We start from the raw sequence: 144,179 nt of genomic DNA on the forward strand, positions 1-144,179 counted from the left end.
GGAGAAAAAACCGTAACCAGCCCCCCAAGACAACCTCCGAGGCTAGAATCAAACTCACCTGAGTTAGAGGAGTCATGACGACCTCCTTGTTGGAGCTGTAGGAATCCTGTCCACCACCTTTCTGGGACTGACAACCACATTGATTTTGCTGGTTGGACCCTCGGCCGAACGAACGTCCCCGTCCTCCGGCCCTCCCAAAAACCGGGCGGAAGGCCCGCCGAAGGGAAGCTTGAGCTTTGTCTAGCCCACTGAAGGTGGCCACAAACTTAGTTAATTGCTTGAGGAAAGGATGCCCAAACAATAAACCTTGAGCCAGAGAAACAGACTCAGACAAAGCCAAATCAGTGAGCTTTGGGTCCAGTTTGAGAAGAATAGAGCGACAATGTTCACAGGAAATTGCACAATTTGCATTTCCCGACAGACAGATGGCTCTCTGGGATCAACCTACCAACTCGTCAGGGTCAATGACAGCACCAGATTCTGTGGCCCGAAAGCCCAAGTCCAAAATCTTCGTCAGAGGACCCAAAAGATCCAACATATTATCCTGACAGGAACGCCAGGCCCTGTCCAACCCTTTCTTGGGACCTTTTGCATACTTTTTGAGATACGTCACCATGGTCGGATCCACTTCTGGAGTATCAGCCAATGTGTCAGAGAGATCTGGACGCGGAAATTCCAACTGTAGTCGGGCCCGCACATCCTTTTCAAATGGCTGGCAAATATGAGTTTGCACATAATCAGCCACCTCAGAAGACGGAAGCCAAGAAGAGGAATTGGGGTGGATAATGTCGGAAGGGTCAAAAGTAAGCAATTGTGGAGTGGAAGGTGCGTCCACAAAATGCTCCTTACGAGCCTTCTTCGAAGGAGGAGGATTCACAGGACCAGAGGAAGAAGAATCAGAAGTGGAATCCCCACCATCAGTATGAGACAGGTGACGAGCGTACAGACTTTGAAGATCTACTAGAAGTCTGTGCAGAAGACAGAGACTTAGCCAATTTAGCAAAATCCGAGTGGTGCAGATTTTTGGGAGATTTTTTAGAGCGCCCGAAGATGGAGGCAACCAGCCCTGTTGCGTCGCATACTCTGAAATATGACGCTTCAATGGGACAATGGCGTGGACCAACGCCTGACTCATCAAGTCATGTTCCATAGAGCCGGAGGGCTCTTCTTCATCGTAATAGCCTTCTTCCTCATAGTAATCTCCCATCATGAAAACAACAAGTGTTAAATCTGCCCACTTGAGGAAGGAAAAAACAATATCTACAGCCAAAGGCAAAATCAGGGGGAGTGGAACCCCAAAGCAAGCCAAGCAAAATGCAGATAAGAAACCTGACAGCACAAACCAAATTTGAAAGTGGAGGGAGGGCTTGCTGAACACAAAGCCACTCTAGGCAAAGCCTATGCTCAATTATACGGCCCAAATAACCTATTTATAAGGGCGTAGGCGGGGGCAATAAGCTAGTAGGCTGTGGGCTAGAGCTGAGGAGAAACGCTGCTCCGGCGTGTGAAGCTCCGTGAAGAACACGGAAGCAAAATGTAAACAAAACTGTTGGGTATGCGTGGTGACAGTCGCCTGAAGCCAGAAGAGGGACGCGCGAGCTTCGCGCGCAGTCCCTCGCCCCCAAACTCCCACTCCACGAAAGAACAGGTGCGGGCACAACGCGCCCGAAACCGGGGAGGTGGACACACGCTGCCTGCACCAGCGGCTGCAAAAATAAACCGCCAACAGCGCAACGAGCCGAAGCCCTAGACAAAGCCGAATTAAAAACGGCAGACGAGCACAAAGCGCGGCGCGCACAGCAGGTAAATGCAAACAAAGCCAACAATGAAACAATTACAAGGCAATATATATGTAATGAGAAAAGAGCACTCAACTGGCTGCGGAGCAGCAAAGAAAGAGGAAGTGTTGTCCTCTATGATACCTTATATAGCGTGTATTCTCTATGGTTGCCCAGGGTATTCATGGGTAATGTAGTTGTGTTTTTCTTTACTGTGTTCTGATTGGCTGCTGAGCATTTCTAGTAAAGAAATGAGAAAGCATAATCGGAGCCTCCCTCCTGCCATAGAATTTCTTTTTTGACCGTCGTTTCTCTTTTTATTGCCATAGTTCATATAAGAGATATTTGTGACAGGACACGGCACCTGATTGGTCACGTGAGATACCATAGAGTGTATATCTACAAGGCCACTAGAGAAAGAATGCTTTCACTCGATCTCTCTACGCAACACGCCAGTGGCCGTTTTCAGCTCGGCTTTATACAATAGACAGGAACAAAATCAGGTAAATTTGATTGTTAAAATAATTTTAATAGGGCCACTTTTCGTTATTATGTTTAATTTCCAGCGGCATGTTTATTCCGCCCTCCTGCTAGCATGTTTTAACCATACACACTAGAGTGGTATCGCTATGACAGAAGACTGGAGCTAAATCAGGTAAATGTAACAGCTAAAATACATCATTACACTGTGCATTTGGTTGGCTATTCTTCGCTATACAGTTCGTGTGGCATCAAAATTTTTTATTATTTTCTTCTATAATAGCCTTCCCTTTGTAAGCCCGCTATCATTCTATATTCCTGAGTGGTACCACGTGTGTGGATATTGGGTAAATATCAAGGAGTACCCAATTCCAGAGTGTTGTGTTTTGTACTGGCACTTTAATTGTCACGAGCTGCCTCGTGTCTTATCACTGATGACACATGGATGTTTCATGTGTCATCGGTGATCAGTTGGAGCAGCAACAGATTGTAGCAGCAGCTGTGCCGAGTTGCTTAAGCAGTGTTGGCCTTTAAACTTTGTAATTTATTAAATTCTACTCCGAGGATTGCCAGAATGTCGGTCGGATTGTTAGATTATCGTTATACTCTTTCTTTATTCCTCGTGGTAAAAATCAGGTAGCGGACTGCTTGAGCAGAGTACCCTTGCCATTAATGTCTTCAACTGGGAACTGGGATGATTTACAGGTTGCTGCCCTTGATTTTAAAAATGACAATAACTCCCTGAGTCCACAAGAATGGGAAGACAGTGTAGGTAAAGATGAGCTTCTTGTCAAGGTTAAGGATTGTATTGTGAATGGATGGCCAGGGAAAAGTACATTGAGTGAGGAGTTAAAGCAATTCTAGGAGGTACGCAATGAGTTGTCCCTTAAGGATTGCAATATTTTGCGTGGTGGAAAAATTGTTCCACCAAAGTATTTGAGAGTAAGAGTAATTCACCTGTGCCATGAAGGTCACCTTATTTATTTATTTATTTGTGGTTTTGTATAGCGCTAGAATCACTCCATCAGGCGTATCTCTGCGCTTTTTACCTTGGAAAAGGTAAAGAATAAAAAATGCCTAAAAGAACTGTATTGGTGGCCAGGGGTTGATTCAGAGGTTGAGAGAGCAGTTAGAACATGTTCTGCTTGTTTGAATTCTGATAAGTCTCATAAGGTTAGTACACCTCCCTTATGTCCTATTCAGTGTCCGGATATGCCTTGGGAAACTTTAGGTTTTGATATCACAGGACCTAATTCAAAGGATGGTGGAAATTTGTTTATCTTGGTCGCTGTGGATTATTTTTCAACATGGCCTGAGATTAAGGTTGTTGATAGAGCTGATTCAGATAGTGTTTTGGCGTTCATGGATGAATTATTCCAGAGAGAGGGATTACCTAAAAGCATTATCACAGATAATGGTGTTCAATTCAGGTGTCATAGGATGGAAGAGTACTTAAAATCTAATGGTATTCTTCATAGAGTTACTTCTATTTATCATCCTAGTGGGAATGGAGAGGTTGAGAGATTTAACCGTGTTATTAAGGATTCCATTCAGTTAGCTAATTTGAGAGGACAAGATTGGACCATTGGGGTTAAGAAAATGGTTTGGATGTATCGCATCACTCCGACAGTCACAGGTTTCAGTCATTTTACCATAATGAAGGGACGTGTGCCTTTTACTAAAGATAATAAGTGCTGGATGAAACATTCGAAGTTGTTGGAGTGGTCTCCTGCGCAGGCAAAGAAAAACATTTTATTGCATCAAGAAAAGTATACCAAACGGTATGACTCCAAGCTTAATACTAAAATTGTGGTTTTATAGGTTGGAGATGTAGTAAGAGTAAAGTTACTGTTTAAAGTAAGGAAAGGTCAGAATAGATTTTCAATTCCGTTAAAGGTGATGGAAGTTTTTAAGAATTCTGCCAGATTATCTGATGGTAAAGTGTGGCATTTAGGTAGGATTGTTAAAAGCAGGGAAAATTTGGATGAGAAAGTTGATACTCCTAGTCATCAAGTCATTAGAAGTTTCCATTGGCTTGATCAAGAACAAGTACATGATGAGTTTCCTTCCATTTCTGGAAGTACAGATTTGAGCAAGTATAGGTTCTCATGATCAAGGTTCGTCTTCAGATGATATTCCTATGAGCAGTTTTGGGAGAGTTATTAAACCCCCTGTTTATTTAAATGATTATATTACTTTAAAAATATTTTTTTTGTTTGTTTTTTGTTTTAGTTTTCTTTATTTGATTTTGGTAGGGGGTGGTGTGTTGTTTGGAGAAATCTTAAAAGCAATCTTTAGATCATCATAACTATTCTTGTTTGGATGAATGTGTTGTTATAATAATATGTTATTTATCCATATTGCATAGTAGTTATATTTGTATGAACTTTCAATTGTCAAAGGAAGGAGATGTGTTGTGTTTTGTACTGGCACTTTGTCACAAGCTGCCTCGTGTCTTATCACGATGGATGTTCCATCTGTCATCGGTGATCAGTTCGAGCAGCAACAGATTGTAGCAGCAGCTGTGCCGAGTTGCTTAAGCGATGTTGGCCTTTAAACTTTGTACTTTGATAAATCTACTTTGGAAACGTACCGATTCCGGACATATTTACACAACAATGAGTTACAGTTTTTGCATCATTCTGGGTATCGTATGCTTGGAGAATCGCATATATATCAGGTAACATCTAAATGCAAGAGTTACCGTTTCTGCACTTTTATCTTGACCATAACAAGTTGGAATGATTACATTGGAATCTTTTATCTGTTGATAGATTTTTTGAACACACGTTTATTTTACTTTATCTTGGAAGGTGATCAAGGAAAGCAACAGTAACTTCCGGATTTATCATTGTTCTGTACATCATTGTATTAAATATACATAAGAAAGGAACGTACAGTAATTCACTTACGGCAGTTATTTACTATCTGTTGTCCTTAATAAGCATTCATTGGTTTGCTAGATATTTAATAACCATTGCATCAGGCTGTCTCTTTAAACATATTATATGCGTAATATGTAGCATGGTTTTTGTTTTTATATTATTTATTATACACAATCCTAGATAAGGATTAATAGTTGAAGAATCTACAACTTCATTTGCTACTGAAAGTAAGTCTATTTCCTTAATAAGAATAGATAATATGTTAAATATCGTTATTAGGATGCCACAATAACATCTTACCCTATTAGTCGTCAAGAGGGAGAATTTTTATTAAAACAATTTTTAATTAATTAAATTGACTATAATTGAGATGCAGTCCGTCAGCAATATGTATTGCCCTCACTCGAGATGTCATTGGGAACTAACCAAAATACAGTTTTTATAAATATCTATTCTTCTATATCCTTCCCTTATCGTTTTACTCTTTTCTATTGAACCAATTATGGTTCTATTTTATAGATGTAGGTTAGATATGAGCACTTAGAGTCAACAGTATTCTTGAATATGAAATGTATGTTTTGCATATAGGGAGACCATTGGTACATGAATTTTGATTGTTTTGGAATGTAAAGACTATGTTATATGACATGAAAAATTGTGTTTGATGATTGTTTGATTCATCATCAATATTTTAGTTTGGACACTGACTATGTATTTTTTAATTTTCAGATAATTGTGAGGCTATTTCCTGAAGAAGGCGTTGGGAGCGCCGAAATGCGCGTGGAAAAATCTGAAGACATTCTTACTTTTTAATTCTTTTATTTGAGTGTATAAATATATGTTGTCATTATAACTTGAATGAAATTTCTTTGTATGAATTTTTAACAATGCACTATTAAAAAGTATATTTTGGTATCTTTTTTGCTTTTTCCTTTGGTTCTCCCTATATTATTTGTTGCATATACTGCTTGTTAAAATTTATTGCCTAGGGGTTATTTTCGTCATATATGGATGATGGACTGCTGCCTGTTGTCCTCCTGCCTGACAGGATGTCGCAACCTTTGAGGGACGATGAACCGCAGCAAGCTTCCTTCCTGCGGGACAGGATGTAGAAACTGCAAATCAAAACCATGAAAGAAAACCAACTGTCAGTACATCTACTTTCCAACCTCTAGAGCCTATGCAGCTGCACATAGCGTTTATAACAATCTGAAGACCACCTACCTATCTTCTGGACCTCACTTCCAGTAAACCCCCTTGCCACCGCTTCAGTGGTGGCCCCTATCCTAAAGCAGTGGGTCCCAAAACTGCCTGGATCTAAGCTGACTTTCTGCATGGCCAAGCCCATGACCCTCCTAAACTGGAGCAGGCTCCCGTCTGCGTGAATCAGTAATGGCCCTCCCGTGCCACTTGGACGGTGCATCAGGAATGCTTCCAACCCAGCAATGGGGCAGCAAGCACTTCCTTCTGCCCTTTGCAATACTACCCCTTCCCCTCTGCCATCCTGATCAGTTTTGGACCTGGGTATTGATATCAATAAGGAGCCCCCACGTGTCTGTACATGTCCCATCTGAATCCCCCTCTGCCAGTCCATTTTATTTTTTGCTACCAGTTCCCCTATCCCGAAAGCACCGTAAAAGGCTAAACAGAAGGCAGCTTGACACAAAAATGTTTCACCTGTAGAATTACACTAGGTGTAGGGCATCCATCAGTGTGGCCAACACCTGTACCCCTATTGGCCTTCTTACGTCTGGCTGCACACCCTGTAGACGTTGCCACCTTTTTAAAGCTTTCCGCACTATAAAAGTGCTGATAGGATCCACCTTACCCTTTGCTTTTGCAAAACAGGAAATGGCTGCAATATGTTGCCTCGCTGATGTCACTGAGTGCCCCACATCTCTCAATGTTCTCAAATAGGAAACAACTGATCCAGTGCCATGCCACATATCCTCCCAACTCTCCCCCAAGAAATGGCAGTAAGCCCTAAATGTTATGTTATGTTATGTTATGCTATGTTACCTTGCTTTTGTATAGCGCAAATCACCACTGGTCTCTAAGCGCTTTCCAGAGGGAACAGAACACCCTGCCACTAAGAGCTCCTCACAGCCTGACCATTATATTGCGGGGAATGTCTTTCTAAACAGATGAGTTTTCAAATATTTTCTGAAAGACAAGAGCCCTGGGTCTCCTTGCAAGAAGGCGGGAAGCTCATTCCAGAGCTGAGGGAGAAGGACCGACAGAGCTTTACCTCCTCTAGTCTTAAGTTTGAATTTTGCTGACGTTAAATTCACACCTTTAGCAGAGCTTAGAGCTCTGCCTGGGACGTCCCTCACCAGTCGATCCTTGATATATTTGGGGGCCTCCCCATAGATGGCCTTATGAGCTACACAAAGACATTTAAACTGCACCCGATATTCAATAGGCAGCCAGTGTAGTTTGTGCAGCAAAGGAGTGGCACGCACGAGTTCTTCTCGTAAGAGAGAAGATGAGCCTAGCCGCATCATTCTAGACTACCTGCAGTTTCCTGATGAATTTTCTTGAGAGGCCCAGGTAGAGGGAATTACTGTAGTCCAGCCGGGCTATGACAGTGGCAGACACAATGGATTGAAGCGCCGGGACTGAAAGAATAGGTATCAATTTCCGCAATTGGCGGAGTAGGCCAATGCAGGTGCCAACCACTGAGGTGACTTGGGGGGCCATAGACAACTCCGAGTCAATTTTTAGGCCTAGGCTCTTCACTACTTTCCCAGGAGTAGGTGCCTCACCCAGTTCGGGGGGCCAAAAAAGCTCACACCAGGGATTGTTGGGAGTATCGATGATAAGTACCTCCATTTTATCAGGGTTAACCTTCAAAGAGTTATTGGCCATCCAGTTAACCGTGAACTTAAGAAGTTTTTTGACTGAGTCTTGGGTTTGGCTTGTATTATCCCGTTGAACCAAGAGTTGCGTGGCGTCCGCATCATTAAATACGGTATGTTACACCTACAACGCAACTTTTACGTAGCATTCCGTTACAACGCAGATTTTACAACGCGGGATCCATTACATCGGATGTCATTACAATGCATGGCATTACATCGCAGATGCTATTACAACGCATACTATTACATCGTAAGTATTGGTAAGTATTAAATTTTTTTTATTTTATTTAATATTATTTAATTGATTTAATTATTATTAATTATAAAAAAAATATTTATTTTTGTTTTTAAATATTATAAATTAAATATATTAATTTAAGTGATTTTTTAAATAAGTATGAGTATAGGAGTATATGTTTTGGGGTACTGAGGTATATGTTTTGGGGTGTTTGGGTTTTTATAGGTTTTAGGGCAGGGTTTGGGTTTTGGGGTACAGGGGTGTTTTTAGGTTTTAGGGCAGGGTTTGGGTTTTGGGGTACAGGGGTGTTTTTAGGTTTTAGGGCAGGGTTTGGGTTTTGGGGTACAGGGGTGTTTTTAGGTTTTAGGGCAGGGTTTGGGTTTTGGGGTACAGGGGTGTTTTTAGGTTTTAGGGCAGGGTTTGGGTTTTGGGGTACAGGGGTGTTTTTAGGTTTTAGGGTAGGGTTTGGGTTTTGGGGTACAGGGGTGTTTTTAGGTTTTAGGGCAGGGTTTGGGTTTTGGGGTACAGGGGTGTTTTTAGGTTTTAGGGCAGGGTTTGGGTTTTGGGGTACAGGGGTGTTTTTAGGTTTTAGGGTAGGGTTTGGGTTTTGGGGTACAGGGGTGTTTTTAGGTTTTAGGGCAGGGTTTGGGTTTTGGGGTACAGGGGTGTTTTTAGGTTTTAGAGCAGGGTTTGGGTTTTGGGGTACAGGGGTGTTTTTAGGTTTTAGGGCAGGGTTTGGGTTTTGGGGTGCAGGGGTGTTTTTAGGTTTTAGGGCAGGGTTTGGGTTTTGGGGTACAGGGGTGTTTTTAGGTTTTAGGGCAGGGTTTGGGTTTAGGGATAATTAAATTATATTTACCATTTTAAAATTAATTAAAATATATTTAATAAATTAAATTAATTATTTTACATTAATTACATTTTTTAATTAAATTAATTAAATTAAATAAATTAATATTATTAATTTAATTTAATTTCATCTTAAAAATATGTACATTAAACTAATTACTTTTTTTAATTAAATTAAAATAATTACAATTTTTAATAAAATTACATTTATTAAATAGATATTATTTTATTAAATTAAATTAATGACAATTTTTAAATGTCTTTTAATTAAATTATTTAAAAAAAATTAATTACAATAAACTAAATAACATTTTTTTAAAAAGGTATACTTACCTATACTTACGATGTAATGCCATGCGTTGTAATAGCATCTGCGATGTAATGCCATGCATTGTAATGACATCCGTTGTAATGGATCCCGCGTTGTAAAATCTGCGTTGTAACGGAATGCGTTGTAATACAACGCGTTGTACTGACACCAATCCTTAAATACTTGACAGTCTCTCTGCATTAGTTCAGCTACCAGGGCTCCAAGTAAATATTGAAGAGAAGGGGAGACAATGCTGAACCCTGGGGGACCCCGCAAGTCACTGGACTGGCCCTAGATAATTGGTCTCCCATTTGCACTCGTTGGGAGCGGCCAGCTAGAAAGGAGGTTAACCATTTAAGCGCTTTCCCCCTGATCCCAAGATTCGACACCCGGTCTAGCAAGATGGCGTGGCTGACCGTGTCGAATGCTGCAGACAGGTCCAGGAGAATCAGGGCACAGGGTTGTTTATTGTCCGCTCTGATTCTCAGATCATCCACCACTGACGCCATAACTAGCTCAGTGCTGTGGTGTGGTCTAAAGCCTGCCTGTCTAGGATGAAGTAGCTTAAACTCTTCCAGATAGCTCACAAGCACTTTCAAGACCTGTTTCTCCAAAACCTTCGCTAAAAAAGGGAGCTGGGAGATAGGTCTATAGTTTTTCAGAATTTTTATATCAGCCCCTGCTTTCTTCAGGAGAGGAATAACTCTAGCTTCCTTTATATGACTCATTTAAAAGATCTAACATCGGCTCTTCCAAATCAGGCAAGGCCATTTGAAAGAACCTAGATGGGCACGGGTCCATTCTAAAGCCAGATTTAACCTGATTTGCTGTGGCCGTGAGGCTCACCTTATCAAAGCAGGGAAAGCTCATTAAGGTGCCACACCGCTGTGGAGGGCTCAGAGGGTCCTTTATGCTGGTATCATTTGGGATAGTGGAGATCTCTAGAATGATATCTCGTACCTTTTGGAGAAAGAACTCCTGGAACTGGTCACAATTGGGAAGATTGTTTACTTGAGTCTTGCTCCCTCTCAGAGTAAGTTCCTTCAAAATTAAGAAAACCTCTTTTAGTTTGTTTCCTGCTTTGCCTAGTCTATCCTCATAAAAGGATGCCTTCTTTCGGAGAATATAGGATTTATATTCAATCATGAGACAATTATAAGCGTCAAAGTCAGCTGGCTTATTGTTTAGGCTCCACCTCCTCTCTGCTTGACGATGAAGCCGTTTCTTCTCCCTTAGGGTAGTATCAAACCAGGGAGCTCCCTTACCACTGTCTCTGACCCTCTCTAGTCGTTCAGGTGCAAGTGTATCGATGGCCGACTGAAGACAGGAGATTAACGCAAAATGACAGGAAGGGGCATAGAGCGCAGTGTGGAGATTAGTTGGTCCGCTTCCACTTTTTTCCAAATGCCCCATTGTATGCCCTCCTAGTCCCGGGTGCTAGGCTAGCTGCCACAAGGTCTGATAATTGGGACCCAAGCTGCCAAAGTTGTTCTGGGAAAGGTGTTGGGTTCTCTGCCACTTCTGGGTGATGGGATCTGAATACCTGCATCTCAAAGCGAGAGAGCGTATCAGCGGCATGATTCAATACTCCCGACACGTTTGGCCCTAAACAGCAGATTCATCTTCATGCACAGCAGTATAATATGTTTTAACAGTTGCGGGATCATCTTACACTTTGCAGTTTGATTATTGATACATTCCACAACAGCCATGTTGTCCGACCACAATACCACAGATTGGTTTCCCAGTTGTTCTGGCCAGATGGAAGGTGCCACCAAGATGGGAAACAGTTCTAGAAAGCTTATGTTGCTTGTAAGCCCCATGTCCTCCTACCATACTGGCCAACGTTGCTCGACCCATGCTGGACCTAGAATGGCGCTAAAACCCTTGCTACCTGCTGCATCAGTCAACAGCCCTATCTCTGGGATGGACCTGGAAGGACTGAACCACAAAACCCTACAGTTGAAGTCACGCAGGAATGCCATCCAGATCCGCATTTCCTGCCTGACCTCACTGGACAGTCTGGTGTGGTGGTGCTTCTCCCTGAGCCCTGACATAGCCTGTGCCATTGGAATGACCCTTAATGCAAAGTTTAATTGCCCCATCACCTGCTGTAGCTGCTGCAATCTAACCTTCTCCATCCTAAAGCAATGTTGCAAGGCAGCCCTGAAAGCAGTGATTTTTCACCTGTGGCAGCTGTGACATGCCCTGCACTGAATCCAACTCTATGCCCAAGAATTCTATCTCAGTGCTTGGCCCCACCATCTTACCTCGAGCCAAAGGCACTCCAAAATCCTGCATGAGTGCACAGAACTTCTGCAATGTACACTCGCAATCCTGAGTTCCTGGTGCCCCCCAAAAAAGGAAGTCGTCTAGGTAGTGTAATACCAACTGGTGCCCCATTCCAAAAAAGTGTTGAATTTCTCAAAATAGGCACAAGAAACTGAACATCCCATAGACATACACTTGTCCACGTAATACTTTCCCCAGAATTGGAAACCCAACAGATGAAAATCCAGCGGGTGTACCGGCAGCAAGTGGAAGGCTGACTCAATAACCAATTTTGCCAACATTGTGTCCGGCCCCAAGCCCCTGTGCATCTCCACCACTTGATCATAAGATGCGTACTTGACACTGCATAGGTCCCCGTCAATGGCATCGTTCAGTGACTAGCCTCTGGGGGCCGAAAGATTATGATTCAATCGGAATTCCCCTAGCTCTTTTTTGGGAACCACCCTCAACGGGGAGCAGACAAAATCATGCATTGGGAGATCATCGAATGGACCTGCTACTCTGCCCAGCCGAAACTCTTTCCCAATTTATTCTGCCGCAACACCCTCATTGGCCCTGACCGATAACTAATTCTGGCAATGTGACACTCCAATGTAGCCGAGCGTGAGAATCCTGAAACCGTACCTGAAACCTTCTAGCAGAATTCTAGCAGACTTGGGGCCATTGTAACTGATTAACCATGGAATCAGAGAACTTGTCATGATAGGAGACCTGGCCTTACCAGGGGAAACACTCTCAATCCTGTTTCTTGCCCCCTGTCCTTTGTTTTCTTAAAGCATTTGGACCCTGGGTGTGAGGAGTTGCCACAGAATGAACATGCATGCTTGAATTTACATGTGCCAGCTGCTCTGGTACACGTGCGCCTATTGAAATCCCAACACACACACTTTTTTCCTCTGCCCCCAAATTACCTGGGGGGGCCTGAATGAAAGGACTGACCCCAAGAAATGTCTTGGGACTGACCCCGGCAGGTGTACAGGGACCCACCTTAGAAATGTGTTAGGAGTAAGATCATGTCGATCTGGTTCCAGCCGAGGGCAGGATCTTAGCTCTTCTAAAATCCTTGTCATATTCATTCCTTCCATCCATTACCACCATATGCATCATGCGCACAAGTAGTTCTATTCTGATAACAAGCCATATCTGAGCCAAGGCCTGGGAAACACTCACACATAATTGACATGAAAGTAGTAAAACCTTTGATCCAGTTCACCAAAGTCTCATCGACCCTAAACTTCAACAACATATTAGCCCACCCTCTTGGGTGTGTCCATTCTTTGTTCTTTTTGTCCTCCTCCCTCTCTGCCTCATACAGTAGCCGGGAAAACATATTCATGTAACTGCCCTTCCAAATGTTTTCTTTTGTTTCTTGAGACTCTTGCCGTCCTAATTGTTCTCTGGAGGAGCGTATCTCACCTAAACCCAAAGGTGGCAAGGTGTGTGGCGTAGTTGTTGCTGCTCTATCCGCCGGTTTTGTTGTTCCTGCATTCAATGGCGTGGTTACTGCGGGCGGGGCTCTTCCACTCCCCGTTGGTACTATACTCCCAGCCATTGCACCCCCCACCGGTACAGCCTGCCCTTCTCCAGGCTTAGCCCCATCCACATTCGCCACTGTCTCTCTGGCTTTCTCCAGTGCGTTCTCCCCGCTACCCGACACTCCTGCTGCTGGGGCCAGTTAGCCACTTTTTCAAGCCAGCGGAGCACTGCAGCCCGACTGGATACCAAGTCAGTCTGACCCAGCGTGAGTCCTCGTGGGCTCCCCATCATAGGGACAGGTGGGGCCTGTGGTGTGACTCCCACTACTCCAGGCCACCCACCAGTGGGAAGGGTGATACCCAGTGCACCTGGCTGATTTCCCCCAGCTGTATTAGGCTGACTAACCCAGTCATTAGCATGTGGGACCCGTACGGGATTCACCGCCCGAGGCACCATCGACCCAGGGGCTGGTGCTGTTGGCCCATCCGTCCCATCTCCCCCATTAGGTGTAGGTGCCCCATCTTTCTTAGGTCTACTCCTTTTGGGCACTGGGGGAAAAGCTGCCTTAGGGGCCATCCCAGCTCGCCTGGGCCTATCCTCTTCCCCCTCGTGCCCATCCACCTTATCCCTTAACTCAGTCAAAACTTGACCCATGACCTCCACTTTTTTCATCATGGATTCCGTTGCCCCCATTTTTTGCATCATAGTTTCCATAAAAGTATCAAAGCGTGAACGCTGCTAGTTCCGCTTAACCTTAGGGGCCATTTTACTACACACTCCAATGCACTGCTACAAAAACTGTGCGGGTACCCTGAGTACAAACTTAATACCTATTACTAAAGCCTCACAATGCACTGTACAAAAATGTAGTGTCACAAAATAAACAGGCTAATGAGGGCAAAGGACCCACCACACAATTTATTCCAACCGCTGACACACACTATAGCCCACTGTGCTCTGGTCTGGGACACTTCCCAGACCCTTACCTTGACCCCCGGACGGTCCACCAGCACCCACACAACCAGAGCCACGCACACCAGCTAGTCCAGTGGGTCGGGTGAGTAATCTCTAACCAGCGTGGTTCCCGGAAGCGATGCAAAATGCAGGCCGGCCAGTACTGCCCAAACAAAATCCCTGCCTCCTTTTAAATGCAGTGGAAAGTAGACCAGAGCGTGCCTTACACCTCCTACTGCTATCTCCTGAACCAGCTGCTCAAAATCTCCGATGCGGCACCTGCAGTGGGACAAAAACTCAAGAAAAACTGCTCCCGTACTTTTACCCGCTGTTTGCGATGCCTGGATCAACTGATTCCCAATGCAGCACCTACAGGGAAACAAAAAGTACAAAAAGCGCTGTTCCCACACCCTTCCCGACGCTTGTATCCGCTGGTGAAAAAGCCCCGATGGTGAAAAATCCCTGATGCGGCACCTGCAGGGAGACAAAACAAAGAAAAAGAATCTTTGGGGCCTCCGATTGAGGCCCTGTCTCAATGTTGTGCAGCTATCTGGGGAGCGGCGGAAAGAGAGACCGTTCTCGCCGCTTCCCGGCCTTTTAAATCCCCTTGTTGGGAAAGCTGGTTCCGCGTGGCTTACCCGACGTTGGCTGAATGCGCGATCCGGAAGTGCTGCTAAGTGCTTCCGGTTCACGCCTACCCCGGCCAATCACCAGAGAGCGAGGGGAGGTCGGGGCACAGCGTCATAGCTGAGCACATTGCAATAAAATTAAGTTATAAAAAAATATGAAAGATCCCCATAGACATAACATTGGGAAAATGTGTTTTGGGACCCCCCTTTTTGCTCATCCCGCCTGACGGATCACCCCGAAACTTTTAACACAGGAGTTGAAAGAAAAGGAGGAAGTTGTGTGAACATTTCATGAAGATTCGTCAAGCGACGCCAAAGTTATCGTGACAACAAAAAATGCTTTCTCCATTGAAACTTTGGTCCTAACTATAACTACCTACTGCCTACCACATGCTGCATTTGAGAAAGGACATCAAGTCTGAAACGTGTCAGGCATGGTTCTGCCTTTTATGTTCTTTTCATCAAAGCTGTTTTTCTGCTTATAAACTAGCAACCTGTGAGAATGCACTTCACCAGGGGGCAACTGTTTGTTGTTATATATATTCACTGTAAAAAACAAAGGTTACAGGGATGTTATAGTTAAGCACCGATTTCACTCATACAAAACTTGTAAAATTCAGCAGTTATAGTTACCTGAGCCAATTATAACTTATGTCCCCGTAATACACTTTTTATTACCTCACATATAACATCACTCATGGCTGTAGTCATGTCTAAAACCTCTATGGAAATCAACATGGGAAAACCCCTTTTTTTGCCTCCCCCTTTTATTCCAGTACCGCTTGACGGATTGCTCCAAAACCTTCCATGCACAACAAGGATCCCTGTCGCACTTTTTGGGGAAATGTTTGTGAAGTTTAAAATGCCTGTCCTATGGGAACATGGTCATTACTATACCTACCTACTGGCAACGGTGTATGTATCCTTACTAATATAATAAAGAGAGAGCCCAAACCTTTGAGGCGGGTAATCTCAGGAACCACAGCACCAATCACAACACCCAATACAGCGTTGAAAAGGGCAGTTGCAGCAGAAGGACATAGGCTATGCAGACACCCACCATATACATTTAAAAGGTAAAAGAACCGTGCTAGCAAGTAGTCCCTTGTGGGCGTGTCTGCATTGTGCTGTGGGCGTGACAAGCGCTGGGGGTTTGTGGTACGTTCCACCCTTCATGCCATGTCTCATATCGTGTGCTAATCCCACCCTGCTCCCTTTAAATACCCCTGCACCCCATAATTATAACCCACCCGTACTCCTTAAAATACCCCAACACCCTTAAACACTAACCCATCTTAACCCTATAAATATACCCTGTACCCCAAAACCCAACCTTTCCCTAAACCCTAAAAATACCCCTGTACCCCAAAACCCAAACCTAGCCCTGAACCCTATAAACACCCCTGTACCTCAAAACCCAAACCTACCCCTGAACCCTAAAAATACCCCTGTACTCCAAAACTCAAACCTAGCCCTGAACCCTAAAAATACCCCTATACCCCAAAACCCAAACCTACCCCTGAACCCTAAAAATACCCCTGTACCCCAAAACCCAAACCTATCTCTGAACCCTAAAAATAACCCTGTACCCCAAAACCCAAACCAAGCCCTGAACCCTAAAAGTACCCCTGTACCCGAAAACCCCAAACCTATCCCTGAACCCTTAAAATACCCCTGTACCCCAAAACCCAAACCTACCCCTGAACCCTAAAAATACCCCTATACCCCAAAACCCAAACCTAGCCCTGAACCCTAAAAATACCCCTGTACCCCAAAACCCATACCTATCCCTAAACCCTAAAACTACCTCTGTACACCAAAAACCCAAAGCTATATCTGAACCTTTAAAATACCCAAACACCCCAAAACATATACCTCAGTTCCCCAAAACATATACCCCTATACCCATACTTACCTTATCCAAACATTAAAAAAACATGCTTTTACCATTCATGCATTTACAACGAATTTCATTGTAAATGTATGCGTGGTAAAAGCATATAAAATGTAATGCCATGCGTTATAATGGCATTGCGGAGTCATGGTACTTTCGTAATGAAAGTATGCAAAGTGATGGTATGCGGAAATAAAGTTACGGAATAATTGGTGTTTACCCTCCCCCGGTAAGTACATTGGTGGCACGGCGGCCCACATCTCCAGCAACATACTCATATTTTTTCACCACCCATTTGAAAAACGCACAGGTCTCTCTTATTGATGGCCAGCACCGACATACACTTTTAGAAACACCTCCCGCCACAAGTTCTAGAATTGCGAACTTTAGAGCTGGGTAGCTACGTTCGAATCTCGGCATCAGCTCAACATCCTGTGATTCCAGGCAAATCGCTTAGTCTCCCTGCACCTACCACAAATGAATGTGTTCTTCTGTAATGTAAATTGTGCTCATGCCATGTTGTCGAGTTCGCGGTGTATAATCTTGCAAGGAAAAATAAAGTAGGGAAACTCGAGTTCACACACTACTGAACGCGCACTCTCAAGTGCATCAGCAGTGCACTGTGAATCGGAGCGTTTCACAGGCCTGTCCCAGATAAGAAATGCTATCAAAACAAAATCCTACAAAACAATATACTACTGGCCGGCAGCAATTCATACCCAGACAACGTATGCTGGTATATATAAATACATCTATCTATCTATCTATCTATAACATCACTCATGGCTGTAGTCATGTCTAAAACCTCTATGGAAATCAACATGGGAAAACCCCTTTTTTTGCCTCCCCCTTTTATTCCAGTACCGCTTGACGGATTGCTCCAAAACCTTCCATGCACAACAAGGATCCCTATCTATCTATCTATCTATCTATCTATCTATCTATCTATCTATCTATCTATCTATCTATCTCTATATATATATATATATATATATATATATATATACTAGCAGCCCGTCCCGACGTTGTCCGGGTATGAATTGCTGCCGGCCAGTAGTATATTGGCTGTCAACACTCCTAACCAGGAAGTGTTGGCTGCCATCTTGTTTGTCGCGAGAACCGAGTGACAAGAAAACAGTAAAACAAAGTTGAGAAATTAGGAAAGGTGGCAGGGTAGAGACATTCTGACTCTATAGGCTTGCTCAGGGGGTGGTATATGGATCTTTAGGCTCAATTTTTATTTATTTTTAAATAAAAAATCGCGGGGTACTCGTACGCGGTAGAAAAGGTGAAAAAAACCTGGAAGTCAATTTTATTCATTAGGTCCCGGGGGGGGGGGGGGGGGGGGTGAAATTACGGGGGTCTTTTTCATTCCATAATGGGGGGCTTGTAAGGTGCCCCGAGCACTGGGGAACGCCACTTGTCTGGTTTTATTTGAAGTATGCAGGGGGGTTACGGTTCTACTCTCCGCAGTCTCGGGGAGCGGCACCCCACTGGGCTTTAAAAAAAGAAATTTGAGCTCTCCCTTCCTCTTTCCCCGTACGCATTGCGGGGAACGTCACCTTTCTGGGGCAGTAATATGTAAAATGACCTTCCAGCTCCGGGTACCTGCACAGTCTGTTTTTTTTTATTAATGTTGGGAGGGCGTCGCGCGGACCTCTTAGTGGAACCAATTATGGTCCTGGGGAGCACCATTTCTCAGGGCCGGCTCTTGCAGTGTGTCGGGGTGCGTACTCCCGGGACACTGCTGTTGGTATGATAGGGCGGTACCGTCGCCGCTCCCACTTTACCACAGCAAACCATTTTTTTATTTCAAAGAGAGAGCAAGTTAATCTGCTCTCTCTATCAAGTAGGAAAGGAGATTGGTAGGACGTGCTGAGCCGTCTGGGATTGTGGGGGCATTGGGGCTAAAAGAAAAAAAAGAGGGCTATATTATCAAGCAAGGGCGATACATTATCGCCGCTTTTATCGGTAGGAAACTGCCGCTAAAGCGGCGATAATGGGCTTGATAATATGGCCTTGGTAATTCCCATAGAAGCACGTGTTCTGGTGTTAACATGGGCTTCTATGGGAAATAACAAGGCCATATTATCAAGCTCATTATCGCCATTTTATCAAATGTTTCCTGCCGATAAAACTGCGATCATTTTAACACCGGTCCTTGATGATATGCACCTAAGTTTACTGGTTAAAAAAAGAGGTATATTTCTATGATAGTATGTAAAACTTTCCATTTGTTTTTTTGTGCAGCAGTTGTACTCTCTACGCATGCCCAGCCTCGTTTCGAAGCCCATTTTTTTTTCTTTTTCTTCAAGTTCAACAAGCAAACCTTTCTTTATTTCAGTTATTAAATTTGCAGCTTTCTTTTCCCGGGTCATGTGTGTCATCCGCTGCTGTACTTTTGTAATATATTAATAATCATACTATATCTATATTTATTTGAAATTTAGTGCCGAGGTGCCAAACGTTGATTACGTACTCCTCCACCGCCATTTTAGTAGTTTTTCACCGTTATTTTTATTATATCTGTTACATTCATTTTACCATCCTCCTATTTTCTGTGATCGATGATATTTTCTGCCACAGACACCACGGTGTTTGTCCTTGGCCTCTGATGTTATCAGACTTGGTGACACGTATACGTAAAAACTAATTTGAAGGACGTAAGCCACAGCCATTACAACGTGTGTCTGTCAACACAAAGACATTATGAAGATTATGTGTTATGCGTGGTAAAGGCATGCGTGGTAAAGCTATATGCGTGCTAATGGTTTCGTGGTGACGATCACATGTGCTTATGACCGCATTATAATGGCTGTTTCCCCCAGGACACTGCAGCAACCAGGTCTGGGTGTTGTGGACTTCAGGGCAGTAGGCGGAGGGCCACGCAGCTCCTCATACAATATAGAAATCTTTGTGGGGTGATTATTTCCGTGGTTTGAGGGGCGTGATTGAGGTCCACACATTTAATTTTGTAGTGGGGTAAGTTTTGCACGGGAAAATGTGGCATGAAGTTTGTAAATGTGGTACACATTATTTCGTATTATTTTGATTTTTTTTGTTAATTGTAGTCTATCCAGAGGAAATATAACTCAGTAGTTTTCAATCCTAGTCTTGAACATTTTACTATAGTATTTGAACATTATTTTTATTGTGGACCGTCATATCCCCCCACAAAATAAAAGAAGTATGTCGTTTTTTAAATTAACTTTTATTAAAACAATAACTGTAAATGAAACTTAATCATAACTATATTAGAGGCAACGAGAACAATAACTTTAAAAAATAACAATATTATAAACAAATTGTGAAATGGAGTCCAAAAGATGTCCGATTGGTAATCTGCAAAACAAAAAAGAAAACTAGAGTTTAGAATTATGTAGATGTGAGTAGTGTGCCTGGTACAATTCACTTCTGTTATAATGCCGCCTTTAAGTGGTGTCTATATGGAAGTGCCTACTGCGTTACTGACAGAAAAGTCACACAACGGGATTGTAAAGATGCAGACTTATTTCTAATGCATTGCAATGAAGTCTTTGTATCTAGGCCTCTGTGCTTACCGTTGTATAAACACTGCGGCGAAACACTTCGACCAGTTGAATTCACAACTTCTTTTGAACAATTCTTCTACACGTCCAAGCAGACAGCAGTGTCTATAAGTTTAAGAGAGAAAGAGAAATGATGTCACAGAGAGTGAGAGAGAGAAAGAGAGAAAACAACATTAAAACTGTCTCGCAGAGTCTGGAGTTGTTTTTTTTGTTGAAAAAACAGACGTAGATTTACAAGCTCCTTGCGTCACTTTTCCCATGTTAAAAGTGATAGAAAAGTGGCGTAATAAGTTTGTAGATCTGTTTGTCAGACTGTTGTAACCTATCTGTTGTCACTGCTCGGAGGAAATTATTTATTTTAGGCAGAGAAGCTGCTGCACACTACGCATTCTCTGCTTTGAGAAATAAAGGTAACACTACGGTTTTACGTGTGCAGTGTAGCTTGTAAATTTCACTTGTTATAGTGGCATGTTCAAGTGGTGTCTATTTGGAAGTACCAACTGCGTTACTGACGCAAAAGTTAGAGAACGGGATTGTAAAGATACAGACTTATTTCTAATGGTTTGCAATGAAGGCTTTGTAGTTCTAGGCCTCTGTGCTTACACTATATAAACACTGCGGCCAAACGCTTCGGCCAGTTGAATTCACAACTTGAGTTGCGCTGTTCTTCTACATGTGCAAGTAGACAGCAGTGTCTATAAGTTTAAGAGAGAAAGAGAAATTATGTCACAGAGAGTGAGAGAGAGAAAGAGAGGGAAGAGAACATTAAAACTGTCTTTCACAGTCTGGAGTGGAGATTTTTTCTTGAAAAGTGAGAGGAAGATTTACAAGTTTCTTGCATCAGATTACCCATGTTAAAAGTGACTCAAAAGTGGCGTAATAAGCTTGTAGATCTGTTTGTCAGACTGTTGTAACTTATCTGTTGTCACTGCTCGGAGGTAATTATAGGTTTTACAGAGAGAAGCTGCTGCACACTAAGCATTCTCTCCTTTCACACATAAAGGTAACACTACGGTTTTACGAGTGCAGTGTGCCTGGTACATTTCAGTTGTTATAGTGCCACGTTCAAATGGTGTCTATATGGAAGCGCCTACTGCGTTAGTGACGCAAAAGTGGCACAACGGGATTGTAAATATTGCGACTTATTTCTAATGCATTGCTATGAAGGCATTGTATATGTAGGCTGCTATGCTTACCTTGTATAAACAGTGCGGCCATCGGACTTCACAACTTGACTTGAAGTCTTCTTTTATACGTCAAAGTATATTTAATACGTTGCAGAGAATTCCATTGCTGCTGCTTGATAGGATGTGATTGCTTCTGAAGGTTGTTTGGTGAAGGAAACAAAAGGACATTTTGATTAATCATCGTAAACTGAGTTGCGAAACTACTGTCAAGAGTGAATTTTAATGTGGTTTTTAATATTCCGTACTTAGACTGTTGCAGCCCATTGAGTCTCAGAGTTTGGAGTGGAGAGTTTTTCTTGAAAAGTCAGACGTAGATTTAAAAGCTCCTTGTGTCACTTTCCCCATGTTAAAAGTGACAGAAAAGTGGCGTAATAAGCTTGTAGATCTGTTTGTCCGACTGTTGTAACCTATCTGTTGTCACTTGTCGGAGGTAATTATACATTTCTACACTGTGAAGCTGCTGCAGACTACTGAGTCTTTCCTTTCCCAAATAATTTGTTGTTGTTTCAGAAAGAAAGTGCCATATTGTCAAGCAAGGGCGATACATTATCGCCTCTTTTATCGGGAGATAACTGTCGATAAGGCGGCAATAATGGGCTTGGTGATATGCCCTTGTGAATTCCCATAGCAGCCCAGGTTAACACTAGAACCTGGGCTGCTATGGGAATTCACAAGGGCATAATATCAAGCACATTATCGCCGCTTTATCGGCAGTTTCCTGATGATAAAAGCTGCGATAATGTATCACCATTGCTTGATAATATGGCCCTCAATTCTTTGTCACCTAATGCCATTGGGGTGATTGAAAGATGGTGCTGTACGTGTGGAAGAAGTATTCACTGTAATCAAGATAGTTAACTATTTGAATTCAGATAAGGTTGTATAAAGCAGAGTGGAGATAGTATTGTCGAAAACTTTAAAAAAGGAAGAGAAACAATGTGAGAGAGTAAGAAAGAGAAAGAGAAAAAAGGACTTTAAAACATGGGAGACACACACACACAACAGGGGGGGGTGAAATGAAGCCAGAGGCGCAACCACAGTCAACATTTTTTTGGGGGGGCTTAAGTTCAAACAAAAAGAAGAGTGAAGCAGCAGGGGCTGTAAGCGGGAGGATCATCAAAGCCTCATTAACAAGCAAGATGTCTTTAAAAGACCTGTGACGTACTCGGGTGCGACTGTGTGTGAGCGCAGGAAGGTATGTTATCTTAACAAGGGGAGTGTACGTGAAGCCAGAGGCGCAATCACAGTCAACATTTTCGAGGGGGGGGGCTTAAGGTCCAAGTCAGGAGACTTAGTCAGGCTAACTTAAGCCAATTTGGGGATGAGAATGGGATAGCCCCATTCAGGCCTTTGAGTAGGCTTAGTCAGAGGTATAGGAGGGATAGGTATCACTCAGGTGACTGACATCACTCCAATGCTTCCAGGGGTTCTCAGAGGGGAATGGCATCTCCTCAGAGGAGAGAACACCAGGCTAGGATGAGGGAAGTCAATCTCAGAACTGAGAGAGAGCAACTTGCCCTAGCCAAGGAAAAACTTGCTTTTGAAAGAGAAAGGAAGTTAGGTGGGGTAGAACCCACTGGTGGCAGCAGTATCCCTAAGGATAAAGACAGGTCCTATGATCATAGAACCCTGAGTAAGATTGTGCCCCCCTACATAATTGAGGATGACATCCACAAATGGATAACTGCTTTGGAGAAGGCCTGCAAAGTACAGCAGGTACCCCAAAGTCAGTGGGCAGCAATCTTGTGGCTCTCCTTTTCAGAAAAAGGAAGAGATAAGCTCCTCGCAGTTAGTGATGAGGATGCTAACAAGTACTGTCCTGAAGGGTGCTCTAATTGATGGGTTTGGCTTAACCACAGAACAGTACAGGTTAATGTTCAGAGATAACCAGAAGACACAGACTCAGGACTGGGCTGATTTTGTTGATTGTGCCACTAAGGCTCTGGAAGACTGGTTGTTGGGAAGTAAAGTTAAGGACTATACAGGGTTGTATAATTTGATCATGAGAGAGCAAAAACTTAATAATTGTCAGAACCAGCTGTTGCATCAACACCTGATTGACTCAGATGTGACCTCTACCCAAGAATTGGGAAAGAGGGCAGATAAGTGGGTCAGAACCAGGGTTAAGCAGAAAAACCAGGTCCAAGGTGGTGATCAGAAAAAGGCAGACCAGAAGGGTGGGGAGCAGAAACAAAAAGACCAGAAGTCTTCTACAGGGCCCCAAAAGTCCAATGAGGGGCGGTCCCAAACTTCCAAGAAGAAGAAGAAAGATGGCCAAAGGAAACCTTGGTGTAATGTATGTAAATCCACTAGTCACTGGACCAGTGACTGCACCAAGAAAGATTCAGACCCTACCACTGCTGCACCTAAGGCAACTGCAACCCCTAGTTCAGCTGGCAGTGGTAGTTCTCAACCCAATGGAGTAGTAGGGTTAACCCTGGGAACTGAGATCAGCCCTGCACCCTCCACAAGTTCTGCGTGGGGCCCTTTTGCATTTTCCTGCTTGACGCGTCTGCCCGGTCACTTGCCCGTTGGCTAGTGGCCATCTTGGCGATGATCCTTTGAATCTACACTGCTGGTCTGGTTGCTCCAGACTGGCCCTTGCTTCTCTCAAAAGAAGCAGCCCCTCAGACCTTGCTGGTCTGAGTAAGAAGCCTACTTTGTATCCTAAGTGGGTTGCCTTTGCCACGGTTTGTTGACTCCAACCCTGAAGCTAACACCGCCGACAGCGAGAGCCTTTGTGGAACAGTACGTGCCTGACTCCTGGTTGTTGTCGACGCCTCCTGATCCACGTGGCTGCAGAGACAAGCTTCCGATGAGCACCTGATTGCTTCGCGACATCGCCTGGTTCCTTCCTGGTCACTGGCTAGTGACCCAGACTCTGTCCCCTCTGCTTTCAGGTCCTCTACATCTTCGATCCACCCTTGGATCCACCAGGGCTCTTCTCTCCTGGCCGCCTGCAGCATCTTTTCTCCAAGGCTCCATAGAACTCCACGACGAAACCCGACACACTTTGGGAACAATGCACCGCTTCCTGTGGGTTAGGTAACGCGAGTACTGCGGTACTCCTGTAAAGAGTAACTTTCCTAATGTCCTAGTTTCAAGTGGTTAGCTTCTAGTCCAGTCGGAAGTTTCCCAAACCTTTAACTTTCTAATGTTACGCACCCATTGACTTCTATGTGTGCATGCATGTGCCTTTAGACACTGCACGCGCATCCCGTGGGCCTCCTGCTCCCTAACCATTGTTAGCCCAGTGTAGCCCCAGCGATTCCCAAGGCCCTAGGCCTTACCATTGTTCGTGACGTGGTTCTTATACCAATTTATTAGTATATGGTTTAAAGGGCCACCCGGCCCTATCCATATTTGTGCAACTTTTGTATCCAGAAACTTTTGTATGCAGCCAGAAATAACACTACAACATCGCAGGAGACAGAATTGAAAGGTACCTCTTGACTCTAACCCCTGATTTTAAACTTGCGGCGAAACTTCAAAACTATATTATTTTAACTGAAAGCAACTTGCAAACTGCACATACCTGCCTACTTTCACCTGGTGTACCCCTGGTCCGTCACGGCGTGTGCCGATTGTACGGAGGAGCTCAACCACCAGCCAGACTCACTTCCGGTCCCTGACACTGGTTAGCGCTTCATACTCACTGCTGCTGCGGTCCCGCCCACTCTGGGATAAAAGAGAGTGCGCCGAGCGGACGCGCGCAGCCAGAAATACCACTATAACATTGTAGGAGACAGAATTGAAAGGTAGCTCTTGACTCTAACCCCTGATTTTAAACTTGCGGCGAAACTTCAAAACTGTATTATTTTAACTGAAAGCAACTTGCAAACTACACATACCTGCCTACTTTAACCTGGTGTACCCCTTGTCCGTCACGGCGTGTGGCGATTGTACGGAGGGGCTCGTCCACCAGCCAGACTCACTTCCGGTCCATGACACCGGTTAGCGCTCCATACTCACTGCTGCTGCGGTCCCGCCCACTCTGGGATAAAAGAGAGTGCGCCGAGCGGACGTGCGCAGCCAGAAATACCACTACAACATCGTAGGAGACAGAATTGAAAGGTAGCTCTTGACTCTAACCCCTGATTTTAAACTTGTGGCGAAACTTCAAAACTGTATTATTTTAACCGAAAGCAACTTGCAAACTGCACATACCTGCCTACTTTCACCTGGTGTACCCCTGGTCCGTCACGGCGTGTGCCGATTGTTCAGAGGAGCTCAACCACCAGCCAGACTCACTTCCGGTCCCTGACACCGGTTAGCGCTCCATACTCACTGCTGCTGCGGTCCCGCCCATTCTGGGATAAAAGAGAGTGCGCCGAGCGGACGCGCGCAGCCAGAAATACCACTATAACATTGTAGGAGACAGAATTGAAAGGTAGCTCTTGACTCTAACCCCTGATTTTAAACTTGCGGCGAAACTTCAAAACTGTATTATTTTAACTGAAAGCAACTTGCAAACTGCACATACCTGCCTACTTTCACCTGGTGTACCCCTGGTCCGTCACAGCGTGTGCCGATTGTACAGAGGGGCTCAATCATCAGCCAGACTCATTTCCGGACCCTGACACCGGTTAGCTCTCCATACTCACTGCTGCTGCGGTCCCGCCCACTCTGGGATAAAAGAGAGTGCGCTGAACTGACACGCCTGTCCGCGTCCGACCATTGCCAATCGGCACTCCCCCTGCCAGTTTACAACCAGACCTTCCATTATGTCAACTCTTAGATATACCCGATCGGAGCTCTTCTCATTTAACACTTCTCCACATAATAAAACCAGTCAAAACCAGAACCAGACCCCGCTATCCCATCCCAAACAGTTCAATTGCCTGTGTGGCAATGCCCGTTCTCTCCCAAAACACTCCCTCGAAATATGGGCGCTATTAGATCAAGAAAAGCTCGATCTTTTTTTCATCACGGAAACTTGCCTCCAAGAGACATTCACCCCAGACATAGCCATTGCCCTTCCTGCTGACTACAACATCTCCAGACTAGATAGGACGAGGAAGAAGTTGTCACATGATCGACTCACACATAGCAAGTTGGGGCAAACTCCTCATCTTTTCTCTAGACCTAAATAACAAAGAGTCCTGGAAAGGAGCTTTAGTCTACAGACCCCCTGGAAATAAAACTATTTTCGCCGCACAACTATTAGATATCTTAGCTCCTCACGTCCTAGCCTGCAAGAACTTTCTCCTAATAGGGGACTTTAATCACCATGCTGAATTGCGTCAAGATCCACACACCCTCGAGTTGATCACTAGTATCAATTGACTCTATTGGAGACCGGTCCTACACATAATGCTGGACATACCCTGGACCTCATATTTACAAATACTCAGGAAATCCAGATCACCAAGCTCTATCCGGTTATATGGTCAGACCACTCTATAATCAAGTTTAACATTGCTGTAAACTCCACCCAACCATCCCATCGAAAGGAAGTGGAAATGAGCCAGCCTTGGAATTAAATTACCCTGGACTCATTCTCAAGTCATTTTTCCTCCCCCCAAATGACCCAACTTACCGACCCAAATCAGGCGGCCAGTGATCTTGATCTGGCAAAAACTGCAGCCCTAGACTCAATTGCCCCTAAACAGGCAACCAAAAGTCCCAATAAACGATCCCCGTGGTTTACGCCGAATTTAAAAATAGTTAAAAAGGCCACAAGAACAGCCGAGCAACAATGGCAAAAAACTAAAAATCTATCGGACAAACAAATATACAAAACTTTACATAAAGACTATATGGACCAAATAGCATCTGCAAAGAAAGCCTATCTTAGAACCAGAATTAACCAAGCTGGAAACTCACATAAAGAACTCTACTCAATAGTAAAAGAGTTCACTAAACCTTCGTCATGTAACCCCTTAAGCACAGAGTCCCAAGAGTGGGCAAATGTCCTTTCCATCTATTTCAGAGATAAAATAAATGATATACACAAATTATTGCCAACACAAACCACACCCGCCACCGGCTAAAGGTCAATAACCTTATTACACAAAGAACAAAAATGATCGCAAAATGTTCTACAAGAATTTCACACACTCTCAGAGGTAGAAGTAATGGCCACTATGAGTAAAACCAAATCAGGGTCCCCAGCAGATCCAGCGTCGACCCAGATCCTGGCCAAAATAGCTACCGCCATTATTACTGAAATAACTGCAACCCTGAATCTCTTGTTGTAAATCAACAGCGATTAGGTTAAGCATTAGCAGAAGACATGTTGTGTTTGACCATTATCGTAACAAATGTACCGACGCCATTTTGTATTTGCAACAGCCATTTTGTATGCCATACATTGCCATGTGCTCGTCATGTGCTTTGTCCTACCTCCTTGTTAACTGTGCCTGAAGTCTGCCCGGCAACAGGCTATATTTAGCATTCCCCGCTTCTAGCATGTCCAGACATGCGCAGTAGGGTCAATGACCGTTACTAATTAGTTCCAGATGGGAATGTGTTTACTAGTTTCCGAAGACTATTAACTCCACCCATCTATCAATTGTGCCATCCAATATATCCTTGTATGGTCATGAAACTGTTCTTGTCTTCTGTACCGCCTTCTTTGAGCCCCCACATTGTGTATAAAAGGGGCCATATGCTTTAGTTCGGTGTGCTACTCGATACAATACTGAAGGATGTTGTGTGTACTGCAGTACCACCTTTAAAGGTTTAATAAACTTTGCTTTTGTATTTTCCAGTTTCATTGCTAACTTCTTCCTATAGTCTGAGGACTCCGTGCAGAGAAGGGCGAACACCTTGCACTAAGTAGGCCTAGCTGAGGTTTGCTTACAACAAATTGGCGTCCGATACGTGGGGCTCATCGGTGACTCGGATGCCCGAAGGAGTGGTCTTGATGAAGGATTGGAATCTCGCCGCGGACGTGATCACTGCCAGAAGAGACCCGAGTCTTGGCATCCAAGACGTTTTTTCCTTTCTTTCCGATCTGACCATCCAGGTGGTGCCGGTCATCGACTGAGATCTTTTCTGTTGGCTTGCCGTGCAGTGGCCGTTTGGTCGAGTTTAGAACTTGGCAGTTGGAATCTGGATGCCCTGTGATTGGTAAGAACCGTTGTACGGTACTTGCTGTGTGTTTTGGAAGCCTGGGATTGGCAAGGCAGGTTTAGGATACGCTTGCTGTGGCAATTTTGGTTTGGAATGACTAGTCAATGATGTGTATGTGTATGTGTATCTGAAATATATGTGTTGCGACACATATAGGCAGGTAATGAGGAGATTTTTCTCTACAATACGATTTTTGATTTGAACGGCACAACGTATTACAGATACCATAAGTGCTACTTTGATTATAATACTGCATATTTTGCACTATTTTTGGCATGCCTGCTTTTAGCGCACTTCGTAGGTTGTGCTGCTTTTGTGGAAATAACCAGTTAAGTCTTGAGGAATCGCAGCCGGCTCCCCTAGAGGGGACGCCTCACAGAGACATGTATATTAAATATGGTCTTTCTTCTATAATGTACAGCACATTGTGGAGGAAATACACGCGAAAGGATCCTGAGGTATGTTGGCCAAAGTATGGGTCATTTGATATGCGAAAAATTGAGTATGTGGAACAGTGTATGTTTAAGGGAAAATCTAGACAAGATATGTTTGAGAGTGTGCGAATGTGGGTGAAAGAAGTACATGAGCGTGAGAAACGTGAGCAAGCGCTGATTGATAAAGAACAATGGAAGAATGTGTTTGAAAAAGCGCAGGAACTAAGAAAGAAGGAGGCGAAAGTATTGGAGGAGAGACAGGAGAAGGAGTGTAGATTACAGATATCTGGCCAATATGCTGTTCGACAACCTCTTTATCCTGTCCTTGATAAACCGCAAGATGATTTTTCTTTGTTAGATCGCCCTCCGCCTCTATATGTCGTTCCGTCCGCTCCATCTGACGAAGATGAGGATTCCGGGGCAGATAAAACGAAACGTGATACCTGCTCCATGATGTCGGTCGATTGTGCGGCTGAACTTAGAAAGATTGCTCGACAGTCACTTCAGGATACTGTTACGGTTTCTAATATTTTAGAGACTTTAAAGGGATGGCAGGATAGAGAGCATATATATTTTACTGAGCATTTTGCAGAAGAAGTTGTTGACATGTTTCGAAAAGTTTCTGATATTCTCGAACCTGATGATGTGGCAATCGATTGTGAGCGATTGCGTAAAGGTCTTTTTACTCTTCCCCAGGTGACTGATACGATCAGGCAGCTGGTTAAACTTCGAACTGAGGCGCTTCGTCTACGGGAGGAGAAACGGAAAGCTAAAGCAGATGGACGAACGGGATTGGTCGATGGGAAACAATCATCTATTTTTTAAATAGATAAGACCGCAACAGCGCATGCAAAGCCTGTGCGAGAGGCCGCGCCTTTATACGTTCCTCCTACAGGAACTGGTACAAGTGACGATAAATATTCTGTAGATGCTAAAGGGTATTTTATTTATAATTGGGTATATACTCCCTGGAATAGAGCAGATGTTATGGCACTTAAAGCTGCATTGCCTGATCCGTGCAAAATCCTACCGCTTTCTATGAGGAAGTTGAGTCAGCTTTAAATTCTTGTACCATGACATTAGCGGATATTGATTTATTTTTCGGGCTAATATTGCCACCTGATATGTGGAGATCCGTGCGTAAAGTCGATGATTGCGCAGCGTTTGGGGCATAATGGAAAGAAATAGAGAGGGAAGATGAGGACAGGGAACCAGCAAAAAAAAACATGTCAGTTGATTTTAGATCTCCCCGGTGCAATATTAACTATGTTAAAAACAATTATTCCCCCTAAAAAGATTGATTGGACTATTCTAGCATCTTGTAAGCAAAAAACAGATGAATCAGTTTCCGATTTCGTCACACGTTTCGAGGAAGCTTTTCATGATTTTAGTGGCCAGTCGCTAACGGAAGATACGGACCGACACTTGTTTGTAGATAAGTATGTTACGAATCTATTACCAGGAGTGGCTAGCCGTTTGAAAGCTAGCGAAAGCTCTTGGACCACCTCTTCTCCGGCATCCCTCCTCACGATGGCTCAATATTACGAGCGTCAGGAATTAGAAGCGAAGGGTAGCGAGGATAAAAAGTCTAAAGAATTAAAAACAAAGGTCATGTTATCTCAGGTTTATGGTCCACCTCTTCAAGGTAACGATAGAGGCGGACGAGGATTTTATAATCCCTCTTATACTCGTCCCTCTTTGGGCGTTGATCAATGCGCGTATTGTAGGAAATTTGGTCATTGGGCAGATGAGTGTCCATTGTTGCGCTCACAGCGCTATGTCCGTGGCCGAGGATCCATGAGGAACCGCTCGGGGAACTCAGGACCCAGAAGTGCTATGAACGATTGTGCTAGGTTTGATTCTAATTTGTGGGTGCAAAATGGGTTCAATACTTTTGATAGGCGCAACCAATACCAGATGTCTGATTATGTGCAGTCTGAGTCGCATGATTCTGCTTATGCATAGGATTGCGTAGGATGGAGTAAGGAATCAGTTGAAGTTCCAGTAGATCAGAGGGGTCCTTATGTTACAGCACATGTTTTGGGTTCTACTGATCAGTTTCTGGTTGATACAGGAGCTACTCATAGCGCTTTGTCTAAACAATTGGTTCCAAGGGCTCCCCTGTCTGGCTTAACGATTACATCGATAGGGTTCAAGGAAACACCTTCCCTTAGTCCATTGTCACAACCCCTTGCATTTCATGTTGATAAGTTTGCTGCTCCATGTCCGTTTTTGCTTTCCCCAAATACACCAGACAATATTGTGGGTCTTGATATGCTCAAGTATTTCATAGCCACAATAAGATGTTACCCTGAAGGAGTGTGTGAGATTTTGAATGACAATTATCCAGTAACAGACAGAGTTTGTATTGTTCAAGAGGATACTGCATTAGCCTCCCTACCTAAAACTCTGTGGCCTACTTCAGATACCGATGTGGGTCAGATGGTTATTCCACCAGTGCATATTAGTTTAAAGAAGGGAGCTGTGTTGCCACGGTTGCCTCAATATCGAATTTCACAGGAGGGTGAGGAAGCACTCATACGAATTGTACAAGATTTTATTAAAGTTGGGGTTGTTGAGGAAGTTCCATTTAACATTTGTAATAGCCTGATCTTCCCAATTTTGAAGAAAGACACTGATACTAGGATCTACAGATTTAATATTGATTTGTGGGAGGTGAATAAGATAGTGGTACCGCAATTTCCAGTGGTTTCTGATATCACAACATTTCTTCTTTAGTTCCATCCAATGCAACAACGTTCGCTGTTATAGACTTGAGGAACTCTTTCTTTTCGATCCCTATTCATCCTGATAGCCGATATCTGTTCGGTTTCACTTTGAATAATCAATCGTATAGATTTTGTAGAGCTCCTCAAGGCTATACTGAGAATCCTAGTACTTACAGCCACGCATTGAAAAGACAACTTGATTCTTTTGTTCCACCCAAGGGTGTGGCACTCATACAGTATGTTGATGATATTTTGTTGGCAGCCGATACCCCTGAACAATGTGAGAAGTGTACTCTGTCTTTGCTTTCTTTTCTTGCCTTACATCACCATAAGGTATCGAGAAAGAAACTGCAGTATTGTAGACCAAATGTGACCTACTTAGGTCTCCTTTTGTCTAAGGAGGGGCGTGCACTCACATCAGATCGCATTCAGGCAATTTTAGACACACCAGTACCTTCCACACAGAAAGAGGTTTGAGCATTTTTAGGTCTTACTTCTTTTTGTAGGCAATGGGTATTAGGATTTTCACATATTGCTAAACCCTTGTTAGCGCTTTGACAAAAGATACTCCAACACCCCTTCCTTGGACAGATGAATGTGAGAATGCTTTTCGGCAGTTAAGACAAGCTCTTTGTTCAGCACCAGTGTTAGGTACTCCAGATTACATGAAGCTCTTTACATTGTACGTACACGAGAGGGATGGATGTGCATTGTCAGTTTTAGCGCAGACACATGGTCATAAGCAACGCCCTTGTGCATATTTTTCAGCAGTACTTGATCCGGTTGCTCGAGCGTTGCCTGGATGTTTTCGCTCGGTTGCAGTAACAGCTGTGTCAATACTCCAGAGTGAAGGGATAGTCTTATCACATAAACTGTTGGTGTTGGTACCTCATGCTGTTGATGCCCTTTTGAATCAAACAAAGATGCAGCATTTAACTAGTGCTCGTCTGACAGGATATGAGCTGACGTTGTTTGCTCCTCACATTACATTGAAGAGATGTGCAACATTAAACCCAGCCACGTTGTTGCCATTTCCGACGACTCAGCCTGAGGCGCAGGAAACACACAATTGTATTTTCTTGACTGAGGAACAGACAAAGGGTCGTATTGATTTGCAAGATACGCCCCTTCCAGATGCGGATGGAGAACTGTTGGTTGATGGGTCTTGTCTGAAGTAACCGGATGGTACAACTTCAGCTGCATATGCAATTACTACTCTTCACACGATAGTAGAGACAGCTCGCATACCACAGAAGTCAGCTCAAGCAGCAGAACTAATAGCTTTGACACGAGTGTGTGAGCTTAGTACAGGTTTGTGTGTGAATATTTATACAGATAGCCGCTATGCTTTTGGAGTGGCGCATGACTTAGGCCTGCTCTGGAAGGAAAGAGGCTTTCTGACATCACATGGGATGCATATAATGCAGGGAGAACTAGTGCATAATCTTTTGACTGCATTAACATATCCAAAGAAGATAGCTATAATGAAATGTAGTGCGCATAAAAAGGTGATTGATAAGGTGGGACAAGGAAATGCTTTTGTAGATTGAGTGGCACGTGAGACTGCGATGCAACCTGACACTACTTTTATGTATGTAGTAAAGTCACAAGCTGAGCGGTGGCACGATGCTAGGAAGGAAGTACTAGAGATACAGAGGACTGCTTCTGACAAAGAACGAGAGCAATGGTCCAGGGATGGAGAGTTGGATGATGAAGATTGTTGGCGAAACAAACAGATGGATAGATGGAAGTTGCCTATAGCTTTTGTACAACCTATGGTTCAGATGGCACATGGGCTAGCACATGTTGGAGCTTCAGCAATAGTGAAATTGCTTACACAAGTTTGGGAGCATCCAGAGATTGCTAGCACAGCTAAGAGAGTAGTACACTCTTGTATGATCTGCTTGCGATTTAATCCTGGAAAAGGGACACGAACTCCAGCAGGAGGATTTGTTACACTGACTGCACCTTTTGAAGTTTTGCAGATGGATTATATACAGCTTGAACGCTGTAATATTTTGAAGTATGTCTTGGTGGTGGTATGTGCCTTCAGTAAATGGATTGAGGCGTACCCCACAAAGGACAACACTGCAGTTACTACGGCAAAGGTGCTTTTGAAGGAATTTTTCCCTCGCTATGGTGTTTGTAGATTTTTATGGAGCAATAACAGACCTCATTTTGTAGGGGATGTTATAAAGTATGTCCTGAAAGGATTAGGGATCAAACAGAAGTTTCATGCAGTGTTCCACCCACAACCAGCAGGATTGGTGGAAAGATACAATGCTACTCTGAAACTGAAATTAGCTAAGATACAGGCTTCTACTTCTCTGAGTTGGCCAGATGAGTTGCCACTGGCATTGTTGTCAATTAGATCAGTGCCTCATTCTCGAACAGGTCTCACACCTTATGAGATCCTGTTTGGTAGGCCCATGAATATCTGGGGAATTCCTAAACCGAGTTCTGTTTATAATGTACCTTGTGTCTTAATGAATGACTATTTGGCACAATTATCTGATAACTTGGTTTCTATTCATCAACAGGTTCGAGAAGCACTTCCTGACAGATCCACAGGTGAGGACCATAACCTCCGGCCTGGTGACTTCGTCCTCCTGAAGTCCTTTGAGAGATCGAGCAGTTTGGAACCGAGGTGGCGCGGGCCAGAGCAAGTGTTACTTGCCACGAGAACAGCAGTTCGAGTCACAAACCGGAAAAATTGGGTCCATGGTACCCATTGTCGACGAGTACGTTCGACCTTGGTGGAGCCTGCTGTGTTGACCGACCATCGAGAGGTTCTGACTGCGGAGAAAGGCTGTGCTGTGACACCTGACGGATCTGAGGAGTTCTTCCCGGACCATACAGTCCCTGGATCAACAAGATATAATTTGAGGCCGAGAGAGAAATCTACAGCATTTGTGAAAGTTGTCAGAGCATTCCCTGGGTCAGTGAAATGGAGAGCCGATTTGGCAAGGGGGGGATCAGCCCTGCATTAGAGTAGTGACACCCGTCTTGGCCCGTGGTGAAGAAATCAACGGCTACCCAGGCGTGAGAGCTCTGACAACTACTTAAGTTTCAGGAAGATTTGTTTTGTGTTGTGACTAAAATGGAAAAGAAGAAGAAGATTTTTTGTGCTGTAGGGTTTGTTGTTGCCTTGATGATTGCGGCAACAATAACATGGTCTGTTGAGGAGACAACTCCTGCTCGTGAGTTGTTTGTTGTTACTACACCTACACCAGAGAGCATTATTTCTTTACGCTCCCATATCAAGAATTGAAACATCGACAATCTTATCTCAATAATACCTTCATTCAAATGTTACATCATACCCACATTGCTACGAATGCTACAAACTGTTGGATTTGTGGGATTATGCCTGCACACCAAAAGAAAGGAGGTACACCGTTCATACCTCTTCCTTTTTCGCATAATGGCTCTTGTTGAGCCTGGTATACTTTGCTCTTTGCGACTAGGAAGCCTACAGTGAGCAGACTGCTTTTCCGGTTAAATAAAGAGTGCCATCAAGACAAAGATGGGTATCCCTAAGCGAATGGAACTAAATGGGAGTGGGAGGAATATCGACCGGACAATATGTCAACGCCATATATCTTCACCAACACAAGAGACTCATCCAATGCCGAACATTTTGTTATTCTGTTACCCAAACACAAGCAGAACTATGTGTACAGAGCATTGGACATATCCCTGTTGGTATTAGTGACTGTATTACTGTGTTGAATATAGACGGCTTAAATAATAGTACCTTTTTGGCTTCACATAATACGTATTTCGTGTGTGGAAATCGTGGAAATTATCGATTGCCAGCCGGCTGGACCGGCATCTGTTTTGTGTCATTTTTGTTGCCCCCTGTGTTTCTGGCACCTCCATTGTATCATCGAAATCTTAAATTGTTCAATAATATTACTGTAAATAGATATAAGAGAACATTGACTACTGATAATGTTGACCAAACCGACACTAGTTTACAACAATATATTGACTTTAATTTAGGATTGTTCTTCTTTGTGGGTGCCGCATTAAACAGCAAAAAAGTGCGACGATTGACTAGAGTAGTAGAAGCTGTCACAGATCAAACAGCTGTAGCTTTAGGAAACATCACTGAAGAAATGCAAATTGCTAGAATTGTAGCTTTGCAGAATAGAATGGTTCTGGATGTTATGATAGCAGATAGAGGTGGTGCATGTTGTGTTATAGGTAGTAGCTGCTGCATGTTCATACCAGACCACACCCCATCAGAGTACAAGGCGATCAATAAACTTCATAAAATCGCTGCAGACCTCCACACATAAAATGGTACATGGACTTTTACAGGGTGGCTTTGGACTTTTTTTTTTATAAAATTTTTATTTATTTTCTTTTGAGCAGAAATATAGAAAGGAAAAAACAGGAAGAAGAAGAAGGAGCAAAAGGAAAAGTACAGGCGACAATCCGCCAAATATCCCCACACAGGGGGTGCTGGAGAACGCTTCTTTTTAGAAAAATAAGGGGAGCCAGCATATACGATTGTTAAGTGCAGGTGGAAGAGGCATTGTTCGTCAGAATGCAGCAGAGGAAATAAGCTCAAACCCCTCAGCAGATGATCCAAAAGCACGTCTTGAATGACGATGTCTCCAACCAGGGAACACAGCTGTATAAAAAGTCAATCTAGTCCGTCTCCATAAGCGAAGTAGTGTCGCAACAAAGATAGATTAACAACCCAACCCAACACCCCACACACTCCCCTTCCTCCACCCCCCTCCCCCTTCCCCGGTGGTGGCGACCATGCACTCATTCACAGCAACTTTCATACAGAACAGGTGGTTAGATTTGGAAGAGCACGGAGTGCGGAGGGACAAATCGCAGATGGTAGACCTCGAGATAAAAATCTGACCAAAGGGCCCCAGCGGAACAAGAAATTTTTAAAGTTACCCAAAAATATGTCTGACATTCTTTCCATACTCAGCAGTCGCCATAACCTCGCGTGCCATAAAGAGATAGCCGGGGCAGTCGGTTTTTTCCAAGCGGCTGCTAGAGTTAACTTGGCCGCCCCCAAGCACAGCCATACAATACGTTTGTCGGCCCTAGTCTGATGTTCCAACAGTGGGTCTCGAAGCCCCAACAGGACATAATCCATCGATTCTGGAATCGGATAGCCCACCACCTCCTTGATGTGAGATAAAATCTCAGACCAGAACGGTCGGATGGTAGGGCAGTCCCACCAGATATGGCGGAAGTCACCCAACATACCGCAGCCACTCCAGCAACTATCCGAGGCAGTTGGGAATATCCGATGCAACTTGGATGGGTAGAGGTACCAGTCGAACATAAGCTTCAAATGAGCTTCTCTAAGGTCTACTGAATGATTATGCGCCGCCACATCCCTCCAGAGGCTCTTCCACTCGCAGTCGGAGATGTCCCTGCCCAGGGTGGCTTCCCAATGTTCCATGTATCGAGGACGGGGGGATACCACGGTGTCTAATAGCAACCCATAAAGGAAAGAGATCGTCCCCTTCATAGTGGACGTGCTGAGGATAAAGGCCTCAAATCTCGACAACGGTCTTGTAGCGGCGTCCACCACACCAGCCGATGTTGCCCAATGCAAGAGCTGAATGTGTCGGAAGCGTTCAGTGGGCCAAACACCATAGTCTCGCATACAATTTTGAAAGGTGAGAGGTGTCACACCGTGGAACAAGTGGGTGAGGGCTTTACATCCTCCCTCTCTCCATATTCCGAAAGGTCCGTCGCTCAGAGCCGGAGGAAAAGCCGGATTAAAATGAATAGGCGTAAACGGGGACGGGAAGGTGGTCCAACGGTCACACTCCGATCCATATAGAGCCAGTGCTTCTCTGAAAGCTGCTGGGACCATTCCACCAGTACCCTCAGCTGCGCAGCTTTATAATACAAGTGCATGTCCGGGAATCCCACCCCACCCTCCGTCCGCGGTCGCCGCATCGTTGCATATGAGAGTCGCGCCCGGCCTCCCTGCCACACAAACTTCAGCATCAATGTTTTAAGCCGGCGAAAAAGTCTAACTCCACTGGTATAGGTAGCGCCTGGAAAAGATACAAAAACTTAGGAAGGAGGACCATCTTGATAGCGTGGACCCTACCCAGCCACAAAATGTACTTCGGTTTCCATCTCTCCAGCTCAGCGCGTACCACTGTCAACATCGGCGGGAAGTTAGCCGAGAAGAGCGAGCCCAGGGTAGAGGCCAACCGGACGCCTAGATACAACAAAGATGTAGCTGACCACGATAGTGGCGTAAGCGCGCGTACCCGGTGTACCTCCTCGGGGGGAAGAGTCAGGTTCAATATATATGACTTGTCGAAATTGACCCTGAACCCTGCTACCGCTTCAAAGTCAGAGAGTACCGTGTGAATGTGGGGCAACGATTGTGCCGGGTCTCCCACCAACAGCAGCACATCATCCGCGAACAGCGAAATCTTGTGCTGTTCACCCGTAAAGGGGAGACCTATGATTTTCTCCTTCTCCCGAATCGCGAGGGCCAACGGCTCAATACTTAAAGCGAAGAGGAGCGGGGAGAGAGGACACCCCTGTCGCGTTCCACGCGAATGAGGGAAGCCTCCGGATCTGTGCCCGTTAACCATCACCCTAGACGTGGGATTGTTGTAATTAGCACGTATCATTTTTATGAAGTGGGGAGAGAACCCGAAGGCTTCCAGGGTACGATGTAAGAATCCCCAGTCGACGCGGTCAAAGGCTTTTTCCGCGTCGAGCCCTACTAACACCGCCGGTATACGAAACCTGTTGGCCTTCTCAATCAAATGGATCACTCGTCTTAAATTGTCGTGAGTTTGCCGCCCTTTTATGAAGCCGGACTGGTCCGGATGAATGAGGGCCGGCATCAAATCCTGGAGCCTACTCGCGATGATAGAAGAGTACAATTTAGCGTCCAGATTGAGGAGAGCTATTGGGCGATACGACAAGCATTTGGTAAGATCTTTCCCCGGTTTGGGGAGAACTGTAATCATGGCCTCGGCCATGGTCTCAGAGGTCCGTCCGTCTGCTGCCAACTCATTAAAGAGGGAGACCAGGCAGTCGCACAACTCCGACGCGAACGTTTTGTAAAACAGGGTAGTATAGCCATCCGGGCCCGGAGCTTTGTGGAGCTTCAGAGCCTTGATAGCGTCTAGCACCTCCACCCTAGTGATAGGGGCAGACAGCAATTTATTCCATTCTCTGGAGACCTGCGGTATAGGGAGGCCATCCAAGAACGCGGACTGGGCATCTGGTTCAAGGGTGTCGCCTTTATAAAGATCGGCATAAAAGCGGCCGAAAATAGCCGCCTTGTCCGCATGCCGGTGCTGCACTGATCCCGTGGGATCCTGAATACCCTCAATGTAGTCCTTCTCCCTTTTATCCAGGAGTTGCCGGGCTAAGTGCCGCCCCACTTTGTTCCGCTGAGAGTAGGAGACACGTCTGAGGCGCAAGAGAGTGAATTCGGCCCGATTGTTGTAGTGGGCTCTCAATTTCCCCCTCACCGCCGTTAGAGGCCGGAGGGTCACTCTAGATGGGTTTGATTTGTGCGCCTGTTCCAATACAGCGAGTTCCGCCTCCAGGTCTTCCCTCTCCTTCCTCCTTAGTTTGTTGAGATTCGCATTGAGGCCCAAGCACGTGCCCCGCAGCGAGGCCTTGAAGGCGTCCCAAGTGTTGTACACCGAGGTGTCCGATGGTGGGTTAAGAGCCAGGAATTCTACTATGGCCTTCCGCAGCTCCTTGCAGGAAACATCATCCCGTACCAGCGCTGCCGGGAAGTACCACTTCCGCCAACCGTCCCCCCCCCACTGACCAATACAACCCAAGAACCACCAAGCTATGATCCGATACAGATAGTGGAAAAACGCTGGAGACTCGAATATCTCCCCTAAGGGCCTAACTTACAAAAATATGGTCTATGCGAGAATAAGAGCGATGGACGTGGGAGAAGAAGGTGTAATCCTTGGTCTGGGGGTGCAAAAAACGCCAGCCATCCACCAACCTCAGGTCACCCACCTGCCGCTGCGTTTCATCTGAGAAGACCCCAGACTCCGCCCTCTGAGCACCTGAGCTATCCATGTCCTTGTCCCACACCATGTTAAAGTCCCCCAAAAGGAACAAGTGCCCCTCCACAAAATCCCCCACCTTGTCCAGCAATTCCTGTAGAAAGCTATTCTGTCTAGCATTGGGAGCATACACTACCACAAAAGTACATTGTCGACCAAACAACAACCCCTTCACCATCAACCAACGGCCCTCCTTATCGCCACTCACCCCCATAGGCTGAAAGTGAAGGGACGCCCTAAACAGGAGGGCCACCCCCCTATGCTTGGTGGACGCAGATGGCCTATAGATGAGGGGAAAGTGTCTGTGCCGGAGTCTAAGTTCATCTTTCTTAGCTAAATGAGTCTCCTGGAGACCCACTACATCAAGATGATGATCCGACAGATACTTCCATAGCTCCTGGCGCTTCTGCGGGGAGTTGAGACCTTTCACATTCCAAGTTCCCACATTAACAGGCATACTGAAACATGAAACCCCCTTGCTGTGTGCCCAATAGATTGATCAGAGCCCGCCCCCTGACCTTCCCCAACATCCACTCCACCCTCCCAGGGCCAGCCCCATCCTGAAGGACCACCATCCGACTTCCAATCCTTCTCCCCCCACATGTCCCACGCTCCAAGGCCTCCCAAAGGCCAGACACTCAACACAAGGCATAGGATCTCCAGCAGAGTACAGCACATTGACATCACCTGAATAGAAATACCATCATCAATGACCCGCCCAGTAACCTTCCAGAGGGAACAGCACACATCCCAAACATTCATCGGTCGCCACCACCCCGTCATCCCCCCCCTCCCCTGGTCCCCATTGCCCACCCTGCGAAATCCCCCCCCCCACACCCCCCACCCATCCCCCCTGCAAACAGAAGAACAGGGAAAACATGAAAAAAGAACACAGTGCACTGAACCTGAACATTGCACCCAGCAGTTCCAGTAGACCATAGCCAGTAAGGGCCCCCCTGGACTGGGGATGGGGTTGGGGCACCAACGTAGTGTCCTCCAGGGCCACGGTCCGGGGTGTCTTCTCCAAAAGTGCAATCAAACCCACAGGACCCATGAACTCGTGCCCCTCCGGCACCAAACCATCAGCGGCTTAAGGCTCAGGCTGCTCCAGAGCTTTGTTGGGAATCTGCCAACGTGGCCGATGCCACCGATGCTACCGCTTCCCCCCTCTCCGGCAGACTAGCAGTACGGTCCGGCCGCCTCCGGTCCGGGGACGGGCCCACTCTATGCCATGATGAGGACAGGTGACGCCTCCGCGACGGTGAAGTGTTCGCCTCCTGCGAAGGCGTGGTGTCATCCAAACCTAAAAGATCCTTTGCCACTTGAAGAGAACGAATCTGTGCCAGTCTATTTTGCCACCTAAAGATGAAGCGGAAGGGATGACCCCACGAGTAGGAGATATTACGTTCCCGCAGGAAGGAGGTCACAGGTCGGAACTCACGCCTCTTCTGGAGGGTTGACGCCGCCAGGTCCTGGTAGAGTTGCGGACGGTGCTCTCTAAACTGTAAAGACGGGATGGCTCTGGCCTTTCGCAGGATGCGTTCCTTCAACTGGAAGTCGTGTACACACACAAGAATGTCCAGAGGGGGCCTCCCTCCTCGCCTGGGCAGGCTGACTCTATGCACTCTATCCATCCTAATGTCCTGCACCTCCTCCTCGTCCAAGATCTGTAGGAAGAGCGCCTGGACATATCCACGCAAGTCCCCTGCCTCACCGTCCCATGGTACCGCGCGGATGTTGTTCCGTCGGGAACGGTTCTCCAGATCTTCCGAGTGGGCCTGGAGTTCCAGATTCTGTTCCGTGAGGCGGATGATGTCTTGCTGCAACTGGTGGACATCGTTCGCCACGCTCAGATCATGATCCTCCAGCGTTGCGACCCTCTTTCCAATGCCATCTACATCCCTCCGCACTTCCCGGAGATCCGACGCCAACTGGGCACGAAGCTCGGAGATATCTTCTTTAATAGAGGCGAAAAGCTCAGTCATAAAGGCCTTGGTTGCGGGGGCCTCATCATCCGACTGCTTGGATGACCCGCTGGCACCAGGAGAAGCCGGCTGCTGAGAGGATTTCGATGCGCCATCTTTCCCAGGCCTCCCCTTGCGCAGCGTGTTGGACATCTTGAAACACCCACTTCGGCGGGGAGGCAGGTCGGCTCTGCTCGTTCCACCTGTCGTATGCCACCGCCAGACCTCCTGCTATTCCCGGAGGGGGGCTGAGTGCCGTGGGCCCACAAAGCCAGTTCAATTAGAGCCAGAAATGCTGGAAAAGCACCCATGCAGATCGGAGACAGAGGGGAATGGAAAGGGAAAATACTGCTCCAGCTGGATTCGGCTGTCCGATGTGGCTGCCACCAAATGTCCGGACGGCACCGCAGTTGTGGCCTCCCGGCAGGAGGGCGCTCCTGCTCCTCACCGTGCAGCTCCCCCGGCAGAAGATAGTCCGAGATTGCAGAGCTCCAAAAGCTTAGTCCGGGCTGTTCGATGTGGCGGCCACCAAATGTCCGGGCGGCACCGCAGTTGTGGCCTCCCAGCAGGAGGGCACTCCCGCTCCTCACCGTGCAGCTCCCCCGGCAGAAGATTGTCCGAGATTGCAGAGCTCCAAAAGCTTAGTCCGTTGCAACTCTCCTCTGATGTATCCCCACCGCCACCTCCAAGCAGGGAGCCCGAGCCCGGGCCCGGCAGTCACCACAGGTCGGGGATTCCTAGGCCTCGGGTCGCCGAAACCATAGCTCCTTCTAATGCCCCCAGTGGCCAGCGGTGTCTCTCATCCCTCCCGTTTCGCTCAAAGGGCCCCAACAGGACCCCGTCCGGTGAGGCGGTTCGGCCGGGTGGCGCGGGAGCAGCGCCGCGGCCGCCGTGCTTGCAGGTTCAGTCGGCCCGACCGCCAGTGCTCGTTCTCCAACAGCCGTGGGGTCCAAGGCAGCTGCTTCCCCCTGGAGATGTGTGCTAGTCCAAGCAAGCGGCAGGTCGGGAGCCGCGGGCCCGAGACCGTCGCGGTCCCCTGCTGACGTCCTGCCTGTGCCGCCTCGGAGCAGGAGATCCGACCCCTCCCTCACGCAAGGCCGAGGCTCACCACGAGGCACACCAGGCCACAGTCCGCCGCCACTCTACAAACCGCTCCAGGCGATCTCCGGCCCCGCTGGCAGCACCGGGCTATACCCCTCCACTCAGGGGTCCACCGCCAGCCTCCGAAAGCCGATCAGGACGCCGCTAACCATGCTGTACAATGCTAAGACGGGTTTGGCGCCGGAGGGACACGAGAAAGCGTCTTACTCCGCCGCCATCTTGGCCACGCCCCCCTGGCTTTGGACTTTGATTTCTGCCTGGGGCCGGAAAGTATTGACTGCTCTATGTATAATAATTGCAATAATCTTCACTTGTTGTATATGTATCCAGTGCAGGCGATAATATGTTCTATGTGTGTTACTGCTTGCATACCGACCAAAAGCAATGTTACAGAAGTCAAAATGCAGAATGATTTGAAAGAGGAGATAGCTAGCATAATGGCCATTGATATAAGAGATGAGTATCTAGCTTTTCCCAGGAAGTCGAATGTCTTCAGCTAATGCTGAAAGGGTCATCTGTTGTAAATCAACAGCGTTTAGCAGAAGACATGTTGTGTTTGACCATTATCGTAACAAATGTACCGATAATGGTCAAACACTGACTCCATTTTGTATTTGCAACGGCCATTTTGTATGCCATACATTGCCATGTGCTTGTCATGTGCTTTGTCCTACCTCCTTGTTAACTGCGCCTGAAGTCTGCCCGGCAACAGGCTATATTTAGCATTCCCCGCTTCCAGCATGTCCAGATATGCGCAGTAGGGTCAATGACCGTTACTAATTAGTTCCAGATAGGAATGTGTTTACTAGTTTCCGAAGACTGTTAACTCCGCCCATCTATCGATTGTGCCTTCCAATATGTCATTATATGGCCATGAAACTGTTCTTGTCTTCTGTTCCGCCTTCTTTGAGCCCCCACATTGTGTATAAAAGGGGCCATGTGCTTTAGTTCGGTGTGCTACTCGATACAATACTGAAGGGTATTGTGTGGACTGTAGTACCACCTTTAAAGGTTTAATAAACTTTGCTTTTGTATTTTCCAGTTTCATTGCCAACTTCTTCCTATAGTCTGAGGACTCCGTGCAGAGAAGGGGGAACCCCTTGCACTAAGTAGGCCTAGCTGAGGTTTGCTTACAACACTCTCACTAGCCCAATCCATTTTTCCAACAATATGGAAAGAGGCTATAATCAGACCAATTATAAAAAAGAATAACCCCGACCCTAAACAACCCCTAAACTACCGCCCTATTTCCCTTTTACCCCTCTTTGGGAAAATCATGGAATCACAAATAAACAAACAGTTAACCAAACACTTGGAAGATAACAAGCCACTGGATACTTCTCAGTCAGGTTTCAGAGCTTTCCATAGCACTGAGACAGCCTTACTTGAAGTAATAGACAACATTTGTCTGACCATGGACGCCAGACAATCTGCCATCCTGGTTCTACTCGATCTGTCGGCAGCCTTCGACACCATCTCACACAGTATTCTGTTAGAGCGTCTGGTGGAGATCGGTGTCGAGGGCTCCGCCCTACGGTGGATTCAAAGCTACCTAACTGGCAGGAAATCAAGGGTTAAAACAGGACCTTTCACCTCAGCCAGTGTAGACAACGATAAGGGTGTCCCTCAGGGGTCAATACCAAGCCCCACACTTTTTAACATTTATCTGTCCCCACTGGCTAAGTTGATCAGAACTTACGGTTTCGATACAGTGTCTTACGCTGATGACACTCAGCTCCGGATCACCTTAGGCCCTAACCCCTCGAATACGAAGCTCAGATTCCAACAGTGCATGCTCTCCATAAAAAACTGGATTTCAAACAACTAATTAATGCTAAACGCAGAAAAGACAGAAATAATGCTATTCGGAAATGCGAATAAATATTGGACAGACGAATGGTGGCCACCGGCACTAGGCCTCTGTCCTGCCCCGAAAAACCCAGTAAGGAATTTGGGAGTCACCATTGATGACAAATTATCTATGTCCTCCCATGTAAGCAAAGTAGTGTACGCTAGTGTAGGGTTAATGCGTAGCCTTAGAAAGGTTTTTAAATGGATACCCCAGCCGTCCCGCAAACCCCTAGTGCAGGGCTTAATTATAAGCCGACTGGACTATGGAAATGCATTACTAGCGGATATCAAATGAAAGTTCCCTGACCAAACTTCCGACCCTCCAAAATACAGCAGCCAGATTGGTCTTAGACCTCCCACCTCGCACTCCATCTACCTCATGCTTAAAGAAGCTGCACTGGCTCCCCATAAGGAAACGCATCAAATTCAAAATCAGCTGCTTAGTTCACAAATCCATAAATCGCCAGGGACCAAAATACCTGGAAAAAAAACTTAAGAAGTACTGTCCATCTAGAACCCTCCGATCCTCAGACAAACACCTGCTAATAGTGCCAAAAGTACGAAAGGTCAAAAATGGAGACAGATGTTTCTCAAAGATGGGCCCTGCAACATGGAACACCTTACCATTATCTATCAGAGCCGATACAAACCATAAAACATTCCGTAAGAACCTGAAAACATGGCTCTTTTAGACCTTGGGCAACCTTTCTATCATATCTCTCTCCTTAATTTCTGCAAGCGCTATGATACCTATCGGTGATTTACGCGCTATATAAATTCAAAATACATACATACATACATAAGTTACTTGTTATGCGCTTGTGCTTCTGTGCTCATAAAGAGTTCAGGGAATTGCTTTAGAAATAAATACATATATATTTTGAATATATATCCTGTGTGGTGTTCTTTCATTTGGTATTAAAGGGATTGCATATGGTAAAACAGCTGGCTTCACATGCCCTCTTGAGTTTAGCCTAAGACTGGTTTGTCCATGCTACCCCTAGGATAGCTGGTCTATAAGGTCGACTTTACAACCATCACCATAAGGGTTGTTTGGACTGGTGCAAGGTGCTCACTAGAATAGTGAACATCATATACCAGGCCAACTTCTCACAGCGTGTTCTTTTCAATACAATTATGATTTAAGGTTTCTGAGCTTTTCCAGGCTTTGTGATAAAATTAACTTAGAATACACTGAGGTTTAGACCCAATTACAATTAACTTAGACATTAATGTGTTTTAAGGATTGACTGTAATTAAGAATAGTGGTGCTTATTTACATCAATCATCACACATATATGCACATTAGAAGTTCACATTGGAGTGGGTACACCATTGATCATTCTCTTTGAAATATTGCTTCCATGAGGCTGTAAACATATCCAACCCTGTCTTGAATGGTTTGTTCAGGCTTGCAGGTCTTCTATTACTTAATGGAGCCCCTTTAGGGGCAGACCTTATTCTCAGAGACCTCATGGAGTGGGATCTCAGTGGTGGGTGGGGGAAAAACAAGACTGGGAAGGTTAGAGGGAGTGTAACAGACACAAGCCGCACAAGTAACTATACCGGCTACATCCGCAACTCAGGACCTCAACCCCAATGCTCAAATGCCTAGTGCATCGGGCTCGCCTGCCTGCCTACTAAACTAGGTTCTACTCCTTGAAGCTTTAGAATCAGGCTTGTGCTGACCCCTTCAAGTACCACAGGGGCAGGCCGAGACCGTCAGTGGGATGGCAGCGGGCTGATCTACTTCTCTCCAGGACAGTAGTTCCTACGGTTCAATCTATCTGAACTAGTTGGACTGAACTAGTCTGGGTTAGACTGAGCTGGACTCCGGTCTCCAAATGCCTCAATCCCAGTCGGAGCGGCTGCTCTGCCTACCTCCTCCTTTTCCGCAGCTCGCTGCAAGGCTCTCTTCTTCTCCTCACAGCCCTGCTACTGCTGCTTCTGCACTGCTCCTTGGGACAATTAGGTGCCAAACCTCTCAGACTACAACCGTTCAGGTTCTCAAGAGGCTCATAGTCCAGGGCCAAATCTGAGTCTAACAGAGCGGGGTGAGTGGACTATGCGGGAAGTATGAGGTATGCAGCCATGTGGCTATGCTGGCTCTACTGGCTAGGTGGCTAAACAGCTGGTGGGTGGGCAACCATTTGCGGCAAGCTGGGTGGACGGAAAGTGTCTTCGGCGCCTACCATGGCTGTGTGACGCCCGGTCCCAGCTGAGGCCCCACTGGGCTGTTATGCCATAGGCCAGACTGGCCATCTCTTCCAGCAAGGCCCGAACTTTAGTCCTCTAGCCAGCCTAACTGGCCTTGCAGCGACTTGCAGCAGCTGCCCTGAGCTCCGCCTCTTTCTCTTCCAGTACTCTCTGCACGAAATCCACCACATACAGGGGATGCCACCACCCAACACTGACTCGAGACTAAACTACACAGTGCCGAATGACTTGTCTCTCTTCCATTGTTTGGAGTTCTGGGAGCAGGATGGCCACCATCTTCAACATGGCTGCTTTCGATAAGCGCATGTACAAGGGACCATGCATGTGTCTAAAATGGTATACATTTTCATAATCGATTGGAGACTTATTATTTAGGAAGTCTCTCTATAAAAGCCCACTAATTCTCAGTGCGTCTTTAATTAATTTTTACTGCGGACCCCTATACCACCTGCCTGATATTCATATTTCTTTGCTCTTGTGGAGTATTTGGATTTCGTTTTCATCTCCTATTTCCCAATTTCGTTTCCGTTTTCTGCTAGCTTGGATTCCTCTTAATCAAAGAACTTACCTTAGCTAGCTGCCGCATCAGTTTGGCTTTTTTCCTCACTGTTTCCATTGGTTATGGATTCTGAAACCATCCTTTGCAAAATTCTGTTGTTGAACTTGGTTCTTTCCTGTTTGCAAGACTCAATTTCTACTTTAAATTCTTATAACTTTCTGTTCAAGTCACTCCCTGTTATCACTTGCTGTTTTTTATGATACTCCTGTGCACGCCTAAATCGATGTCCTCTCCGCCTGTCTTGTGGTTCTGTGTTGTGTGACCTTCTGGAACTCATATATTCTTTTCTGCAAAACTGCAAAATTGAAGGCCTTCTGGACGTGTGACCTGGTAAAACGAAGTACATGGTGAGTTAAGGGAACATTCTGCTTTTGAGCTTTCTGGCTGTTACTGGTCTTACTGTGCAATTTAAGACGTTGTGCTTTGTTGTACCACTGGCGATAATGTGACATTTTGGCGGTCTAGTGATCAGTGGAGTGTTGTTTTGATCTTGGGTGTCTCCTGGAAGGTAATATTCAAATAGTACATGGCAAGGAAATGCATTTACTGGATGGTCAGAAGCGCAGAAATATCATAGTAGCCACAAAAAAAGTCATGTTGAGCAAGAATTTTACTTTGTAAATATTGAAATTGTCGGTCACTCTGCAGACGTATAGGATATAGATAATTTAAGAAATATATGGTAACTGGAGGGTTTATTCATAGAAGTATATTAATAAGGGAGCAGGACAGCTTTCCTGTTCAGTCCACTCTCCAATTGCTTCCAGCTGACTCCCCTTCGCCTGCCATTCTACGATGACATCATCGCAGCCCTTAAAACACTTTTACCCGATGTTCTCATTGCGGCTTTTATTAATTATCTTTAAGAGTAGGATAAAACATTGTTTATCTGGGCCACTCCTATGTCTTGTAGAGGTACTTACTGCTCAAGGTTCCTTTATTTACAACCCACGGGCACTTCCTGCTCCATTGACAATTTATTGTGTATCTCATTTATCGAGTGCATGAATACACTTGGATTTCTACACGCTGCCAGCTGAGCTGAGCTTCTAAGGGCTTAGGTTGTAAATAACTAGCTCTTCTTTTATTCTCAAGGCAAGATGGCGTGGTTCAGCTTGGAGGCCACGAACAATGGCTTTCCATTCCAAGGGAGTTGGAAGGAGCTCTCTGTTCTGTGACACTGTCGTCACTGAACACATAGAATGCTCTGATAATATTGACAGGAGCAAAAGCAGGATGTCCTCAAGACTGCATGACTGAATGCAACAAGTGGTGAAAAGGCGAACGCTACAAATCTGATGAGAAATAGTCACATTTCTTAATGTTGCAGTGGAGCCAAGATTCGAAGAATGTTTAAACTTTTCCCGAGAGGCAACTAGGGATGTAAGAAAGAAAACTACGTATTTGTATAGAAAATAAAGGGGGCTTATGAGGGCAGGCATAGGATAACATCCTAGAATACTCCCCCTCTCTCTTTCTTCTCTACCCTAATTTCTTCCACTATGACTATGGGGGTGGGGTGTTTTCAACTTTGCCAGTAAACCTCCCTTCACAGCTCCCTTCTCCAAGAGTCAGGTGCTAAAGCTTCTAGCTGACTCTTCCTGGAGGCTTGAGGTATCCCTGAAACTTTTTTAACCCCTTCGCTGCTAGGCCTTTTCCCCTCCTGTGCTAAGCCCTTTTTTGGCGATTTGGGGTAGTGCGCGCTTAGGCCCTTGTAACTTTTTGACCACATAAGGTATCCACGCCAAATTTGCGTCCTTTTCTTCCAACATCATGTGGATTCTAAAGGCGCCCAGGGTTTGGGGATTACCTTGGAGGGGTCCCAGAAATTAACCAAAATATAGTGATTTTTTTGTTTTTTTCAGAAAAATGGGAAAAACGGGCTGCAAATGAAAGCCTCTGGGTTTTTCCCTGAAAATGTTATCAAAAAAGGGTTTGTGGGGCTGAAATCTCCATTTTCTCAGCTTTTAGGAAATGACAGTCTTTTGTCAGAGAACCGACATTTTTCACACAGTTTTGGCATTTTTCTGGGACATAGCCTATTTTTGCTATTTTTAGAGCTTTCCACCTCCTTCCAGTTAATGGTAGAAATGAGTTTGAAAGCAATAATGGATCCTAGAAAGCTGTACATTTTCAAAAGTAGACAAAATTCTGAATTCAGAAAGGGGTCATTTGTCTAAATCCATGAAGGTTTCTTTATAGAAACTAACAAATAAATATTGGAATAATTGAAAATTTGTTGAAAAAAACAGCCTTTTGTCTCAACGTTTTCACCTATAACTTTTTCTAGTTTTGACAGCTCTTGGAAAGCAATATATCGTTACATCCGTTAGACCTTCCTGGTTGTGGGGATATATAGGACTTGTAGTTTCACCAAGAACCCAACGAACCCAGATCCAAAAACTGAGCAGCAACTTGCAATGGTATTTTTTCATTTACTGGGTATAGAGCACTTTGTCTTGGAAAATGTATACATGGAAAAATCTGTATGAAAGACACCTATGTATTTCTGAATTGGGTACACAATATAGAGTTCAGAAACAGTATATTATTGCTAATTTTCAAAATTGGGAATACTCATACTAGCATGAGAATTATTGGTCATTTTTCAAAATTATTTTTTTTTTACACAATGTCTTTCATTGAAAGGGAGAAATGCGCAAAAGCTCAATTGGTAATAACAGTTGATTTACAAATCTGAATTACCCCAAGTTTCCCGATAAAAACGGTACCTTACTTGTGTGGGTCGGCCTTGTGCCTGCGACAGGAAACGGCGCAAAATGCAAAGTGGTGACACCTAAATTTTGCAGTTACAAATTGACCCTTTTTTAGCAAAGTGCCTACCTTTAGTTTTTGCACCCTAGCTCTGCCGGCACCTAGGGAAACCTAGCAAACCTATACATGTTTGAAAAGTAGACACCCAGGGGAGTTCAGGATGGGGTGACTTGACTGCCTACCACCAGGTCTTGTTACCCAGAATCCCTTGCAAACCTAAGAATTTGACAAAAAAAACACATTTTCCTCACATTTCTGTGGAGGAAAGTTCTGGAATCTTCTTGGATCAACAAATTTCCACCCACCCAGTGTTCCCCCAGGTCTCCCGAAAACATTGGTACCTCACTTGCGTGGGTAGGCATAGTGGCTGCGACATGAAACAGCGCAAAAAACAACATGGTCGCACCTCAATTTCCCAGTAAAATTTTGCACTTTTTGGACAAAAAGACTACCTTTTGTTTTTGCGCCCTAGCTCTGCCAGCACCTAAGGAAACCTAGCAAACCTATACATTTTTGAAAAGTAGACACCCAGGGGAATTCAGGCTGGGGTGACTCTTCTGCCTACCCTCAGGTTTTGTTACCCAGAATCCCTTGCAAAGCTAAGAATTTGACAAAAAAAACACATTTTCCTCACATTTCTGTGGTGGAAAGTTTTGGAATCTGCGTGGATCAACAAATTTCTACTCACCCAGCGTTCTCCCAGGTCTCCCGAGAAAAATGGTACCTCACTTGCGTGGGTAGGCATAGTGGCTGCGACACGAAACAGCGCAAAACGCAACGTGGTTGCACCTCAATTTCCCAGTGAAATCTTGTGCTTTTTGGACAAAGAGACTACCTTTTGTTTTTGAGTCCTAGCTCTGCCAGCACCTAGGGAAACCTAGCAAACCTATACATTTTTGAAAACTAGACACCCAGGGAAATTCAGGATGGGGTGACTCGTCTGCCTACCCCCAGGTTTTATTACCCAGAATCCCTTGCAAAGCTAAAAATATGACCAAAAAAAACACATTTTCCTCACATTTCTGTGGTGGAAAGTTCTGGAATCTGCGTGGATCAACAAATTTCTACCTACCCAGCGTTCCCCCAGGTCTCCCGAGAAAAATGGTATCTCATTTGCGTGGGTAGGCATAGTGGCTGCGACAGGAAACAGTGCAAAACGCAACGTGGTCACAACTCAATTTTTCAGTGAAATTGTGCACTTTTGGGGCAAAGAGACTACCTTTTGTTTTTGAACCCTAGCTCTGCCGGAACCTAGAGAAACCTAGCAAACCTATATATTTTTGAAAAGTAGACACCCAGAGGAATTCAGGATGGGGTCACTCGACTGCCTACCCCCAGGTTCTCTTACCCAGAATCCCTTGCAAAGCTAAGAAATTGGAAAAAAAACCCGCATTTTCCTCACATTTCTGTGGTGGAAAGTTCCGGAATCTGCGTGGATCAACAAATTTCCACCCACCCAGCGTTCCCCCAGGTCTCCCAAGAAAATGGTATCTCATTTGCGTGGGTAGGCATAGTGGCTGCGACAGGAAACAGTGCAAAACGCAACGTGGTCACAACTCAATTTTTCAGTGAAATTGTGCACTTTTGGGGCAAAGAGACTACCTTTTGTTTTTGAACCCTAGCTCTGCCGGTACCTAGGGAAACCTAGCAAACCTATATATTTTTGAAAAGTAGACACCCTGGGGAATTCAGGATGGGGTCACTCGACTGCCTACCCCCAGGTTCTCTTACCCAGAATCCCTTGCAAAGCTAAGAAATTGGAAAAAAAAACGCATTTTCCTCACATTTCTGTGGTGGAAAGTTCCGGAATCTGCGTGGATCAACAAATTTCCACCCACCCAGCGTTCCCCCAGGTCTCCCGAGAAAAATGGTATCTCATTTGCGTGGGTAGGCATAGTGGCTGCGACAGGAAACAGTGCAAAACGCAACGTGGTCACAACTCAATTTTTCAGTGAAATTGTGCACTTTTGGGGCAAAGAGACTACCTTTTGTTTTTGAACCCTAGCTCTGCCGGGACCTAGGGAAACCTAGCAAACCTATATATTTTTGAAGAGTAGACACCCAGGGAAATTCAGGATGGGGTCACTCGACTGCCTACCCCCAGGTTCTCTTACCCAGAATCCCTTGCAAAGCTAAGAAATTGGAAAAAAAACGCATTTTCCTCACATTTCTGTGGTGGAAAGTTCCGGAATCTGCGTGGATCAACAAATTTCCACCCACCCAGCGTTCCCCCAGGTCTCCCGAGAAAAATGGTATCTCATTTGCGTGGGTAGGCATAGTGGCTGCGACAGGAAACAGTGCAAAACGCAACGTGGTCACAACTCAATTTTTCAGTGAAATTGTGCACTTTTGGGGCAAAGAGACTACCTTTTGTTTTTGAACCCTAGCTCTGCCGGCACCTAGGGAAACCTAGCAAACCTATATATTTTTGAAAAGTAGACACCCAGGGGAATTCAGGATGGGGTCACTCGACTGCCTACCCCCAGGTTCTCTTACCCAGAATCCCTTGCAAAGCTAAGAAATTGGAAAAAAAAATTGCATTTTCCTCACATTTCTGTGGTGGAAAGTTCCGGAATCTGCGTGGATCAACAAATTTCCACCCACCCAGCGTTCCCCCAGGTCTCCCGAGAAAAATGGTATCTCATTTGCGTGGGTAGGCATAGTGGCTGCGACAGGAAACAGTGCAAAACGCAACGTGGTCACAACTCAATTTTTCAGTGAAATTGTGCACTTTTGGGGCAAAGAGACTACCTTTTGTTTTTGAACCCTAGCTCTGCCGGCACCTAGGGAAACCTAGCAAACCTATATATTTTTGAAAAGTAGACACCCAGGGAAATTCAGGATGGGGTCATTCGACTGCCTACCCCCAGGTTCTCTTACCCAGAATCCCTTGCAAAGCTAAGAAATTGGAAAAAAAAACGCATTTTCCTCACATTTCTGTGGTGGAAAGTTCCGGAATCTGCGTGGATCAACAAATTTCCACGCACCCAGCGTTCCCCCACGTCTCCCGAGAAAAATGGTATCTCATTTGCGTGGGTAGGCATAGTGGCTGCGACAGGAAACAGTGCAAAACGCAACGTGGTCACAACTCAATTTTTCAGTGAAATTGTGCACTTTTGGGGCAAAGAGACTACCTTTTGTTTTCGAACCCTAGCTCTGCCGGCACCTAGGGAAACCTAGCAAACCTATATATTTTTGAAAAGTAGACACCCAGGGGAATTCAGGATGGGGTCACTCGACTGCCTACCCCCAGGTTCTCTTACCCAGAATCCCTTGCAAAGCTAAGAAATTGGAAAAAAAACACATTTTCCTCACATTTCTGTGGTGGAAAGTTCCGGAATCTGCGTGGATCAACAAATTTCCACCCACCCAGCGTTCCCCCAGGTCTCCCGAGAAAAATGGTATCTCATTTGCGTGGGTAGGCATAGTGGCTGCGACAGGAAACAGTGCAAAACACAACGTGGTCACAACTCAATTTTTCAGTGAAATTGTGCACTTTTGGGGCAAAGAGACTACCTTTTGTTTTTGAACCCTAGCTCTGCCGGCACCTAGGGAAACCTAGCAAACCTATATATTTTTGAAAAGTAGACACCCAGGGGAATTCAGGATGGGGTCACTCGACTGCCTACCCCCAGGTTCTCTTACCCAGAATCCCTTGCAAATCTAAGAAATTGGAAAAAAACCGCATTTTCCTCACATTTCTGTGGTGGAAAGTTCCGGAATCTGCGTGGATCAACAAATTTCCACCCACCCAGCGTTCCCCCAGGTCTCCCGAGAAAAATGGTATCTCATTTGCGTGGGTAGGTATAGTGGCTGCGACAGGAAACAGTGCAAAACGCAACGTGGTCACAACTCAATTTTTCAGTGAAATTGTGCACTTTTGGGGCAAAGAGACTACCTTTTGTTTTCGAACCCTAGCTCTGCCGGCACCTAGGGAAACCTAGCAAACCTATATATTTTTGAAAAGTAGACACCCAGGGGAATTCAGGATGGGGTCACTCGACTGCCTACCCCCAGGTTCTCTTACCCAGAATCCCTTGCAAAGCTAAGAAATTGGAAAAAAAACACATTTTCCTCACATTTCTGTGGTGGAAAGTTCCGGAATCTGCGTGGATCAACAAATTTCCACCCACCCAGCGTTCCCCCAGGTCTCCCGAGAAAAATGGTATCTCATTTGCGTGGGTAGGCATAGTGGCTGCGACAGGAAACAGTGCAAAACACAACGTGGTCACAACTCAATTTTTCAGTGAAATTGTGCACTTTTGGGGCAAAGAGACTACCTTTTGTTTTTGAACCCTAGCTCTGCCGGCACCTAGGGAAACCTAGCAAACCTATATATTTTTGAAAAGTAGACACCCAGGGGAATTCAGGATGGGGTCACTCGACTGCCTACCCCCAGGTTCTCTTACCCAGAATCCCTTGCAAAGCTAAGAAATTGGAAAAAAAACGCATTTTCCTCACATTTCTGTGGTGGAAAGTTCCGGAATCTGCGTGGATCAACAAATTTCCACCCACCCAGTGTTTCCCCAGGTCTCACGAGAAAAATGGTATCTCATTTGCGTGGGTAGGCATAGTGGCTGCGACAGGAAACAGTGCAAAACGCAACGTGGTCACAACTCAATTTTTCAGTGAAATTGTGCACTTTTGGGGCAAAGAGACTACCTTTTGTTTTTGAACCCTAGCTCTGCCGGCACCTAGGGAAACCTAGCAAACCTATATATTTCTGAAAAGTAGACACCCAGGGGAATTCAGGATGGGGTCACTCGACTGCCTACCCCCAGGTTCTCTTACCCAGAATCCCTTGCAAAGCTAAGAAATTGGAAAAAAAAACGCGTTTTCCTCACATTTCTTTGGTGGAAAGTTCTGGAATCTGCGTGGATCAACAAATTTCCACCCACCCAGCGTTCCCCCAGGTCTCCCGAGAAAAATGGTATCTCATTTGCGTGGGTAGGCATAGTGGCTGCGACAGGAAACAGTGCAAAACGCAACGTGGTCACAACTCAATTTTTCAGTGAAATTGTGCACTTTTGGGGCAAAGAGACTACCTTTTGTTTTTGAACCCTAGCTCTGCCGGCACCTAGGGAAACCTAGCAAACCTATATATTTTTGAAAAGTAGATACCCAGGGGAATTCAGGATGGGGTCACTCGACTGCCTACCCCCAGGTTCTCTTACCCAGAATCCCTTGCAAAGCTAAGAAATTGGAAAAAAAACGCATTTTCCTCACATTTCTGTGGTGGAAAGTTCCGGAATCTGCGTGGATCAACAAATTTCCACCCACCCAGCGTTCCCCCAGGTCTCCCGAGAAAAATGGTATCTCATTTGCGTGGGTAGGCATAGTGGCTGCGACAGGAAACAGTGCAAAACGCAACGTGGTCACAACTCAATTTTTCAGTGCAATTGTGCACTTTTGGGGCAAAGAGACTACCTTTTGTTTTTGAACCCTAGCTCTGCCGGCACCTAGGGAAACCTAGCAAACCTATATATTTTTGAAAAGTAGACACCCAGGGAAATTCAGGATGGGGTCACTCGACTGCCTACCCCCAGGTTCTCTTACCCAGAATCCCTTGCAAAGCTAAGAAATTGGAAAAGAAACCGCATTTTCCTCACATTTCTGTGGTGGAAAGTTCCGGAATCTGCGTGGATCAACAAATTTTCACCCACCCAGCATTCCCCCACGTCTCCCGAGAAAAATGGTATCTCATTTGCGTGGGTAGGCATAGTGGCTGCGACAGGAAACAGTGCAAAACCCAACGTGGTCACAACTCAATTTTTCAGTGAAATTGTGCACTTTTGGGGCAAAGAGACTACCTTTTGTTTTCGAACTCTAGCTCTGCCGGCACCTAGGGAAACCTAGCAAACCTATATATTTTTGAAAAGTAGACACCCAGGGGAATTCAGGATGGGGTCACTCGACTGCCTACCCCCAGGTTCTCTTACCCAGAATCCCTTGCAAAGCTAAGAAATTGGAAAAAAAACACATTTTCCTCACATTTCTGTGGTGGAAAGTTCCGGAATCTGCGTGGATCAACAAATTTCCACCCACCCAGCGTTCCCCCAGGTCTCCCGAGAAAAATGGTATCTCATTTGCGTGGGTAGGCATAGTGGCTGCGACAGGAAACAGTGCAAAACACAACGTGGTCACAACTCAATTTTTCAGTGAAATTGTGCACTTTTGGGGCAAAGAGACTACCTTTTGTTTTTGAACCCTAGCTCTGCCGGCACCTAGGGAAACCTAGCAAACCTATATATTTTTGAAAAGTAGACACCCAGGGGAATTCAGGATGGGGTCACTCGACTGCCTACCCCCAGGTTCTCTTACCCAGAATCCCTTGCAAAGCTAAGAAATTGGAAAAAAAACGCATTTTCCTCACATTTCTGTGGTGGAAAGTTCCGGAATCTGCGTGGATCAACAAATTTCCACCCACCCAGCGTTCCCCCAGGTCTCCCGAGAAAAATGGTATCTCATTTGCGTGGGTAGGCATAGTGGCTGCGACAGGAAACAGTGCAAAACGCAACGTGGTCACAACTCAATTTTTCAGTGAAATTGTGCACTTTTGGGGCAAAGAGACTACCTTTTGTTTTTGAACCCTAGCTCTGCCGGCACCTAGGGAAACCTAGCAAACCTATATATTTTTGAAAAGTAGACACCCAGGGGAATTCAGGATGGGGTCACTCGACTGCCTACCCCCAGGTTCTCTTACCCAGAATCCCTTGCAAAGCTAAGAAATTGGAAAAAAAAACGCATTTTCCTCACATTTCTGTGGTGGAAAGTTCCGGAATCTGCGTGGATCAACAAATTTCCACCCACCCAGCGTTCCCCCACGTCTCCCGAGAAAAATGGTATCTCATTTGCGTGGGTAGGCATAGTGGCTGCGACAGGAAACAGTGCAAAACGCAACGTGGTCACAACTCAATTTTTCAGTGAAATTGTGCACTTTTGGGGCAAAGAGACTACCTTTTGTTTTCGAACCCTAGCTCTGCCGGCACCTAGGGAAACGTAGCAAACCTATATATTTTTGAAAAGTAGACACCCAGGGGAATTCAGGATGGGGTCACTCGACTGCCTACCCCCAGGTTCTCTTACCCAGAATCCCTTGCAAAGCTAAGAAATTGGAAAAAAACGCATTTTCCTCACATTTCTGTGGTGGAAAGTACCGGAATCTGCGTGGATCAACAAATTTCCACCCACCCAGTGTTCCCCCAGGTCTCCCGAGAAAAATGGTATCTCATTTGCGTGGGTAGGCATAGTGGCTGCGACAGGAAACAGTGCAAAACGCAACGTGGTCACAACTCAATTTTTCAGTGAAATTGTGCACTTTTGGGGCAAAGAGACTACCTTTTGTTTTTGAACCCTAGCTCTGCCGGCACCTAGGGAAACCTAGCAAACCTATATATTTTTGAAAAGTAGATACCCAGGGGAATTCAGGATGGGGTCACTCGACTGCCTACCCCCAGGTTCTCTTACCCAGAATCCCTTGCAAAGCTAAGAAATTGGAAAAAAAACGCATTTTCCTCACATTTCTGTGGTGGAAAGTTCCGGAATCTGCGTGGATCAACAAATTTCCACCCACCCAGCGTTCCCCCAGGTCTCCCGAGAAAAATGGTATCTCATTTGCGTGGGTAGGCATAGTGGCTGCGACAGGAAACAGTGCAAAACGCAACGTGGTCACAACTCAATTTTTCAGTGCAATTGTGCACTTTTGGGGCAAAGAGACTACCTTTTGTTTTTGAACCCTAGCTCTGCCGGCACCTAGGGAAACCTAGCAAACCTATATATTTTTGAAAAGTAGACACCCAGGGAAATTCAGGATGGGGTCACTCGACTGCCTACCCCCAGGTTCTCTTACCCAGAATCCCTTGCAAAGCTAAGAAATTGGAAAAGAAACCGCATTTTCCTCACATTTCTGTGGTGGAAAGTTCCGGAATCTGCGTGGATCAACAAATTTTCACCCACCCAGCATTCCCCCACGTCTCCCGAGAAAAATGGTATCTCATTTGCGTGGGTAGGCATAGTGGCTGCGACAGGAAACAGTGCAAAACCCAACGTGGTCACAACTCAATTTTTCAGTGAAATTGTGCACTTTTGGGGCAAAGAGACTACCTTTTGTTTTCGAACTCTAGCTCTGCCGGCACCTAGGGAAACCTAGCAAACCTATATATTTTTGAAAAGTAGACACCCAGGGGAATTCAGGATGGGGTCACTCGACTGCCTACCCCCAGGTTCTCTTACCCAGAATCCCTTGCAAAGCTAAGAAATTGGAAAAAAAACACATTTTCCTCACATTTCTGTGGTGGAAAGTTCCGGAATCTGCGTGGATCAACAAATTTCCACCCACCCAGCGTTCCCCCAGGTCTCCCGAGAAAAATGGTATCTCATTTGCGTGGGTAGGCATAGTGGCTGCGACAGGAAACAGTGCAAAACACAACGTGGTCACAACTCAATTTTTCAGTGAAATTGTGCACTTTTGGGGCAAAGAGACTACCTTTTGTTTTTGAACCCTAGCTCTGCCGGCACCTAGGGAAACCTAGCAAACCTATATATTTTTGAAAAGTAGACACCCAGGGGAATTCAGGATGGGGTCACTCGACTGCCTACCCCCAGGTTCTCTTACCCAGAATCCCTTGCAAAGCTAAGAAATTGGAAAAAAAACGCATTTTCCTCACATTTCTGTGGTGGAAAGTTCCGGAATCTGCGTGGATCAACAAATTTCCACCCACCCAGCGTTCCCCCAGGTCTCCCGAGAAAAATGGTATCTCATTTGCGTGGGTAGGCATAGTGGCTGCGACAGGAAACAGTGCAAAACGCAACGTGGTCACAACTCAATTTTTCAGTGAAATTGTGCACTTTTGGGGCAAAGAGACTACCTTTTGTTTTTGAACCCTAGCTCTGCCGGCACCTAGGGAAACCTAGCAAACCTATATATTTTTGAAAAGTAGACACCCAGGGGAATTCAGGATGGGGTCACTCGACTGCCTACCCCCAGGTTCTCTTACCCAGAATCCCTTGCAAAGCTAAGAAATTGGAAAAAAAAACGCATTTTCCTCACATTTCTGTGGTGGAAAGTTCCGGAATCTGCGTGGATCAACAAATTTCCACCCACCCAGCGTTCCCCCACGTCTCCCGAGAAAAATGGTATCTCATTTGCGTGGGTAGGCATAGTGGCTGCGACAGGAAACAGTGCAAAACGCAACGTGGTCACAACTCAATTTTTCAGTGAAATTGTGCACTTTTGGGGCAAAGAGACTACCTTTTGTTTTCGAACCCTAGCTCTGCCGGCACCTAGGGAAACGTAGCAAACCTATATATTTTTGAAAAGTAGACACCCAGGGGAATTCAGGATGGGGTCACTCGACTGCCTACCCCCAGGTTCTCTTACCCAGAATCCCTTGCAAAGCTAAGAAATTGGAAAAAAAACGCATTTTCCTCACATTTCTGTGGTGGAAAGTACCGGAATCTGCGTGGATCAACAAATTTCCACCCACCCAGTGTTCCCCCAGGTCTCCCGAGAAAAATGGTATCTCATTTGCGTGGGTAGGCATAGTGGCTGCGACAGGAAACAGTGCAAAACGCAACGTGGTCACAACTCAATTTTTCAGTGAAATTGTGCACTTTTGGGGCAAAGAGACTACCTTTTGTTTTTGAACCCTAGCTCTGCCGGCACCTAGGGAAACCTAGCAAACCTATATATTTTTGAAAAGTAGACACCCAGGGGAATTCAGGATGGGGTCACTCGACTGCCTACCCCCAGGTTCTCTTACCCAGAATCCCTTGCAAAGCTAAGAAATTGGAAAAAAAAACGCATTTTCCTCACATTTCTGTGGTGGAAAGTTCTGGAATCTGCGTGGATCAACAAATTTCCACCCACCCAGCGTTCCCCCAGGTCTCCCGAGAAAAATGGTATCTCATTTGCGTGGGTAGGCATAGTGGCTGCGACAGGAAACAGTGCAAAACGCAACGTGGTCACAACTCAATTTTTCAGTGAAATTGTGCACTTTTGGGGCAAAGAGACTACCTTTCGTTTTTGAACCCTAGCTCTGCCGGCACCTAGGGAAACCTAGCAAACCTATATATTTTTGAAAAGTAAATACCCAGGGGAATTCAGGATGGGGTCACTCGACTGCCTACCCCCAGGTTCTCTTACCCAGAATCCCTTGCAAAGCTAAGAAATTGGAAAAAAAAACGCATTTTCCTCACATTTCTGTGGTGGAAAGTTCTGGAATCTGCGTGGATCAACAAATTTCCACCCACCCAGCGTTCCCCCAGGTCTCCGGAGAAAAATGGTATCTCATTTGCGTGGGTAGGCATAGTGGCTGCGACAGGAAACAGTGCAAAACGCAACGTGGTCACAACTCAATTTTTCAGTGAAATTGTGCACTTTAGGGGCAAAGAGACTACCTTTTGTTTTTGAACCCTAGCTCTGCCGGCACCTAGGGAAACCTAGCAAACCTATATATTTTTGAAAAGTAGATACCCAGGGGAATTCAGGATGGGGTCACTCGACTGCCTACCCCCAGGTTCTCTTACCCAGAATCCCTTGCAAAGCTAAGAAATTGGAAATAAAAACGCATTTTCCTCACATTTCTGTGGTGGAAAGTTCCGGAATCTGCGTGGATCAACAAATTTCCACCCACCCAGCGTTTCCCCAGGTCTACCGAGAAAAATGGTATCTCATTTGCGTGGGTAGGCATAGTGGCTGCGACAGGAAACAGTGCAAAACGCAACGTGGTCACAACTCAATTTTTCAGTGAAATTGTGCACTTTTGGGGCAAAGAGACTACCTTTTGTTTTTGAACCCTAGCTCTGCCGGCACCTAGGGAAACCTAGCAAACCTATATATTTTTGAAAAGTAGACACCCAGGGGAATTCAGGATGGGGTCACTCGACTGCCTACCCCCAGGTTCTCTTACCCAGAATCCCTTGCAAAGCTAAGAAATTGGAAAAAAAAACGCATTTTCCTCACATTTCTGTGGTGGAAAGTTCTGGAATCTGCGTGGATCAACAAATTTCCACCCACCCAGCGTTCCCCCAGGTCTCCCGAGAAAAATGGTATCTCATTTGCGTGGGTAGGCATAGTGGCTGCGACAGGAAACAGTGCAAAACGCAACGTGGTCACAACTCAATTTTTCAGTGAAATTGTGCACTTTTGGGGCAAAGAGACTACCTTTCGTTTTTGAACCCTAGCTCTGCCGGCACCTAGGGAAACCTAGCAAACCTATATATTTTTGAAAAGTAGATACCCAGGGGAATTCAGGATGGGGTCACTCGACTGCCTACCCCCAGGTTCTCTTACCCAGAATCCCTTGCAAAGCTAAGAAATTGGAAAAAAAAACGCATTTTCCTCACATTTCTGTGGTGGAAAGTTCTGGAATCTGCGTGGATCAACAAATTTCCACCCACCCAGCGTTCCCCCAGGTCTCCGGAGAAAAATGGTATCTCATTTGCGTGGGTAGGCATAGTGGCTGCGACAGGAAACAGTGCAAAACGCAACGTGGTCACAACTCAATTTTTCAGTGAAATTGTGCACTTTAGGGGCAAAGAGACTACCTTTTGTTTTTGAACCCTAGCTCTGCCGGCACCTAGGGAAACCTAGCAAACCTATATATTTTTGAAAAGTAGATACCCAGGGGAATTCAGGATGGGGTCACTCGACTGCCTACCCCCAGGTTCTCTTACCCAGAATCCCTTGCAAAGCTAAGAAATTGGAAATAAAAACGCATTTTCCTCACATTTCTGTGGTGGAAAGTTCCGGAATCTGCGTGGATCAACAAATTTCCACCCACCCAGCGTTTCCCCAGGTCTACCGAGAAAAATGGTATCTCATTTGCGTGGGTAGGCATAGTGGCTGCGACAGGAAACAGTGCAAAACGCAACTTGGTCACAACTCAATTTTTCTGTGAAATTGTGCACTTTTGGGGCAAAGAGACTACCTTTTGTTTTTGAACCCTAGCTCTGCCGGCACCTAGGGAAACCTAGCAAACCTATATATTTTTGAAAAGTAGACACCCAGGGGAATTCAGGATGGGGTCACTCGACTGCCTACCCCCAGGTTCTCTTACCCAGAATCCCTTGCAAAGCTAAGAAATTGGAAAAAAAAACGCATTTTCCTCACATTTCTGTGGTGGAAAGTTCCGGAATCTGCGTGGATCTAGAAATTTCCACCCACCCAGCGTTTCCCCAGGTCTCCCGATAAAAATGGTACCTCACTTGCGTGGGTAGGCATAGTGGCTGCGAAAGGAAATGGTTCAAATTGTACGGTGGTGAATTTACAATACCAAATTGCAAAACAACCTTGATTTTGGGGGGGGGGGGCACCTGAGTTTTTGGCCTGGGGCTCGGTGGTATTCTTTGGATAGTACAAAACCCAAACAGTTCTGAAAAGTAGACCCCCGGGGGAGTCCAGGGAGGTATGGCATGCGTGGGTCCCCGAACGTTTTCCTACCCAGAACACCTTGCAAACCTTAAAATTAGGTAAAATATTCACTTTTTCAAACTTTTTTGCGTGGAATCACCGTGCCGGCAAAAATGTCCTACCACCCAGCGCTCCCCTTGTTCTCCCGAGTAAAAGGATACCTCACTTGTGTGGGTGCCCCAAAGCAGAACAGGCCAAAAACGAATGTTGAAAAAAGTAGTATTTCAGTGTAACAAATTAAGCCCCCCTGCCTTAGTCACAGGCCTTTGGCCCACCCACACAAGTGAGGTATCATTTTACTCGGGAGAACAAGGGGAACGCAGGGTGGTAGGACATTTGTGCCGACACGGCGATCCCACGCAAAAATGTATGGAAAACTGTTTTTTTAACCTAAATTTGTGGTTTGCAGGGATTTCTGGGTAGGAAAACATTGGGGGACCCACGCATGCCATACCTCCCTGGACTCCCCCGGGTGTCTAGTTTTCAGAACTGTTTGGGTTTGGTAGTTTCCAAAGATGCCCGCCGAGCCCCGGTCCAAAAACTCAGTCCCCCCCCCCCAAAAAAAAGAAGGTAATCTTGCTATTGGTTATTGTAATGTCTCCACCGTACGATTTGGACCTTTTCCTGTTGCAGCCACTATGCCTACCCACGCAAGTGAGGTACCATTTTTATCGGGAGACCTGGGGGAACGCTGGGTGGGAGGAAATTTGTGTGAGCCCAGTGACGCCACGCTTTCCCACACAAAAAAAGTGTGTAAAAACTGATTTTTCCATCAAAAATTGAGGTTTGCAAGGGATTCTGGGTAAAGGACCGTTGGAGGATCCACGCAAGCCATACCTCCTTGGAAGCCTCCGGGTGTCTACTTTTCAGAAATGTGTGGGTTTGGTAGGTTTCCCGACATGGCCGTCTCGCAGAAATTTCCTCCCACCCAGCGTTCCCCCAGGTCTCCCGATAAAAATGGTACCTCACTTGCGTGGGTAGGCATAGTGGCTGCGAAAGGAAATGGTTCAAATTGTACGGTGGTGAATTTACAATACCAAATTGCAAAACAACCTTGATTTTGGGGGGGGGGGGCACCTGAGTTTTTGGCCCGGGGCTCGGTGGTATTCTTTGGAAAGTACAAAACCCAAACAGTTCTGAAAAGTAGACCCCCGGGGGAGTCCAGGGAGGTATGGCAAGGTTTGCAAGGGATTCTGGGTAAAGGAACGTTGGAGGATCCACGCAAGCCATACCTCCTTGGAAGCCCCCGGGTGTCTACTTTTCAGAAAGGTGTGGGTTTGGTAGGTTTCCCGACATGGCCGTCTCGCACGGGGCCAAAAACCCAGGTAACCCCTCTTGCAAAAGCAGGCGGTATTGACATTCAATACAACCAGCTTTTGCAAGAGGGGTTACCTGGGTTTTTGGCCCCGTGCTAGACGGCCATCTAGGGAAACCTACCAAACCCATACATTTCTGAAAAGTAGACACCCGGGGGCTTCCAAGGAGGTATGGTTTGCGTGGATCCTCCAACGTTCCTTTACCCAGAATCCCTTGCAACCCTCAATTTTAGCTAAAAAAAAAAAATATTTTTTTCACACTTTTTTGCATGGGAAAGCGTGGCATCACTGGGCTCACACAAATTTCCTCCCACCCAGCGTTCCCCCAGGTCTCCCGATAAAAATGGTACCTCACTTCCGTGGGTAGGCATAGTGGCAGCAACAGGAAACGGTCCAAATCGTACAGTGGAGAATTAAGTTTTCAATTTGAGAGCGTGTGATTCAAGGAAATTGTGACAGACAATTTCAAGTTTGCAGGAGATTCTGGATAAAAATCCACAATAGAATTCACCAGAAAGATATGACCATATACTTCCATGGTTTAACAATAATAACTAAATTTAGTAAGTTATTTATAGCTATAATGTTCACCGTAACAGAGTTACTCAAAAGTCAAACATTCAAGGCACGGCTAACTATTCCTGAAAGACACACACATACAGGTTGGATTTGGCACAAGGGCAAGTGATGGTTCAGTACATAAAATTTTATTAACAAGATATTTCAAAAAATGAAATGCACTGTCAATAAATAAATGCATAAAAACCGAACCAGTGACTCGCAACTCGTGAGCTGTAAAGCCACGACAAGGCACCAACCATTTTACAGGCCATTCACGCGCCTTTCATACCTGATACAAACCAGACCACTGACACCATCCAGAAAGAACAGCAACACACTACAACAATCACAATAAGAGACAAGGTACACCCTACTTCAGAAAGAGATAAAAGACAAACATTACTGCACAGCCATCTAATCCGCAAGCACACACACATTCTGGTTGGATTTGGCACGAGGGTGAGTGATGATTCAGTACATACAATTGTATTCGCAAGTAATTTCAAAAAAATGAAATACACTGCGTATAATTGAAAGTATGATAAACTGAACCACTGACTCACAGCTCGTGAGCTGTAAAGCCACGTCAAGGCACCAACATCTTTACAGGCCATTCATACACCTTTCGTACGTGTGACACATACAAAACAGTCACACCGCCAGCCGCGGACCCATCACATTTCAACACTCACACCAGCAGACAGCGCCATTCAAGGGCCCATCACTTTCACACGCCCACATTTCTGACACTGCAACTACACAAAATGATGGACTGCGTGGAGTGTCACTCAACTAGCAGTGTGTGTAGTGACCAACAGAAAGTAACTACTCACACACTACCAGCCAAGCGCCAGTCCACCCACACCACCATCCAAGCACCAGACCATGCACACCGCCAGCCAAACCCCACTCAGCACACAACGACAGCCAAGCACAACTCCGTGCACAGACAGCCAAGAACCACTCCACACACACCACCAGCCAAGTACCACTCCACACACACCACCAGCCAAGCGCCACTCCACACACACCGCCAGCCAAGCACCACTCCATGCAAACAGCTAAGCACCACTCCACGCACACCATCCAGCCAAGTACCACTCCACACACACCACCAGCCATACACCAAACCACACACTCCACCAGCCAAACCCAACTCCATGCACAGACAGCCAAGCACCACTCCACGCACACCACCAGCCAAGCACCACTCCACACACACCACCAGCCAAACACCACTCCATGCACAGACAGCCAAGCACCACTCCATGCAAACAGCTAAGCACCACTCCACGCACACCATCCAGCCAAGTACCACTCCACACACACCACCAGCCATACACCAATCCACACACTCCACCAGCCAAACCCAACTCCATGCACAGACAGCCAAGCACCACTCCACGCACACCACCAGCCAAGCACCACTCCACACACACCACCAGCCAAGCACCACTCCATGCACAGACAGCCAAGTACCACTCCACGAACACCACCAACCAAGAGCCACTCCACACACACCGCCAGCCAAGCACCACTCCGTGCACCAACAGCCAAGTACCACTCCATGCACACCACCAGCAAAGCGCAACTCCACACACACCGCCAGCCAAGCACCAGCCGGCACACACCACAAACACATTGAGAATTCTTTTTTTGAAAAAAACACTAAACAAATGGAAATACCTACAAAACAGCTAACACAAATTCTTAAAACTAAACACTTTGCACTAATGCCAATCCTTGAAACAAACTAAAAATTTCATACAGAATGCAGACCAGGCAATTCAATTTAGAGCTCATTAAAACTCCCAAAACTTCTTTTGCGTGTGGTACAATTTAAAACAAGCTGACAGACACAATGCAGGCTTAGAAGGACAGTCAGGACAGTATAAACGAGACTCCTTCCGCACGCCTCTTCGCCAACAGACTCTGCATCTTCTAGTCGGAAAGTCTCTTGCGGGAGTGGAAGGAATAGATTCAGGAAAGTGGCGATCTTTCAATCTAGCCACTTCCTCCACCACTCTAAATCTAGGAACACTTGCCTGCTCCAAAAGTACAAGCCTGCCTATTATAGACTCCTGAAACTTAACAAAAGGCATCTTATTCTGAGGACAAGACTTCTGATACACAACAAAAGCATTAAAAATTGCCAAGTGGAACAGATGGATAGCCAACTTCTTGTACCAAACGTAAGCCTTTCGAAGAACAGCATAAGGTTCCAACCTCTGATCTACTCTGTCAACACCTCCCATGAACTTATTGTAATCTAAAATGCACACAGGTTTGCGCACTTCAGCACCCTGACCCCAAACAGGCACAGGTTCTGTTCTTTCATTGTGGATAGTAGTCAGCATGTACACATCTCTCTTGTCTGAAAACTTCACAGCTAGAAGCTCCCCACATCGCAAAGCCGTAGACTGTCCCCGCACAAGCCTTTTGCAAACAAGTTCCTTTGGGAAACTTTTACGGTTACTGCGCATTGTGCCACAAGCAACAGTGCCCACTTTGCCCAACTCCTTGAACAACCGCACACCAGTGTAGAAGTTATCTACATATAAATGATGGCCTTTGTAAAATAATCCTCTACCTAGTTCCCACACAATTTTCTCAGTCACTCCAAAAGTAGAAGGACAACCAGGAGGGTTAATGCTGGACTCCTTACCAGTGTACACCCTGAAATTGTAGACATATCCAGTCTCACTGTCACACAGCATATACAGTTTGATTCCATAGCGTGCCCTCTTACTAGGAATGTATTGCCTAAAAACCAAGCGGCCCTTGAACAACAGCAAAGACTCATCCACTGCAATTTCTTTACCAGGGACAAAGATCTCAGAAAAACGATCAACAAAGTGATCCAGGACAGGTCGAATTTTAAACAAACGGTCACAATCAGGGTGATCGCGTGACAACGCTAAACTATTATCAACAAAATGCAACATCCGAAGAAGAAGCGTATACCGATCACGACTTATGATTGCTGGAAATATAGCTGTTGCCATCAAGGGACTAGTGGACCAATATGAAGTAATTGATGGCTTCCTTAGCAAGCCCATCAAAAAAGTTAATCCCAAAAACTTTTTCAACTCTTCAACATTTGTGGGAGTCCACCGGATTGCTCTAGAATGGGGCTTAAGGCTGGCACTGTTGGCCCTCAAATATTGTTCGGCATACAAATTGGTTTGATCAACAATCTCTTGCAAAAACACATTGTCAAAAAACAACTCAAAAAAATGTATTGGCAGAAAATTCTCAGTATTCACTCTACACCCAGGAACACCAGTGAACTCTGGCAATGCCGGCTGCACCATGCCAGGGGGAAGCCAGAGGCCATCCATATCAACGGGGGGAGCAGCCGCCCCAGCCTGCAGCACCGAAACATCTTGCTGCTGTTCACCAACGGGAGGCCTAACAGCCACAGATACTTCTGGCTGCACAACATCAACAGAAGACATAGCATCCCCAGAGGGCTCTTCCTGCACTACAACAACGGGAAGCCCAGCAGCCTGAGATGCTTCTTGCTGCACTACACCACCGGGAAACCAAGCAGACCCAGATGCCTCTTGCCCCTCTACACCAATGGGAAGCCTAACTGCCACAGACACTTCAGGCTGCACAACACCAACAGAAGACATAGCATCCCCAGAGGGCTCTTCATGCACTACACCAACGGGAAGCCCAGCAGCCTGAGATGCTACTTGCTGCACTACACCACCGGGAAGCCTAACAGCCACAGATGCCTTTTGCTGCACTACACCAGCAGGAAGACGAAAAGCACCAGATGCCTCTTTGCGCACCACATCAATGTGAAGCCTTTTGGGCGCAGGCTCCAGCCCACTTACCTCTTGCCGACGTAAAAAGAAAGGAAACCTTGCGGCCCTAGGCAGCAGCACAGATGCCTCTTGGCCCACTACCGGCATCACAATATCCTCCTCTAACATAGGCCCTTCATCAGCACTAGAAGAAGATTCATCTTCCGATGATGATACCATGCGAAGAGAAAACTCACTGCCTGAATCTTCTGCCCCCACCTGGGAGTCCAAATCGGAGTCAGACTCTGAACCATGGTCAGAGGAAGACTCAAAAAGCAAACCAAGAACCTGCTGAGCAGTAATCCTGCGACTAGCCATTATCCTTCAAAAGCAAGAAGACTGCACACACAAGTGAACAACAACCTACACTGTGCAAAGTAAGAAGTAAACAAGGTAAGGCTTTCACAAACAGATAAATACAATCCAAAACAATTTCACTCTAGCCAAATATAGCTACACTCACCAGCACCTACTCTGTTGAGACACAGCAAAAAGAAATGATATCCCACTAGAAAGAAAAAAAGAAATGACAGATTAGAAAACAAAGTGCACATCAAGCACTAATACTGAAAACAAAAAAAAACAGAGCCACACAAACTGGTAGAAGTACAACCTTTTTCAATAAGACAAACATCAAGGGAAAGTAGTACAAAATACATTCACTTACCAAGCACAAGCAACTACACAAGCTGCAAACAGACACGCAACCTACAATAATCCAAACAGCAAAAGCCTGAAACAAGACAAAAATAGAGAAGAAAAAAAAATAACTACCACATTTCACAAACAATATAACAATTCAAAAAACAACACACAAACTTGCCCCCCAAATTTAAATTCGGCAAGATGGGCCACCAAATAGGGCTTAGACCAATTGGGATTAGATGAGGTTTAACATCAAGACACTGGTTAATTTTTTGAATTTTTTTTTACTGCCAGACCCCTTTGCCAGTCAGTCTTTTGCTCCTAACAGTACCCCCATCACACAGGGGCAGTAAGGACATTCATATACCTTTTGTACGTGTGACACATACAAAACATTTACACCGCCAGCGCCATTCAAGGGCCCATCACTTTCACACGCCCACATATCTGACACAGCAACTACAGAAAAAGATGGACTGCGTAAAGTGCACAGACAGCAAATGACCACTCCACACACACCACCAGCCAAGCGCCACTCCACACACACCGCCAGCCAAGCACCACTGCGTGCATAGATAGCCAAGTACCCCTCCACGCACACTGCCAGCCAAACACCACTCAGCGCACACCGACAGCCAAGTACCACTGCACGCACACCGCCAGCCAAGCACCACTCCACGCACACCGCAAGCCAAGCGCCACACACCACCAGCCAAAAACCACTCCGTGCACAGACAGCCAAGTACCACTCCACACACACTGCCAGCCAAGCACCACTCTGTGCATAGATAGCCAAGTACCCCTCCACGTACACCGCCAGCCAAAAACCACTCAGCGCACACCGACAGCCAAGTACCACTCCACACACACCACCAGCCAAGCACCACTCCACGCACACCGCAAGCCAAGCGCCACTCACCACCAGCCAAACACCGCTCCACGCACACATCCAGCCAAGTACCACTCCACACACACCGCCAGCCAAACACCACTCCACACACACCACCAGCCAAACACCACTCCGTGCACAGACAGCCAAGTACCACTGCACGCACAACCCCAGCCAAGCACCACACCACGCACACCGCAAGCCAAGCGCCACACACCACCAGCCAAACACCACTCTGTGCACAGACAGCCAAGTACCACTCCACACACACTGTCAGCCAAGCACCACTCTGTGCATAGATAGCCAAGTACCCCTCCACGCACACCGCCAGCCAAAAAGCACTCAGCGCACACCGACAGCCAAGTACCACTCCACACACACCGCCAGCCAAGCACCACTCCACGCACACTGCAAGCCAAGCGCCACTCACCACCAGCCAAACACCGCTCCACGCACACATCCAGCCAAGTACGACTCCACACACACCGCCAGCCAAACACCACTCCACACACACCACCAGCCAAACACCACTCCGTGCACAGACAGCCAAGTACCACTGCACGCACACCGCCAGCCAAGCACCACTCCACGCACACCGCAAGCCAAGCGCCACACACCACCAGCCAAACACCACTCCGTGCATAGATAGCCAAGTACCCCTCCACGCACACCGCCAGCCAAAAACCACTCAGCGCACACCGACAGCCAAGTACCACTCCACACACACCGCCAGCCAAGCACCACTCCACGCACACCGCAAGCCAAGCGCCACTCACCACCAGCCAAACACCGCTCCACGCACACATCCAGCCAAGTACCACTCCACACACACCGCCAGCCAAACACCACTCCACACACACCACCAGCCAAACACCACTCCGTGCACAGACAGCCAAGTACCACTGCACGCACATCCAGCCAAGCGCCACTCCACACGTACCGCCAGCCAAACACCACTCCACGCACACTGCAAGCCAAGCGCCACTCCGCACACACCGCCAGCCAAGCACTACTCCTTGCCCAAGGGGTCGCTACCTAAAAACAAAATTTTAAATCCCTGGTGCTAGTGGGCATTTTCTGCCCCCCCCCCTGGGTGCAAAACGGCAAAAAAATGGGCCGATTTGCCCCCAGGGTGGACAGAAAAACAAAAAAACCATCATGGCCACCTGGAAGCGACCCTTACCCAAGGGGTCGCTTCCCAAAACAAACACATTGCCCCAACAAAAAACCCTGGTGCTAGTGGGAAATTTCTGCCCCCCCTGGGGGCAAAACGGCCGAAAAACAGGCCGATTTGCCCCCAGGGGGGGCAGAAAAACAAAAAGTTAAATATGAGGCCACCTGGAAGTGACCTTTGCCCAAGGGGTCGCTTCCTAAAAGCTAAAAACAAAATCCCTGGTGCTAGTGGGCATTTTCTGTCCCCCCTGGGGGCAAAACGGCAAAAAAACGGGCCGATGTGCCCCCAGGGGGGGACAGAAAAACGTAAACAAAAGCCATTGCCGCCATCTTGGCTTCACAAAACAACCCTGGTGCTAGTGGGAAATTTCTGCCCCCCTGGGGGCAAAACGGCCGAAAAAACGGGCCGATTTGCCCCCAGGGGGGGGCAGAAAATTGAAAATTATTTGGCTGCCCACCTGGAAGCGCCCATTGCCCAAGGGGTCGCTTCCGAAAAGCTAAATAAACAATCCCTGGTGCTAGTGGGGGCATTTCCGCCGCACAATCGCGACGCTGTGCGCGATCGTGAGGCAGAAATGCCCTGCAAAGAGACATCAGGGGAAAGGAAAATCTCTTTCCTCTCCCCTGATGCCTCTTCGCTGCCCCAAACCCCCGCCGGAGTCCAAAAACCTACCTTGCTGCACGGCGCTCAGGAAGCAAATGGCTTCCCGAGCGCAGGGAATCCCTGATGATGTCAGCGCGCGCTGTGCGCGCTGACGTCATCAGGGATTCCCACGGGGGGGGGGGCGGGGGGGGCAGCAGAAGCTCTTCCGCTGCCGCCCCCAGCAACACAACCAAGATCGCAGACCCTCGGGGGGAGCGCCAGCGCTTCCCCCGAGGGTGGGGCTGATGACGAGCTGGCCTTGTCATCCGCGCACGACAGGTAAGCGCCATGACGAGCCCAGCTCGTCATTAGCCTCGAAGGGGTTAACATGCCGCTCTCTTCATGACGTCCAGACTAAAGCATATACATCAAGGGTCACAGCTAATTTTAATAAAAACAGCGTAATTTGCACATTGTTGATTTCACAAACTAACTGTGTTTTCATTTTTACTGCTCTTTTAATTGTGTTGCTCTGGGCTCTTGATGACAAATTCCTGCGCAGCGGAGCCAGCGCTGCTGTAGGAAGGGCGAATTCTCAGCCGCCATCACCACCCACGAGACTCTGGGCCACGCCCCTTACAACTAGACACGCCCCCTCCTCCTCCCCATAACTATGCACACTCCTCGGAAGCGCAGCGGACGAGCGCAGCGGGCGCGCCCTCAGCACGCCGAAGACACGCCAAAGACTAGCCCGTCTGTGCCCGTCCGGGCCAGTATGGGGCATGGGGCAGAAGACTATGCTCCCCCCGCCCACAAAAGGCTGGTAAGATCCCCTACAGAACTAAGAGCGCTACGCCCAATCTCTAACATGAGGTGCACAACTCTCAATCTCCACAAAACAGGAGTTACCTACTGCAAAAACTGCAAAATCACCATTGCTATCCGCCAACCCTATCCTGACACTGCTAGAAGGCACAGGAAACACAAACTGCCTTGCAACGCTGAGGCACAAAAATTCGTGTTCTACAGTACAAACTGCCGCTCACTACCGAAACACAAATTAGACATCTTCAACCTCCTATTGGATGAAAACCCTAACGTCCTCTTCCTGACAGAGACGTGGCTGCACGAGAGTGCTGGCCCAGACGTTGCTACTGCCCTCCCCGCCAATTATGCAATCACTAGGATAAATCGTAACAAACAGCTAGGAGGTGGAATAGCAATAATTTTTAACAGAGACTTGAAATGTACGTTAGAACAAGTAGACATCCCTGACTGCGAAGCCGGCTTTTTCCAAGTTTCTTTGAACCCGAACTTCACGATGTCAGGCTTATTGATATACCGGCCCCCAGGGAATTCATCCCAATGGGCATCAAATTTAGCCAACTATATCACTCCATACTACATCGCCTCAAAAAAAAAATCACTTATTGGTGATCTAAACTTACATCTTGATGACCCTTCCATTCCCTTTGGCTCCAATTTGTTAGATGATCTGACGGCCCTAAATTTGACCTTAATCAATACTGGACCTACACATAAAGCGGGCCATCTGCTCGATCCCATTATCTCCAATATCAACGAGCTAAAATGACAAAACACCACTCCCATTTATTGGTCTGACCATCATCTAATAAAATTCAGCATAAATCTCCCACCTACCTCCACTATGCAATCTGACTTTCCAGCTACATCCAGGAAAAACTGGAAGCTACTGGACTTGGCAAAACTTAATTCAGCACTCCATGAAAACCCTCCTAGAAACGGTCACAACATGGACAGCCTAGCGGTAGCTACCCACAAATGGCTCAGCGACGCCGCTGACCATTGTTTACCCACCCCTCATATCAAAGGAAACAGACACCGCCACCCTGCCCCATGGTTCAATGACTTTTTAAAAACTGAAAAATCAAAATGCAAAGTACTTGAGCGTCAATGGCGAAAAGACTACGCCCCTGAAGCAAAAAAGACCTACCATGAAGCCAGGAATTTATATCACACTGCCTGCGCAAAAGCACAAGCCTCATTCGTTTCTAATACTATCACGGAAGCAACTAATAAGCTGAAAAATTTGTTCAATATAGTCAAAGAACTAGCAGGCGCACAAACCACAGCCTCGGCTCCCTCACTGAACACTCAACAATGCCAAGATCTAGCTTGTTTCTTTACTGAAAAAATCGAGAAAATCATCAGGGACATTAATACCAACAATAATGAACCACCCTCTTTTCCCGACTTGGAACATGCTCCCTCCTGTGAAAATACCCTGGAAGCCTGGCCCCCCATCTCGGTAGATATACTGAAAACCATCTTCAAGAACATCAAGTCCGGCTCCCCCAGGGATCCGATTCCGATTAAAATAATTAAACAACTGGACGATCGCTCCCTGGAAATCATCGTAGATACGCTTAACTCCTCGTTTGAACTTTCTACAGTTCTGACCCTCTGGAAACATGCCATGATAACGCCACTGCTAAAAAAGCCCACAGCAAATCCGGAAAGTCCAGCCAACTACAGACCCATATCCTTGCTCCCTGCCTTCTCCAAATGCTTGGAGAGACACGTCCACTCGGTCCTTTCCATCTTCGCCGAAGAAAACTCGCTTTTACACCCCTCACAATCGGGTTTTCGGGCTGGTTTCTCGACAGAAACCACCCTTCTAGGAGTTACGGAACACATCCGGAATTGCCTCGATAAAGGTCAGACGGTCGTGCTCGTGCTTTTAGATCTGAGCGCGGCCTTTGACACCATATCCCACGAAACTCTCATCAAGGCGTTATACAGAAATGGTGTCCGTGGAAAAGCGCTTGACTGGATCCGATCCTTCCTGGCGGAACGGACCTTCCAAATAACATCCTCACTGGCCTGTTCCGACACCTTCAAGGCCCCCCACGGCGTGCCACAGGGCTCTATACTGAGTCCCCTGTTTTTTAATCTTTACCTCCGACCCCTCGCTGACTTAGCCGAAACATCTGGACTTACCCTTATGACCTACGCCGACGATTCCCAAATTATATTCTCCCTATCTGAATCCTGTCCGACATCCCCTTTTCTCCTCAAATCAGGGCTGCAAATATCCTTAATTGGATGACAATAAACCAATTAAAGCTCAATGGAGACAAGACAGAGATTCTTCTCTTAGGAAAGCGTCAAGATCTTTGGAATCCTTCACACTGGCCAAACCAGATGGGTAATTTTCCTACCCCAGTGACTCAAGTTCGTAATCTGGGAGTCATCTTGGATAGCTCCCTCTCCATGAGCCAACAGGCCAACAAAGTTGTCGGCCTATGCCTTACCATCATCAAATGGCTGAGGAAAATTATTTGGATGCTGCCCTCTTCCACTCAAAAGACCGTAGTCAATGCCCTCATTACATCACAGCTTGACTACGGCAACATTCTGTACCTTGGCTCAAACAAAGCGGTAGTCAGTCGACTACAACTTGTCCAGAACGCTGCAGTCCCACTACTGTGCAGAATCCCTAAAAATTCCGGAGTCTCGAGCTACCGTCGGGAACTCCACTGGCTCAGGGTAGAAAGCAGAATCCGTTTTAAAGCCCTGAACTACATGTTCAGAATCAAAGCAGGTACTGCACCCAAATACCTTCTAGCTCTGGCTCACCCCTATACTCCCAAGCGTAATCTTCACTCACAATCAGCTGCCAACTTCTGTGTACCAAGATTTAAATTGGCAAGCATGGGAGGCAGATCTTTCGCCCACCTTGGACCATCCCTCTGGAACGCACTCCCTCCCTTCATTCGAAAGGAGGAAAACCATGTCAAGTTCAGAAGGCACGTTAAGACCTGGCTATTCGAACAATAACTAGAATAGCCAGTAAATTCTCCTGACATCCTCATGCTGTGTCTCGGCGCCGGGAAACCCTTTCTGGGTAGCTGTAGCGCCTTACAAATGTAAAAAATTAAATAAAATAAATAATCCCAGCCTCCAAAGGCTCCGCTAATTCTCACTTCCACCCAAACCTCCTGCTTCCTGATCATCAAGGCTGGTGTGAAGGAAATTAACCGATTAGGTTTCTACTCCCCCTGCAACCAGTGGGAAGGCAGATTTAAGCATCGATCTCATCTCTGACTGTGACTTAACACTCTCCACATCAGGCCCTAATCCCAATGGGGCTCTCTTGCTATTAAATAACCATGCTTCTTGCATAACAGTGGCGAGCCTGCCTGTGACCCTCGAAAACTTCGCCATTCAGAATCCCATGACTGGTCCCCTGTTGATCACGTGGCACTCTTTCTTTGATACCAGCATTGTAAACCTGGCTTAAAGCCAGATACCCTCTTCCCTAAGTCATAAGGTTTGATTCACCCCTGAGGTGGACCCAAATATAGTGATCAATGGAAGGAGATTGACTGTGTTCTTGAATGCTGCTAAGACCATGTCTTGTAAATTGCTAGTACCTTAGCCATACTATTAGACATGCTCGAAACCCATGTCTCCTACCCATACCTAATCAATCTTCCCTCCTTCTGAGGTTAGGAACAGCAAGCTACTTGTCAACTCATCAACGCTAATGCTACCATTGTCCCAATGGAAGCTAATAGACATTGTGCGCTTAGGAGACGTTAGGAGACGGCAGGCTGTGCTGTCATTTAAAAAACTACAGACAGAATTTCAACTGGCGCCCACGGAACACTATTTATATCTACAACTAAAGCATTCACTGGGTAGACACCTTAAAGATGGGGATCAGGTTCCGGAGTATAGACCACTGGAAGATAGACTATTGCTAGATTCAATCCCGGAGAAGGCACTCTACTTCACATATAGGAACATTTTGAATAACTCACCAGATTTACTACTCAAAAATTGCGGGAGGTGTGGGAATACGATGTGGGACTGTTGGAAGATGATGATTGGGCAGAGGCTGTGCAGAGTTGGAGGGAGGTGGCAATCCGGGCAAGATTTAGACTAGTCCAGCTGAGGATACTGCATAGGTCCCATTGCACCAGCACACTTATGTTTAAATTGGGCCACATACCAAATGAGGAATGTCGGAGAGGGTGTACTTTAGCGGTTGCATTTTTCCATATTTTGTGGGATTGACCTCTTATACAGAAATTCTGGAAGAAGGTAGTGCGCACTATGTTGGAAGTGTTAGAGCAAGAAATCCCCTTAGACGCTAGGTGGCATATATTGTGTTTTTCTGGGGAACAGGCTTGGACTAAATATCAGAAAATCTGGCTGCAGGTGGCGGCGATGGTTGCTATGTGAACATGGGGTAACATTACTACTTCATTATGTCTCTAAATCGTAATATGTGTATCTCTAAATCGCAATATGTGTATGCCATTGTTAATGTTTTTACCCAACTTTATGGTTATGTGACCACTGATGAATGCTGACAACTGTTTAATAAAAAAGATTTATTAAAAAAAATACTACCATTGCCCCCAAATGGAGGAAATCAATCCTCATGTGCATTGGTATTAAATTTGCAGACATGGGCACTGAGAAGCACTAAGGTGACCTAGGAAGTATCTTCTTTGACGAAACCTTTTTTAAAGATGTCTCCAAGTTCAATAATGTTTTCTCATCATTGTATCATTCACAATCCCCCATTATAAATGCCTTCAGAAATGTTTTTTTGACACGCCTCTTGCCACTTCTTCACCTGCGGCTATGGAGAGGATGTAGCCTAATGGCTAGGGAAGTGGACCTCAAATCTAGGGAACTGGATTCGAGTCTCGGCAACAACTCTCAACCTCCTGTGATTCTAGGCAAATCACTTCATCTCTCTGTGCCTAACAAATATGAATGTGTCCTTATGAAACGCAACTGGTGCTCATGTAAAGTGCTCTGATACCTTCGGGTCAAGTTCGCGCTATATAAAACTTTGAAGAAAAAAAAAGTCCCTGCTTCTTTTGTGGCAGACCTTTAATCAGAGAGAGGAAATTTCCTCGTCAGAGGCTGTGGAAGAGGATCCTTCCAGCTCCAGGCTGCACCAGGCTCCTCCTCAGGTGATAGCTCTTCCTTCTTTTCCCACTCTTTATCTTCCCCACCACCCTGTAGGATGTAGAATAGTCTCCATCAACCCCAATCTAGCAACCCCTGGATTCTCCACACTGTCCAGGGTTTCCTTGGAGAAACCCATCCAACTCCACCATCACCCTCCTAACCCTTCTCCTCAGAGGTGGCCCTACTTGTATATCAGGAGGTTCAGGAAGTCTTTGCAAGAATGCCATCACCCCAGCTCCAGCCTCAGGAGTTCTATTCTAGCACACAAAAAAAATCAAAGATCTTAAGCCAATAAGAAATTTGAGATCCTTGAACTCTTTTGTGGCTTACCACCACATCACGACACTCTCCTGACGGGTGACTGGATGGTTCGCCAGGACATCAAGGAACCCGACTTCTCGATGCCAAGGCTATCTCTGCATCAACATTACCTGAATTTCTGATGGAGAAACCGCTTTTGGTAATTCGAATGCCTCCCTTTTAGCCTTTCCTTTGGCCTCTTGGTGTTCACCAAGCTCCTACAGACCAATGTCTCCCACCTTCATGGAGTTCATGGTGTCCGATTAATGTTCTTTGTGGACTACATCCTCCTAAAGGCTCAGTGATCTGAGCTCCTCCACCTCCAGTCTATCTCCTCTCCTTCCAAGCAATCTTCCCAGGCTCTCTGCATCACAGAGCCCTCCAAAGATGGAAAACCCTGCACCTTTGCTTCGGTCTCCCATACTCTGGTTAGATCTCTCTGCATGACCATTGCAATGCAGAACTCTTATGGTGACTAACAACATGGAAGCATGGAATGGCAGAGTGATCTTTGCCCCGTCCCAGGATCTTGTCATCGAATCAAATGCAAGCAACTTAAACTCGGGCACAATCTTCAAGGACTTTCTATTTGAGACGTTTCTTCTCAAGGCAAATTCTCCATATACATCAACTTCTGAGACCTCCTCTATGGAAACTTTGCCATCAAGTATTCCCCTTGTCACAAATCAAACTGTTGGACCCTGCTTTGGATGGATAGCATATTAGCATTCTGTTATGTCAATAAACAGGGGTGAACCGGGTCCAAGTTCATGGCCTCTCTTTTTCTAGATCTGTGGAACTTCTGCCCGGCAAGGAATCTTGCAATCAAAGTAGGATACTTTCCGGAGAGCTTCCCCCGTGTAGAATTAGTACTCATGCCACCTTTGTAACTCCTGTGACTGGATGCTCAATCCAAACATCATCTTCCTAAACTTCTGTTTCTATGTCCCCTTAAAAGTTTATTGGTCAACCTTGCACATCAGCAGACAACTCCCCGGACTGTGAAATGGTATCTGTATCCAGAAGCCTGGTCAACAAACGTGTTCCTTCAGTACTGGGGCTCCCTTCTGGGCTACACCATTCCCCCTCTCTGTCTTTTTTCCTATGTATTCCACCATCATTAATGTTCTTGTGCCTGACTAGTATCAGTGACCTCAAGCCTGGTTCCCTTCCCTTCATGAGTGTGCTGTTGACTTACTCCACCTCCTTTCGTTAGTCATAAGCCTACTCACAGACCAGTAGGGGAATGTTACCCCGTAGTCCTCAATGACCACCTGTCTGTACAAGCTTGGCTGGTTTCAGAGACGATGGACCAGGAATCCACCTTTCGAGAACGTCTGCCTGTCTCCTGAAAAAGTCATGGGCCCCCGGAACCCGAAAGGTTTATCTTTCAAGCTGGGCTTTCTGGGTATGTTGGTGCCTGGATTAAAACTGGGATCTTTTTCAAGTATCTCCACTCACGCTAGCCAACTTTCTTACCTCCCTCTTTGAGAAAGGCCTATCCTACAGATTGGTTAATGTCTACCACTCTGCAGGTCACCCCCTCTCAACTTGCTTCCCCTAAGAAAGTTCCTATTATCTATAGGCCTATAAGAGGGCTCTCCCTCTTTTCTTCCTCACCCTCTTTACTACTTCCAAGGGAAAGTCAATTCAGTACTCTGAGTCATTACATTATGGGCCCTAATTTGGATCTTTCTCCTAAGCTAGGGGCAAGGACATCTAGATTTTATAAAAGACATGGAGGCAGAATTATATGGCATCCCTTTCCCTCAATCTTATCCTTTCTAACTGGTGGTTTGTGCTTGCTAATATATATATTTATATACTAATAGTCATGTTGCCCTTTCCTTTTCTCTTCTGTGCCTAATGCTCTCTTCTATACCCTGCAGCCTACTTTGCCTTTTCTGCCTGATCCCATTGCCTCCATTCCTTGACGTTAAGGTAGGTTTTGAAACCCGTTTGAAGTTTGAAGACCTTCCAAGCTCCAAGATCATCTTCCTGTTCACCACATCATCAGATACCCTCCTGGCTGCGCAATCAAAAGAGAGAACCTCAAGGCACCTGGCTTGTCTTATAGTCTGTCATCACAGTGCCTTCTGTTGTTATCTGATTGCTGCTGAGAGTGCAATTAAAGGAGATATGCCATATAATTCTGCCTCCTGGCTTTAATAAAATCTAGATTTTCTTGTCGCAAGCTAAGAAAGAATCAATTATTTAATGTTGCTGTGGAACTTAGATATAGAGAATCTTTTAACTTGTCCCAAGAGTCAAATAGAGCTATACGAACTGGAAACCTACTACTTTGTGTTGTTGGAATAAAAAATCATGCTTTCGCATTGTTTTATGTAAGTTAGCATTTGCAGCGCCATTTTCTGTACAGGCGCCATTTTGTATTATGATCAAAACCAGTCCTTTACAACTTCTGAGAAACGGCCAGATTGATTTTGGACATTCCCAAATACGAATCGGTATCTCAACAACTGCACTGGCTGCCTGTAAGGAAAAGAATAATTTTCAAGTCACTGTGTATTGCGTTTAAGGCGCTCCAAGGCAGGGGCCCTTTATACCTGACGTCACGTATGAAATACTATTTGCCCTCAGCGCCAAGACACCCCCGGGCATTCGTTGACCTTCATAAATGTAAAAATCAAATCAAATTCTCTAAGTTATGTTTCTCCAGAAGTTGAGTGCTGCTACACTAATGAATGCACTGATTAGCGCATACCTTTCCTTTTAGATGTAGGCCTTCTCCCACTTGTCTAGTGGCGGGCATGGGCAGAAATACCTTGAATGTTAGCTAGTGTGTGCCTGACCCCAGAATCAAAACTTATCCTTTGTAATGTACGGTCCAGCTGCATCTCTCTGGAAAATTCCTTGGTGGGCGTGCTTACATTGGTTTAGAAATGTTCATAATGTATTGTTAAGCTTGCTGATATCAGTCCCTCTGCAGCACTCCTAGCGACTGGTCAGCTAGGACTCCGCTCGGAGTGTACTTTGAATGAATTACTATTGGTTTGTATTCTGTACTATCTGACCGACTCTTCATTTGGTACGAAAGGCTGAGAGGTGGTTGTAAGTGACCTGGGTGACCCTAATTGGGTCACTTCCTTCAGTTGGCACCCAAATAGGGACTTCTTAGGGTGAGTGACCCATCCCCTTCCGCGGACAGGGGGAAGGTCAAGGCCATCATTGGGTCAGATGGATAGATCAGGGATCCCTGCATGAAGAGTTCCTGGTACTCACAGCAGCCCCTTCTGTCCCTCCGGATGATGCCTCGCTCAGTGGTCATCCAGACTGGAGTCCTGAATGGCGAAACCCTTGGATCTGACCGTTTGGCCTGAAGAGTCGGGAGTGGAGAATAACTCAGTTTCACCTGCATATATCAGGTGAGTTTGTGTTGGTTCTTTGTGGATATGGTACTATTTTGGTTTGAATTTGGTACGGTCTGAGGACGGTTTTTAGGATAAAAACTGTTGCAATTGTTTTGCTAGGCATAACATAGTGAACTTGTTTTCTTTTCAGTAAGACTAGTGTAAGTAAGCTGTTCTCTTTGTGTTGTCATTGTTGTTCTACTGATGCTCGAATGGAAAAAAGTCAGCCGGCACCTTAAGAAGGCACTCCGAATTTTGATATGTATGTGAAGCATGGTTTTGGCCCTATTATGTTTAGTACATTATGGCTCAAATATATGAGGGACAATGCTGAGTTACAACGGCCATTGACAGGTACTTTCGATGAACAAAATATTGAGTATTTACAAGAACAGTTGTTCAAGAGATGGAGTAGGCATGTTATGTTTGATTCTCTTAGGACATAGCAGAAAGCAGCTAGGCAGAAGCGACTGAAGTCAGAGAAGGAAGTCGGAAAGGAAGAATGCAGACATCAACTCAGAAAGCGGTTGCCTATGATAGGCAGAAACAGGATAAAGGCGTTGAATGTGTAGATAGAAGGTTTCGATTACAAATTCATAAATCATATGTGGTTCAGGAAGAAGATGATATTTGTGGAAGAATTGTTAGACACCCGACCCCGCCTCCATATGCCCCACAAAGAATATATCCTACTGTTCCGGTGCACTAACAGCCGCCCATTACAGTTGAGTCTTCTATTTCTGCCCCTGTATCTACTGATGTTGTTTCAATGGCTGTGACTACGGCTCCTCTCCTCCTCCTCTTCCTTCTGTTTCTTTGCCATTTGTGGCAACTACCCCTATTGTCTCAGCGACCTTTTCGCCAGCTCTTTCTCTTGTGACGCAACCATCGGTGACGTTAGTGCCTGTGACATCTGTTGCTTCCCCTACTATGGTTTTACATCCTCCAACATTGGTAAGTAGTGGGACACCGGTACGTGGATTTGAGGATCGGGACTGGACAAAATTTAAGAAGCGTATGGGACTGTTAGTCCAATCTGATGTGAGAGATGATGAGAAACAGGTAATAGCTAATCAGGATGCCCAGTAGGCCCAAAATCCCATTTATAGTGTAGAGGACGTCTGGGAGACTTGAGTCGCGCTTCCAGCTCCCAGTGACAAGCAGTCTCTCAGAAGGCCCAGCTCAACAGCAGGCACTTCAATTCCCAGCGAGGGAAGGCAGGGGAGCTGGTATGTGAAGTCTGTTGTCCCTGAGACTTCAGCAGGCAGCAAGCTCTATCTCAAGTCCTTGGAGATCCTTTAGAAGTTGATTTGAAAGTAGCACAAAGTATTTTTGCCTTTCTTTGGCAGTCAGGGAACCACTGCAGGCCAATCCCCCAAACAGCACTCAGCTTAGGGATAGTCTCCTCCTCAGTTTCTCTGGTTCCTCTCCTCAGCAAAGGTTCTTCTTGTTTCCCAAAAGTGATCTAAAGTTCTGGAGTCTGGGTCCCCATATTTATACTAGCAAAGCCTTTGTCTTCTGAAGGCAGAGGGTCCTATACCCAGTCCAAACTAGTTCTGTACAGTCCTGGAGCACTTTATTGACAAGACCCCTTCTTTCCTTTGGCAATGTAGGCCAGAGACATCAGACACAACACAGGAGGTGGAGTCAGCATTGTGGAAGGCAGGCACAGCCCTATTCAGGATCCAGGTGCAATTCCTCCCGCCCATCTACATGCAGATGGGTCTATTCAGCCTTGTGCTGATTCACCCTGTCTCCTGGAATCCCCCAGCCCCAGCCCCTGTCACTCAAACTCCAGACAAGGAATACAAAACATAGCAGAGGTAGGCTTGGACAGTTAGGCAAGAAAACACCTACTTTCTAAAAGTGGTATTTTCAAACACAGAATGTTAAAATCAACTTCACTAAAATAGGACCCAGCAGGTCTGGCTGCCTCCCTATGCCTCTGAGCCGGAACCTCTGCTTACAGGTGTCCCTCAGGGTTCTACTCTCAGCCCCCTTCTGTTCAATGTCTATATCACACCTTTGATCTATCTAGCTGAACAGTTCGGGGCTAAGATAATTGGGTATGCTGACGATACCCAATTGCTGTTCACCTGGCCGGATGATAACCTGGATACCTCTACAGTCCATTTATGTTTGTCCTCGGTATTTCGCTGGTTGACGAAGGCCCAGTTGAAGTGCAACGAGGACAAATCTGAGGTTCTCTTTTATGGTTCCTTTCCCCCTTCGTTTATGAGCACTCTTTGGCCCCCTGACATCCCAGGCCCGAAAGAGATGGGGAGACCCGCCAAAAACCTGGGCATTTGGTTCGACGAGGACTTAAGATTTAAACATCACATTAAAAAACTTACTGGCACCTGTTTTGCGACCCTAAAAATGCTTCGCAAATTCTTTCCCTTGCTTCCTAGAGAAGCAAAGGAGTCGGTTGCGCGAGCACTTATACTGTCCAGGCTGGACTATGCTAATGCATTGTTCAGTGGAATCCCCTCTTACCTGGTCAAACGCCTGCAAATCATCCAGAACGCGACAGTCCGTCTTTTATTTAACATTCCTAGATGGAAGAGCGTTCGTGCGGAGATGCGCACACTTCATTGGCTCCCGGTTGCACAGCGCATCCGGTTTAAGTCACTGGTTCTGGCGTTTCGTGCTATCCATGATCAAGGCCCCCAGTATCTGAGAAAAAGATTCATCAGCTACGTTCCCGCACGGACTCTGCGATCCTCCACTATGTTTCAATTATCCCTCCCCCGTTTCAAGCGTGCCAGACTTGGTGGCCAGTCGATTGCGGTGGTCGTGGCTCGCGCCTGGAATGCTCTTCCTCTTCACCTGCGCTCCACACCCACCGTAGCCGCATTTAAAAAACTTTTGAAGACTTATTTGTTTAACAGTGCTATGTAGGAGTTCCTTACTTCTGTGAGAGTCTGCTTTCTGCCTCTTTTATTTCCCCCGCGCCAGGATACTCCCCAGTAGCAGAGCGCGCTATAAAATGGTTTATTATTATTATTATTATTATTATTATTATGTATTTTATCATTCTGAGTTCAGGCATACTAAACTCGAATTTCTACCTAGTTCCCTGAGTCAGTTAGGATTATAAGGTGTTATAATCAAACTGCCCATTCTGGCCTATGGGGAATAGATAGCCTTGCAATAGTGAAAAACGAAAATGGATGTATATCACTATTAGGACATGCCACACACATTAGGGCATGTTCTACCTTTTACCAACCATTCACCCTGCCCTTGGGCCTACCATAGAGGTGACTAATATGCAGAAAACCGAAGATTCATGGACTGGCAAGTGGGTGCACTTTCCCAGTCAACATGTCAGTACCAGACTGCACATAGGCTCGGCAATGGCAGACCTCAGACACACTTTACAGGCTGCTTCTCTGGGTGGCACAACCAGTGCTGCAAGCCCACCAGCAACATTTGATTTACCAGCCCATGGCACCCCCAGTGCACTGTACTAGGATCTGACAGTAAATCAAATAAGACAATCATGGAGTCACATATCCATACATCAATTTACAATAAGGAGAGCATTTGCACTTTAGCACTGATCAGCAGTGGTAAAGTGCCCAGAGTCATAAAACCAAGAAAAATAGGTCAGACAAAATACAGGAGGAAGGCAAAAAGTTCTGGGATGACCCTGCAGAAAGGGCCAAGTCCAACAATGGCCTTAAACATATGTGTGCAGCCTTAATTGGACTTTGGCAGCAGTGTTTTGAAGTGGAAACACCTCAAATATTGTATGATATTAGAGATCGGGTGTATATCTGTGAATTGGGGCCCGGACAGGTGTTTTCTAATGTTGTGACAATAATAGCTTATAGGGGAATATTACATGAGAAAAGTCCCAGGTCAGTGTCCCAGTTTCCTTTGAGAGAGGTAAATCCCATATATCACCCGAGATGCCAGAATTAACAGGTGGTTGCGGCGATGTTACACAAGTGGCAGTGGCGGCCAGGTTTCAGGAGCAATGGGTTTATACTCCGTCGAAAAAAAGTGAAGTATTGTCTCTTAAGACTCATTTACCTGAAACTAGGAAAAATCCTACTGCGTATTATAAAGAATTGACTGAAGCTGCTTCTCCCTCTGTAATGACTCTTGCTAATTTTGAAAGGTTCTTTGGTTTACTTGTTCCGGTTGATATTTGGAGGCAGGTGCACGCACAAGACCATGTTGTGGAATTGGGAGTTACATGAGTTCAAATTAAAGGATGGGACCGGGGGAGAAAGCCAGGTGACAAGCCTCGGGCGCATATTTTGGCGTTGCCAGGCCGCATTATTACCTATATGCATTCCCTTATTCTGCAGAGAAAGGTAGATTGGGATAAATTATCTGCTTGTCGACAAAAGAAAGAAGAGAGTGTCTCTGATTTTGTTCAGTCGGTTTGAAGGTACCTTTTTGGATTACAGTGGGCAGGATTTATTTATTGAGGGAGGTGTTCGCTTGTTTGTTAATAGATTTGTTTCAAATTTGCTTCCTGAAATTGCAACTCAATTGCAGGTGTCTGAATGTACTTGGCCCACATCTTCCCCTTCTGTTATTTTGATTATGGCACAGTATTATGAACATAGAGATAATGAGGAAAAAGAGAAAAGGCACAAGGATTTAAAGACGAAGGTGTTGATACAGCAGGCCTTTAGAGGGAATGGCAGAGGACGTGGTGGTCCTGCCCGACAGTCCACGGACTAGTAGGCAGCCGAATACAATGCCTCTGGGGCCAAATCAATGTGCCTATTGTAAAGAGGTGGGTCACTGGCGTAGCAAGTGCCCTGTGCTTTTGAAGAAGGTGGCGGTCCCTAGAGGATGGAGTTCTCTTTGACGAGGTCAAGGAGCAGGTGGGGCTGATAGAGCTCAGAGCGCTGCAGCCTCACAGGGTAGTTCTGATAATAATTATTTTGATGACCCTCGGGATGGACAGTACTACCATGATGACTATGATATGGATGAAGCGATGGGAATGTCTTTTAGCTAGGACAGCCAGGGGCAGAGTGGGGGACCAGTTCAGATATCTGTTGACCAACGTGATCCTTATGTAATAGCGGAACTGCTATTTTTTTTTTTTTTGGTGTAAAACTTTTATTGATAATCATCATCCACGTTACAACAGTACAATTACACAGTAATCATGACAGGAGATAAGAACAGAATGTCACGTACTTCTACACAGCTATTCAGCCGACAACCCTCCGGTCCGGCAGCACAGGATGAGGATGATATGGCAGACCATCAGGATGTAAATATCGGAGTCATGAAGTTTTACTTTTAAGGTTCATTTTTGTTTTTGTTCCATTTATGAAAAATCAAAACCAAACCAAACATAGTGGCTCAATAGTAGTGTATAGACATGAAGCAATATAGAACATAAGATACTAGTAGAACACGCCGACCCCCAACCCCAGGCCTACCCCCTTCACCCCCCCGCATAGCGTGAGCTGAATTTCCAACTATAAGAGTACATTTCTAGTCCTACCCCGCAGTGACCCACAGGTTAATCAATCATTCCCTCCTCATCCTCTGAATCCTCGTCTTCATCCTCCTGCAGCGGGTCACACAGGTCCCCTCTGTACCTATTCCAAGCCTCCCACACCTTGTTCCACTTCTTTGGGTTCGCTCTGAGTTTGTAGACAGTTCTTTCAGTTATCATCAATTTGTCCATGTTTTTACACCATAACGCCAAAGTAGGTAGCTCCGCTACCCCCCATCTCTGCGCCACATCACGCTTCGCCACCATTGTTCCAATTGTAACCCATTGCTGTTGTCTGAGGTTAAGATCAGTGCCCTCCCATATATTCAGGAGACAAAGGCGCGGTTCGGGTGTGAGGGAGGTATCAAGGGCCTGTGAGATCGTGCGCATGACCTGCTGCCAGTATCTGGCAATGAGAGGGCAGCCCCATAGTGTGTGCAATAATGTGCCATCCTCCCCACATTCCCTAAGACAACGAGGGGAGTCAGCCCTGTGCATTTTGTGTAGGGTGGTCCTCGTATAGTACGTTCTGTGTAGTATTTTTAACTGTACGAGCCTGAACCTGGCCGAAACCCCAGCCTCTCTCGGGGACGCCATTGCAGCATTCCAATCCGTCTCATCCATAGCACCCAACTCATCCTCCCATTTTTCTCGCAGTTTCTGTAGGGGGTCTGGGAGATTATTTAGCAATTTACGATATGTGAGCGAGGTGGCCCTTGTTTGCATGAAGTCCGTGAGGAGCCGGTCTTCTAGGGGGGAGGATTTCGGGACTGTGGTTCCCGGTTCCAACACCGCCAGGAGAGCGTGTCTGATTTGGATATATCTGTATGTTTCTGTGGGGCCCAGGGCATATTGTTGTTGAAGTTGCTCGAATGGAACCACCCCTGTGGACGTCCAGAGATCTCCCACCGTAGAGATGCCTATATTGTCCCACTGGGTGAACCCTTTACTGGTCCTTAGGCAGCCCAGTTTTTTGGTATCCCAAAGCGGGGTAAGCTTCGTAATGATTCCCTTCCACTGTAGCTTGGTGAGTGCCCTGTACCATAAGGTAACTGTGTGTTTAGTGGGGCCAATCAGGTCCTTAAGGAGACTTGGGTTATAGAGGGGGGCCAGGAGACTTTGTGTTCCCAGTTGGGCCCTGTCCGCCATGTATGCCGGGTCGGCGTGTGATGCATGGATCCACTGGTTGAGTACCTTGAGTTGGGATGCCCAGTAATAAAGCTGCACATTCGGTAGCGCAATTCCACCATCGTACCAGCCGCGGTTAAGCTTGAGGTGAGCTATTCTCGGGGGACGCTCACCCCAAAGCAGAGTGGTGACAACTGCGGTGATTTTCTGCAAGTAGGAGGGCGGGATCACAGCTGGCGTATTTTCAAAGATGTATAGGAGGCGCGGGAGCGCCATCATTTTAAACAGTGCAGCGCGGCCTAAGAGTGTGAGTGGCAGGGACGACCAGTGTTTCACGTCCGCCTTCAGACGGAGGAGGGGGGGCGCCAGGTTCCGGTCGGTAAAGACGGCCGTATCGCTAGTGACATGGATGACCAAATATTTGAAGGAGACATCGGTCACCACCAACGGACAGTGTTCAGGGAGGACTGGCCGAGGGCCCTTCAAAACATAAAGGACCGATTTCGTCCAGTTGATAGTGTAGCCAGAGGCCGCACCGTGTTTGTCGCAGAGTGCCAATAAAATCGGAACACTCAGTTCGGGGGCTGACACGTACACCAACATATCATCCGCATACAATGATATTCTATCTTCCCAGGTCTCCGTCCATCTGATGCCCTTCAACAGTGGTGTCGTTCTGAGAATGATCGCAAGGGGTTCAAGGACCAATGCGAACAGCAACGGGGATAAGGGGCAGCCCTGGCGAGTCCCACGCACTAAAGAGATCGCTCGGGAGATATGGCCATTGGCCGCCACTTGGGCTATTGGGCCTGTGTAGAGTAATCGGATCCATGATAGAAACTTCGGTCCGAAGCCCATCCGACGCAGAACTGCGAACAGGTACTGCCACTCTACCATATCGAAGGCCATCCTGGCGTCCAGTGACAAGATGGCCGCCGGTTCTGTCAGGGAGTGCGCTCGTGCCAACGCGCCGTGCACTCTACGGAGATTTAATGCCGTACTCCTGTGCGGCATAAAGCCGGACTGGTCTGGGTGGATCAGCTGGGATAGGTGTGGGGTCAATCTATTAGCAATAACCTTCGCCAGGATCTTCGCCTCTGCATTGATGAGCGAGATCGGGCGATAGGATGTACAACACTCTGGCGGTTTATCAGGTTTTGGGATAGCTACTATCGTTGCCAAGCGCTGGTCCAAGGGTAGCGTTCCGGTCCCACGGCAGTTCTCGAACATGGCCAACAATGGTGGGCCTAGTGTGTCTGACATCGTTTGGAACCATTCGATTGGTATCCCATTGGGGCCCAGTGCTCTGCCCGTGTGCAGTGCGCCTATCGCCATACGGAGTTCCTCTACCGTGAGATCCGCTTCTAACTCAGTTTGCGCCTCCGGCGTTAACACCTCCACTTCTACATCTTGAAGTGCCAGTTCCGCCCTTTCAGCCGTGACCACCACCTCTGGGGTGTACACCCCTTGGAAGTGGTCTGCCAGGAGGTCTACGATCTTAGGAGGGTGCGTGTGATACGTCCCCATTTGGTCCCGTAACTGCAGAATGTGCCTGCCTCCGTCCCGCTTTTTTTCCAACCAAGCCAGCAATTTGTTGGCTTTGTCGCCCACATCATATACTCTGCATGCTGTCGATTCTATACGCTCTAACACCCTTCGGCGGAGAAGATCGTCATGTTTTTGCTGGCAGAGAGTCAGCGCGTGTCGAGTGGTCTCTGACGGTGCGGTCATATGAGTCACATTAGCCTGTTCCAACTGCAGTTCCAGTTCTACCAGTTCTAGTTTTTGTTTGCGTTTATGATCGGTTATGGTCGCAATGGCCTGGCCCCTTAGTACCGTCTTGTATGCTTCCCAGAGAATCGTCGGTGAGGACACCGACCTGGAGTTCTCCTGGAAATAATGTTTAGTGGCAGTTTTGAGGGATTTGTGGATCGGGGGAATTTTGAGATAACCAGGGTAAATGGGATAGAGACGTGTGCGAGCCGTGGCCGAACAGGACAGTGTAGCGATCAAGGGAGAATGGTCTGAAATGCCCCGTGGCGCAATCTGTACTTTGTCAAAAGTGAGTCTGCCGCCCCCCAGTGTGAGAAAGTAGTCTATGCGTGACAGGCAAGCATGGGTGGAGGAATAGTACGAATAATGGCGATCAGTAGGGTGAAGTTGTCTCCAAATGTCTACCACACCCTGTGCCTCCAAGAAGTCCCTGAATTTCGTTGGGCCAGTAGGGAGGGAGCGAGCCGGGAACCTGTCCATATCAGTATCAGCCAATGCATTGAAGTCTCCGCCCACTAACAGATCCCCTTCCGGGAGTTCCAAAAGAAATTTGCCCAAGTCCGGAAGTGCCGATGAATGTAGCGCTGGTGGGATGTACACAGACACCACGTTAATGGGCACGCCCTCCCATTGCCCACACATCGCCGCGAAGCGGCCATGTTTGTCCGCTTTCGTGGAGTGATGTATGAATCGTGACGCCCTCTTCACCCAGACACCCGTCCCCCGGGACCCCGAAGTAAAGTCCGAGTGTATTAACATGCGGTATCCTCTCCTGTCCAGGGCTTTGGTGGCCACCCCCACTAAGTGTGTCTCCTGGAGGAGGGCGATATCACAGTTCAGTCTTTTAATACATTGCAAGACCAGCCCTCTCTTCACTTTATCTCCTAACCCCCGAACATTCCAGGACACTACCCGCAGCGGTGGTACCGCCCCCACCCCAGTGTCATGCGTTACTACAGCAGGTTGTGGGGGATCCGCCATATTGTGATCAAGCGTGCAATTGGGTGTCCTAGAGGGTGGGACGGAGCCATTTCAAGTAGGGAATTCCCCAACCCCGTGCAACGAAGCGCGTGTTTGCGCCGATTCAGTGTTCGAGGATCAGAGGCAATATACCCGGTGTCAGGAATACGGTCATATGTGACTACTAGCATTTTCAAAATGAGAAGTAGAGCCAAACAGTTCAAACCAATCAACCAACATAACCCCCCCACACCCAACATCCCCACCCTCCCTGCTTCCCTGCTACACGGACTCCAAACTGCCCGCCACCCCAATTTAGCAGAGTGCTTAAACCCACCCCAAAGAAAACACACAGTTACTTGCTCGTTGGGGGTGAGGAGCACTCCGGAATTAGCGACCCCTCATACCCCCCACGGAGGCCCTCGGCCCAGTGCCCTTGGCGGTTCCAGCCACAGTTCCAAACTTCAATAGCACGTACATGTGTTCAAGGGTCCACCTCCAGACTTAGAGTAGCCTCATCTCGTACCGGAGAGCTTCTGCCACTGTTCGTACCCTCGGCTCCTGCAGCGGTGCGACCAGAGTGAGGCGAGTCGTTCTTAGTCCGTCCAGGGCGGCGAGAGTGAGAAGCAGGACGCCAGCCGTCCAGCCAGTCTCGCGCAGTGCTTGGGTCGTCAAAAAACCATGTCCTGTTCTCCGCCACCACCCGAAGCCTGGCTGGGAAGATCATAGAATAAGGGAGTTCACGTTTCCTAAGTTCCTTTTTAACATCCAAGAATGTTTTTCGCTGCCTGGCCACCTCCGCCGTGTAGTCCGGGAAAAATGCCACCGTTGAGTTGAGGATTTTCACCGGTGGCGAGACACGTGCCGCCTGTAGGATGATGTCCCGGTCGCGGTAGTTAAACAGTCTCGCTAGGATTGGCCGCGGCGCGGCCCCTGGTTTTGGTTGCCCTCCCGGGACCCTGTGGGCTCGCTCCACAGAAAAGAAGGTCGACAGGCCTTTGGGTTGAAGATGAGTCTTGATGAGTTCCTCCACGTATAGATCCGTAGCCCTCACACCTTCAGACTCCGGAACACCAAGAATGCGTACATTGTTCCGCCTGGAGCGGCCCTCCTGGTCGTCGAGCTTGTCCTTAAGGAGCTTGTTTTCCGCCATGACCGCTTCCATGGCCGTCTGCAGTTCCGAAACATCCTCCACCAGCGATTTCGTGACAAGCTCTAGAGAGCCTACCTTTTCGGCCATCTTGTGAAAGTCAGCGCGGATAAGGGTGATTTCGGTCGAGATAGAGCCCACCGTTGTTTGGACCTGTGTGAGAGCCTTCATAACATCATCCATCGTCGCCTTCTTCGGTCCCCCAGACTCGCCTGGTTTTACGGGGGGAGTTCTTCCCTCCGCCGGAGGGGAAGCGGTCCTATCGTTTGTGAAGCGGTCAATACGAGTCTGGGTTGTGCCGCCTTTCACACCTTTCCCGGCCATCGTTCGATCGCGGAGGGAATACAGTTCGTCGGTCCGGTGGGGTATCGAGTGAATGCGCAATCACTACGCTGATCTCAGTTCAAGATGGAGGGGGCTTCCGTTGCTTAAAGCGAGACGCCTTGATGGTCCCCGCAGGGCAGACTGTCGGTCAAAGTTCGGATGACAGTCTTAAGAAAGTACGGCCACCCTTCCAATGAGTCTTCGCTGGATATAGCGAGCCGAGTGACGCGGAGCAGGACCGTCACTGGGTGTGGGCCTCTTGCACCGACCACTTCCTGTCTGCAGCAACCGAGCAGGCTGCACTTCCGGTCGGTCTCAGCGATCACTTGAGGGCCCGGAGGTGGGCCTGTGCTCCGGTCGATTCAACATTCGACGATAACTCCGTCATCCAATGCGCGATTTTCGTCTGGGAACCTGCCGCCAGTCCCGCCCGGTCCCGGGCGTTCGGTGCTGCCGTTGGAGGTAACAAATAGTCACGGATTATCGTGCGGATAGATGGAGAGGTCGCTTCCCCGTCAGAGCTAGTCCTCTATGCTGCCGCCATGTTCGGCCGCCAGCCACGTCCCCCCGGAACTGCTAGGTTTAACTAAGGAATTTTTGGTGGACACTGGTGCGATGAAATATTCTGTTTCTCAAAACATGGTCCCTGGGACGGCTCTGTCTGGCCATAACAATGTTTCAGTAGGTTTTTCCGGTATACCGGTTGTAGTCCCCATTTGAAGACCCCTTGCGTTGACCATTGGTCCTTATACTGTGGAGTCGCCATTCCTGATGACATCTAATTGTGGTGAAAATGTGAGGGGTTTTGATTTGTTGAAGAAATTGCATGCCATGATTTATTGTTCCCTGGCAGGTGTCTACACGACAATGGGTCCTGCTGTAGTGTGCGCGAAACAATTTTTGTTCAAAGATACGCCCCTTCCTGTTGAATTTAAAGACATACCACCCACTTTGTGGGCGACAGGTGATACAGACGTGAAACTGTTGCAGATACCACCAGTCTCAATACAGGTTAAGGACGGCGCTATAGTGCCTCATATACCTCAGTATAAAATACCGCAGGCAGGTGAGCGAGCCTTATTGCAAATTATACAGGACTTGATTAAGAAAGGAGTGGTTGAGGATACAACAGCTAATATTTGTAATAGCCCTGTTCTTCCAATTCTTAAACAAACACCCTCAGGTTCTCTTGATGAGCATGAAGATGTTTATCGTGATGTGATTGATTTGCACAAAGTTAACAAAATTGTGATTCCCCAAAGTCAGCCCTCGGGTGGTCTTACCCCGTTTTTTTGCCCTTTGCCTTGCTTTTCCACCATCTTTTTGTTGGACCTATGTCTCTGGGCGCCTTACCACTGCCAAACAGTGCTGAGGTGCAGGTGCTCTCTCCCAACAACATGGCTGCCGCAGGCCCCTGCTACTGTGGAGTGGCCTTTGTAGACACGCACTAGTAGTCAGGAGCAGGCTGGGACATCGGGATACAGTAACACTGCCATGCCCCCTTTTTAGTTCGTAGCCTAGAATGTAGAAGGTCCTGGAACCTTCCAAAATAGGGGTGGGGTTATGCTTTGCGCCTTTAGAGAGTGGTCACCTGACCTAGGGGTATAAGGGGGAAGGAGGGAAACCTGCTAGCCAGTTGGGGCACCACTGGACCTGGGGGAACCTCTGCAGGAGTTTAGGCGGTTGGGCCTAGAGGAGGAACCTACACCACTGGGACTGACTGGGCCTAGGCACTGTTTTTCTAAGTTAGGCGAGGGACTCTGCCAGCCTCCTGATCTGGCCCAGCATTGGGGAACCCAGGGAACCACCTCCAGTGTGCCAAGGGGAACAATCCTGCCTCTGATCCCACCAACTCCACCCCACTTCTTTCATCCCAAGAAACTACACAAGAAGGGCGCTGGAACCATAAAGCGCTGTAAGGAAACACCAACCTGCTGCACTGAAGTTCTGGACTGCTGGGGGATCAATTAGGTAACCAGCGCCTGCTGCCTGAACTGTGCCCCCTGCGCTGTCATCTCACCAGCGCTGTCTTGCCCAAGCTTTGACTGATTCAAAGCGCTATGTGGCCAGGACTTAGAGAGACTGTTGCTAGAAGAACTGTCAGCCCCCTTGGGATTTGAGCATCCAGAGCGCTGTGGCTAATGGGGAAGACCTGCCGTGTTCCTAAGAGCGGTGCCCATCCAAGTGCTGCATACCATAGTCACCGCCGCCTTCCCGTTGCTCATCTGCGCTGCGGTGGGCCCCTAATTGCTGCGGTTCGCCAAGCGCTATTTCGGGGCTGAACTCACCTCCGCGGGCCCCTGACCGGTTGCTGAGGAAGTCTGGAGGCCTGACATCACCGCCGCGGCCTTCATCGCTGCTGCCCCCAAAGCCAGGGGAGGGCCGCCGCTGCATTACGGAGGCCCACGCTGGGCCTGTGAGGCCAGAACCACCGTCATGTGACGGGGCGCCGGCCTCATCATAGGCTGCGCCCCTGCCAGCTGCTCAGCCATTGGTGGAGGCGGCCTCATCCCCTGCAAGCCATGCTACGATTGGCGGCTGTGGGCGCGCCTCTACCCCTCGGCTACCTGATCGGTTCCCGGGCCGGACGGGGCGTCGGAGGCCCGGGCATCGTCCCTGAATACCGGCGAGGGGGCTCCAGGGACGTGAGAGCCCCCCTGAATTGCCCAGAGCTGCACCGGAGGCCGTAATTAAAGGTATTACCCCCCGGGGGAGAGCGACAGTACACAGGGATAGCAAGGAGCACCAGAACCCTCGAGAGGCAGCCCCGTGACCGCCCCTCCACTGCCGGAGACTACAGCTGGGGCCTGTTGGCCCTGATTAACCCTGTGGTGGCCCTAATTAATACTGCAAGGGCCTGGAATAAGGTTAAAAGTGACTAAGGGCCCCCCTGAACTGGGCGATAGCCTGAACTGTTGACTATTGTGTGCCTAAAGTTAACCCCTGACTAGGGGAGTGTCCTTTGTAACCTGCCCTGTAGTAGGGAACTGTGTTCATGTTTCTGATGTGCCATTTAAGCAGAGGTTTATTCATTCCAGTGATCCCCATAAAACAAGCAATGCTTTATAATGAAGCTAGTCCTATGAAATGTTGTTTTTCGCGAGTCTGCTTAGGAGAAATGCTATTGCCGAGCCTGCCTTAAATAATAGTGAGGTATTTACAGAGCTATTTGCCTGATGATTGAGAAATGTTCACTGCCCGAAGTAATGCCTAGTATCTGACAGTAAGTTACTTACCAGCCTTGAAGAAGTCTAGATAAAAGAGTCTTGTTTCAAACAACTATCTGGTGTGGTGTCATTTTATTGCATGGTCCTCCCTGTCTCAGTGTGAGTATGTGCTGCAATTCTACTTTACAACTAGCCTTCGGGTGCCTTCCTGCTCGTGCCAAGCTACCGTGGTGGAATTGGAGACCCAAGTTCTAACACCCAGTTTCCAATGTTACCTGACATTACCACTCTTTTGCTAATGATTCCTTCTTCTGCTATATTTGTTTCAGTCATTGATTTGAAAAATGCGTTCTTCTGTATTCCTATTCACTCAGATAGCAGATATCTGTTTAGGTTCACCCTACCTGGTAGGAGCTCTAGGTTCGGTCGAGCTCCTCAGGGCTGTACAAAGAGTCTGAGCATTTATAGTCAGGCCCTGAAAGGTCAATTAGATTTTCTTTCACTTCCCACAGGTAATGTGTTGGTGCAGTATGTTGATGACTTCCTTATCGCTTCTAATACTGAGCAGGGTTGTAGAGATAGTACTGTTAAAGTGTTATTGCATTTCGCTCAACATGGACATAAAGTGCCCCTTTCTAAATGTCAGTATTGTTGACAGGAGGTCAACTACTTAGGTCACCTGCTGTTGAAGGAGGGTCAGAGATTGATCCCGGAATGCATCAGTACTATTGTTAAAATGCCCATCTCACAAACTCAGAAAGATGTGCGTGCTTTCATAGGCATTACTTCCTACTGTCAGCAGTGGATACCTAACTATATCTTACTAATTGAGCCTTTGCATGCACTAACCACTAAAGACTTGCATGAGCCCCTACCTTGGACGCCTGAATTTCAGCAGTGTTTTGAGCAATTGAAAACTGCGCTTTGTTTGGCTCCAGTTCTCGGCACTTCTGACTATAATGAATTGTTTGTGTTATACATTAATGAGATGGCTGGTTACGCATTTTTTGTTTTAACCCAAAAATTTGAGTATAAGCAACGGCTGTGGGCTTATTTCTCTGCTGTTCTTGACCCTATCGCACAAGCCCTCCCGAGCTGTCTAAAAGGGGTCTAAGAGGGGTCGCGGCTGTGGCCGTCTCAATAAGACAATTAACTGGACTCGTATTTTTTTTTTAAATTGTATTTATTAAAGATTGCATAGTAAAATGCAGCATTTACATATTATAACGTCATATGTATATCTGATAAATCAAGCATTATGGCTCTGCTGCTACACATTTCGGAAGGATGTAAGTTTTTAGTTTTTTCGTAAACAACCAACAAAACAGGCAAACGTCAGTAAAGTTATAAATCAAATCTGACATTACAGCATTTAAGTATCAAAGTAGGATGAACAAACATATCCTATGGAGTCAATGATCTGTGCGCGGATCAATCACATACCTTTACATGTAAAGACAAGCGAGTGTACATATCTTCCTTTATCAGTTTTGGGCTGGGGCGGGGATTAGAGTACTACTGGGCCATGCACAGCCTATTATGTCACCTTGTGTTATAAAATCGGTACATTTATACAGACACAATTGAAGGGTAATCACAGCATATCATTTCGGAATTATGCATTCGGACTAGTGGGTGCAGTCGGAGGGGAGACCGCTCTGTTACGTGACCACTGTAAGAATGGCTCCCAAATGTCTCTCGGTCGCAAGGCAGTTGGCATCAGATCCCAATAGGCTCCTAGTTGTGTGTGGCCATATGTAACATCAGACAGCCAGTCATTACATTTAGGCCTGATTTTACGTCCCCAGTTCATGGTCACTCGCCGTTTAGCATACAAAAACAATAAAGCACGTAACTTTCGACCTTTGGGCTCAGTGTTCTCCAACAATCCCAGGATGCCTATGAGCGGGGAAGGAGCGTCTGCTCTATTCAGGATTTGATTGATAGCAACAAAAATTTCAGACCGTGGAGAAGTGTGGCTCACTGGTTAGAGGAGGCAGACCTGGAAGCAGAGGTCAGCCCGGGACCAGGGTTCAATTCCCAGCTCGGCGGGGTCTTGAGTCCTAAAATGTCCATGGACTCGACAATTCTCGCTCCGGTGCCTACTCGATTCACGGGTTCACACTCTGCGACTCTGGGCAATAGCTTGCTTAATCTCCACAACGGCCCCTCGCGGCGGGATGCCTGGCTTTCACCTTGCGGATACCCTGCCGGGGTTATCTCACAGGGGAATACCAGGACGGGTTCCCTAAGCAAGCGGTTAGAAACCGCTCGGTGATTTGCGCTATATAAATTCCTGTACATTTACATTTTATATTTAATCAAACAGAGCCGAGCAGTTCCAAGCTGCGTGCAAAAAGGAAGCACCTTCCTCCCCACGTTTCCAACACTTGTCATCGTCTCTAATACCCATGCGATGGAGAGCTAGCGGGGTGCGGTAGAACCTGTGGAGGAACTTAAAGTGTATAAGTCGGAGTTTGTAGTTTGGGGAGAGTTCCAACAGCTGCCTACAGCAGAATGACCACTGCTCGTCATTCAGAGGCGTCTCCAGTTCATTGTTCCACAGTTGCTGAGATTTAGGCACCACTATAGGGGATTGCTCTTGCATGGAATTGTATAGACGTGATACCAGTTTCTTCAGGGACGCCCTAGCTAATATGTTCTGGAGTGCACGTAGGTGCGGCGGCTCCTCAGGGAATTGGTCCCACATCGCTTTGCATGCAGATTTGAGCTTATGGTGTGTGAACCTGTCCCTAAATGACAATGGCCGGTCCTCTTCTGTAACCTGCAGATCCCGGAATGTGCCATCAGGGTATATGTCCGCAAATGTGTGCAGTGTGGATCCAGCGATAGTTACCTCACCTCCGCCTTCTTTCAGGCATGGAAGCATAGGGTTCTGTTTAAGGGGGAATCACAGGCGCATATAACAGGGGTAGGGCAGCTCGCTTTAGCAGCTCACGCCACGTCCAGCGAAGCATGTTGGCCGAGTCTATGTCGTGCGTTGGTCTGGATGCTTTGCAGTAGAGGGCCACTCCTAAGTGTAGCGGAGCAACCATGTCAATCTCAACCGCCATATGAGGTTGATAAGGTGTAGGATAGGCCCAAAAGTGTAGATTTTGGGCTTGCGCGCAAAGTGCGTACAAGTGCATGTCTGGAGCGCCCATGCCACCCTGCCGAAGCGGAAGTGTTAGCAATGCCCACGAAAGTCTAGCTTGACTCCCTGCCCACACCAGTGTCAACAAATGCGAGCGCAGACAGGTGAAAAAATGTTGTGTCAGTGGGATAGGTATGTTTGCAAACAGGTAAAGGAATTTAGGCAGTGCAATCATTTTCACAAGTGCAATTCTACCAGCTAAGGAGAGGGGGAGTTTTGACCATATCGCCACTTTACTTTCAATCCAGGACACCGCCCTGCCAAAATTCTGAGTCCAGAGATCTTGGATTTTTTGGCTAATCCAAATGCCTAGGTATTTTACCACATCAGCTTCCCATCGCAGAGGGTAGTCAGACTGCACCTCAGAAGTGTTGTCAGTGAGTGGAAATATAACTGACTTATGAACTGGACTTGTATTTGATACTGATCTCACAGCCATGGTACCCCATGCTATGGATACACTATTGAATAAGACAAAGACTGGATATGAATTAACATTGTTTGCCAAACATATCACGATCAAAAGATGTGCCGCTCTAAACCCAGCAACGTTATGGCCCCTCCCTTCTGAGAGTGATGGGATTGATAAAAATGACTGTATCTTCCGGACGGAAGAAGAGACAAAAGGAAGTGTAGACTTGATTGATCTTCCCTTATCCGACCCACAAGGGGAACTGTATGTTGATGGCTCTTGTTTTAAATTACCAGGTGGCACCATAACTGCTGCGTATGCTATCACCACGCTGCGTACAGTAGTCGAGACATCACAAGTTCCCTATCAATCGGCCCAAGCTGCTGAGCTTGTTGCCTTAATACGAGCTTGCGAATTGAGTGAGGGACTGGTTGTCAATATCATTACTGACAGCCAGTATGCCTTTGGAGTCGCACATAACTTTGGAAGACTCTGGGCAGAGAGAGGGTTCCTTACTTCGCATGCACCAAGATACAGCATGGACACCTCATAATGAAGCTTTTGTCTGCTTTGACGCTCTCTTAGAGATTGGCTATAAAAAAGTGTAATGCTGATCAGAAAGTCACTGACGATGTAGGTAGGGAAAATGCTGTTGCTGATCAGACAGCTAAGGAAACAGCCCAAACTAAAATGAAAAGACTGTAGCTGGTCCCGCTAGGCGGGTGCCTGAAGTTACCATGTTTGAGGATACACTTGAGAATGTGAAGGAAATACAAAGTGAGGCTACAATGTAGGAATTTGCAATTTGGCAAGAAAGTACAGCACAATTGAGCGATGAAGGGTGTTGGATTGATAGTCAGGAAAGCAGAGATGGATCTTGCCAGATGCATATGTTCTTCCTGTAGTCACGGAGGCCCATGGTCCAGCTCCTATCATTGCAAAGGGTATTTGCAAGTTATTAGACCCTGTATGGCAGAATGATAACATTTTGAAGACAGCTGCTCATTTAGTGAAATATTGCATGGTGCGCATGATGCACAATCCTGGAAAGGGTGCCCTTACACCACCCAGTAAATTTGCACTACCCACTTTCCCTTTTGAGGTCCTCAAGATGGACTATATCGAGCTAGATAGGTGCAATAATTTAAAATACATTTTGGTGGTTGTCTGCACCTTCAGTAAATGTGTTGAGGCTTATCCCACTAAAGATAATACAGCTGTAATAACTGCAAAGGTACTCCTGAAGGAGTTCTTTCCTCATTCCGGTTTGCCTCGTTTGATCTGGAGTGATAACGGCAGTCATTTCAATGCCAGGGTAATGCAATTGATTTGTGATTACTTGAGTATTAAGCAAAAGTTTAATGCTGCCAATCATCCACAATCAGCAGGTTTGGTTGAGAGGTACAATAGTACTCTCAAAATGAAGCTGGCAAAAATTCAGGAGACTACAGTGCTACAGTGCCTAGATGCTTTACCATTAGCTCTTTTGTCAACGAGAACAACAGCACATTCTAGGACAGGATTGTCACAGTGCGAGGCCATTTTTAGACGCCTGGCAAATGTCTGGGGCGTCCCGCGCCCTCGGCGGTTGTCAGATATCGAATATCCATTGGTAATAGATTACCTTTGCTAGTTAACAAAAAATGTGTTTTATATTCATCAACAGGTCTGAGAGTCTCTACCCACTACTCCAGAGGGGCCCGGACACGAGATCCAACCTGGGGATTACGTTTTAGTATTCCATTTTCAGCTAGAGAAGAGTTTGGAACCGCAATGGAAGGGACCGGAACAGGTACTGCAGTCAAGGCTGCCGGTCGTAAGCACTAGATCCACACAACCCATTGTCGCAGTGTCCCGCTGCCTCTGCCCTATGATCAATGGATGAAGGATGGAGTAGCGACTCCGAGTGTGAGGCAGTGTTCCGGTTGGTCCCCTTCAGTGATGCAAGGCTGACCTGGACCAAAACAGATGAGGAAAATGATGAAGTGCTGAATGCAGCAGTTCCTCCGGAAATACGGGCAGTCCAGGAGCCCCTTTTTGTTGATCCTTCTGTGCCTGGAGTCACTAGGCACAATTTGAGACCTCGCCAGAGAAACAGTGCACCAAAGGAGAAGTCAGATTAGGTAGGGATGGACTGTGTAAAGTAGGATGTACTTTGCTAGTACCAAGAGAACTAGTTTAGTGTGAAGTGAGACTTGTACACTGCTTGAACACTGGATAGGATATGTTGGTAGTATCCCTTTGGGGATACATTATCCTGATCGATGTGGGAACTCCAGCTTAGGACAGAGCAAGCTCCACCGCCGTTGCTCAAAAGCCCCAACGGTTTGATGGACAATAGGAGCATGTCCCAGTGAGGCTCTGACGGACACAGGAAACTCATATATTCCTCTTCCTGGCTTTTCTTGCTTTCTTTATCATTTGCTATGCACCCCTTTGGCTGGATGGTTGCTGATGAAGAGCAGCCAGTGTTCTCCTCTGTTCATACATATGTATTTTGGTCAATAAAGAGAAAATTGCTATGTATGATTCTTGTGATTTTACTGCTATTGATTCTAGGTGGGGTGTCCTGGGTTCTTCAACGAGATCAGACTGCCCAGTTAAATGTTGAGAATAAGGTTACCTCTCAAATCCGTACAAAAAGGACAGCCCGGAGTAATGTATTTCTGGACATGCATAAAAGATTTTTTGGGGCAGGTACAGCTTGTTATCCTACTGAATCTGTTACAAGTTTATGGACTGCATACCCATTGTCACTTGTTAATTGCACATATACTCGCCCAGCCTTCGTCATAGAGGTAAGGGAGTAGTTTGCTATGGGATTTCCTGGCCCTTATCTATATTACAGAAAGCCACGAGGAAAGAGGTACCCGGGGTGTGATAATAACCCATATTGTGGTAACTTGTATATGAAAGAGCAGAACATCGCCCTAGTAGGCTGGCATTACCAAGATTTAAGGGTTACTCGAAAAGCTGGATATTACCCTGCATGTTACCCGATAATTAATAGTACTGACACACTTTTGTATGGTAACTGTTCTGGAGTAAGACTGTTTAATACAATGTCTTTAGTGAATACTTCAAGAAATAATACTAGATATGCACCTGTAGATTATCAAGGCCCCCTATATGCGCATCCAGGATATTATTTCTTGACCAATGGAACATAATCAAATGTTCATAATGGTACAGATGATGTTGCTGTAGGAATGGTGCTCTCCCTAGGCGTACCTTGTAAGTACAGTAAGCCTAGTATAGGATGGGTTGAAAAGAACATTGACAGCAGAGTTTTGCAACAGAGTGACATATTTGGAAGTCAATAATTTCAGCAATGGCATCACCTTTGGGTATATTCTTTCTTCCATCATAATTGTTGGTCGTACTGCAATGACCAGGGGGAAAAGGGCCAGAGAATATTTTGGATGTAAGCTACAGATACTGTCTAACTCTACAGTAGCAGCCTTGCGTGACATCACCACTCAATTGGAAAGTATGCGGATATATTCAGAGCAAACTGGAAATGCTGTTGGTTTCATTCTAGCTAAGGGTGGTGTTGTTTTTGCGCTGGCTGTAGTAGGAGACCAGTGTGTAGTCTGAATCACTAATATGGAAAAGAACATTACCCAACACATTTTAGACATCCTAGAAAATGTTCAAGGATTGGAGAGTGGGAACTGGAGTTGGTCACTCTTTGGTGGGTGGGGCTGGATTCTTGAGAAAGTGATTTATTTCATTGTGATCCTGATTTCCTGTTGTGTTCTAGTCCAGTGCCTCCCCTTATGTTGCTCTTATTGCACCACTCTTCTTGCCCCCAAGAGACTGCATGATACTAATGAAACAATCATGATTCAGAAGGAAATCTATGACCTCATGCAAATGGATGAGGGTATTTTTGAGACTTCTTCCCTCCTTACTACTTCCTTTCCTGAAGCCAAAGAAATGGAGTTCTCCTAAGACAGTCTATTCATGGCTTATTGAATTACACGTCTTTTTATCCTAACACAACATTGCTTAGCTTATGCTAAAAGGAGGGTCTGTTGAAATAAAAAAAATCATGCTTTCACATTGTTTTACGTGAGTTAGCATTCGCGGCACCATTTTGTGTACAGGCACCATTTTGTATTATGATCGCAACCAATCCTTTAACACTTCTGAGAAACGGCCTTCTCTAAGTTATATTTTTTTGGAAGTTGAGTTTTGCTACACTAATGTATTCACTGTTCTTATTAGTGCATACCTTTCCTTTTAGATGCAGGCCTTCTCCCACGTGTCTAGTGCTGGGCACGGACAGAATACCCTTGACTGTTGGAGTGTGTGCTAGGCCCCAGAATTGAAAGTTACTCCTTTGTAATTTACAGGCCAGCTGCATCTTCCCAGATAATTAGATGGTGGGGGTACCTCATTGGTTTCGAAATGTACATAATGTATTGTTATGCTTGCTGATGTCAGTCCCTCTGCAGCACTCCTAGCGACTGGGCAGACAGAGCCCCACTCTGAGTGTACTTTGAATAAATTACTATTGGTTTGTATTCTCTACTGTCTGACCGACTCTTCATTTGGTATGGAAGGCTTAGAGGTGGTCGTGAGTGACCCGGCTGACTCTAATTAGGTCACATCCGCCAGTGTGAACAACCGAGAGAGTAAACCAGCAGGCTATGACAGAACAATTTTGAAACTGTATCAAGAGAACATTCTCAAATTTAAATCCCTAGTTACAAATGGACCTGGATGAGGACACAGCCTCATTTCATCCTACAAAAAGAAGAGGAGAAACATTCAGTTTATTTGCCAACAAAATACAGCTCAGTAATTGTTTTACAGTCCATTTGTAGTCCACCAACAGGCAGGTCTTAAAACTAGTAGCAGCCTCAACTGTGGCAGAGCGCTTTTGAATATTAGAAAATAATACTTAGTTAAAATGTGTTTTAGTTAGCATATCTAGGCCTCAGTTGACATGTCTAGGCCGAAGTTTTCCTGCATTGGCATTAGTTTTGCAGCGAGAAAGAAAATGCGCCTTATAGATTACATGAATGCATTTCCTATGTGCATGTTTCTCTTGTTTCTTCCATTTAAAAACAAAATAGGCAAAATACACACTATTTCATAGTGTTGTTTATTTGTCAATTTAAAATGTATTAATTTGTATTCCTCGAAAAGGAAGCCATGAGCAGAATGTTCCTGTGTTTGTAACTAATTCAATGCTCTATGCCTGATTCTGCTCTAAACAGGTGCACAGTTGATTGTTTCTCTTTGTTGCCCAAATGGCATGTTGCATGTTATTTCTTTCATTCCCTCTGTATACCTTATTATTTCATTTTCAATCTTTATTTCGATCAATTTAGATCATAAAAGATGTACAAACAAATATTCAGGCAAAATACAGATGATATCCACTAAACATCATTAAAAGACATTACAAAAAGCGTATTAAAATCATTTGCCTTGTATTACAGTTACAGATCATCTATACAGTTCTTTTATACCGAGTCTAGCTCATATTTCAAAAGACGGGAGCGGATGTGCCACATCGCAGTTAAAAATTTTGCTACCGCAAACACAGTCGGAGGTGAGAGATCCGTCTTTAAAATTCTGTAAGCAGGGAGGTATCGGCTGAAGCCCAAGTTTTTAAGAAGGGGAACAAGCCAGTATTTCCTGGATCTTTGGTAAGCCTTACAGAAAAATATAATATGCAGTTCATCTTCCAGGTGGTGCGAACATGACGGGCACTGATCTCTAGATGGGGACTGGGCCCAGTGATTAGTAAATGCCCTTATGGGAAGTGTGCCATAGCGCCATTAAATAAATAGTTTTCTAGTAAGGACGGGAGTAATACCATCTAGCACACATTCAAGTTGGTACGAGTCTTTAGATTTAATAAACAGATCTGTCAGAGACCCCTCCCGTATATTCCCCTTCATAGCTGTTAGCTTCAGATCATAAAAGTCCCTCAAAAGGAGTTTACGTGGAATCCTGCTACATGCATTACATGGATCTAGCCATAATTCTGGTCTACCTAATATCTCACATGTTTGTTTGATGTACCTTAACCATGGGATTTGTCTTGATTTGGGTAGGCAAAGAATCTCTTGGAGCTCGTTCCTGTAGTTCATGAGTTCAGGTGTACTCCAGATACGGGGCCAGAAGGTAATTGGTCTTAGTCCCAGTTCCTCCAAAATAGGTCTAAGACCAAAATCAAGTCTCAGCGGGAGAAACGGGGTGCTTACAGGTAATGCCGCCAACTGCCTGATAAATTTGTTTTCAGTAGTCTGCAGATTTTGAGCGGGAGTATGACCCCGAATTCCCCTCCGTATATGACTGCCTCTCTAGACTGCATTTTATAAATTTCAAGGGCGGCACCAAAAGGTTTGTAGGTCGACCTACTTGCCATCCTAGAAATACCACCCGTTAACTGGACCAATTTCATATTAGCCTTGGTCCGGTGCGTGTCCCACGTCATATCCTGATTGATGGTTACGCCCAGGTATTCAAAAGTAAAATCCCTCTCTAGTCTTGATTGACCTATAGTAGGGTTAGGGCGTGTTGAGGGAGGGGGGTGAGAATCATAAATTTGGTTTTTGAAGCATTGATCTCAAGCTCCTGCTCCACACAGAAAGCTGAAAACCCGTTCAGCACCCTTTGTATTCCCATGGGAGACTTGGACAGCGGCAGGGTGTCGTCTGCAAACATAATAGCGGGCACCCTGCTGCCGTTCAACTTGGGAGCATCAATGTCACCCATCCTGGTCAGGTGGGCAATTACCCCATTGACAAAGAGGCAGAACAGGGTCGGTGCAAGCACACAGCCCTGTCTCACCCCCCTGTCAACGGGGAACCTGCCAGAGAGTGCCCCGTTTCTTCCGCACCTGACACGTGCAAAATTTCCCGGGTGTAATCTCATCAAAATGGTCAGGATGTCAGCCGGAATGCCCAGCTCCGACAGGACGGTCCAGAGTCTATCTCTGGGTACTAAATCGAAGGCGACTCGCAAGTCCACGAATACCGTGTACAAGCTACCGCCCTCGATTACCGCAGTCTTCCAAAACAGGAGATTCAGCGGAAGATCTGGTCCATAGTGGAGACCCCTCTTCTAAATCCCACCTGATAGGGACTAAGAATGGTGAATTCCTCTATCCAATTATGGAGGCGGCTAATATCAGCCTGCCAAATAACTTCTGGGGTACATCTATGAGGCTAATGGACCTGTAGTTGGCTGGGAGCAGAGGTGATCCCTTCTTAAATATGGGAACAATCTCTGCGCCCAGCCAAGTACAGGGGACCTCCATACCCCTTAAAACAGCATTGAATATCAGGACCAAGTAGGGAGCCCATACGTCAGGCTCTTGCTTGAATAGGTCACCCGGCAGGCCATCCAATCCTGGCGCTTTGCCTGGTGCCCGCCCTGCGATGGCTGCTCGCACTTCCATCTCTGTGAAGAGATCCTCCTCCACTGTTACATTAATATTAGGAGGAGTGTCATTGGTAAAATCATCGGGAACCTTGTAAAGGGACTGGAAGTGGTCCTGCCAGGACTTAGCTGAAATATTAGGTTCAATTGCTGAGGCTAACTCCTCGGACCCCGTGTTAACAATGCGCCAAAATTTACGGGAGTCCCTGATGGCTAATGATATGGTGAGATTTTCCCATTTTCGTGTTCCCAGTCACTTTTGGCATTGGTGATCAGGCGCTTATAAACCCTTCTTCTTGCCTGGGTTACAGGCCTATCTGATGTCAGAAGATCTAATTTGGCCTTCCGGCAAACCTGATTATACCAGCTGGGGCGGTTGTGACGCCGCCTCTTTCCTGTGGTGAAAAGGACTTCAGCTACGGACTCAATGAGATTCTCATGTGCCATCCATAGTTCCCTGTGTGTGTCCTGGGAGGTGGGGAGCTCCATTTTTATACAGACCTTTTCAAGAGTCGGTATAAGCCGGGAGTAAAGTTCACAGACCTTATCCGAATTAGAGGCTAGCTTCTCCCACCTCACTCGCCGTCCGTTGTTTGTCAGCGCTAGCACTGGGGCAACGTCATCTAGCGCAGCCCCTCTGTCTTCTAGGTCGGGAATGGCGTATTCCAATTCTAGCTCATTGTGGTCGCTGTCTTCCCTGAATATCACCTGAAAGTCAGTGATGTGCGACCACAGGGAGAGTTGAACCAGGATATAGTCCAGTCTGGACTCCCTGCCCTCTCTGTGGTATGTACATTTGGGTGGAATATCTGAGCCTATACGTCCATTACAAGCCCGCACACCCCACTTCAGAGTTAGGGTAGTAATTTGAAGAGCTAGAGGAGTCCATGCTCTGGGGGGAGGAGCTACCGAAGGAGGTACCAGCTACACCGCATCCTCCTCCTGGGATAGTCCATCCAATAAACCTGGAAGGGGCTCAAAGTGGCAGTTGAAGTCACCTCCCACCAAGAACGGTGTACCCTGGGGGATATCACTGAGGAAAACTGAGAGTTAACCAATGGTATCTGACTCTTGTGTGTGCATACTACCTGGTTGGTGGAGGAAAACATGGCGGCCGCTGGCTAGGGCAGGGCGCGTCTCTCTATCGGAGCTCCCGCACCCGCACCCTGACGAAATGAGCCATCGTTAACCCGATAGAGTACGGTGTAGTTTGCGGCTTACCGATCAAAGGTTTGCTCCTCGCCTGAATTCCGGTCCCCCCCCCTCGACGAAGAGATTATTGCGGCAGCTACAGCGGAGACTTTGGATCAGCGAGAGCCGACAAACAAGCAGAGCTGCACCCGGCCGATGTGCGGCCACTGGGCCCCGCCTCCCGCCTCTCTCCCGCGGTGGACTGTAGCAGCCGTGGAGCTGCGACGGAGCCGCAGGGCAGCGGCTCGCGGACACCCGAGAGGTAGCGTCCACACACTGCTGAAGGGGGCGGCAGTGCAGAAAGAAGCCCACTTGGATCCATTGAAGAATACGAGCCCAGGACTGGAGCCTCCTCGCAGGGGAAAGCCGAAAAACACCCGCCGCCCGAAACTCGAGGTATAGCCTGGAGCGGGGCTGGGAGCTGAACTAGCTGATCTAGAAGCGGAGCCTGTACCTGATTTTGTACCACTTGCAAGTAAGGAGTGTGGGTTTGGGGGTGCTAAAGGAGCTACCAAAGGAGGTTTCTGCTCACAGGGGAAGGCCAAATTTGCCTCGGCTGGTAATGGCTTAGAAGAGGGGAGGAACACTCTCTCCGATCAGAGTTTGGTAGTGTTGCAGAAGTGTGGGGCCATAAAGGGGGAGAGGGTTCCCAGTGTAGTGAAAGACGCAGCGGGCGGAGTGGAAGTAGAAGGAACCAGTAAGTTGGGCACTCCAGGGCCCTCCATCTTTACTTTTTCAGGCAAAACTCCTACTATTATCCCCCGGGTGTCTGATCTCAAGCCTGTAGTGAGAAATAAATCCCAAAATCTCCGCAGAAGTGCGGTGCGTCTCACTCCCTCCCTTAGGACATACTTCAAAGTGCTACCGCAGGTTCTGGAAATTACATACAGAGCGGGGGAGAGCAGCCCTCAAAGTAAAAATATGAGCAAAGCAGACAATACTCAGGGGACCGTGTCTACGAGCCCGGGGGTCGCTGAAACTGCAAATAACTCGTGGGGGGAGATGGTCTCAGAAGGGCCTGAGTCTTCGACCTTAGAGGCCGGAGGTAACAGCATTGAGCTAGCGCCCAGTGATAGTGATAGCGGGAAAGGGATATCACTGGAGGTACTTCTACATGAGATTAAGAACGGATTCGCTGAATCAAAGCGTAACCAGAATGAGATAAAGGCGGCCTTCGATGCTCTGGACAAGAAGGTAGACGTGCTCTCTGAGAGAACAGATTCTTTAGAAAGCACTGTGGGTGAGCTAAAAGCGAAATTGGACCGCGCAGAGGATAAGATTCTATATTTAAGAAGAGAGGGAGACGCAACAAAGGACAGAGAGGAATCTTTGGAAAATTATTCAAGAAGGAACAACATCAGACTCCTGAAGGTCCCGGAAGGAAAAGAAGGAGGAGATATGAAAAAATTTGTCGCGTCCATACTCAAAGATGCCCTGAATTTGGAGGAGTCCGTTGAAGATCTGGAGAAAGACATACAGAGGGCCCATAGAGACCCATTTCGCCTTAATCCAGGGAGAACAAAACCCAGGACAATTTTAGTAAATTTTCTAACCTATTCTACTAAGGAGAAAATCTTAAACCTGGCACTTAAGACTAGAGCACTAAAGGCCCCAGATTTCTCTTTTGATGTTCGCTCTGATCTGTCAAAAACGACCTTAGACAGACAGTGGGAGTTGGGGCAGAAAATGGAGAAATTCAGGGCCCTGGGGGCGACGGTCCAGATGAGGTTTCCCGCCTTCCTGAGGGTGTTGTTCAATAACAAAATGCACAACATCCGCTCCCCCATGGAAGCGGATGAACTCCTAGCATCTATCATTAACTATGAGCAGGGGGCGCGTTAGTCACTTAGTCACTTAGTCTCGGTATAATATCTAGACAGACGTTTGATTACCTCCCACCCTGCACTAACTAACTTACTTTTTGACTCCGTCACCAATCCTGTTTGAGAAACCAATGTAACTAACGTCCTTTGATAACTAGTATAATAGGAACACAGAAATCTAAATCTAAAAAAAAAAAAAATACAGGATGGGTGGGAAAAAGCTCAAAAGGAAAAAAAAAAAAAAAAAAAAAAAAAATATAAGAAAAATGGGGGGGGGGCTCACAAGAGAGATCACAAAAGAAGGATGAATTTACTTAGGGGTCACCCACTGTTTCATATATCTTTGTACCTTTTTAGGTCTCGCACCTGCGAACCGGATCGCGAAAGCGATCCGTCGCTGCGAGACTTATTGTGATCATTTCAGTTTTCAAGGACTCAAGGGGAACAGACAAGAGACAAGAGATGTGAACGCGCAGATCTTCGACTTGGATTAGGTCGCGCGCGCGTCAACTGTGAAGAGCATGTCAGTTTCAGTTTTACACGAGCAGTTCTACATTTTGTTACTTTGTTGCAGTTTTAAAGGCTGGTTTGTGAAGAACATGTCAGTTTCAGTTTCCCCTTGCCAACTGTGTGCAAACAGCTTCTGCATACAATTTTTTTAATGTTTTTTTTAATATAATGTGCAATACAAGTGTGTTGAAAAGTGGGTGTTTTCGATAATTAGTCCGTAAAAAAGTGTTTGTGTTTAACTACAATAATAATGTGTGTGTTTTCAATACAATGAGCATGTTAGGAAGTGTTTGTGCTGTACAGTGGAGTGCTGCGTTGTAGAGTGCAGCGCTGTATAATGGGGTGGTGTGTTGTAGAGTGGACTAGTGTGCTTTGTGGAGTAGTGCATTGAAGAGTGGAGCTCTGCGCTGAAGAGTGGAGCTCTGCGCTGTAGAGTAGAGCGCTGCGCTGTAGAGTAGAGCGCTGCGCTGTAGAGTGGAGCGCTGCGCTGTAGAGTGGAGCTCTGTAGAGTGGAGCGCTGCGCTGTAGAGTGAATCTGGCACTGTAGAGTGGATGCTGCGCTGCAGAGTGAATGCTGCGCTGTAGAGTGGAGCGCTGGGCTGTAGAGCAGAATGCTGCGTTGTGTAGTGTTGCTCTGTAAAGTGGAGCGCTGCGCTGTAGAGTGGAGTGTTGCGCTGTAGAGGGGAGTGTTGCGCTGGAGAGTGGCGCGCTGCGCTGCAGACTGGACCGCTGCGCTGGAGAGTGAGTGCTGCTTTGTAGAGTGGAATGCTGCGCTGTACAGTGGTGTGCTAAATTGGGAAGGTCTGCGCTGTAAAGTGGAGTGTTGTGTTGTGCTGCGCTGTAGAGTGGAGTGTTGCGCTGTAGAGTGGAGTGTTGCGCTGTAGAGTGGAGTGTTGCGCTGTAGAGTGGAGTGTTGCGCTGTAGAGTGGAGTGTTGGGCTGTAGAGTGGCGTGCTGCGCTGTAGAGTGGCGTGCTGCACTGTAGAGTGGCGTGCTGCACTGTAGAGTGGCGTGCTGCACTGTAGAGTGGAGCACTGCGCTGTGGAGTGGAGCGCTGTAGAGTGGAGCACTGCGCTGTAGAGTGGAGAGCTGCGCTGTAGAGTGGAGCGCTGCGCTGTAGAGTGGAGCGCTGCGCTGTAGAGTGGAGCGCTGCGCTGTAGAGTGGAGCGCTGCACTGTAGAGTGGAGCGCTGCGCTGTAGAGTGGAGTGCTATACTGGGGAGTTCTGTGCTGTAGAGTGGAGTGCTGCGTTGTGTAGTGCTGCACTGTAGAGTGGAGCGCTGCGCTGTAGAGTGCTGCGCTGCGCTATAGAGTGCTGCGCTGTAGAGTGGAGGGCTGCGCTGTAGAGTGGAGGGCTGCGCTGTAGAGTGGAGCGCTGCGCTGTAGAGTGGAGCGCTGCGCTGTAGAGTGGAGCGCTGTGCTGAAGAGTGGAGCGCTGCGCTGTAGAGTGGAGCGCTGCGCTGTAGAGTGGAGTGCTATACTGGGAAGTTCTGTGCTGTAGAGTGGAGTGTTGCGTTGTAGAGTGGAGTGTTGTGTTGTAGAGTGGAGTGTTGCGCTGTAGAGTGGAGTGTTGCGCTGTAGAGTGGAGTGTTGCGCTGTAGAGTGGAGTGTTGCGCTGTAGAGTGGAGCGCTGCGCTGTAGAGTAGAGCGCTGTAGAGTGGAGCGCTGCGCTGTAGAGTGGAGCGCTGCGCTGTAGAGTGGAGTGCTGCGCTGTAGAATGGAGCGCTGCGCTGTAGAGTGAATGCTGCGCTGTAGAGTGAATGCTGCGCTGTAGAGTGAATGCTGCGCTGTAGAGTGGAGCGCTGCACTGTAGAGCAGAATGCTGCTTTGTGTAGTGTTGTGCTGTAGAGTGGAGCGCTGCGCTGTAGAGTGGAGCGCTGCGCTGTAGAGTGGAGCGCTGCGCTGGAGAGTGGCGCGCTGCGCTGTAGAGCGGAGTGCTGCGCTGTAGAGTGGAGCGCTGCGCTGTAGAGTGAGTGCTGCTCTGTAGAGTGGAATTCTGCGCTGTATAGTGAGTGCTGCTCTGTAGAGTGGAATGCTGCGCTGTACAGTGGTGTGCTAAATTGGGAAGGTCTGCGCTGTAAAGTGGAGTTTTGTGTTGTGTAGTGCTGCGCTGTAGAGTGGAGCACTGCACTGTAGAGTGGAGTGCTGTGCTGTGGAGCACTGCGCTGCGCTGCGCTGTAGAGTGGAGCGCTGCGCTGTAGCGTGGAGCGCTGCGCTGTAGAGTGGAGCGCTGCGCTGTAGAGTGGAGCGCTGCGCTGTAGAGTGAATGCTGCACTGTAGAGTGAATGCTGCACTGTAGAGTGGAGCGCTGCGCTGTACAGCAGAATGCGCGTTGTCTAGTGTTGCGCTGTAGAGTGGAGCACTGCGCTGTAAAGTGGAGCGCTGCGCTGTAGAGTGGAGTGCTGCGCTGTAGAGTGGAGCGCTGCGCTGTAGAGTGGAGCGCTGCACTGTAGAGTGGAGCGCTGCGCTGTAGAGTGGAGTGCTGCGCTGTAGAGTGGAGTGCTATACTGGGGAGTTCTGTACTGTAGAGTGGGGTGCTGCGTTGTGTAGTGCTGCGCTGTAGAGTGGAGCGCTGCGCTGTAGAGTGGAGCGCTGCGCTGTAGAGTGGAGTGCTATACTGGGAAGTTCTGTGATGTAGAGTGGACTGCTGCGTTGTAGAGTGGAGTGTTGCGCTGTAGAGTGGAGTGTTGCGCTGTAGAGTGGAGTGTTGCGCTATAGAGTAGAGTGTTGCGTTGTAGAGTGGAGCGCTGCGCTGTATAGTGTGTGCTGCTCTGTAGAGTGGAATGCTGCGCTGTACAGTGGTGTGCTAAATTGGGAAGGTCTGCGCTGTAAAGTGGAGTGTTGTGTAGTGCTGCGCTGTAGAGTGGAGCACTGCGCTGTGGCGCGCTGCGCTGTAGAGTGGCGCGCTGTGCTGCGGACTGGAACGCTGCGCTGTACAGTGGTGTGCAAAATTGGGAATGTCTGCGCTGTAAAGTGGGAGTGTTGTGTAGTGCTGTGCTGTAGAGTGGAGCACTGCGCTGTAGAATGGAGCACTGCGCTGTACAGTGAAGCACTGCAATGTAGAGTGGAGCAGTTCGCTGTAGAGTGGAGCACTGTACTGTAGAGTGGAGTGCTGCATTGTATAGTGCTGCGCTGTAGAGTGGAGTGCGGGGCTATGAAGTGCTACACTGTAGACTGGGGTGCTGCGTTTTGTAATGCTGCGCTGTAGAGTGGAGCGTTGCGCTGTAGAGTGAATGCTGCACTGTAGAGTGAATGCTGCGCTGTAGAGTGGAGCGCTGCGCTGTAGAGTGAATGCTGCACTGTAGAGTGAATGCTGCGCTGTAGAGTGGAGCGATGCGCTGTACAGCAGAATGCTGCGTTGTGTAGTGTTGCGTTTTAGAGTGGAGCGCTGCGCTGTAGAGTGGAGCGCTGCTCTGTAGAGTGGAGCGTTGCGCTGTAGAGTGGAGTGCTATACTGGGAAGTTCTGCGCTGTAGAGTGGACTGCTGCGTTGTAGAGTGGAGCGCTGCCCTGTGAAGTGGAGCGCTGTAGAGTGGAGCACTGTGCTGTAGAGTGGAGCGCTGCGCTGTAGAGTGGAGCGCTGCGCTGTAGAGTGGAGCGCTGTAGAGTGGAGCGCTGCGCTGTAGAGTGAATGCTGCACTGTAGAGTGAATGCTGCGCTGTAGAGTGGAGCGCTGCGCTGTAGAGCAGAATGCTGCGTTGTGTAGTGTTGCGCTGTAGAGTGGAGCGCTGCGCTGTAGAGTGGAGCGCTGCGCTGTAGCACTCTGCACTCAGCAACAATCTGCACTTTGTGTTCAGTGGCAATTTGCACCTTGCATTCAGTAACAATCTGCTGTCTGCGCTTAACAACAATATGCACTGTGCATTTAACATTGTACACTTAATAGCGATCTGCACCCTGCACTCATTAACAATTTGCACTTTGCACTCAGAAACAATCTGCGCCCTGCACTTAGCAGCAAACTGCTCTCTGCACTTAACAATAGGCACTCTGCACTTAACAACAATGTGCATTTTGCATTCAATACCAGTCTGCAGTTTACACTACTATGTACTTTGCCCTTAACAATACATATCGCTCTATTACATACAACTCAACAGCAGACATCCACTACAACACATACCATTCTATTACAGTACTACAAGCTAATCCTTGAGACAATAAAAAAGCTTTCTAAAACAACAATACGTTTGTTAAGTAAGGCACATACAGCTTCAATGAAGGGCAAATGCTTAAACAATTGTAAGGCATACAGCTATTTACATCGAGATGGCACTTCCCTGTTGTTGCAAAATATGTTTTTGCTTAGACATTTAGTTTCGTTCTTAGCCGTGCTTACACATTCGGTTTCATTTTCAGTCATGCATGGACAGCTGGCTTCAATTTGGACACACGAAACTGTTTCAAACGACAACATTTGCCCATTTAGATGCTATATATTCGTAGAAACTTTCTTATAACATAAAAGCCATTTTAGCACAAACAAAGCGTTTTTAAACTGCGTACATGTAACTCAGACATTATTAATTTTTCTTTAAAAGGACTTAGAACATTGGGTGTGTTTTAAATAGTCTTTAAAAATAACTACAATTCTTCTGAACAAAAAATGTTAAGTTATCATTCTCTTTATGTGTTGCAGTTTACGCTTTCACGGCTGCAAAATACATAAAGAAACACAAAATAAAAGCTCAAACAACTGAAAGGTATATTAGCAATTCCATCCTATTCATTAAGTGCTTTTGCAATCTCACTTAAACAAAATAACTTCACATTCTCATTATTATTCTGTATTGCAGTCTATGACCACGCAGTTTTTAAATCACAAACAGTCTTACAAACCAACTAATGCTCAAATTAATATGCCATATTGTTAGAAAAGTACAATTCATTTACACGTTATTAATACTTATTACGTATACACTGTTCTATAACTAATCTACATTGCACAATCCTTTACAGTGTGCGCGCATCTTACTACAGCATGCACCCTCACAGCATGCACCTCTAGACAGTGTGCACCACTTTATAGTGCAAATTTCCTACAATGCCTACCCCTCTACAATGCGCACCTTACTACAATACTTATTCCTCTACAGCGTACATCCTGTTACAGTGCACAGCCGTGTACAGTGCGCAACATTATAGCACATACCCCTTTGCAGTGTGCACCTCTCTACAGCTTAGGCGCTTCTACAGCATGCACTACTCTACAGCGCATGCCCTTCTACACTGCATGCCTTTTGAAGCGTATGGTGTTTTACAGCGTGTACTACTGTACAGTGCACAACGCCTGCAACACCTACTCCTCTACAGCAGGCACCTTACTACATTGCGCATTTCTCTACACCATACATCCCATTACAGCGCACATCCCGGTACAATGCACATTCCTGTACAGCGTGTAACACTATAGCGTGCATCACTGTACAGCGCGCAGCCCTTTACAGCACAGACGCCTCTACCACCACTGTAAAATGCACACTCCTGTACAGCATGACACACTTCAGCGCGCACCCCTCTATAGCACAGACGTCTCTACAGGGCGCATTTCTTTGCAGCATGCACCCTTCTACAGGGTGCACTTGGGTACTGCATGCATCTTTATACTGCATGCGCCTCTATACTGCGCGCGCCCCTTTACAATGTACATTGCTCTAAAGCACACGCCATTGTACAGTGCACACCACTCTACAACGCATAGTATTGTACATCGCACATTTTCTACAGTGCACAGCATTCTACAATGGACACCACTCTAGAACGCGCACCACTCTACAAAATGCGCACCTGTAGAATGCATAGCACTCTACAACGCACAGCACTCTACAATGCACACTTTAAAGCGCACATTGTTCTACGACGCACCTAATTGTACAATGAGCACTACTCTACAACATACACTACTCTACAACACACACCTATTTACAGTGCACACCACTCTAGCACGCACACTAATCTACAGCACATATCACTTTACAATGCATACCAATCTAAAGCACATATTAATTTACAGCGCATATCGCTCTGCAACATGCAGTCCTCTACAACACATAGCCCTTTACAGCGCACAATGCTGTACAGTGCACATCCCTGTATAGTGCATAAACTTCTACAGCATATAGCCTTTTACAGCGCATACCATTGTACAATGCATGTTGTACTGCAGTACACGTCGTTTTACAGCGCACGATCCTCTACAACGCATGCTCCTTTACAGCACATGCCCCATTACAGCACATGCCCGTTTACAAAACATGCCCTTCTACAGCACACATTGTTTTGCAGTGCATACTACTATACAGTACATACAATTCAATAGCACATACGGCTCTACAGTATGCAACACTACAGTGCAAAACATTCTACAGTGTGCAACATTTTACGCACATATCAATCTACAAAGCACTACTCTACAACGTACACCGCTCTACAGCACATTCTACTGTACAGCATACATCACTCTATAGCATACATCACTCTATAATACACATCACTCTATAACATACAGTACTTTACAGTACATATTACTGTACAATGCACCACAGCTCATGGTACAATAGTGTACAGCACATATTATTTTACTTTGCACACCAATTTACAGCATGCAACATTTTTAAGCACATAACAGTGTACAACGAACATTATTATACAGCATCTACCAATCTACAACGCCCACCACTTACCAATGTACACCACTATACAACCCACACCACTCTATAACACTCTACAGCACAGACTACTCTACAGCACCCTCTACTCTATAGCGTATAGCATTTTACAACACATACTAACACTCTACAGCACAAACCACTGTACAATGCACATTACTCTGGGACGCAAAACATTATACAAGGCATACCACTGCTCTGCAATGCACACCACTTTACAGCACATACCACTCTGTGGCGGGCACCAGTGTACAGCGCATACTAATTCACAGTACACACTAGTCTACAGCGCACATTAGTCTAGAGCAGTGTTTCCCACCCAAACTGTGGTCCGCGGAAGCCCCTGCTGTCGCAGAGCGAGTCTATTGCAATCGTTTCAGTCCTTTCATCTTTCAAGGACTACCCAGAGGAGATTCCGGCAGGCTGTTCACAACACATGCACACGCAGGCAGGCAGGCACACACGCAGGCACACACAACACACACACACACACACACAGACAGACAGACACACACACACGCGCACACATCCCCCCCCCCCCACTCCACTCCACTCCCATAGCTGCCAAGGTTTCAGATTGCTATGAGTGACATTTTCATAATTTCAGTGTAATTATGAGTGACATTTCAACGACTATGAGTGACACTATCTCGCTAGCAAAATCAAGCAGTAAAAGACGAGGGAGTCATATCAATGTCAGAAATTACATTTATATGGGCATAGCTGCTAATGCTCAGATTGCTTATGTGTAAACATTTTCATAGATTCGGTGGATTTACAAAAGACATTTAACAACTAAATGCATGACAGTTAGAGCTACACTTCTTGTGGCCAAATCATGCAATGAAGTCCATGTAAACAGACAAATTTCAGAAATCACACAAATTTCACCAATAAGAAAGTCGAACTCAGTAGCAGGTGCTTTTAAAGCAATTATTTATTTTTTAAATAACCAGCACCCTCCAGCTCAACCTCAGCTTCAGGTGTGGCTGAACCACAAAAATCAAAGGGTTCTCTGTGACAAAAGCAGCAACCCACCGAGCTATCTACATATAATACAGTTCATTACAATACAATATGCTGTTAGACTTTCTTTGCAGTATGCATATAAACTCTCTGCTCTACTAAATAGTGAATGAAACAGCCATGAGACAAAAACTCTGACAGCTCTCTAGCAGGGATATTAATCATCTGCCTTAACTCTGACTAAGCAAGTCTCACAGTGCTGGGAAAAAAAAGGCTGCTGCTTGTAGTACCACTGTCAATTAAAGATATTAAACCCTTTAACTAAACTAGCAGTTTGGGTGATTTATTAGTGCAGACAAAACTTTGAGATGGCCTGTATTTACAGCACAAACAGACAACTTCAGTGAACCCATTTACAATGCGATATGCTGTGCTGGAAGCCCCCCTTCCCATTCTCTTAAAAAGCATTTTGAATTTCATCAGTAAATAATTAAATTAGTATCTAACTTACCTTGTGTGGTCTCTTGATAGTCAGAATGAGTCGCTGAGAGGAGCTGCCGGAGTGTCACAGCGGAGTTCGTTGGCCTGTCTCTTCTTAAGAGAGTTAGACAGACAGCCGTGCTGCAGTCTACATCTGTGCCACCTGCTCTAACTATGAGTTGGGCTCTGACTGGCTGGGCAGGGCACAGCAACAGTATGTGCCCAGGTCATGAGGAGGTGAACAGGTGATCGATTGTCGAACACCAGCCTCGATCACCAGCTTCCTCCTTTAACTCTGGGCCATGCAGCAAAGCGCGCAGGGGAACAGCAATTAATTCCTCTGTGCCTTGGGGCCCCATGGCAGGCAGGAAACGAAACATCCTGTCACACAGACTGGGACAAACGAAGGAGGACCTGACAAGGCCCGGGAACATCTACTAACAGTAGTTGTGGCGCTCTTTGGCATAATAAGAAAGTCTTCGTTCCCTCCATGCGCAATTATTTCATTTGGTAATGCGCCTCGGCAGAGTTTAAGACGAGCAACAGTAAGCTGTGTCTCTCCTTGGTCCTTTGCACGGACCCTCCCCTCCCGTAGAGAGAAGTTGTAACACCAACCTGGGGGGGGGGGGGGGGGGTTCGGCCGCCGAAGGTGGAGGGGAAACGAATCCTCTCGGCCTTTCTTCCTCTCTGCCCCATGCTTGTTGAGCCGCGCTCTCCTGACTGCAGCAGGGCCCTCTCCCTCAGTGCCCTCGAGTTGGCCGGCCCCGGCTGCTCTGAAATAAAATGCCGGACGGCATTGCCTTTCTTTATTAATTGAGTTCTTGGACCTGTCCTGTGACCTGGCTGAAGGGCAGGACAGGTCTGAGGTGCGAATAGCAGTGTGGTGTGAGCGAGCGCTGCCAGGGCCAGCAAAACTCACACTGTGCAAGGTGAAGACGAGCCAGTTAGCAGCAGCTCATCAAACATAAATGCACGCGATGTTAGCAAAACGTGTGACGTCACATCCTCGCGGCGCTACGGCCAGTCTGAGACTGTCACTCAGCCCCGCGGCGCCGCGGAAATCATATAGATACATTGTAAAGCATTTACTGAGTGCCACTGTGATTCGAAGAGAGTCGGTTCAGCTGCTAAAACTGCTCGAAGCCTGTGAGAGCAGCCAGCCAGGCAGGCACTGGAGCTCGCAGATACTACTGTTTGTGGTGTGGTTTGTGTGACAGCTGAGACTAAGGCATTATGCGTGACAATGCATTTCAGTGCGGGGATGCGGATCGCCACACTGAAATGCGTGAGTGTCACACCTGTTGCGTGACGCTTGGCAGGACTGCACTCCACTCACCGGGCTCTGCGTGTTCCGTGTCCCTGTCTTCTCGTCAGCCAGTTGGTCAGTTTCGAGCTCCCTCCGCAGCGCTGGTCTTCATCCGGGCTCCCTCCTGGGACCCAGGACTTCAGATGACACACTCCGCTTTGGCGCCGGGGCTCGGAGAGCGCATGCGCAGGCAGCCCCCGCCCTCTCACTCTGAGCCCGGGCTACTTTTGGTTTCGCTGTCTTCCGTGTTGCTGGTTGGAAACTGTTGCTTGTTTCCGAAGCTTCCCACATCGCTCGATCTGAAGCTGGCTGGTAATGGATTTTTTCGTGCCCTTTGACTGCCTGTCCACAGTAATAATATTTTTAAGAGCCTGTCTTTTGTGTGTTAATTGCCCTTTGCGTTCTTCATAGCAGCAGTCGGTGTTTCCCGGTAGAGAGGGGTTGTGTGAAAAGTGCTTTTCTGAACGGCGCTGGCCTTCTAAAGAGGAGGGTCTGGTTTGCACCATGTTGCGGGCTGGTGTGTTCGGAGTGAGTTATGTGTTGGTTGGTGTCCTGGGCAGAAATGTAACGTCAACCGAGTGGTTATGGTTTTTATGTCTTATTTCAGATAGATTGCTTCATACTTTTGTGACATTTATTTAGCATGTAACGTTTGCCCATGTTTTCTCACTCCCCAGAGCCCCATTGTCAAAAATGCTCCCGGACAGAGCTCTACAGGTCTCAGTATATAAATTGGGCAGATCTTTACTGGCCATGCACGGCGAATCTCGTGCAACCTTGAGACTGAAGGAACTCTTCCCAGAGCAACACCCGCATTCATGAATAACGCCCCCTGCCTTTATTGCCCACTTACTGGTGCGTGAGGGGCTTCTGTCCGCTGGCAGCACTCCGGTACACTACCTGCACGGAGAGAGCATCTTGTGGCACACCTGGGACGGGAGAGATTGTAAGGGCTCACAGGCTTGTGGTGGAGAAGCCTCTCCTCTTCCCAGTCCCACTAAAAGAACCCCGTTCTCTGCAGCACTCTGCACCGCACTGCAGGAACCCACTTCTGCAGGACTCCTGTGTTCACACCAGGAACCGCTCGGTTGCAGGAACCCTCTCCTCCATCTCAGAGATGCAGGAACATTCTCCTCCACCTCCCAGGCGCAAGGACCTTCCCCAACACCCCTCAGATGCAAACGCCCTCGCCTCGACCTCTCAGCTGCAGGAACCCTCTCATCGACCTCCTCCTAGGCGCAAGGACCCTCTCCTCCACCTCCCAGGCGCAGGGACAACTCCCCCCTCCCAGGCGCATCGACCCTCTCTCCACCTCCCAGGCGCATGGACCCTCTCTCCACCCGACATGGGCACAGGGACCCTCTCCTCCACCTCCCTTTATTACTCCTGTGACCTGTAGCACCATTCCAAACCTTCTATTATGCCTAATGCTCGGCGAGCTACACTTTTAACCAGTGCCGGGTTTCTACTTCCGTGGGCGGAAAGAAGCATTGGCAAGAGGCAGACTGTCTTGAAAGAGAGGTGGAGAAGGGGCAAAGTCAGCCACTGTCCGATGGCAGAACACCGAGGGACATATTCAGAAAGGCATATTGGAATATATGAAGCAGCGCTCCTGTAGTAGTCTTTTACGTACTTACTTTTACATGCCATTGTGAACTGTCTCCAAAAGATTAAAAAAAATAATAATGATACACACTTGGGGCCCGATGTAGGTAGGGCTTTACCGATCGGTATTGGCCGAAAATACCGATTTTTGGCCCTTACCGATCGGTAAACAGCCATCGAGATGTAGGGAACCAAAAACAGAACGAATCGGATAGAAAACCGATTCGGAATGAGTACCGAATGGGAAAGAATCCGATACGTACATACCGAAAATCGGATATGTAACGAATCGGAAAAACACCGAATCGGTTACAAAGACCGAATCGGTCCTTGTACCGATTCGTTAGTGACACCGAATCGGAAAATCACCGAATCGGTCCTTGTACCGATTCGTTAGTGACACCGAATCGGAAAATCACCGATTCGGTCCTTGTACCGATTCGTTAGTGACACCGAATCGGAAAATCACCGATTCGGTCCAAGAACCGAATCGTTAGTGACACCGAATCGGAAAATCACCGATTCGGTCCATGTACCGAAACGGAAAAAATACCGAATCGGACATGAGCCGAATCGGAAAACATGCCGATTCGTATGAATCTCCGATCGGGAAATTCCCCGATTCCGACAGTTGGGGAGATGTAGGGAGGCACAGAAACACCGAAATCGGCTCAAAATCGGTAGAATTCACTCGGTATTTACCATGGATTGCAATCAGGTGGTAACCAACTCCAACCCATATAAACAGTCCCAAAATGCATTGCAACTTGCAGGATGGCAGCTTTCTATGTCATTGCGAGGCGGCTACGGCTACAGCAGGAAGGACAGAGGGAATGGCTAAGAAATGAACAGGTCTACAGACAGAGGATAACCCTGTTCATGCTCACTGAGGCTGAGATCCTACAGAGATACAGGCTGGACTCTGACACCATACTTGAGCTCATCAGGGACCTTAAGCCATACTTGGACCACCACACCCCAAGGGCACACGCCATCCCTGCGCACGTCCAGGTGCTATGCAGCCTACACCTGGTAGCGTCTGGCAGCTATCAAAGTGGAGTAGCAGCAGCAGGAGGGGTGAGCCAGAGCAGCCTGTCAAGGTTCTTCCACATATTCCTTGACGCCATGATAGACAGGATGGACCAATACATCTCATTCCCTGCAACCCACGCAGAACTGCTACAAACCAAAGCGGACTTCTACCAGATGGCACAATTTCCCCAAATCATCGGTTGCATAGATGGCACGCATATTCCGATTTGCCCACCAGCGGACACCGAATACATATACCGCAATCGGAAATCTACACACACCATCAACGTGCAGGTGATCTGCAATGCCAAGTGCACCATCACAGACCTGGTAGCAAAATTTCCAGGAAGTACCCATGACTCCTATATATTCCAACAGAGCGGCATATATGCACGGCTGATGGCTGGCGATTTTGGAGAAGGATACCTCCTAGGTGAGCCACATCATCAGACCCCCATAACACATAGTAGGTAGGTGTAATACATGTTTGCATGTGTCTAATGTGACCCCTTTCTCTTCCAGGCGACAGTGCATATGCCCTCCGCTCATTCATACTCACCCCCTACCTCAACCCCTCCACACCCAGCCAAAGGAGGTATAACCGGGCCCACATACGCACCAGGAATGTTGTTGAACGGACCTTTGGCATCTGGAAAAGTAGATTCAGATGCCTGCACAAGAGTGGAGGTGCAAGGCAGTATACCCCCATCACCTGCTGCAAGATCATAGCTGTATGTGCAATGTTACACAACCTTGCGGTCAAGAAGGGCACTGAGGTGGAGTTGTCTGACTACGAGGACTATGACGACGACGAAGCTGTGCCACTGACACAGCCAGCTGGGGTGTGTACGCCAAGTGATGGCAGATACAGACGTGAGGAGATCACTGAGAACTATTTCTGACTGAGTACAGATGCAAAGACAGCTAAATGTTGCTTGGAAAATAAAATTTTTAATAGTGATGCACCACAGTTACAGCACTGATGTGCATCAAAAAATGGAGTCTGTAAAATCAAATAAAGTCCAGGGTACTGGTTTGCTCATCCCCCCTTGTCAGGCTATTTTTTGGCCCGCTTGGCAGACCCACTGGGGTGTCCCTCGGCCCCCTCCGAATGGCCAGCAGCATCAGCGGATCGCCTGGTGCTCCTCCGCGGTTCAGATGCAGCGCTGGCCGGGCTGCTGCGGCTGCTGCTGTCTCCAGCATCACCCAGGTCCAGGGCAGGATTGGAGGCGGCGTTTGATATTAACATGGCCTCCATGGCCGTGGTGATCCTGGCCATCCCCCTGGTGAGCTCAGCCGTATGCTGACTGAGCACAGATTCTTGATTTGAGCTTCGATGGCACAGCTGTGCGGTCGCCGCTGCAAGGCGGGCCATGGCCCGGTTGAGCACCCGGGCATCCCTCCTGCGCGCAACCTCATGCTCCTCCTGCCTGGCAGATGAGTGGGTGATGGCAGTGGTCAGCCTGCCCAACCCTGCTGCCACCTCCTTGTTGCTGTCCACAACAGCCTGGAAACCCTTCACCAACTCCCCCATCTGCATGTTGTGCTGCAGGAGCTGGCGTTGGCAGGCCATGGTGGATCTGGCCTGTTGGCGCTGGATTTTAACCATTTGTCCCTCCAGGCCCAGGAACACACTGCCCTCCCGTGCTGGTGCAGCAGTGGTGGTGGTGGTGGCACGGCGTTGGGCACTGCTGCTTCCGGCCTGCTGACTGGGCTGGGGTGCCACTGGTGGGGGTGTGGTGCTGGCAGGTCCCTGAGCCCCTGCTCCCAGGACTGGTTGGACAGGTGGCAAGGCCACGATTGTGGCAGGAGCTGGTGTAGGCGGAATGATCTGCCTTGTAGGGGAGTTTTCGGGTGAAAATTGCAAGGGGGGTGTGCTGGACAGTACTGGGGAGTGCACTGGTTGGAAATCAATCACCAGGACTCCCTCCATTCCAAGCCCTGGGGTGTCTCCTTCCTCATCCTCATCCTCCTCCTCCTGGCCAGCCTGGCTGGTGCTCGGCCCTGCGACTGCAGTGTTTGACGTTGATGCTCCCTCTGCTGTCACAGTGGTGCCGCCTGATGGTGCCCCTAGGTACAAAGAAGCATTTGTAAACTGAGTGCCGATGTATTACAGTCAGTACAATTATGGCATTCCACATGTCCTTGCATCTCCTTACACCGTGTCACACTGTTTCCTGTCTTGTGATTCTGCACTGACATATTTGGCTAACTTCTGCTGACTACATGTACCATGATGCTTGTCTCTTGTATGTTGGTGACAGTACAGTGCTGGTGTTTGCCTATGCATTGTGTCTAATGGGGAGGTGTCTGGTAGGGTGTGTCATGATGCGCATGCTTCTTACCTGTAGCTGTGGCTCTCGCAGTGCTGTCCAGGGTCCCGATTCCTACGATGCTCTCCCTCTCGATGGTGCTGGAGACAATTTCCTCCAGCTCGGTGAGGGGTGGCGCCGGGTTCTTGCCTCCTCCGGTGTGTCCAGCCTGCCTTTGAAGGTCAGCCAGTTTCCTCTTCGTGAGGCTGCGGAGGTCGTAAAACCTTTTCTTCAGTTCCTCAATGGACCTGGGGGTGACACCAGCAGCATTGACCTTCTGGGCGATGTCGGCCCACAATCTCCTCTTGGTGCTGTCTGGCACGTTGAGGGACAGCTTGCCAAAGAGCTGGCGGTGCACCCTCACCACCTCCTCAACCAGCACCTGAAGTTTGGTGGTGGTGAACTTGGGCTTCCTCTTTTGGGAGGACTTCTGGCTTCCTGCCTGATCTGCCATTTTCTCCTGCTCAGTTTGCAACCTCCTTCTCCTACTGCTGCTAACTGTGTGTGTTGGGCTCAGGCAGGCTTTCCAGAAACTTCTAGAAACTTCTTAATTGGCTGCACCTGCCAGGGTTGCCACTCCCTGTTTGGGTGGGGGAGGGGGAGCCACCTCATTGGCTGAATCGCCTATTGCCGAATCGGCTTTTACCGATTCGGTAATATCCGAATCGGTAAAATCCGATTCGGTATTATCCGATTCGGTAAAAGCCGAATCGGTTCATGCAATGCATTCCTATGGGCTTTTTCGCCATGGGTCTATGATTGCCGATTCGGTTTTTACCGAATCGGCTTTTACCGAATCGGTATTCGCCGAATCGGAAATATCCGATTCGGTGGTAGCCGATTCGGTGATTTCCGATTCGTTGTTGGCCGATTCGGTAATTTCCGATTCGGACCGAGCTGAATCGGAACGTACCGAATCTCATTACCGATGCCGACCGAATCGGTATTCATTCGGTATTTTTTTCCTACATCTCGTTTTCCGATTTCAGAATACCGATTCGGCCCGCCTCGGTATTTTGAAATCGGAAAATCGCGTTTACCTACATCGGGCCCTTGGTGCACATAAAAAGCTCTGCACTCTGTGTGTGCACTTTCACTAATATGGAATTGGACGTTTGGGGCCGTTTCACAAAAGTGCAATAGCATGTGAAAGAGCATTCGTGCATTACTACTTCCTGGCCTCATAAATGCCTTTGTAAACAGACCTCTCTATCCTGTAGTATGTGCCTCCCAACAGCCTACAACGAAAATCAATTGGTGCTGGGGTGCGTGCAGGGCGGCTGGGGCCTCTCAAAGTATAAAGTCCACTCTGTCGAGCAACTGTTGGATGAAAAGTCCCATGTACAACCAGAAAGAAGCATCTCTTATTAGCGCTCCAAAAGTTAACGTTAAAAATCTTTATTCATGCCATTTTTACTTCATTCTTTTTCTTGAAATTATCAATATCAGGATTTCCATCCTTTTACAGCATTCTTTCCATTTAACAATAATTTCAGCTCTAGCTCCTCCCTAGACTCTTGACAGGCATCCCTTCCACAGAAGTTTAAGTGAGTCATGCATTAAACTGAGGCAACGCCCTCCACAGACTTTTAAATCACTCATATTAAAGAAGCATTTGCAATGCAATAGATCTCGCGTTTACGCAAGTTTAAGCCATTGGCATTGTAAATGACAATGCCTTTTATGTTTTAAAACCAAAACATAAATAAAAAGCATTGTCATTTATAATGCCAATAGCATAAACTAGTGTAAATACGAGACCTATCCTCTCCATCCATCCATCCCCTCCACTCCACTCCATCCATCCATCCATCCCCCCACTCCATCCATCCATCCATCCCCTCCACTCCATCCATCCATCAATCCACCCATCCATCCATCCCCACTCCATCGCTATCATCTTGCAAATCATCTTTATACACCAATACAGACTTTGTTAAAAATGTAATGCAACACACTGTCATATACAATGCCAATAACTCAAACTTTAATGCTGCGAGACCTATTGCATTGCAAATGCTTGTTTCTTAAATATTTTCTTTCTCTAGGGACACGCCCAACACTTTTGACTAGGGCTCTGTCGGGTAGTACACTCTATACATATATGTAGCAGGGTCGGGAGAGGGGCTCCTTAGAGAAACAAATCTGGCTACCAACTGGCCAGGTTAAGTAAGGGGGGGTTTTCCAGGGAGGGGGGGGGGAAGGGAAAAAGAGCAAAAACTCCTCATCTGTCGGACTTCGTGTCACAAATTCTTTTTAGGATCCGTTTAATCTGCCTTGGGAGCAGTGGGCCTTTTTTCTGTTTAAGAGGAATGAAGGGCCTGACGAGTAGGGTGGGGGGGGGGAAGGCACTAGATGAGGGGGATAACGTTTTTGTCCTGGAACGTCAATGGCCTAAGTGTAAGGGGGAGGAGACACAGAATATTACAGTATTTGAGAGATTCCCCTGCACAGGTCATCGTCATCCAGGAAACTCACCTTCTTCAGCAAGAGGTGAAGGACATGTTGAGGAAAGTAAGGTGGGTAGATAACTTTATTTGCACTAATCACAATGCCAACATTCGGGGGATTCTCATTATATTCAAAAAACAAGCCAAGGTACAGATCATCGAGCACGAAAAAAGACCTCAGTGGAAGATGGCTATATGCCAAAGTAAAATTAGAGGGGAGACCCTACAACTTGGTGGGATATTATGGCCCTAACCAGGATGACCCTTCATACTTGCATAAAATTCAGAGCCACCTGTTAACAACTCAGGACCCAATAATTTGGATGGGAGATTTTAATCTAGTACTAAATCCTAAATTGGACAAATCCCCCAATTCCAGGGCACTGACTTACGAGAAATCCAGACAAACCCGTAGGGTGATCATGTCAACGCTTGGGTTAGCAGATGCGTGGAGGGAGAGGGCGGGCAACGCACTAGGTATATGTTATCACAACTTAAAATATAATCATAAATATAGAATAGACTACGCTCTATTCAGCTATGCATTAAGACACTCTTTGGAGGAGTTGGTTTACTTGCCCTCGCACTTATCAGATCACTCGGCCGTTTTCTTCTCTTTAAAAACAGGTCACCAAACCGGACATACTTCTTGGTCTTTTGACCGTACGATCCTGTTAGAGGAAAGCGAGACATATCTTCTCATCCAGGAAGCTAAGTCTTTTATGGACATTAATCTAAACTCAGCCCCGTTGGGGATTGTGTGGGAGGCCTATAAAGCGAATTTGAGAGGGTATATCACCAACAGGGCTTCCTACCGAGGGAAAGTTTATAGGGCAAAAATTGCTAGTTTAGAACAAGAACTTGCCCTCTTTGATCAAAACCTTGGCTCGAGTACAGGTACCAAAGAAGATCAGAAACAACGGATGGAGTTAAAGGGAAAGCTCGAAAGTATTCTCCAAGAAAGGGTGGCAAAAAGGTGGGAAGCTAGAAAACTCTCAAACTTTGAATACGGTGAATCCTCAGGCAAGGTCTTAGCCTGGAAAATTAAATCTGACCAGGCTAAAAAACATATCAAAGTCATCAGTGTAGATGGGGAGCCCAATGATAGAACTTCCACCACAGACATAGGGAATGCATTTCTTGACTTCTTCCGAACTATATATAGTGAAGATATATTGGACGACCCGGTGGTAAGGGGTAGATGGTTAGATAAGATATCCCTCCCGACTCTTTCTCCAGACCAAAGTGAGCGGTTGGATAGACCAATCTCGGAGTCAGAGGTGAGCGATGTCATCAAAAAGGTGAAGCGGGGCAAGGCTGCTGGACCCGACGGGCTCCCTGGTGAGCTATACCGTGTTTTGGCACCCGCAATCACTCCAGTGCTCAGCAGAGTATTTAATGAAATCCTACTAGAAGGGGCTATGCCACCTAAATCATGGGGGGAGGCAACCATCGTTCTAATTCCTAAACCTGGGAAAGATCCAGCCAAATGCGGTTCTTACAGACCGATTTGGCTGCTTAATTGCGATTATAAGATCTTCGCCGCGGTATTGGCGGCTCGGTTGGGGCGCGAAGTCGGTACAATCATCCACACTGACCAGAAGGGCTTCATCCGAGGACGACAACTTGCGGATCTTACTTATGACTTAATAGGGGTAGTGGACATCGCCTCAACTTCCTCTCTACCTCTGGCCATTATGACCTTGAACCCCACGAAAGCGTTTGATAGAGTAAACTGGCCATATTTGGCCGAGGCAATGAGGAAGTTTGCAATTGGGCCCAATTTTTGTAGGGCTATAGGTCTTCTATATGGTAACCCCAGTGCGAGTCTTTTGGTGAACGGAATTTGTACCCAGCCCTTCCAGATAAGTAGGGGAACGAGACAGGGTTGTCCCCTCTCCCCACTGCTATTCAGTATTTACATCGAACCCCTTGCACAATCCCTGAGAGATGATCTAGGTATCCCCTCGTTTCATTTTGGTGGTTGGGCAAAAAGGGTGGGGCTATATGCGGATGATATCGTTATCTACACCACCGACCCGGCTGTGGCTTTCCCTATAGTTGTTGAGAAGGCAAAAGAATTCGGACGTATTTCGGGTTACGACATCACTAACCCAAGCGTTGCCTAGGAGTTAAGATAACGCAAGACATAGACATCCTGGCTAAATCCAACTTAGATCTGGTTTTCCAGGAATGTAGGGCCTTATTGAAATCTTGGGCCGGTCTCCGACTGTCAATTTTTGGGAAAGTCAACATTGTGAAAATGTCTATCCTCCCTAAACTCACTTTTATTTTCAACACCATTCCCCTGGCATTTGACTCTAAGCAACTTCAAAAATGTCAACAGGAAATTAATTCTTTCATCTGGGGAAACAAAGCAACAAGACTGGCATGGAAAAAACTAAGGAGGAGGAGGGAAAAGGGAGGGCTCGCCCTGCCAGACCTGCAGTATTATGCGTGGGCATTCCAGCTTTCCCATGCAAGGATGCTCCTAAAGTCCCCAGTCAATTCCTCAAATGGGAGACTATTTAAGGCAATGTTGGTCGGGGCTAACCTTCCCCTAGACGGGTTTCTATTTAAGTTCGGGGATCGAAGGTTCTTTAAAAACGTGAATCTAAAGATTCTCTTAGCACTATTGAAGATCTGGGTGCAAATTAAAGCAAAAGTGGGGCTGGCATACTTCTCCAACTATGCCCAGATATGGGACTCCCCCGGACTCCCAATGTGTTTGAAAAGACGGCCTGGCAGTCCCTTTGGTTGAAGCCGGGCTCTCAAGATGGGGTGAACTGTTTGTTGGAGGGACACTGGTGGAGTGGGAGGAGCTTAAAAAGAGAGTAGGGCCAACCTTATCAAGATTCAAATACATACAACTTAGTAGTTGGGCCAGGGAACAAACCAGGAAGAATCCTAACATTGGGAGAGCTAGCCTCCTTGAACACCACTTAGTAGGAAGACAAACGGGAAGTAAGGAGGTTGCCTTCTGGTATTGGTCCATCTTGGAGGAGTCGGACGGGGATTTCAATCTCCCGATGGAGCTATGGGGAAGAGAAACTGGGTTGCAGGATGGGGAAGTATGGATAAACTCCTTTTCTCTTCTATATAAAGTTGTTAAACCGGCTTGGTTGAGACGGAACCATTTGTTCACCTTACATCGGGCATATCTCTCCCCCTTACGGCTATCCAAATACCAGGCAGGGAAATGTTGCAACAAGTGTCTACTCCCAGCAGCCTCAGACTCCCACATGTTTTGGGATTGCCCTAACATAAAAGTTTTCTGGGAAGAGGTAAAAGTCACCTTGGAATCAATCCTTAAGACAAACCTTTCTCTTACTCTATCATTAGTTATATTTGGTTTACATCAGAACATCACGGGGGTGGCGCGGTCTTTCCTATTCTATGCTATTCTCTTAGCTAGACGCCAGATATGTACATACTGGGTAGATACCATCGCTCCCACACACTCTGCCTGGCTGACATCCCTGTACGAAACATCTAAGCTAGACCTGGCCAGATCTTGCAGTCCACAGAGCGTCACCTTTTGGAACCTACTGATTGAGTGGAACTGAACCTTATCTAGGCTCGTTGGGGTTCCCCCCCCCCAAGGTCCGATGATTATGCCCATTCACTTCATGGTCCAGTTTTGTGGTTGGCTCCAATCCCGTTATTTCTAAACTGGCCCAACAGGCAAGAAGTTGCTTAGAGGAGTGTTAACTCGGTGCAAGACATCTCCCGCCAACGTTGCTAAGTTCTGTCTTCGGTGAGAAGCGGCTCAATGTAAGGGCCTTGCTCCCCAAGGCAGTTAGGTGTTTGGTGTGTTTCCTTTTGCATCCATGGAACGAGAGTTGGGCAGATGAGGATAAAAAAAAAACCAAAAAAAAAAAAACCTTCTTCTTGCCTGGGTTACAGGCCTATCTGATGTCAGAAGATCTAATTTGGCCTTCCGGCAAACCTGATTATACCAGCTGGGGCGGTTGTGACGCCGCCTCTTTCCTGTGGGGAAAAGGACTTCAGCTACGGACTCAATGAGATTCTCATGTGCCATCCATAGTTCCCTGTGTGTGTCCTGGGAGGTGGGGAGCTCCATTTTTATACAGACCTTTTCAAGAGTCGGTATAAGCCGGGAGTAAAGTTCACAGACCTTATCCGAATTAGAGGCTAGCTTCTCCCACCTCACTCGCCATCCGTTGTTTGTCAGCGCTAGCCCTGGGGCAACGTCATCTAGCGCAGCCCCTCTGTCTTCTAGGTCGGGAATGGCGTATTCCAATTCTAGCTCATTGTGGTCGCTGTCTTCCCTGAATATCACCTGAAAGTCAGTGATGTGCGACCACAAGGTGAGTAGAACCAGGATATAGTCCAGTCTGGACTCCCTGCCCTCTCTGTGGTATGTACATTTGGGTGGAATATCTGAGCCTATACGTCCATTACAAGCCCGCATACCCCACTTCAGAGTTAGGGCAGTAATTTGAAGAGCTAGAGGAGTCCATGCTCTGGGGGGAGGAGGTACCGAAGGAGGTACCAGCCACACCGCATCATCCTCCTGGGATAGTCCATCCAATAATCCTGGAAGGGGCTCAAAGTGGCAGTTGAAGTCACCTCCCACCAAGAACGGTGTACCCTGGGGGATATCACTGAGGAAAATTGAGAGTTAACCAATGGTATCTGACTCTTGTGTGATGTTTACTGGTCCGGAGTAAACATTTACCACAATCAACCTGCTCGAGTTCGGCCACTCCAACAAAACCCCAAGGATGTCATTGGAAGCTGAAGGGAGAGGTGTAGCCTTGCAGCCCTGGTCAACAGCCACCCAGGTTGCAAAGCCTTCCGAGGGACGCCCCTTACCTCCCCACTTCGCCGGGATCGAAAAAGGCCGCGAAGCCCCTACGAAGGACAGCCTCTCAACCCCAGGTTTCCTGGAACAGGCATATATCTTTGCCCTCAATAAACGAACTTCAGTCAGGACAGTTCAATTTATTCCCCAAGTCGGCCACGTTCCAGGACAGAATCTTGAGTAAGGGTGATCTGGAATTCGAGGCAGGAGTAGTAGATGTCACTATATCCAATATACTAGACTGTGATAGAACACTAGAGGGTCGTTCCCGTATTTCAACTCTGGGTTCCTCGAGATTGGTTAGGGGACCCATGGTATTTAAATGAGCCACTTTGTTGTTATTATTATCCTCACCACAGTGATCGTTCTTCAAGGTGCTAACAAAGCTTGCGATGTGGGGACTAATGTTTCCTTCTTTGCAGACCCTATGAGAGTCACCGGTCTCCCACCTCCAACCCCGGTTATGACAGTCCACCATGTCCAGACAACTATATCTATTAAATGCTGGAAAGGAGTCTGGCTGGTGTGGTCTGCGTTAGTGAAAGTCGATCCTAGCTCTGTCAACCCAGCCTCTCCCCCTCCTGGGAATTGTATGCCAGCCCTCCTCCTCGTATGAATTATACAATGGTGGGTAAAAAAATATAGGGGTAACGACTGAATGGATGTTCCCTGTTCTGAGTGCGACCAACTACAGATATGGGAAACAGTCCTAGGATCTCTAAAGTTAATTATGACGCAATCTCCATTCATTGATTTCTCTGTGTGGCCCAACCATAAGAACCCCGCTAGTAATTCCATGAGGTAAAGGTCTGTTTGTGGTAAGCCAATTGGCGACCTTATTTTTCAGAGCAAAGACGGATTCTTTGGAATCGGGCTTCAACTCTGGTACGCCAGCCAGAATGACTGTGTACGGCCTTGCCTCTGGTGGCAGATTCATTGGCCCAAGTTTTTTAGTGGTGGCATGTACATCTTGCATGATAGCAACTTCCTTTTGTGGGCGGCTAGATCTTAAGTTACGATCAATCACCTGAGGAGCGGCAGAAAGTGCTAGCAGAGGATGTGTTTGTAAAGTAGAATCAGTCACCAGAGGGGTGGCAATATGTGCTGTGGGAGGTTGTGTTTGTAATAACTTAGGAACCAGCCCAGCGTCCTTATGTGGGGGCTTGGGTATGGCCTTCTTACTCCTAAGCTCTATCCCACCTTTCGCTATATTATTATTTATTTTAAAAGTGTCTGCAAGCTGAACCGTTGTTTTTTCTATCGTCGCTAGCCTGGCTTCAATCTTTGATAAGCGTGTATATAAGGGACTTAATAGTGTCTTAAAAAGTGCTTCGATCCTGGGTAAGGTGAGATCATAGGCATCTATATTTGCAGGGGGAGGTGAAATTGCCAAACTTGGTGTCTGCAATGGCAGTAAGACAGTGGGTGGAGGTGTGGTTTCATCTGGTAAAGTGGGTCCCTTTTTGCTTGGTCCTTGTCTGTTACCCTCCACTATGCCATTATGCTTAGGGATTTTTGCTTTTCGCCCACCAGTGTTTTGCGCCCCTCTTTTCCTTTTTGGTATGGCACCTTCCCTTTCCCCCTGCGTGAGGCAGCCTGCACTATCAGTAATATCATCCGTGTTAGCCATTGTGTCAATGGGAGAGGGGAGGGTCTGTTGCACTTGGATCTGGGGTAAGGGTAAAAGGCTAAGCTCGTCAGGAACAGTTACATCATTATCAATATTGTACAGGGTAGAGTTAGTTAAGTTAGATGAAGTTAACGTCCCACCAACCGCCTTTTCCCCGTTCTCTGAAACGATACAATCCAGTCTATTTTCCGGAGTCTTTGCGTGCGCTATGGGCCCTATGGAAGATCTTCGAACCCATTCTATTTCTTGGGATATGCGCTTTTCCAGTATCGTTATCTCGTCAATCAAAAGAGACCCAGCTTTGGCAAAATAATTATCCAAAGTACCTTTTGTTGCTCCGGCAGTCAGCGTACTCTTGCTCCTGGTTTCTCTCGTCGCCATAATTCGTTTATTGAAGCGCGGTGGTAAAACTCAGAGTTAGTAACAGGAGCAAGGGGGGTGGCCTGGTCCCGGTCTCGACCGTTCTCTAACGGCCTCAAACGGCCCGCCCTTTCCCCGAGCTTAGCCCGGCGCCAACCCGCGCACGTCCCGAGTGCGCGAGCCCCATGTCAATTAAATAGAGGGAGGAGGTAGGGGCGGGAAGAGGACCAGCTGCGGCAGATTATCAACGCACTGCCCGCTGGTCCTCGCAGTCCCACTGGTGTCCGAATAAGTCTCTTGACCGCCCTCTGTGCAAAGTCTCCTTACTTGAGCGGCGCCCGCGGAGCGGGGGCCGCGGAAAGTGGGCATTAATCCTGGGGGTAAAACAACGAGCAAGCACACCACTCCCGTGGGTTCAGGAACACAGAGATCCCATATACCTTATTATAATTATGCATGAAAGTAAGTGTTCCTAAATGTTTCCTATTTGATGTATCACATTTTCTTGAAACATTATTTTTTTTTTGAATTACACTTTATTATTACAGCCCTATGATTTAAGATCTCACCATGTCGAGCACATAGTTTTCACTGGCTGAAACCTATAAAATGTGCCAGTTTTGGGATGCATACCACACTTTCCTTGATTTCTGAACTTTGAAGACTCCATACTTTGAACACTCCTTACTTGAGCGGCGCCTGCGGAGCGGGGCCCGCAAAATGTGGGCAGAAGTCCTGGGGGTAAAACAACGAGCAAGCACACCACTCCCGTGGGTTCAGGAACACAGAAATCTGCCGAAATAAAGACAGCACGGCACTTTACTCAGTCCGGAAGGTGGAGGTGGGAAGAGGACCAGCTGCGGCAGATTAGCAACGCACTGCCCGCTGGTCCTTGCAGTCCCACTGGGGTCCGGAATGAATTGCTTGACCGCACTCTGTGCAAAGTCTCCTTACTTGAGCGACGCCCGCGGAGCGGGGGCCGCGAATAGTGGGCAGAAGTCCTGGGGGTAAAACAACGAGCAAACACACCACTCCTGTGGGTTCAGGAACACAGAAATCCGCCGAGATACAGACAGCACGGCACTTTACTCAGTCCGGGAGGTGGGGGCGGGAAGAGGACCAGCTGCGGCAGATTAGCAACGCAATGCCCGCTGGTCCTCGTAGTCCCACTGGGGTCCGGAATGAGTCTCTTGACCGCCCTCTGTGCAAAGTCTCCTTACTTGAGTGGCGCCCACGGAGCGGGGGCCGCGAAAAGTGGGCAGAAGTTCTGGGGGTAAAACAATGAGCAAGCACACCACTCCCGTGGGTTCAGGAACACAGAAATCCACCGAGATACAGACAGCACAGCACTTTACTCAGTCCGGAAGGTGGGGGCGGGAAGAGGACCAGCTGCAGCAGATTAGCAATGCCTGCCCGCTGGTCCTCGCAGTCCCACTGGTGTCCGGAATGAGTCTCTTGACCACCCTCTGTGCAAAGTCTCCTTACTTGAGCGGCGCCCGCGGAGCGGGGGCCACGGAAAGTGGGCATTAGTCCTGGGGGTAAAACAACGAGCAAGCACACCAATCCCGTGGGTTCAGGAACACAGAAATCCCATATACCTTATTATAATTATGCATGAAAGTAGGTGTTCCTAAATGTTTCCTATTTGATGTATCACATTTTCTTGAAACACAATTTTTTATGTTAGTTACACTTTATTATTACAGCCCTATGATTTAAGATCTCACCATGTCGAGCACATAGTTTTCGCTGGCTGAAACCTATAAAATGTGCCAGTTTTGGGCTGCATACCACACTTGCCTTGATTTCTAAACTTTGAAGACTTCCTACTTTGAAGACTCCTTACTTGAGCGGCGCCCGCGGAGCGGGGGCCGCAAACAGTGGGCAGAAGTCCTGGGGGTAAAACAACGAGCAAGCACACCACTCCCGTGGGTTCAGGAACACAGAAATCTGCCGAGATACAGACAGCAAGGCACTTTACTCAGTCCGGGAGGTGGGGGTGGGAAGAGAACCAGCTGTGGCAGATTAGCAACGCACTGCCCGCTGGTCCTCGCAGTCCCGCTGGGGTCTGGAATGAATCGCTTGACCGCACTCTGTGCAAAGTCTCCTTACTTGAGCGACGCCCGCGGAGCGGGGGCCGCGAAAAGTGGGCAGAAGTCCTGGGGGTAAAACAACGAGCAAGCACACCACTCCTGTGGGTTCAGGAACACAGAAATCCGCCGAGATACAGACAGCAAGGCACTTTACTCAGTCCGGGAGGTGGGGGTGGGAAGAGAACCAGCTGTGGCAGATTAGCAACGCACTGCCCGCTGGTCCTCGCAGTCCCGCTGGGGTCTGGAATGAATCGCTTGACCGCACTCTGTGCAAAGTCTCCTTACTTGAGCGACGCCCGCGGAGCGGGGGCCGCGAATAGTGGGCAGAAGTCCTGGGGGTAAAACAACGAGCAAGCACACCACTCCTGTGGGTTCAGGAACACAGAAATCCGCCGAGATACAGACAGCACGGCACTTTACTCAGTCCGGGAGGTGGGGGCGGGAAGAGGACCAGCTGCGGCAGATTAGCAACGCAATGCCCGCTGGTCCTCGTAGTCCCACTGGGGTCCGGAATGAGTCTCTTGACCGCCCTCTGTGCAAAGTCTCCTTACTTGAGTGGCGCCCACGGAGCGGGGGCCGCGAAAAGTGGGCAGAAGTTCTGGGGGTAAAACAATGAGCAAGCACACCACTCCCGTGGGTTCAGGAACACAGAAATCCGCCGAGATACAGACAGCAAGGCACTTTACTCAGTCCGGGAGGTGGGGGTGGGAAGAGAACCAGCTGTGGCAGATTAGCAACGCACTGCCCGCTGGTCCTCGCAGTCCCGCTGGGGTCTGGAATGAATCGCTTGACCGCACTCTGTGCAAAGTCTCCTTACTTGAGCGACGCCCGCGGAGCGGGGGCCGCGAATAGTGGGCAGAAGTCCTGGGGGTAAAACAACGAGCAAGCACACCACTCCTGTGGGTTCAGGAACACAGAAATCCGCCGAGATACAGACAGCACGGCACTTTACTCAGTCCGGGAGGTGGGGGCGGGAAGAGGACCAGCTGCGGCAGATTAGCAACGCAATGCCCGCTGGTCCTCGCAGTCCCACTGGGGTCCGGAATGAGTCTCTTGACCGCCCTCTGTGCAAAGTTTCCTTACTTGAGCGGCGCCCGCGGAGCGGGGGCCGCGAAAAGTGGGCAGAAGTTCTGGGGGTAAAACAATGAGCAAGCACACCACTCCCGTGGGTTCAGGAACACAGAAATCCGCCGAGATGCAGACAGCACGGCACTTTACTCAGTCCGGGAGGTGGGGGCGGGAAGAGGACCAGCTGCAGCAGATTAGCAACGCCTGCCCGCTGGTCCTCGCAGTCCCGCTGGTGTCCGGAATGAGTCTCTTGACCACCCTCTGTGCAAAGTCTCCTTACTTGAGCGGCGCCCGCGGAGCGGGGGCCACGGAAAGTGGGCATTAGTCCTGGGGGTAAAACAACGAGCAAGCACACCACTCCCGTGGGTTCATGAACACAGAAATCCCATATACCTTATTATAATTATGCATGAAAGTAGGTGTTCCTAAATGTTTCCTATTTGATGTATCACATTTTCTTGAAACACTATTTTTTATGTTAATTACACTTTATTATTACAGCCCTATGATTTAAGATCTCACCATGTCGAGCACATAGTTTTCGCTGGCTGAAACCTATAAAATGTGCCAGTTTTGGGATGCATACCACACTTTCCTTGATTTCTAAACTTTGAAGACTTCCTACTTTGAAGACTCCTTACTTGAGCGGCGCCCGCGGAGCGGGGGCCGCAAAAAGTGGGCAGAAGTCCTGGGGGTAAAACAACGAGCAAGCACACCACTCCCGTGGGTTCAGGAACACAGAAATCAGCCGAGATACAGACAGCACGGCACTTTCCTTGATTTCTAAACTTTGAAGACTCCATGTTTGTATGTGAGTTGATTTATACTTAGGCTAAATGCTTACATTCTTGAAGGCCGACTTCACGTTAGACAGTCTATTGATTATATTTAGACGTTTTGCATACTTTCTCGAAGGCAGATTCCACATTCGTCTATCTATTGATTTATATTTAGACTTTCTTTGACTTTTGAAAATGTATGCTAGCCCTTGGCTTAACTATACTTTAGTTTTGACTATACACTTGCTAAGGAGGTTGACCTTATGTCACTCATTTGTAATATTTGGTGCATTGTTGATACTGATTTGAATTTGACTAACTCAATTTTGCCTCATCATAATGGCTCTTAAATTTGAATAAACCTTTATGGTTTTGACTTTGTACTTTGTCCTGTGAAAAATTATTTAATTGCATATGATCACCTTCTACTGAGATTCACATAGCTCAATCCTGCATCTCAACCTTGTTATTAATTAAAAGCATTGGTATCTTGATCCCACCCAGTACAGTGATGAAGTGGGTGCCATTTATCTACATATGAAATTGCAGCCAAAGATTGCATTATGGAGGTGAGAGCTTGCATTTACACATTAACAGCAAGGAGGAAAACAGTATGTAAACCAACCTGAGAAAAATACATGTGATTTAAAGAGTGCACGCCAGAGCCTGCATTACACGAGTTCTCAAGAAGTTGTAAACTGAACGGTATGGTTAAGTGTGTGAAGTGCTGATGATTCATTGAGTAAAATCGATATGCAGATAATACTGTGCATGACATACAGGCTAATGTCACCCGTTATGGCTAGCAGGACCAACTTTTTGTATAAAAATACCATTCAGAAATTGATCAAATGATTGCTGCCCTCAATGAAAAGTGACTGCTCTTTATATGAGTTTTGAGAGAAGATACAGCACAGAAATTGAGTGAAAATTCGATGGATCTGAGGGATCCAAACAAGATGTCTTAATTATGGGTGTATCCAAAGAATATTAAAGTGGTGCTGGGACAAATTGAGGCAGTAAATAGATGATTTAAAACTGTGTGAAAAGTGGAGAGTCATAGGCGGTAATGCTTTCAATGTGTTCAGTAGGCACTGGTCTGAAACAGACACTGAATTGATTTTGTCAAGGATTGAGTAGGGTGTTCTATGAAACATGGGCCATAATTGAGTTAGACAATGAGGGGCATTGTTTAACTCAGTTAGAGAATCACTTCTGAACCTTACCGACTGTGGAATAAAAGTGTATGTCCTATTGTGACTAATGCAGATGCACCAACGGTAGTAGAGCATTCTTTGATCATTTAAAAACAATCTTCTGGCTAGAGAATGCAGTAATTTGAAAATATAAAAATTTCTGATAAGGACAAGAGCCAAATTCTTTTGGAATTGTATAGCACATTCACAATAGTCTCTCTCAAGACCTCTCTGCTTAGCTTGCACAGGTGTTTGAGAATATCCAGGAAATCAGGAGAGGTTGTCTCCAACAAGTCTAGTTTGACTTTAATCAGGACCACCAAATCAAGGTTGATTGTCCTCCAGGTCCTTGAAGAGATGTTGTGGCCTCCCTTTTTTATGGGTCCCTCGCTTACTTTGGTAATTTAGGCCACAGTGATGCCTCAGTGGGCCCCTGGCATATGTGTCATGGCCCATCTTGGGCTGGCGATAGTGCTGAATGGTTCCTGGGGTGGTCATGATCGAGGGTATATGGCAGGGTGGTGGTGCAGGGCCCCATGGATTCTCATGATTTATTCTTTCCTGGCCAGCTGACCAGAATATGGCCACAACTGTAGCAGGGGTTAGTTGGTAGGGTCAGATACTATGTGCCCCAGGACTCTGCACAGGCCTGTGCTAGTCTTGGAGGATAGGAGAGTCTGCTCCTCCACCAGCAGAAATGTCCTTTATCAGGCAGCAGAGGGAGTGTGCATTGCACATGTGTGCATGAAAGAGTTGGAATTTGTGCAGCCTGGTGACGTTTAGATGCTTTTTGGGAAGTGGCAGTCCTGCAGCGGGAAGCATAATTGTCGATAGGGAGCTTCATACTTTCATTTGTGAAGGAAAAGACCCTAATATTTTGGTAAGAGACCAGCTCACAAATAAGAACAATAGTCTTCGACCATGTTTTGCAGTTATTACACCCCCACCCATTTTTATTTATGTCACTTGAAGCTCCACTATATTTTTTGTTTTTGAAACACCTCAAACTTCAACTCTGGTGCCCTTCAGAAAAAGCCTTTGATATATCTCTAGATGGGGATTGCCTACACTCTTAAGGGGGTAGCCATCTACACACTCTCTTTAGAGCCGTGGCTAGTCACTGTGATTATAAATGTATGCCTGTGTTAGTACATCTATAGCGTGAATCTAGCTGGAAAGCAAATAAGCTGTGAATGAAGGGCCTAGATATACAATCCCTTTATGTTTGAGAGGGGCATGGCACTGATATGTTCTTCAGGGGAGTCAGTGCTGTTTGAAGAGACATATTTCCAATTTCGTTCTGAACTGTAGGAAGGTCAGGGAAGTTTTGCTGTCAATTGGCATGATGTTATAGAACCTAAGTGCATAGCTGGAGAAGGCCTCCATTCTTTCTTCGTCTCTAGTCTCCTCGTGTGGTGCTGTCTGCCTAAGGCCTGTTTCCCATGTAAATGACTCAACTGGTCTTAAAGATGATGCAGGCGTGAAAGGGGAGCCAATGTAGGTTTTTCATGTGATTGAATTGCTTTTGGTCCTGTATGAAGCATGCTGCAGCTTGTAGTATACCGTTCTGGTGTACTAATGTGGTGTCTCAGGTCGTTGAGCATGTCTCTTACCTCCGTGTAGGTGGGAGAGGGCCATGACTTGTGCTGTTGCTCTGAAATCAGCTTCTAAAAGGAATGGTGTCCACATTTTCAACGGAGAAAGCTGGTATCATGCTGTTTAGATTTTTTGGGCAACATTTTCTGTTAAGGAAAAATCTGTGGCAGAAGCAGTCCTAATCAAAATATGGACTGTATTTTTACATGAAAGATCAGGAACATTGGATGGTAGTGTATCATAATAGCATTTAATTACAAAATGAGATTGTGTTGGTATAGGCCATGTTTACAATATCTTTGGTGCCGTTTGCCGAATCCTCGCAAACTTTTCACAAACTTAGGTCTCCTCTGGTCAGCTCCTATCTTGAAAGTTTTGGGGTGATTCATCAAGCGGGCCGAGAAAAGAGGGGGGTCCCAAAATGCTTTTTCTCCATGTTAATTTCCGTAGGAAAGTTTAGACAAAGCTAAAGCCCGAACTGCTGAACGGAATTACACCAAATTTGGCAAAAAGATAGCGATTGGTTCAGAAAGCGACCTTTTTTAAAATGGTGTAAATCTATTCAGTAGTTCCTGAGAAATTAAAAAAAGAAAACATTATATATCTGAGCACCGGAGAGGAGTCGCGACTCCTCCCCGGGCATGAACTGACTTTTGTTTGGCTGCCAACACTCAATCCAGAAAGTGTTGGCGGCCATCTTGTGGCTCAGTAACCGAGTCACAGAAAACAGTGAAAACAATATTATAAAACAAGGGAAGGGGTATGGTAGAAACACCCTGACCCTCTAGGCCTGCTGAGGGGTTCTCGCAGGCAAAAAAGCATTTTTTTAAATGGCAGAATTTGCGCGGGGTGCGCGAATACTGCCAAAAAAAAAGAGCAAAGTGCGGGCTCCCGTGCTTCTTTATTATTGACCCGCAGGTGTGCCAGGCCACGGGGGCATGAGTAAAAGTAATAGCCCCAATGCATTGGGGCTCCTCCCATGGTCGCCAACGAAAAGGGCTGGCCCCAGGCGATGGGGTCCCCGGGGCCAGAAGTAGCACTAGTATGTATGTGTTAGTACTTGTATAAATAAGTGAGGTGGTCTGTGTAAAACTGTATAGTTGAGTAAATGGGTTTGACTGATTCTTTGCATGATTGAGTAGGTGTGTAAGTCTATGGATGAGTGGCGGTGTGTGAGTGTATGTGGTCTATGACTGCATATGATAGTGCTGTATTGATGAGTGACTGCATGTGTGAGTTACTATATGGGTGAATGAGTGGATGTGTGTGTGTGAAGACCTACAAAACAGTGAGTGCGTATTTAGTAACTGATATTGGTGTGTCTACGGTTTCCAAAATGGTAGTCTGTATTTTAGGGTGGGTGTATCAAAGGCTATATTAGGGTGTAAGGAGGTGCATCAGATTATCACATGGATGATGTCATCAGTGATGTCATTTGAGATGTCATCAGTGATGTCACTGACCATTTCATATGTAATATGTGACGTCATCAGCAGTGCATTGCAGGGGCAAGAGTTATAGTTAGCTCTACTAAATATAACGGCTGAATTTCTCTGATTTTATATGAGTGAAATATCCAACTAACTATAACGTCCCTGAAACCTATGGTTTTTTCAGTTAATTTCAACGTTTTTTTAAATGTTAATTTCTATCTCTAAAGTGCCTAAATCCTATGCTTTTTTCTGTGAATTTCTTTTTTTTTAAAATATTTGTATTGGTATTGCAAGAAAGATATCATCTTCAAATTAACATAATACATCATATAAAAAAGAAACATCATTACTATCCTTTAAAACTTACGACAGAGGACAGCAATATTTACTTTTCACAGAATAGTCTAACAAGTACAAGTTCGTAATGGTCTCGTCCAATAGCTTTAGTCCACAAAAGTAAAAAAAAAAAAAAAAAAAAAAAGAAAAAAGAAAAATAAATCAAAGAAAAAAATCAAAGATCAAGTGCATAGTGCCCAGATTTGTGTCCCTCTTACTCAGAGCCTTAGGACCTCTAAGTTTAGCTACTGCCAGTTCCATAGTACGAACCTCATTGATCAAGATCCACAATTCCATTACACTTGGACGTTCCTTAGATATCCATAATCTAGCTATAAGGAACCTAGCACATGCATATATTATAGATATTAAATCTTTATGATGATAATGAACATCTTGAATGTCCAATAGAACCAAGTGCGCCGAAAGTGGTGGAGTTGCAATTTGATTCTTAATTAAAACATCAATAATTCCTTTCCAAAATATAGATAGCTCCGGGCACGTGAAAAGCATATGTTCAATGCCAGCTGCTTCCAAATTGCATTTCAGGCACTTAGTTCTCTCATTTGTTCGGTTTACTGATGACCAATTAGTAATTCTTTGAGGAGTATAATATAGCTGGCAAATAGTTCTATAAAGCTGGAGCCTTAAGTTGGAGGATTGAACTACCTGGTTACTTTGTCCAAGTGAATCTGAGATCTGGTTAGGGCTGATGTTTATGCCTAGTCTAATCGACCATTTGGTTGCTATTTTCCCAGAGTCATCTATCTTACCTGAAATTAAATGGTTGTAGCTTTGACTAATAAGTGATTTTGTTTTATCCGAGTATAAACATTTTAAAGTATCTGAACTAGCAACTACTTCAATTTTCATTTTTCAAACTAGAAAATCTTGAATCTGGATATATTTGAAGTACACATCATCACTTATTTTATATAGAAGTTTCAAAGTAGCAAAGCTTAAAAAACCATTAGATCCATAGAGTTCCCCCAGTGTAAAAATACCATATCCAGCCCATTGGGTCCCAGCCCCATCTGAGAAAATATTAGGTAATCCTGGATTCCCCCATAATTGTATTTCCGCATTATAGAAAGGAATCGAAATTTGCCTAGCATAGTAACGGTAAGTTTCAATTCTATTGAGGACACGGAGGCGAGGATTATGCTTTTCTCTCTTCGCTGTTTATTTTAAAAAAAACACATAGCAGCCAGAAAAGCAGATAACTTGTAAAGAATATGTTATATACCCCAACACTGGGACAAACATATCAAAAAACATCATAACACATGGGATAAACTACAACTCCCATCAGTCCATAAACATAGTCCTCCACAGTGTCTACAGCGTTAAGGTAGGGCGTCCATCTTGTGATCCCTTCCTCTTTCTTCGCGCGAGTCACGCCAAATCAACCATGGTCCTGTTTAGCCTTATTACTTAGAAGGGAAACAACAACAGCGTCAGCTTTGTAAATCCTCGTGGGTCGGTCAGACCAACTCAAGAACAATACATAGGCAGATACATTAGAAGCAAGTACACTCAAAGTAAGCTGTTTACTTACGCCAGTACGGGGAGGGATCTCCGCAGGAATGTGGGTGGGATAATCCTCGCCTCCGTGTGCTTAATAGAATTGAAACTTACCGTTACTATGCTAGGCAAATTTCGTTTCTATGTCAGGACCGAAGGCTTCAGATTATGCCCGGAGGGCGAAGTTTCAACGTAATATCTTCGTATGTTTTCAAGCACTGAACGACGCAAAGTTTGGGAACGTCCGCGAAGGCCGGGTAAGATATAGATCTTGTGGCGGACTTCGTTTGACGACCCACCGTGAAGGTAACCCCATCCAGGGAAAACACTCTCGCTGATATATCCAAAGCACGTACATCAGATACCCAACGACACGACACCAGGCACAAGAGCATGGCCAACTTTGCCGATAGTTCTTTCAGAGAAAGATATCTGTTCTGTTGCCAGGAAAGGAAAAGATTCAGAGCCACATTAACGTCCCAAAGGACAGAATATCTCGGTTTCGGGGATAAAGACAGACGTACTCCCCGAAGGAGTCTGCAGACCAAGGGAGGTTCCTCAACCGGAGCCCCGTCTATCGGTTCATGTGCCGCCAAAATCGCCGAGTGTATGGCATTAATGGTCCGGTAAGCCAAACCACTCGCTGCCAGTTCCGCCAGGAAATTCAGGACGTGAACGATGCCTGCGACCAATGGGATCCAGGTCCCGTCGAAGACACCAACGAACTCACCTGGACCAAGCTGATCGGTACCTCTTCGTGGTACTGCTAGCCAATGCTTTCGACAAAAGGGACTCAGCTGAGCCCGAAAGGCCTGGGAGCGACCAGCGTTTCCGGAAAGCCTCCATGCCATGAGGCGGAGAGA

The sequence above is a fragment of the Lissotriton vulgaris genome, chromosome 7 (assembly GCF_964263255.1).
Source record: "Lissotriton vulgaris chromosome 7, aLisVul1.2, whole genome shotgun sequence".
Taxonomy (NCBI): domain Eukaryota; kingdom Metazoa; phylum Chordata; class Amphibia; order Caudata; family Salamandridae; genus Lissotriton; species Lissotriton vulgaris.